At 34.1% G+C, this 127,809-nt stretch overlaps 1 protein-coding gene and 1 non-coding gene across 2 annotated transcripts; one reads left to right on the top strand and one right to left on the bottom strand.

Annotated features, from left to right (window-relative positions):
- The first annotated feature begins 6,247 nt into the window (after nt 1-6,247).
- Nucleotides 6,248-80,263, top strand: Pros1 (protein S). The gene is made up of 15 exons (XM_087214073.1): nt 6,248-6,658; nt 28,716-28,873; nt 31,215-31,239; nt 40,465-40,551; nt 48,725-48,847; nt 48,947-49,078; nt 51,911-52,036; nt 54,041-54,162; nt 55,879-55,994; nt 62,519-62,708; nt 67,486-67,653; nt 69,316-69,484; nt 74,491-74,639; nt 75,817-76,042; nt 78,981-80,263. Exons 1-15 carry the CDS (start codon nt 6,583-6,585, stop codon nt 79,139-79,141), a joined length of 2,028 nt encoding a protein of 675 aa, XP_087070199.1. The 5' UTR covers nt 6,248-6,582; the 3' UTR covers nt 79,142-80,263.
- Trnat-ugu (transfer RNA threonine (anticodon UGU)) lies at nt 27,850-27,924 on the bottom strand. The gene has a single exon. It is a non-coding gene; the product is annotated as a tRNA-Thr (tRNA).
- Nucleotides 80,264-127,809: the final 47,546 nt, after the last annotated feature.

Below are 127,809 nucleotides of genomic sequence, written 5' to 3'. Positions count from 1 at the left end.
ACTACAGGGAAAAAAATACACTCAGAGGATTATTAATAAGGAATCTCAACAGCTCAAAAGAGAGTAATGCTTTCATCTATAATTTTTATCGCTATTTGTTACATAAATTGAGAAATGTAATTATATGATATTTGCAGTAGGAGGTTAAAAGCTCTAAAAGGAACAAAATGAAAGACATATTTTACACTCACCATTGAAAAATAACTCTTTCCCAGACTTTGAGATATGTAGATTGCTGGATATTTGACTTCTGCAAATTGTAGATTTTGGCCTATTGGCTATTTTTGTAATGCCTTGTTCTTTGAAAAAGTATGTGATATCTGGATTTCTAGTATGTTCTTTGAGAAAAAAAAAAGACAAATGTATTCCCCCCCAAAAAATGTAGGGACGTGTGTGTCCATTCAGTTTCTACTTACATATATACTTTTAAATTCTGAAAAAGAACGAGATCACTGAGGATCCCAGACAATTCAAGGGAAAATGGTGATTTAGGACAAATATTAATCTAAGTTTTAAATTATTCTGTCCTTTACTAACTCACTTGATGAGCTTATTGTCTTCTGTACCTCTGAACCTCATCAGTGAAACTAGGATTGAAAATAACTACTTTTCAGAGTTACTAAAATGACAAAACGAAAATACAACTTGAGTGCAATTTCTCATAAATAATAGCAGATTTAGAAATTGGTATCACCTGTCTCATAAACATTTATGGCATGTCATATCCTTGTACCCTTGTCTTCATGTTGGGTGGATGGAAGGGGAGGACAGGATAAGGCTGAATTTCTCCTATGGCTAAGAGCTACATTAGTAATGTTTCTACTAACTGTTTCATCATACTTTTTCTAAAACTAGTAGTTTACAAATTTATAACCTCTACTGTTGATGTTCACAATTGTAGTCATTTACTATGTATGATCTGGCTTCAGCCTTATCAAACAACTCAAAACATGCTTTTTTGGATATAACTTCTGCCTTACTAATTACCTACTCAGTTCTCCTTTTCTTTGCATCTTTTATACATTTAATGAAGTTAACTCTTCTAAAACTCTTTCTTGCCTTGACCTTTCACAATTTTATACTATTCAAGTTCCCTTTTTATCTCCCTGGCCATTCTTCCTTTGGGGCTCTATATGTGCTCTCTAAGATCTGGGCACATCTTTCTGCTTTCCTTATTAAAAAACGCATTCTCTTGCAGATTTCAATTACTACTTCTGTGCCTAAAGTATCTTATTATATGAGAACTGTACATCAGCTCTTAAATACTTTCACCAGAAAGGGACATGCTACCTACATTTCACTGGACAAGGCAAGTCACATGGCATACTTGATTTCAGAGAGTGGGAATAAATATTTCATGTACCTACAAGGAAAAGAGAGCTAGAAATTATGGACAACCTTTATGTGTATAAAACCACTTAAGATCCTGAAAAACAGCCAACTTTTATAGTTATCACAACTGGGAACCTATGAACTGAGTATGTTTTTGGGAAACATGGTGTTGAGTATGGTTCCAGAAATGCTGAGCAAATATTCATATAGTAAGATACTTTAGGCACAGAAGTAGTAATTGAAAGAATAGCCAGGGAGATAAAAAGCATTATTATTTATAGGTGACATGATTCTCTACTTACAAGACCCCCAAAATTCCACTAAAACTACTAGAACTAATAACTAGAATTAGAACTAATATCCAAATTCGGCAATATAGTAAGATATAAAATAAATGCACAAAAATCCATAGTGTTCTTATACACTAATAATGAACTCACCCTGAAAATTTAGGAAAACAATACCATTCACAGTACTATCAAGAAAAATTGAAAATTTAGGAATTAACTTAACCAAGGAAATGGAACAAAAATTAATTAACAAAAATTCTTCAACAAAAATTACATCACTCTGACAAAGGAGATTGAAGGGGACATCAGAAAAAGGATAGATATCCCATGTTCCTGGATAAGCAGAACCAATACAATCAAAATGACTATACTTTCAAGACTGATATATAGATTTAAGGCAATCTCATTCAAAATATCAATAGCATTCCTCACAGATCTAGATAAAATAATCAAAAAATTCATATGGTACTTGAAGAGATCCAGAATATCAAAAGCAATTCTGGGTAAAAATAGCAAAGCAGAAAGCATCATAATCCCAGATTTGAAGTTATATTACAAAGCTACAGTGACTAAAAACAGCATGGTACTGGCACAAAGATAGATATGTGGATCAATAGAACCGAACAGAGGAAGTAGAAAAAACCTGAGACATAGTCAGCTGTTTTATCTTTTATAAATGATGCTGAGAGAATAGGATACATGCAGAAGATTAAGACTAAAGCCATATATCTCACCGTGTATTGAACAAAACTCAAAATGGATCAAAGATCTAAATGTTAAAACAGAAACAATCTGCTGAAGAAAAAGTAGATACAACTCTTAAAGGCAGGGACTGTCTGAACAGAACTCCAGTGGCACAAGAAATAATACCAAGAATCAACACATGGGATCATATCAAATTAAAAAGCTTCTGCACAGCAACAAACAAACCCAAAACACCAATAGAATATAGAGACAACCTATAGAATGGGAAAATATTTTTGGCAGCTATTCCTCAGACAAAGGACTAACATTTAGAATATGTAAACAACTCAAAAAAAAAATAACTCCCTCAAAATAAAAGACAATAAAAAATGGGCTCTGAAATGAATAGATACATATCAGAAGAAATAAAAATAGCCAATAAATAAATGAAAAAAATGTTCAACATCCCTGCCTGTTGAAAAAAATGAAAATTAAAACAATGCTGAGATACCATCTTACTCCAGAAAGACTGGCCATAATCAAGAAATCAAATAAAAACAGATGCTGACAAGGCTGCAAGGGAAGAGGAATACTTCTACCTTGTTAGAATATAAATTAGTACGACCACTATAGAGCTCAGTATGGAGATTCCTTAAAAAACTAAAAATAGAAATTCCATTTGACCCAGCTATTCCTCTTTTAAAAATCTTTCCAAAAAAGTTAAAGAAATCAAATTACAGTGATATACACATACCTATGTTTATAGCAGCACACTTTATAATAGCTTAGAAGCAGGCTAATGCTCATCAACACATGAATGGGTAAAGAAAATGTAGTCTTTATGTAAAATGGATTACTACTCTGTCATAAAGAAGGATAAACCTCAGTCATTTGTAGGAAAATGGATGTGCCTTCAGAACATAATGTTAAGTGACATAAATCAGACCTACAATCTTAAATATCACATGGTTTCTCTTATATGAGACACTTAAAATATAAATAAAGAGCAAAATAAAAGATAATAGGAAGTAGGGAGATTTTTTCAAATAAGAAGGTTTACAAGAGTTGGAGGAAACAGGGAGGTATTAGTGGGGAATGGGATTAAAAAAAGAATTAAGATGTGTTATGTATATGTATAAACTGCCCCACAATAAATGTAATCATTATTTCTGGAAAAAAATATACTAATAAAAATACTAAAAAAGTTTATGCAGAATTAGCCATTCCACAATAAAATAAAAAATTTTGTCTAAACCAGTGTAATTGTCTAGTTATTTTTTATCATAATCTAATTTATTCTGAATCATAAATATAGCTTTGCTGTTATCCTTGTAAGATTCCTGTTTCATGATCTCTGTTGATATTTTGGCATAAATATTCCCAGGCTGAAATTGTTAAAGTGAATTGAAGGTGTATGGACCAGTGACTGTTCTAGACACTAAAAATATGTTTGTGAACAATGCATAAAAAACAAATTCCTGCCTTCATGACTCTTTCATCCTACAGGTGGGATGATGAGGTAGATAGAAAACACAATAAGTAAATTTGTGAATTTATTAGACAATGGTATAGAAAAGTGTAAAATGGGATAAGGAAATGAGTATAGGATTAAGAATGGGATTAGATTAAGAATTAAATTTTTGGATAGGTTTTTGTTGTATATTTAGAAATGTATTCAAAACAAATTTTGACTAAATGAGATTGACCAAATGTTGATCAATAATGAGATAAATTCAGAAATTATCATCACAGAGTGAAATCCTGTGATAAATTAAAAACTAGAAAATTGTATTAAGCATTTCAGATGGCTTTTCAAATTGTGACGTTACAGTATGGGACACAGTGTTTCAGCAATAATATACCTGTTGCTGGCACAGTGATTTACATTTGTGAGACTAAAAAGATAACCATATTTAACAGAAATCTTTTGAAAAGCAAGATTTCTCCCTTTTTAAAGTACCTTTTTTAACATTCCCTTCTTTTCTTGATAATGTATATTTTCAATGTCTGTATTAGAGATGATTTTTTATGAATGTTACTAGTTTATAATTTTGGAAGTTTTCCTTTCTTAAGAATTGTTGAGATTTAAAAACTGATACTTTCCTCTCAAATTATCCTCAGAAATTAAGGACGTTCCTAAATAGAGCTTTTGTTTGAAGACTTATGACCTATACACTTTTTAAATATTTAGCAATTAAATATAGTACTTAAAGTAATCCAAACAATTCTACAGAGATTAGAGTTACATTTATATTTAAATCACTTGGGACTGAGATTAAAATCAGTAAATCAACTGACCTGGTAGAATCATAGAAAATAAGAAAGAAAATAATTTAGAAGAGGAAAAGGGGTCACAGATATATTCAGGATTTTTTTTTGCCCAATGAGTTGACAAGGCTCAGAATGTGTCACTCCAAAATATGTAACTTTGGTATACAGTTGTTTTAAAATAAAAGCAATCAAGAACCAGCAGAATCAAAGCTCTACTTTCCACTCAACTGCCTAAAGGAGAAAATTAATTTCCTCTTTTGAAAAGAAAATTCTGTCAGCTGTCCATTCCTGTGCAAAATACCTGAGAAAATCAACTTGCAGGAAGAAGTTTATTTTGCTTTCCGAGGTTCCATAGTCACTTGTCTCAGTTGTTTTGGGTCGGAGGTGGCACAGCACATGATGGTAATAATGATAGTTCAGGGCTAAAGAAAGCTACTTACTTCTGGGCAGCTGGGAAGCATAGAGGGACTGGAAGGGTCAGGGGTCCTAATATCTCCTTTCAGGGCATCCCCCCAATGACCTTCCACTTGGTCTTGCCACTCAAGTTTCCACCACCAACAGCACGACAGGCAGGTGACCAAGCTTTTAATACACAAGTCTTTGGGGGGACATTCTAGATCCAAACTATAACAGGAATTTACATGTATAAAGGGAATTTCCATTAATAATCAGGAAGAGGGCTACTCCCAGAGATAATTTTGATTTACTGACTCTTAGTTGCATAACAAGGCAATTCTTCTTGACCATGCATTTCTTCCCCCTCCCTTCCCTTACCCACCGGAAGAAATCTCAAACTCCTCTGATTTTCCACACCTCAGGATACTGTATATCTCAAGCATCTGGTCACTTCCTTCAGTCTCAGATTTTTGCGAAACTCTCCTTCGTACATATGTGATTATACATTGCTTTCTTCTGTTACTCTTCTGTCAATTTAATTCTTACTTTTGTCACAGAACATAAAAAGATATAGTAGGAAGAATTTTCCGTCCCTGAGTGAATGAGAATTCTCCAGTCCATACTCTTTATCAAAAGTGACTAATATTAATAAACTCCCATCCAGCTGGATCACAAAGCCATAAAACCTAGATAGAGCTGGAAGACACATTTTCTCTGTTGGATTTCACTCAGATGCTTAGGAAATCCACTTTATTTGGGCAGAAAATGAATAATAGTAAGTGTGCATTGATTAGTTGCTTTTATGTTATCTATTGAAAGCCTTATACCAACACTACGACAATCCCTATTTTAAAGATAAGACAGCTTACACAATTTAAAATTATACAGTAAGTCACCGAGTGTGTAAGTGATTTGAACTCAGCCAGTTTAGCTTCAAAAGCAGCCATAAACATATTTCACATGTGTATCCCGAAGGACAAAAACTACTGCAAAGAATAAAAAGAGCTGTTGGAATGTGTTGGAATTTGATGTTTTCTTTAAAAAAAATTGGTTTTTTTTACTGTTTTATACCGTAAATACAACACCCAAACAAAAATGTGTTTGATCAAAATGACCCCATTTTCTTCCATTATTTCCGTTCTCTACAGTCTCGCAAAAAGTCCTCACTGGCTTCTAGATTTTGGGTAACATCTTCATCGCCAAAGTAATGGCTCAGGAACTTTCTTCCTAATCCTGGAGATCCTGACCTTTGAGTCCTCAAAGTTCTCCTGCTCACTCAACCCCAACTCCAGCTCACCGCAAGTTTTTCCCTCCGCTTTGGAAACTTCACATTCTAGAGAAACGCAGACTTTGGAAAGGGTGCGGAAGGACGACGGGCAGTATTTACTAGGCCTGGACACTCTCCCTGACCCCTCCCCCAGCTTCCTGGAAAAGTCCCCATTATCACCTCCCCTCGGGGTGGGGGGCTGGGAGCGGGCGGGCCCCTCCGCCCGGGCGCCCCTCCCGCCCTCGCCGTCCCACAGAGTTCGTAGAGCTGTGCCCGGGCTCTCAGCTCTGCCTGCTACCAGCAACAGCGCTCAGGTCCCCGCCTCCCCGCGCCGCCTTCGCGATGAGGGTCCTGGGTGGGCGCTGCGGGGCCCTGCTGGCGTGCCTAGCCCTAGTGCTTCCCGTCTCCGAGGCGAACTGTGAGTACTCTCTGGCGTCTTGTCTTCTCCCTTCCCCAGCGCTGCCAACAGAGCTACGTGCTGTGGTTGGCACGATTTTGTTTTCTAGGGCTGCAGCCTCCTAGAAAGTTTCCCGTAAGTCCCGACTGCCACCAGCCAATGAAAGCAGCGGTGGATCTACCAAGCAGTGTAATGGTGGGCAGGATCAATATCTGCCCTGCTGTGCAGTTCCTGTGTTGCTTACAGGACTGATGCAAGAACCTGACATTAAGTATCAATGAAGGAATTCGAACACCTACCCCACCTACCCACTTCCCCTCTAAAGTTGAAGTTCCCCATCGGAGGACAAGGATGAGCATGTTCTAGTGGGAAGCAAAGTCAACCCACTATCTCCTCCCTTTGTAAAAGAGCCTGCGCCCCCTCCCACAGCTAACCTCCCTTTTGCAATATCTGGACTTTGAACTTGCTTTGCCTGTCTCACTTTAACAAATGAACTGTTTTAGGATGATCGAGGTTTTGCATAGCAGTGAAATAAAACAGATTTAAATATATTTCTCAGGTCATTTTGTACTGAGGATTTTTGACACTGTGTGCCACTGAACTGAGTTGGTAGCATGAATTCTTCACACTTTATCTTTGTATTTCCAGTTCTTTGTGTTTCCGTATCCAGATTCAAGAAAGCACAGTGAGTTTTTTCTAAAAAATATATAAAGAATGTCAAGGCTTTCAGGACACTTTAGTTGTTAATTTGTTTTCTAAAGTATAAGACTGTTCATGGTTAAAAATGCTTTCTCATGCTCTGTTTTATTCTCAGGAATTGACTTGGAAGCAATAACCCTGAATTACAAATAATGTTTAGGCTGCCAAGAGTTCCAAAGTAAAATTTTCAAAGCTGATAATTAAGTGAGACTTTATGAAAATTCCACTAGTCTTATTAATTAGTGATCATCGGGATGAATGAGATATTTTAAACTTCTAATTTAAGGGCTAAATGTTATTTGTTGGTCTGGTACGAAAGACTTTGAGTTGGAAAACAATCAAACCCCTATAATTGATCCTATACCTATATGATTACATGTACTAACTTGTCTATGTGGCCCATCTGGACAATCAAATAATTCTGGTAACTAGTGTTTTGGAAAAGAGAAAGAGGCAAAATCAGCTTACACATTTACTGCTTGTCATCAAAAGAATTTGCTAGGTCCTTTTAGTAGGGATCATTACATTTTGAGTGAAATCAAGGAAGAGATAAAAATGTATGTTTTGTGTTATGTGTGTTATATACATATATAGTATGCAGAGGATTACATTTATTGTGTATAGGCACAGATAGGAGTAAATAAAATAATTCTACAAGTCTGGCATAGTTGGCCCTATAATAGGCATTTAAAATTTTTTGGTTGCTTAATTGGATTAAAAATGCTTGATATACTGATGAAGAAACATGGATACAGCGGATACAGATGGGACTTTTTACTCTGAGTCCCCCCCTTCTTTCCTTCTTACTTTCTTTCCTTCCTTCGTCCCCTCTTCTTTGCCTTCTTTTTTTCTTTCTCTTTTTCTTTCTTTTTTGTGCTGGGGATTGAACCCAAGGCCTCACCTATGCTAGGCAAGTACTCTACTTCTGAGCTCTATCCTTGGCCACCTAGCTCTGTAACATTTTAGATTTAAGATAAAATAAAATTCTAAATACTTTATTTATAATCCATTGTAGAGTTCATAGAATGTAATTGCTACTTAAAAAAATGTTTGCATCTCACAGGTTTCTTTTTGATTTGTTAGAAACTATGTAGTTCAATTTTTTCACTTTAACCAAAAAGCAATTATTCCAAGATGTTAAATAAATTTTTAGATATTGTATATATGTGTGTGTATAATGAGATATATTTATATGTGAGAGAAAAAATCTGTATATTTAAAATATACACTTTATACATATTTTAATCATTTCCCACTAAGAATTTGTAGTGAAGGAAAATGGGAAAAAAGATGTCCCTTTAGCTAGGCCAGTTTGGCCTCAGCCAGACTGCCACTTTTGGATGAGCACAGCCTATCCTGAACATTACTAATCCATATTTTCTTTCTCTGTTTGTACTTTCTTCTTTCTTTCTTCTTCTTCTTTTTTTTTTTTTTTTGGTACCAGGGATCGAACTCAGGTCTTTGTGCTTGCGAGGCAGGTGGTGGAACCACTGAGCTAAATCCCCAGCCCACTTCTTTCTTTCTCTAGCTATTTGTTTCAATATGTAGTCTCATCTTTTCTTGAAATTTCTTTGACTTCAAAGCACAAAATTTTGCACTGATGGAGAGATTTTATCAAGGTTAAGTTACAATTGGGGATTGTGCTGGAAAAGTTAGAGACATTTTCTTTTTTTTTTTTTTTCGGTACCGTGGATCGAACTCCGGTTCTCGCGCTTGCGCAGCAGGCGGCGAAACCACTGAGCTAAATCCCCGGCCCTAGAGACATTTTCTAGTACAGCAATAAAAAACCCTACACCAACTATGGTGAACCTTTTAGAGCTTTCAGTGATACCACTAGCATGCCGTAGGTTCACCACCACTGCTCTATACCGAATTCTCTAACCATTAACTCAGTGCTAAGGGAACACAGCAATGCTCTTCATAATAGACAGTTTCTATCCCCAAATGTAATGTTCTTTGTGTAGTTTAAGTGATCTATTTAAGTAATGTGAACCTTCAAAATATTATGTGAAGCCTAATATTACACATATCAGTGTAATACATAACAACAATAACCAACTAAAAGAGGGAAGGAAAGGATGGAGGGAGAGAAGACTGAAGGAAGAAAAGAAAGAAAAATTAAGTGGATTTATTGGAAAGCTACTGAGTGACATGATGAACAACCAGGCCTAGGGAAGCATTTAGGTGATCTCTATAATATTAACTCATGTGATAGTACTTTAGGAGATATTGTCACATATCTTAATTCTTCTTGCTTCCTAGTCCTGTGTGTCTCTGCTCATGATTCAAACTCCTAGGAGAGCCTGTTATTTTGGCTTAGTTTGGCTCTGGAGTCCTGTGATTGGCAACTCACTATAATCACAGGAAACACCAGAAGGGCAGCTCCTACAAAAGAGTGATACTAGAATGAAAACAGATACAAGAGAAGTCTACATGTTCTAATTTGACTATATAACACACTCACACATATGCCCTTATTTCCATAGGCACCATATTATGGCTTGTGTCTGGATGTATCTGGATCTCATGTGATCATAGGTGGCTGGATCTAGGGTGTGTGATGCTGGGATCGAAGATGTCAGGCTGGGATTGATTCGTGGTGTAATGCTAAAATGAAGGCTTCCCTACCCTGGATGTGAGTGCTACCCCCTCTAAGGGGGATAGCCTGGATAAGATATAAGGGACAAAAAGAGGGTCGCTGCTGGTCACTTGTTGCTTGCTGCCTTCTGCCCCAGAATGAACTGTTTCTCCTCTGTGATGCCCCTTTGCCATGCCACCCTGCCTTGGAACCAGCCAGCTATGAACTGAAACCTCTACAAACTGTGAACCAAATAAACTTTTCCTCTTTTAGCTTTGGATATTGGGTATTTTGTCTCAGGAATGAAAAAGTAACCAAGACACACCATTTGAAATTATTTGTCTAATATAATGTAATAACTAGTGTATAGTAGAAAGAACTCCCTTCTTAATAGGTTCCAGTCACCAAATTCAGTGGCGAAGACATGAGGCTACGATTTCCTAATGTAGTATCATCTGCTGATGTCCCTGCTTCCACTAGTTCTGTGCTACACTTTTTGAATGAAATTATACATTGTAATGTACTAACATCCTGTATGCTCCTCATTCCAACAAAATGAAAAACAAGGGAATATAGATAATGACTTTAGGGCTTGCTTATTTTGCTCTTGGGTACAAGGTAGACCTTGGTAGTAACTCCATTACTACCCACTTTCTATCTCTTGTCCTGAGAAAGCTCCTAATATTTATTTCTCCTAATGAAATGAAACACACTATTATTCAAGAAGAATCTGAGTCCTTATTCGTACTTATAACATGATGCATCCATTTCTTCTTTTACAATCTCTGTTGTGTACACTAGTCATCCTAGAGAGGTTCTACTACTTCTAACCCTGTTTTAAATGTAGTAACAACACTCTTTTGGCTTGATTATTGTCATCTTTTTTTAGAGTGGTAAAGAAGTTCAAATGGCTACATAACAGTCTTAGTTTCTAATTCAGTGGAAAATATAATTAGTTTTTATAATGCAAAATTTTCTTTTAGGTTTCCAAATTTCTAGATGAATAGAATCCAGCTATGAGGAAGGAGTGCAAAAATTTAAGAACAGGTTGTTTATTAGTTGTCTAGGACTGCCATAATAAAGTACTATAAACTAGATGGCTTAAATAGTGGAAAATTTTGGTCTTGTAATTCTAAAGACTAGAAGTTCTAGGTCAGCTGTAAGCAGGGTTGATTGCTTCTGAGAGGTTATGAAGGAGAATCTTTTATGTCTTTTTCCTAGAGTCTAGTAAACTCAAATGTTTTTGACATAACCCTTATGTTTTTGTATTGTCCTTCCCCTGTACATATTGGTTTGTGTGTCCAAATTACCCTTTTGTTAAGTACACTACTTATATTAGATTAGGGCCTCTCTTAATGGCCTCATCATAACTTGATCATTTGCCAAAGCTCTACTTTGGAATAAGTTTACATTCATAGTGGATACTGAAGGAGTTAGGACTTCAACACAATTCTATCCATAAGTCTCCAAGCATCAAATCATGACAAATACTCCCTTTCTATCTTCATTCTCAACATGTGTATTTTGGCTTTTGAAAAACAGCACTATACGTTAATGATTGTTAGTACAGAGAATATACCACATTTTTTCCTTTTATTTTGAGTCAGGGTCTTGCTGTGTAGGTCAGGCTGGCCTCAAACTCATGATGATCCTCCTGCCTCAGCCTCCTGAGTGCTGGAATTATAAGCATTCACCACCACACCCAGCCTAGCCCACATTTTTTTAAACCACATTTTGGAAGATAACGTTGTATCCCATAGGTCAGTGACTGTGCCCTCCATAATTGATCAGTCCATCATTCCAGAAAAGTAATTCCTTTTAGATATTGAAGTATACAGTGAAACCAATGAAACTATGATAGTTATTACACTGACTTATTTCCTTAAATGTTGTATTAATTCTTTAGTTAGAGGTATGACCTTTCTATAAAGCATTGAATAAGTCTTCTAATACTGGAACTACTGAAAACTTAAATCCAAATAAATACAGAATAAGTCTTTAACTATGAGTAAAAATTGCTGCTGCTCCATGATAAAAGAACCCTGATTAATCACTCTGTTATCCACCAGCTATCTAATTGGACTTTTCAACAATTCCAATAGCTCAAGGAATAACACTTGCTCACAACTTTGATGTTTTTATTTTAGTAATGACAGCCTAGTGGGCTTTCATGAGGAAAAGTCCACATGGCTGAGTCCATGTGTAGTCTGCATCCTTACCACTATGGCTACCTTTTTATTGAATTTCATGAACAAACATTAGACTAAATGACACAAAGTTGCCGCCTAATGACCAAATGTAACCCACAGACTTGTGTGTCTGTCATTTGTGACATTTCAAAAGTGAGAAAATTTAATGTGAATATTCAGTTTTATGACGTCTCATAAAAATGAATATCCGTAACACTGGCCCATGTTCCAACATAAGATTCCACTAAAGCTGGTACAGTGCGGTCTTTTCAGATAAGCCAGCTCCCCTCCTGTTGCCACAATGGTGAGCATTCCCCACTGTCTTTTACCAAATTCTCTTTCTGTGTTTATATTACCTGACACTTTGAAACTTTTCAGCTGGTGACCCTTGCACTGGATTGTCTTGAGAGGAAGCACAACTTACAGTCACTAAATAGGTTATTCCTTTCGCTGCCTGCCTCACAAGCGCAAAGTCCCAAGTTTGATCCCCACTACCAAAAAAAAACTCCAAAAAACAAAACAAAAAAATCCCAAAACTAAATAGGTTATTCTTTCTCCTCTGTCATTAGGATTTCTCTGGTGTGGGGCTATCTTACAAGCATTCACCTAGAACACAAATATTTCTCTGTATTTTGAAGTAGAGTTTCTATTTGGTAACCCAGAGAGTTTTTTTGTGAAACACTCAATGAAGAATTTCGTGAGTTGTCTGTCCATGTCATTCTAGTGTTAGTACTTTCTCCAAGATTTGCATGTTCCCCAGATTTCATTCAAGTGAGCAAGGACTGCTAACTAGGCTCAGCCATTCATTTTTCTTGAGACTACTTGAGGTATGGGGACTCATTACCATGGCTTCCCTTGCCACAATTTTTAATCTAGGAACAAGAGCCAGTAAGTTGCATTTTAAAAAGTCTTAAGTCAAGTGTGGTGGAGCACACCTGTTAACTCCAGCACTCCGGGAGGCTGAGGTAGGAGGACTGCAAGCTCCACCCTAACCTGGGTAACATAGTGACTTAGCAAGACTCTATGTCAAAATAAAAAATGAATGAAGGACTGGGGATGTTGCTCAGTGTGATGATCCTGAGTTCAAGCCCCAATACTGAAATAAATAAATAAATCCAATGGCTTCCCCAATTATCTTTTTTTGATGTTATTGGAGAAAATCTAAATTCTGGGGTGGCACGGATAAGTAAGGAAATTGACTAGGTAGGAACCACATGAAAGATTTAAGCCAGTATTTGGCTCGTAATATTTGTAAATTCTCCCCATTCCCTCAAAATAGACCATGTCTGGCTTTTCCACCTATGTGACCCTTTTTACAGTATGGTAATTTGGTTCTACAAGTCCAACAGGAAAGCTTTTTCTATTGCTTCTTGTTTGTTTCTAATTTCTAGTTCTGAAAACTGACGTTAATATACAAAGTTTATCTGGAAATCTTTTTTTGGGGGGGTACCAGGGATGGAACTCAGGACCCTGTGCTTGTGAGGCAGGGGGTGGCACCACTGAGCTAAATCCCCTGCCCGGCCTTATCTCTTTTTACAACTGACTTTTCCCTGTACCTCTTCTCAAAAAAGGCCATTATCTGTCCCCAGTCTCCTAAAATGTTTTCAACGTTTTAGTCCTTCTGCTTAGAAGACTTTTTTTGTTTGTCATCCTCCTTCCGCCATCTCCAGTAAAGACTTCTCAAACTTTGGGGATTATAAGATTTTGTTCCTCAGCTTTGAAATCATTAATTGGAGGGAAATGAAACTTTCTGGAATTCTTTTCCGTCATTTTTGTAAAAGAAGAATTTAGAAAATTATTTGCTCAATTATTATTCTCTAATATTTAAAAAACTGATGACTTTTTCTCCTTTTTTGCTTTATTGTTTATTTTCTTCAAAGAATAAATATGAAATACTTTTTTATCTATGTATTTTTAATACACTTATCTGATTTTGAGAATTAACAGGAGCAAATTAGCATATTATTGAATACCTCTGTTTCAGACATTAAAGTTTTTTCATAATTTTATATTGGGATAAAATAGGCTGCTATAGAATAATGACACATTAATCTCCAACTTATCTCTAGATTTCCAAATCTTAAGGCAAGGTTAGAGTTTCTTTCTTAACCATGTGAAGTCTTATGTGTTTTGTACAAATTTCTTCCATCTTAGTTATTCCATCTGGTACATGTGGTTGTCAATATCCCTACAGTGAAGTGAGAGGTGCAGGAGGTATACTTAACTGTCTTAGTATGGAAGTAACAAAAGTCACTTCTTCTTGGAGTTCAAACAGCTCTAAACCAAGGAAGTACATGGTGTATTTTGTCCCATTTTCTGTGTTATAGACATTTTCCATCTAATGATAAAATTAATGCTTCATTCTCTAAAAATAGTATAAATACTTATGACCTATTTAATCTTTGGTAATATATCTTACAAAGTGTGAATTTATTTAATTTTCTGAATAAAATTTGTGATAGAGAATTTAATTCCTTATGCCCACAACATATCAGTTAGAGTCTTACTATTATAACACTAAGATGGCTATTAATGTAGTAGAATGGAGATTTTTTTTTTAAAAAAGTGGTAACAGCTGATGTTAAAATTATTCCTGTGATGATAACTATTATTATTTTAGAAATTGCCTTGAAAAGCAGCTTTAGATTTGAAAAGTTAAGACCAGAAAACATGGTCTATAACTGTGTTATGCAAGGGTGCTCCATGGACTACTATCATCACCTTTACCTGAAAAGTGAAGTATCTTTGGCCACAACTCCAGATACAGAATATTTATTTTAACAAGATTCCCAGGTAATTCCTTCTACATTTAAATTTTGAGACATTCTGTTGTATAAGGAGAGAGTAGAGAAGATAGATAAATAATCTATAAAAGAAGTGAACAGATCTTTTCAAGATTGGTAATAGGTGGTTGTTATTCAGCTTTCCATTGCTATGAAGAAATACCTGTGACAAATATCTTATAAAGAGAAAAGGGTTTGGTGGTTCCAGTTTAAGATTGATTACTTTATTGTATTGGACCTCTAGCAAGGGCAGTACATCATGGCAGGTGCATATGATGGAGCAAACTACCCTTCCCATGAGCAAGAAAACTGAACAGAGAGGAGAGGCCAGTGCCCTACAATTTCTGTTAGGTGAATTCTGCCGTTGACCTAAGAACGTCTTATAAGGGCCTAACTCCTAATGATCCACAGCATCTCCCAGTAGAACCACCCTGGATAGTAGATCTTTAACATAGAAACTTTTGAGTGACACTATATCCAACCATTGCAGAAGGCAACCCAGGAGAGAGAAAGGGAGACATCAGGGAAAAAAGGAAGGAAACTGAACAACAAAGCAAGAGAATGCGGCTTGTGGAGAAGGTCTGCAATGAGAAATCATTAGATGTAAGGTGGAGAAAGACTTTTAGGAACTGGCATTTCTAAGACTCAATTTGAAATTTAGGTGCCTCAGTGTAAATAACTTCAGCCCTTCCCACCACCACACTCCCTCTGCCTCCTACTGCTTTTTCAAAAAGGGTCATTGGTGACAAAGACAAGAAAATATTGCTATAAGATACAAGTGAGATGAAGAGTTTAGAAAAAGTTAACACTCAACAGCTGAGAATCAAAGCACCAAATGCAGAAATATTAGGAGACATAATCATTCTCATCAGATGTGGGATTGGGTGTACTGGCATCATTTAGTGAATCAGAAAGGGCAGGAGACACTTGGCATATTACCAAAACAAAAATTTTTAAATTGTTAAGATTTGTTTAAGGTTTTGTTAATGCTAAAAGAAAACAACCCTGGTTGTTTAAAAAACTGGTATGTTTTGGCTTTTTCTCAGTGATGCATATCCTTTTTGCTTAAATATCTCTCTTTTATTAGATTTTACATTATATGTATCTGAGAAATACTTATAAGTAAAAAAAATTAATAATTTTTGGGGGAATTGGGCAAGAATTCAACAATTTATTTATTTATTTTTATTTTTTTATTTTTTGGTACCAGGGATCTAACTTGGGTCCTTGCACCTGTGCAGCAGGTGGCGAAACCACTGAGCTAAATCCCTGGCCCAAGAATTCAATAATTTAAAAAAACCAACAAAAATATTTTTGGGTAACAAAACAGATTGAAAGGAAATTTTAATACCAAGTTTTTTTTATGGAGACTTTTTTCTTTTAATGGAGACAATATTCTATCACTATCGGGTATGAGTGGAGAGAAAAAAATGACATAGTGGTGAGCGGCATAATTTGGAATCCAGACACTGGAAAATAACAACTTGGGGAAGAAAAAGAAAAAAGAGAAATAGGTCCCCAGGAACTAGGAAGAAACTAACTGAAAAAATAGAAGCTACAGAGAAATTGAAGAGACAGAACACAAGGCAGATAAAGAAAGGAAACAGCCTGGACTTTCTTCCTGGCTCCCGGTTCACAATTTGCAGCTTCTGAAGCTACAGAAACAAAGTGAATGCTGGGAACTCAAGGGTGCCCCAGGAATAAATGAGATAGTGGAGCACATCTGTGGTTGCTGTGATCTGTGGGGACAATATGGGGTTTTGCTCACGTGGGAGCCCTTCCAAAGCTGGGAAGTGATCCCAGTCCAAGTAAAGTATATTCCTGAAGAGAGCACAGGCTTGAATGCCGTTGCACCAAAAGGTTTGAGTGTTTGACCTCAGGACTCAGAGTAGCCAGGAGATGGCTTCACTTCAGGGTTCGCAATGTTCCCCTCCCACAGTGACTGTGAGAGACAGGCATGGGAGAAAGCGTGAGTTTCTCTGAATTTGAATGTTTTGACTTTGGAGCCCTTGGCTAGTCAACAACATGATGCTGCTTGTTGACTACTGTCCATAACTCAAGTTTCACAGTCTTGTAGCCTGTTTCTATACATAACATTTTTACTTTATTGTCTTAAATTACTACCTTCCTGGAAATTTAGATCAGTGATGAATGAGGATGATATTTTGCTTTTATGTCTTATTCCTGTGTTTAATGAGTGTTTCCTTAGTTCATGTCCTTGGCCTATGTCTTTTTACTGTTGGCTGCTAGTTAGTCTTTCTCATGCTAAGGTGAGGCTCTGTTTTTATTCCTAACAACTTTATTTTTATTATTCATTTTTCTTAAATCAGAAATGTTTTCTGTTTTTGTCTGGTGGCTTTTAGGCAGCTACTTTGATGTTGTAATTATTACCTAGTCCCTATTGATACTTCAGATATCTACTTTTTGTTTTGAGACAGGGTCTCCTTGTATTTCCCAGGCTGGCTTTACACTTTAGATCCTCCTGTCTCAGCCTCCATAACATATGAGATTTCAGATAAACATGACTGCATTGGCTAGTTTATATATTTTGAAGGAAGCCCTAAATTAGTTAGACAAACTGTGTGATTCTTCTGTGGTTTGTTTAGGTCAGCCTAATAGTTTCCCTTAATTTCAAAAGTTGTTATTGGTCCTATTGCATCGGCCAGCTTTCATTTTGCTGGTACAAAATACTGAATATCCTAGTAGAAGTTTAATGTGGCTCACGGTTTCAGGGGTATCAGTCCACGGTTGGCTGACACCAAGGCAGAAACATCATGGCACAAAGGTGTGGCAGAGCAAAGCTGCTTAGTTCATAGCAGTCGGGAAGCTCAGCAGGGGGATAACCCCAAAGAGGAGGGGGTCAAGTACCGGATATAGAACCCAAGGTCACATTTCCCTGACCCACACAGACACACCAAGACGTATGCATTACTAATCCCCTAGGTGGCTGCCAAGCCAATTAAGTTGAAAATTAAGCTTAATTGTCACACCTGTGTGAGTAAACAGACTTCTCTGTAGTGGCTATGTGAAAATTAGGCAGGAACAATTGCTAAGGTAAGGAGATCATTACTCTTTCAAAATAATTCTTTTCAGTTGCTTTACCAACTATTTACTACAGTATCATGCTTGTCTTTAGGAGTAGTTTTTAGGTTTTAATTTAAAAGCTAACAATATGCCTTCTTCTGTAAATGAGAGGAGAGAAGGTAACTACCTGATTTGTAATTCTTAGAGGAAATATATGATTAATCTGATTCTCTTTTTTTGGGGGGGGAATGGGTCTTGCTTCATTCACTAGGCTATCACTGAACTCACAATTTATCTCTATCAGCTTGCAGGTAGCTAGGATTACAATGTGTGCATTATTGGACCTGGCTTTGATTTGTGTTTTTAATATCAATTGATTCTGGGGCTTCTCTTGTGCAAGGTATTTTAAATTTTTATCATATTATGTTTAATTTGCTTTCTTTTTGTTATTTGCTTTTGCATTTAATAAGCCTCTTTATATGAAAGGTAGTATTTTTTGTAGTTCTGGAAAATGTTCTGCTGTTATTTATATGATAATTTTTCCTCCATATCCTTTGTTCAGTGTTTCTAGAACTCCTCTGAGATAGAACCTTTATGATTTTTACTTTCATGTTTTTTATCTCCTTGAAATTCTGATATAGGTGTCAGGAGATTTCTTCAATTTTTCTTTTAACACTTCTATTTGAGAATCATATTGTAAACTTACTGAGTTTTTTTTTTGGTTTTACTTTTGTTCTCTTCATTCATGAATCCATTATCTTTTTATGTCATTATGAGGTCATTCATTAGTTTTTGTTTGTTTCTATAAGTTCTCTTCTCTGAAGTTATCTTCTTTTCTCAAGTCAATTTAGTCAACCTTTTTCGTGTTACTGGAAATTAATTTTTCTATATTTCTGATGATTGTTGGTTGTTTCTTCATACTTAAGTAGCAATACTGATTTGGTTTAAAGTGGAACATATGGATTTCTCTGTGGTTGTGTATAGTGCTGAAGTTTCTTGCTTATCTTTCATCTAAAGAGAAAGTTAGCAGGTAGTGCCCCACACATTTATTGTTTCGTTTATATAATTAATGTTCATTGGACTGACTGATTATAGTGTTTCATGTACACTGGAATGGGGAAACCAATGCTACTCTGTCATTGATGGAATTTCAAATCAATCCTTCTGCTTCTATTTGCATTTCTCTCACTCTCCTACTAATGTTGCATTAGAGTCTTTTTGAGGTTTTTATTACCTAGGAAGATTCTGACTTCTGTGGTAACTCTGTCCATATTGGCTCAGGTATACCTCTTTTTTGTTTATTAACAAAACAGTTTACATTGCTTTTCAGCTTGAAGAAATCATTGAAATCATTTAACCAACAATGACCTTTTCTGTGCTCCCAACTGTTGTAAGGTATTCCTTTTAGAAAAAAAAAATTATTTTGCTATCATTGTCATACAGACTCAGAGGAATAACATGCAAAAACTTTCTACCATCTTAAACTGTAAACATTGCTTTCTATGTCTTTAAAGCACAGCTAGATGTAGCTGCTAACTTCTTTGCCTTGTGTATTAATATGTTCATACTGCTATAACAAAATGCCACTGCATATGTGGCTTAAATCATAGAATATTATTTTCTCATTTTTCTGGAGACTAGAAAGTTCAAGATCAGGATTCTAACCAATTTTGATTCTGATGTGGATTCATTTCCTTGACTGAAGACAGGTGCCTTCTCACTGTGTATTCACATAGCTTTTCGCTGGTGTCTACGCAAGGAGAGACAACATGTAAGAATGCTGAGAACTCTGTATCTCCAAGAAGGATACTAATCCTGTGAGATCAAGTGCCCGCCCATGTGACCACATTTAATCTAATTACTTCCTTAAAGGACTTGTTTCCAGATGCAGCCACAGTAGGGATCAGGGGTCCATTGTATGGATTTCTGAGTGACACAAACATTTAGATTATAACATTCTGCTCCTTGGCCACCTAAATTAATGTTCTTGCAAGCAAAATACATCATTCCATCCTAAACAGCCTCAAAAGTCTTGACTCAGTCCATCATTATCTACAAAGCTTAAAGTCCAACATATCATCTAATTCAAATATGAGTGTCACTCCTGAGGCAAAATTCCTCATTGATTGGGAACCTATAACAGCAGAGAAATTTTGTGCTTCTGAAGTATATTGGTGGAACAAGCATAGAACAGACATTCCCAATTCCAAAAGGCAGAAATTCAAAAGAAGAAAGGAGCTCCGGGTCCCAAGCAAATCCCAAGTTAGCAAAGCAAATTCCATTAGATCTTGAGGGCTGAGAATAATTTTCTTTAATTCTGTGCTCTTCCTTCAGGCCCAGCGGGTGACAGTCTTTCCTATAAAGCTGTTCAGGTGATTGTTCTACCTTCTGAATTAAGTATTAGCCCTCCTCCCACTGCCTTGCTGAGTTCAAGTATTTTCCCAAGACGTGGGTTCTGGCCAACTGTCTCCAGGGCCAGTGGCATCCCATTGAGACCACAGCTGTCCTCAGAAACCAAGGAGGAAGTGGCTTTGTTCCTGGGTTTATGATGAGAATGACAGCCCTGATGATCTTGAATTACTGTCAGGATCTTTTTTCCCTTGTCTTAAAAAATAAGCATGTGTAAAGCCATTCATCATCCCATCCCATTTTGACTGTTTTCTTTAGTCCCGTCCGGCAGTGTTTCTGGTAGTACAATCCCATCTCTAGTCTTAGTTTCTGCTGAAATGTCTGATTGGATCTTTGGTTCACAACCATATTAATCTACTTAGCAAATCACTTTTCTACCACACCCTTAGTTTCCCTTCAGAACAGGCTTCATTTTTTATGAAATGGATAAGCCAAAAATATTCCAAATCTTTGAATACTAGTTCTTTTTTTTTTTTTTTTGCTTAAGGATTCTTTCTTCAATTCAACTCTTACACTTTTCTCAAGCCACATATTGCATATTTTTCTTAGAAAACTCCTTTCAATATCCAATTTCATCACTCACAATTCTACCTTCTACAGAACACTAGACCACAATTCAGCCATTTCCTTGCTTTGTTCTAGTTTCTAATCTTCATTTTAGTCTGAGACTTTACCAGAATAGGCTTTCAAGTCCATATCTCCACCAGTGTACTTAACTATTCACGATTATTTATATCTGAGTAGATGAATAGTCTTCTAAAGAATATACTCTTCCTTTCTCTTTACATTTCTTCTTTTCTCTCTGATCACTCTTTGAATTTTGGTGTACAAATCTCCACTGATATGTTCTTCATTGTAATCTGGTTTTTTTAGCATGAACCTCAAAACTTTTCTAATCTCCACTCAGTACCCAGTCCCAGACCCAGTTCCACATTGGTAGGTATTTGTTACGATAATGCCCCACTTCTCAGTACCAAAATCTATATTAGTCTTTTTCAGCTTCCATAACAAAATACCACAAACTACTTACTAAACCATAGAAATGTATGTTCTCACAGTTCTGGAGGCTGGAAAGCCAAGGGTAAAGTTATCACTAGTTCAACTTCAGGAGCGATCTCGTTCTGGGTTGGAGACCTTCCTGCCTTTGCACTGTGTTCTCACGTGGCTTTCCTTAGTGCATGGGTGTGAAAAGAGTGCCTTCACCAGAACCCCCTGATGTCTCTTCTTATAAGGACACTAATCCTTTTGAATCAGGGCCTCCTCCACCTTGTGATCCATTAACCTTAATCCTTTAAAAGAGTCATCTCCAAATACTACCAATGGGTGTTAGGACTACAACATATGAAATTGGAGGAGGGGGATACAAACATTCAATGCATAATGGATTACCAAGTATAACACAAATGATAATTTTATTATTTTGCTTATTATAGAAAGAGATAAGCAGCCTTTTCACTGTGTTCATGATCATTTCTGTTTGAAGGTAGACCTCAATTATCCCAACCATTTTCTCTCCTTCCCTATTAAGTTATTCTATTCCAATTTTACTTACTGACTGTGTCATATAGAGTGCTGTCTGTCCAACGGTGAATTCTGAGCAGCTAATATTAAATTATAAACACCTACTTGCCAATATACCAGTATTCCAAATAATCTCACTTGCATGTAAGCACTTTAAAAATGAAAAATATCTTAAGAATCAAAAGGGAAGCCGTGAGACTTGTAGCTTAAAAACAAATTTTTTCCAGCATTGGTGGTGGAACCCAAGTCTTTACATATGGTAAGTGCATACAATATCTCTGAAATATACCCTTAGGACTTCCTTTATAAGCTTCTCAGCGCACTTCACACTTGCTTATTTCAGAGATCTGCAAAAGACTGCAAGAAATGGGTTATGGCAAAGTGAGGCCAGTTCTTCACTGTTGCCTTTTTAAATGTCCTAGAACAGTTTGTAGCTTTTCCACACATAAATACAGATATGGGCCAGTAAATTAATAATATTAATGTCATCCTAACAAAATAGGACAAATAGAACAAAAACAAAGCATATCCTCTATGGTAACCTCATGGTTCATGACATTAAAATCAAATTTTGCTGTCCTAATAGATATGAGAGAGAGAGAGAGAGAGAGAGAGAGAGAGAGAGAGAGAGAGAGAGAGAGGCTGAATTTTGCTTCAGGTATAAAAGAGATCTGTTGTAGACTCATGTAGCCTAACCAGTTTGCACCCTAGCAATCGAGAAAAGACTAGAGAGGATTATAGAAAATACCTTTATTCTTAACTTGCCAAATTCTCTACTCTGAATCCCTTCAGATGAAATACTTTCATTTATCACTCACCAAGAGAAAATAAATCAGAAAAAAGAAATGACCAATATAATTGAGAGGTGGTAACAAGATGGTTTTTTCTTTTGAATAGAAGTATTTGTCATTTTGGAGAGAATACTTAGTATGTACTGCTTTCTCTGTCTATGGCTAAATCAAAGACTTTGAAGACAATGGCAGAATGATTTCTTCCTTCTTCTCTTCTCTGTCCTCCTCTTCTCTCCCCTTCTCCCCTCCTCCTCCTCCTTCTCCTCATCTTCCTCCTCCTCCTTCTTCTTCTTGTTCTTCCTTTTCTTCTTTTTTTCTAGAATGAGGACCACAAGCAAAAGTTATAATCAAATCCTGGAGTAAGGAGATGCCCATTTCACTCCTGTTGTGGCTACATGGGTCAGGCATTGTTTCTCTACTTATGCACTGAGTAGACTAGGAGGGTCAGTGGTCACATTTTTAAATGCCACCTGTAGCCTTTCTGCTTCTGAATAAAAGCCAATGCTCACTCCTCTAATCTAAATATTTTAAAACTCACCTTTTTATATGTACCATGTAATTCACAGACTACTTTCTCTTTTTCCTCCCCCCCCCAGATTAAATTCTTTACATAGCTTTATTTTAGCCTCTTTGACCCTCTTCAAGTATTTTTCCATCAGCTTCTTTATCACTCAGTCCTTTGGAGGATTTATCCATAGTTTTTTGTTATAGAATAGGTTTTTTTTTTTTTTTGGTACTGGGGATCGAACTCGGGTCCTTGTGCTTGTGAGGCAGGCGGTGGAAACACTGAGCTAAATCCCCGGCCCAAAAATAGGTTTTTTTAAACCTTTTCCTAATTTTTAACAATAATATGAGAAGAAACAGTTGCTCAACAGCACAACCCTCAATATGAAACAAAATATGAAATTTAGAGAAAACCAAGTGTAATAGCCTTCATTTAAAATAAAAAAGGAAACAAAAAGATGGAAGCATAACATAGATACACAGCATTTCATTTTGAAAGCCAACAAAGGCTTTTTTGAAAATTGATAATAATTATGTTGTGTGATGAATAACTACCTAAGATTTTATCATTGGATTTCTCTTAATTGTTGCAACCTTCTCATTTTAAGAGAGATTTCTACTTGCCAAATAGAAACCTTCTGTGATAGAAATATTTATGCAAGAAGTTGAAATATTTTACAATTAACTTGTGATTATTTTTCAATAAAATTTTGATGTTTGTTTTCCCAGTATTAGCTAAATATTTTTTATTCTAATGCAATTTATTTTACATAGGATTTGTTTAAGAAAAACATGACATTTCAAAAGTTGAAACACACGAGGTGTAATTATATCTCAAATTTATGTGGCTCTTCTGTTTGTACAGTGAAAGCCATTTCCCTCATGCTGTCCAACCCTGAAGCACAAACAAAGATAAAAATACTGCCAAATGCTAGCCAAGATTCTCATCTCAAACACATTCTTTTAGGGACAATTTTTCATTCTTTCTATGCCAAATAAAAAAGGCTTGGGGAAAAAAGAGGCAGAAGGCAAAACTAAAAAGAGATGAGCTTTTGGAGGAAGGAGAACCATCTTTGTCAAAGACAAAGGAGCCAGTAGAAAAAAAGTCTCAGAGGATCTTTGATCTTGGGCCCTCCTCCGTCTGCCACTCCTCAACCCTATGTGATTTATTACTTTTAGGCAACTTGGAGATCTGTGGTCCTGCCCTCCCTGAACAGTTAGTACCAAGTTGACCAGAGAAAAAAACTTTCTTAACCTTGGCCAAGGTGGAACAAAAGTTGACCAATGAGTAATTTGCCTATAAGGCAGTGCTAATCTCACTAGTGTTCTGTTCTCATCTGTCCTTTTATGATACTAACTACTATAGCTTTTTTTCTTGAAACATGACAATCAAAAGTATATTTTTTAAAAAAGCAAAAATTCATCCTTGGATTGAAGAAAACATGTAAAAACAATAAAGACAATTTCAAGAGAGGCCTGTAGGCCATTTAACTGTAGTTAAATATTTGAATGGTTATGTTACTAACATATTGGTTCCATCTGCTGTGGTCACTATTTTGAAGAAGGGATGATTGAAATAAGTTAAAAAATATCAAACCAACTCAGTTATACTTCTTATCTTCAAAGATTTGTATCTTGATAGTATTAATTCAACATTATCACCTACCATTTTGAATCTGAATGTAACACTTTGCAAACAACATAGTTGATTTGAAAGGTGTTAACAAAACATAGATTTTCATGAGACACTTCTTATTCCAAAAAAAGTGAAACAAATGATCAGGGAGAGTGTGATAATACAGAAACAGGATAGGTTTTTGAGGCAGGCTTGCCCCTGTTCTCATCTATGTGAACTTGGTAAAATTAACATATCATTCCTAAGGTGTAGCCTATTCATGCATAAAATAGAAAATTATGGTCTACTTAGAATAGTTGTAATTAGAAGTAAAAGGCGATAATGGAAAAACAATTTTATGTACTTATTCTTATGTTTTTTTATTATAATAAACAATGAAAGACTTTATGCATTTCTGTAGGCCAGCAGCAAATATTTTTGGGTAAAAAGACTTTGATCCCATTGGTGAAGCATTTTTAACCACTTTGCTTATCTCATTCTTATAGTTTTTAATTGGTATTGGTAATGTCTTGTGTGTATCTTTCTGGCAGAGTAGTACTTTGAAAGCACATTCTGCTTGATGGGTTTATTTTATAAAGTACAGAAGCTGTCTTATTTAACAACCATATAATTTCTTTTTTAAAAAATTTAAATCATATATCTTGTGGATATTTGAGTGGCAGAATTCAGTCATCCCTAGGTATCTGTAGAGAAATTGGTTCTGGAAGCCTTGTAGGTACCCAAATCCACAGATGTTCAAGTTCCTTACATAAATGACAAAATCGTTTTTGTTTGTTTGTTTTTTGAGACTAGGTCTCGCTATGTAACCCAGGCTGGCCTCAAACTCATGGTGATCCTCGGGCCTCAGCCTCCTGAGTGCTGGGATTACAGGTCTGTGCCACCACACCCAGCTAATGACAAAATATTTGCATATAACTTTTGCACATACTTTACTCCATACTTTAATCATATCTAGATTAGTTATAATAATATTATAATAATAATTATATAATTATATTTATAATAATTATTATAATAATAATAATCAGCCTTACAATTACCAAACAGTCAATGTTCTGTAGTATACTGTGCTGTCAGACTGTGATTGTTGGTAGGTTATGCTTATTACATGCATTTTTGGCTTATGATACTTCCAAATTCAGGGTTTATCAGTGCATAATCCCACAGAAATTCAAGGAGCATCTGTATGAATTCCATTATCACAACTTGCTAGCTCTGTGACCTCTTTCAGCTTCAATTTTTGCAGTAGGAAAATGAGATGACAATTCTGTCCTATAGTCCACTTCATTATTTACACGAAGGCCAAATGAAATAGTATAGAGTTTGAAAATTATTAACTATCATGCCAAATTATTAATTGTAGTGAGTCTAGGTAAAATAAAACATAATTAGAAGTATAGCATTTTTTTTTAATATTCTGCTCATCAGTGGAGAAAACAAAACTTCTTCCTCTTTTCTGAGAAGCAGTAAATAGTGAAGGGCAGCCTGCAGGTCTGAGCACTAGGATGTTTATAATCTAGTTCTAGTTTTGTCATTAAATTCATAATTTAGTACAAATATATTACATATTATTGAATTGACTCATCTTTTTTTAAAATGGTGGAGGTTATTTTATTCCTTTTCAAAAATAAACTTAGGTGGGCATTGTTTTAAACCACCACCTTGATTCTGCATGAATGGTTGGCAACTGACTGTTACACAGACACTAATATCGAGTTACTGTACTTGGCCTATGTCCTGTCATGGGGACCCAAGTAGAAAAGGATATATTCTTAAAATATTATCAAGATCTTAACCACCAAACTTCATAATCTTAATGGGAGAAATGCCAAAGAATTAATGGTTATCTTTATCTAAATTTTTTTGACCTGTTTGTTTTTCATTTTATTATTGGATTAATGTCTTCATTTTCCATTGAAAGTGTTATTGTTTCTCCAGGAAAAATCACATATTTGCTTTGAAGTTCAGAAGGTCCACATTTCTTCCATATTGATTACAAAGCAGCATGTATAAAACTACTTCAAATATATGAGATATTTATACATATTAGGCTCCTTTACTGTTGACAGAATTGCCATTTATCAGTCAGTAATACACGTGACAGGTAACATGTTCACATCTGTTTTTTATACACACACAGCCTTGATTTAGTCTTTTTTAAATGACAATGATGGTAAGAGACAGAGCTATAAGTACAACCCAAACTGTTTATTTAGCCATCACATTTAAATTTCTCTTTTGGCAAATAAGAGAAATAAAGTAGCATTACCGATTTCGCTATTGAAAAATTTTCAGTTATTTAATCAATTAGTATGGTGACCTCGAACTACTCCTTTTTCTTTTTCCTCCTTTAGTAAATTTTTGAGTGCACATTGTTTATTATTTACAGGTAATACAATAATAGAAAAGGAAAATACATTTATCTATTACTTGTCTGCTTAGGGAAAGAACTATTTGTGATAAAACCTGTATGAAAATTATTTGCAAAATTTATTTGTGCCTTTTAAATTTTTCATTAAAAACTGTGTTCTCCTGGGTGTTGTGACACACACCTGTAATCCAACTTAGGCTGAGACGGTATTGGCTCAAGATTGGCCTACCAACTGAATTCAAGGCCAGTCCGAACTACATAGCATGACCCTGTTCCAAAAGAAACAGTTACCAGAAAATAAAACTATGTTCTGTTCAACATTCTAAAATTATAAAGATAAAACTTTCACATTATCCATTATTTTCTTAAGCAGCTCTGGCTGATCAATATAGGATTACATTATGGACATAGAATTCTACAACTTGCACTTATATCTTGGAGATCTTCAGTATAAGAGTGTCATCTTGGCTTTTAAAAGTTTTTATTATCCCACACCAAAGAAAAGATACACAATAATAATATTATAATTTTCTATTGTTTCTAATTTTCTCCTTGTTTCTAATTTTTGATTTTTAATCTTCTTTTCTTTTTTTTTTTGGTACTGGGGATTGAACTTGGGACCTTGTGCTTGGAAGGCAGGTGCCTGAACCACTGAGCTAAATCCCTGCCCTTTTTTTCTTTTTTTGGCGGGGGAGGGTTGTTTTGTTTGTTGGTGCTGGGGATTGAACCTAGGGCCTCAGGCATACAAGGCCAGTACTCTACCACTGAGCTACATCCCCAGCACCTGTTTATGTTGTTTAAGTGATTTTATGTACAACATTGCACATATTCCAGTATTGGTTGGTTTATGGGGTTTTTTTATTTCCAAAATTTTCCTTTAAGTTCTGGATGTAATTTTTCTATTCTAGCTGATGTAAATAATTTCTTCCAGGCTTTGGTTAGTATTGAAATTTGCTATGTTATTTTTATTATTGTTCAACTGTTAAAAAAATTTTTATGTAGTCAAAGTTGCAAAGTTGCCATTTTATTTGCCTTGTATATTTTATGCTTGGAATAAGATCTTTTTTCATGAATTTTTATCTTCCTGTTTGTATGAATAATTGAATATTTTAGTCTATCAGCTACTTCTCAAATACTGTACCTGTGTACTGTATTCCCTATCTCCACAGAGATCCCAAAAGTTTATTACTATTATTACTCTTGCTTTAGAAAAGCTTATTAATCTCACTTTGAAGATGGTGTGCCTATGACTTTTGACATAGCATTTTAGCATGATGTTTTTCCATTGTACCCATAATACAGTAAACAATGAATATCAACTGGTATATTTGGACTCAGGTGTGAACTTGAACAATTTGTGTTGAGCATTATAATTCTGCTGTAGCTGCACACTAAACCTGCTGTGTTGTTAACCAAAATGCTTATGTGTCTGTATTTTTAACTTAGTTCCACTATACCATTTTTAAATGTCATGTAATTCATCAGCAGAAAAATTATTTAAATTCTTATCATTTAATATATTGTGGAAGACAAGTAAAAAAAATTATTCATAAAAACATTTTTTTTCCTTCAGTTTTGTCAAAGCAACGTGCTTCACAAGTCCTGGTTAGGAAACGTCGTGCAAATTCTTTGCTTGAAGAAACCAAAAAAGGTAATCTTGAAAGAGAATGCATTGAAGAATTGTGTAATAAAGAAGAAGCCAGGGAGGTATTTGAGAACAATCCTGAAACGGTAAGAATTCATGTAAACTAACAAGTTCGTACACCTATACATACAATTCCAGGCTGAATATTTCCAGCTTGAGGTCCAATTTAATGATTTTGTGTAACACATTTCACATGTAACTATTTTCATTTGGGGAGGAAGTACTTTTAAGAGAAAGGAGGCTTATTAGCAAGCTACTACTACCAATAGCAGTGTGCTATTGACTGAACTGTAATTCACTTATACCTCATTATCAGCAAATAATATTGACTCATGGTTTGTAGACATTTTTTCCTAGCCAGAATTTGATAGTATTGTATTGGTGGAGAAGAGATGTCACAAGTATAATATCTTATGTGTTTGTATTGTTATCACTGAGGTTCTTTAAGTCTATTTATTTTTCTGCACTTATTTTTTTTGCCAGGCTATGGAAAGAAGACCATCTAATCCATTTATTTTAGGACTATGGCCAAACAGCAGCATCATATCACATCATATCAGAAGGGCATGGCAGAGGAATGCTGTTCACCTCAGGCCCGCCTGTAGGCACGGGGGTGGGGGGATTAAAATACAAAATATACTCCAGGGCACACCCGCAGTGACCTACTTCAACCAACTAGACCCCACCTCCTCAGTTTTTATCATCGTCCAAAAATGCCATCAAATTATGAATCTCATCAGTGGATTAGGGCCCTTACGATCTAGTCACCTTCCAAAAGTCTCCTCTGAATACACAAGCCTTTGGGGGGCCATTTTAGATCCCAGCTATAACAACTATAGAATCTAGCATAAGAGAGGAAGAGCACATAAACAAGATACCCCCTGTACCTCTACCATGGCTCTCAGTACCATTAGAAAAGATGAGTGAGAATGAGTAAAACCATGTGTCTATAGTTAGAGAATTTGTCCAAAACTGTAGCAAGCTGTATTCTCTGGGGCTATTTTTGAATCTTTTTTACCTCTACTTATTTTAATAAGTTCAAAGGGAATTTTTCTGGAGTACTCAAACATCAATTTTTAATGTTTCCAGGATTGAGTCACAATGTTTCTCTCTCTGTTAGGTTTCCTTAAAGGATAAGTAATTAACAAGATAATAATATTTTATTCCACAAAATAGAGTATTCTTATTGTGAAGGATTTTATTTTTATATTACACATTTTACTTTCTTGAAATAAAAAGAAATGTTGGTACATTCTAAATTATATACTATAAATTTCCATAATAGAAAGAAATACAGTATATAAACAGACATTGCTTTTTATTGTGAAATATTAAATATATAAAATTTATACCTATAATATATATAATATAATATATATAAAATATAATATATATATAAATATATATATAGCAAAATAGAATAAACAATATAATAAACCCCACTATACCCACCTCCTCTTCAATAATCTGATTGTTTTATTTTACTTATTCTCTACCTTATGGACTCTAAATTTTGCTTTTTTTGCTGGACTATTTTAAGACATGTCTGCATGCCTGAGGTTAGCATAGCATAACATCACTAATAACTACTTAAAATACGTATATATGAATATATCTACAAAGACATATAAATAGTATTACATAACAGAGTGTATATATAAATATATAGTGTATATGTATATAGTATATATAATGTATATATACTATACATGTGTTTTCTCTCTATATATGTATATAGTTTCAGTTTTTGTAGTGCTGAGGATTGAACCCTAGGCCTTCTCACTGGCCTACATCCCAGAACCCTTTTTTTTTCCTTTGTGAGACAAGGCTAAGTCACTGAGTTACCCAAGGTGGGCTCGAACTGAGATCCTCTTGCCTCTGTCTGTCAGAGTGCTTGGTTTACAGGCGTGCACCACCTTACCCAACTTCTAGGGTTTAGCCTTGAAGTAGCAAAAAGGAAGTAGGTAGAAGATCATGGGAGAGGAGGAAATATCCTGGAGAAGGAAAAATCTTTAATGCGTTCCTTCACCTCCACTAGTTCTAAAATTGCTTTCTTTGACAGAAAACAATGAAATGGCAGAAGTTGTAAAGCAGAAATGGGAAAAATGAGGGGAAAGAAAAAATATTTGTTGTTGTTTATCATTTTCTACCCTATGCCAGCCACTCCCAGTCCCCTTAAATAGAACCTGCTTTCAGGTTAGAAGCTTTTGAAGCATTATTTAGTTGATTAATAATGCTTTATGTCTAGACATATTATAGGTTTAGTATTACTTATTTACTCTTGGTATATGTTACTATAGAAACAACTATAATGTGAAAATGCAGTATGTACTTTATTTCCATCTTCATTAGAAAAACACTATAAAATTAAGTTTTATCTCTATAGTTAAATTTAAGTTTAGTAATATGTATTTTTTTTCTTTCTAGGATTATTTTTATCCAAAATACCTAGGTAAGTTCAAAATATGTCAATCATGAAATCTTAAAAATGGAAGGGAACTTCCTCACTTTCCAGGTTGACTCTGACTCTCTACCCATATATTCAATCCAATATAATTTAACTACCCTTAGGAGGTAGTTTTTTTCTGTCTTTTTTATTTAAAGACATATAAACACATTTGAAATGGTTCTCTAATTACCATGTGGATATTTTGACTTTCAGTCTTTTTCGTTCTTTGGTCCTTCTCATAAAGAGTCTTTGGGCTAAAGCTCAGTTATGGTTAGGTACCCAGGCATTCTCTGAAACTACTTTTCAATGAAAAGAAAGATCTTTAAGCTCTTCAGAGATTATGGCATAAACAGTTATTATTTAGACATTTAAAGTAACTATTAATGGCTTCTCTCTTTGTGACACCATTTTATCACACCTTGCAGTATCCCATTGTTTTCTGGTTTGGGGTATGATTTGGGACTCCCAAGGAATGAGATCATTTTTTCTCACACACATGAATTAGATGATTTCAGTTAAATACCAACTAAAGGTAGCAAGGCTCCAGTTTCCTTACAGCAAATACATAAATATTTTACATTAATAGTAGTTGGGACAGGTATCAGTATTTGCAGACAATCAAAATGGAATATAATTTGTGTACTTCTTTCTAATAGGATTCTCCATGGATCTAGAACCCAGTGGGGTGGTCTCCCTTCTCCTTTAGTTTCAGAATGTTCCTCATCTATGCATCTTTTCATCTCATTCTCACCTTCCTAGCATGAATAAAAAGTAAATCTTAAAAATATATAGAAATAAACTCATATATACATTAATAACATGCAGTTTAAAATTATTACTAGAATTTTATAAATAATAATATCTATTAAACTCACTTCTCTTGAAATTTGAGAATTTAATTATAATTTAAGGCTTTAAAAAGTTTTGTTTATGTTTTGTCCTCTCCTGAGTACCAGTGCAGCAGTTTCAGGGACCATACTGAGATGGGAAACTATTTATACCTTTCCCTTTTCCTAGGAAACCTTAACACTAAAATGATGTTAAGAACTTGTATCTATCCTCTAGGACAATTAACAGGCTAACAGCCAAAGATCATTGGGTAGAAGACTCATTTTTAGAACCAGTCACTGATTTCACAGCTCCTGAGATGATTTCCACTTTTTAAGTGTACATGACAGTAATCATCTTGTGTTCAAGGCACATCCTGAGCTCTTGAGCTAGGGAAACTCAACAATAATGTTCACCCTGTTACCAACTGTGGGACATCATTTCAGTGGTATCTCTTTAGGACATTGCAAGATCTTAAACTACCTTCTCTGAGCTATAGTTTCCTCATTTTTCAAATGAATAGAAATAATTTGCTTAATAAATTTTCAGCAAGAAGTAAAATGAGATAATACTGTCAGAGCGCTTCAATGAATATTTTCTTTTTTATTGTTGTTGTTTTTCTGTTCCTTTTTTCTTTACTTTGTTGCTTTTTCCCTTCTCCTCCCTTCTCTACCTACTAATATCAAATTTTGATAGTATCCTACAAAATTGGAAAGGGGCCACTATAATATTAATTGTGAGATGATGTCATTTGTATCTATTGATATGAAAATGCAACAAGATATTCTAAAACCTGCTGTTGCTATATCTTTAAAGGGTGATGGGATAATAGTTACATATCTATGAAAAAAAATTTTAAATTACATGTGACTCCTCACTTTCTAAAACAAAAACTAAGAATTTCTATTGTTGAAGTGGAGGAAAGACTATTTCAGCATCTCAATTTTAGATTGAAATTTAATTTTTTATAGAACAGTATTTGACTATTAAAATTGTATGTTTTGACTGAAAATATTGATTAATCCTTACTTGTTAGGGCCATGTAACGGGGTGTGTCTCTCCAGGAGGAATACCCTAGAAGATACTGTCTTTTGATCTTTGATCTCAGAGTACAGTGGGATAAACACAAATAACATTTTACTACAGTATTGTGTTTGGGAGAGGTTCCTTAGATATTTTTCTTTTCTTCCTTTGTCCCTCTCAACTTTCTCTTTTCAGACCCCACTTATATTTTTCTTCTCTTTTATTTTATTTTTTTATTTTTTTGGTACTGGGGATCGAACTTGGGACCTTGTGCTTGCAAGGCAGGCTGCAGAACCTCTGAGATAAATCCCCACCCCTCTTCTCTTTCTTTATCTTATTTGGCAACATAAAACAGAAAATCAAAGTACAGAAACAAACAAACAGAAAACCCCAGATGAAACAAAACCAAAACAAAAAGTCAGATGTGGATTCTAGTCCCTGACCTAAAAATCTCTAGCTATGTCACATTAAGTAAAGCTGTTTAAGTTTTCAGGTGCTCTATTTTGAAATGTACATTGTAACTATGTTGTCTAACTTCAGAGCTCTTGGACTATCAAATAATTATATATACTATATATAGATTGTTTCCACTGTGTCAACTTTTCTTTCTAAACATAAAGTATTAATCAACCCATCATATGAAACAAAAATATACTTTTGAATATGATTTTTTTGACTCATATTTTGTATTTTGGGCTTTATATGTAATTGTAAATGATACATTTCACTGTTGAACACAGGGGAAAAAAAACCCTATCAAAGTTAAACTTTTGTCACTTGATGTTATATTCTATGGACAATGACCCTAATTAGAAAAATAAATTGCCTTTATTTTTTTTCCCATTAAGTTTATTGGTACATTTAAGGTATACAATACAGTTAGATTCATCATTGGGATCTTGTACCTTTATATGATGCATCTTGGTTCTTATTTTTTCCCCATTCCCCTGCCCTCCCTTCACCCCCTCCACCCTTCCCTATTTACAAAGACTTTTTTTCCATTTTTTTCCTTTTCTCATTAAATTGCCTTTATAATTCTGACTCTGGTTAGTGTTGCTAAGTGCCACACTCTCACAGCCACCTCTTTACAGAGGGTTAAAGTCACTCAAGAAAATTGATCACTGTAGCCCATGATTTTTGCTCAATGTTTACACTTAAAGGTTCAAGGGCTTATGAAATTCTTCATTGAATACACATATCCCCTGTACTCCTTTGACAACATGAAATTTTAAGTAGAAATATTTTGCTTTTTATTATACAAATCAAAATTTTTTAATTTTGGTTTTTTTTTTTCTGTAGAAAATAAGATAAATGATTCTACCATTCATATAGTGGATGATTCTATTAATAAGGAAGAAATCTCCTGGGGAGAATACTAAACTCTAAGAGTATATGTGAATATTCAAAATCATTTTTAGTTTCTAGATGCTGCCAAGTTAGTAATCAATCTAGACTGCTCATTTTGTCCCTTCATATCATCCCTAGAAAAACAACAGGATCACAGATCCTATTATAACTAAATAACATTTATAAATAACAGGAAAAATGAGAAATCTACAGATAAATTGCAGGTTGGCTTGATCTGGTGTGTGTGTGTGTGTGTGTGTGTGTGTGTGTGTGTGTCTGTGTGTGTGTGTGTTTGGATGGTGAAAGATAGGATAAGGATTTTAAAAAATGACCTAAGTTTTTGAATCAAAATAAACAAACAAACAAAAAATATAATGGAGCAAACCCTGAGTAACAATATAAAGAAGAAAAATCAAAGATTGATATAAGTAAACTGGAAGAACAAAAGAAAATATTACTAAAAGCAAAACCTCATTCTTTGCAAAGGTTCATAAGTTAGGCTCACTTCTGGCAAGCATAATGAAGGAAAAACAAAAAACAATAGGGAAGAAATGCTAATATACAAAGTTAATAAGAAGAGAGGAAATATTTTAAACCCATGTAGATTAAAAAATGATGATCATAAAATATTCCAAAAAGCTATAACCAAAATTTATTTGGAAATTGAGATAAGCTAGATGTGTTCCTAAGAAAATGTCAAACATTTGTAACTTCACAGGAAGCAATAGAGAATTTCACTGTACAATGAAGTACTAAACAAGTTAAAGTCTCAAAGTCCTCCTCTTCCTATCTGTTCCCAAATCCAGAACCCAGATGTTATTTTTATAGATGATTTCTTCCAAACAGGAAGCAATAGAGAATTTCACTGTACAATGAAGTACTAAACAAGTTAAAGTCTCAAAGTCCTCCTCTTCCTATCTGTTCCCAAATCCAGAACCCAGATGTTATTTTTATAGATGATTTCTTCCAAATTAAAAAAAAATACTCTTTTGTCTCTTACAAAATTTTTCTACAAACTGGAAAAAGATTCTGTACGATGAGCTTATTCCACAACAAAGGAAAAAAGAAAAATAACATGAGCCATCACTTTATTACTTAATAGCCTGGCAAACATTAGAAAGCAAAGATGTAAGAGTCCTTGTGCTCTGTTGGTGGGAAGAACCTCAGGAGAGCCATTAAGTGCACGTCTGTCTAATGACACCACAATTATACCTCTGGGTATGCATTCCCAAGAAATCCTCATGACACTAAGAAGACATGTATGAGGATATTCATTACAGAGGTGGGAATTTGGAATGAATTCAGTGTATTTATTATAGGTAGGATTATAAATATGGAGGTCACATGCTATGGAGTAATGATTAGCATTTAGTAGCAACAAATTAAGTGCAGGCAGAGGGGAGGGTCATAAAATTACAGTGCTGAGTAAAGAGTGTCAGAGAACATGACATACAATACAAAACCACTTACAGAAATGAAAAAGAATGAACACAAAGTTGTAAATATATATTCTGTAAGGACCCACAAGGTATACTAATCCATTAGGATTCTTGGCCTAGGGGTTGTGAATGTGAGTGGAAATAGGGACAGAAAATAATGTATACATTTTTTAAAAGCAAGTGGTATACTATTCAAAGTGTAATAATAATAATGTATGATGAAAGGAAAATTATGAATCACTTAAGCCTTTGCTGAAGTTGAAACAAGCAAACATTCAGCCTATTATGTGATTGCTTGTTTTATGACTTAAATATAGAAGGGTATAAAGTAGTTTCTTGGAGAAAAGAAGGTTCTACCTGACTCTGGCTCCACTATAATCCCAGGACCGCTTTTGATTATATGGCAATGACGTTTGAACTATTTTTTAGAATTGACAAGTCAAGATAGCTAAGGGCAGTGATGCCAAGAGCAGGTGGTAAAAGGGATAACATAGTTCCAATCTTAATAAAATCAATGGGTAAAAAGGTAAATAAGGCTGCATATATAGGAATCCATAAAAATCTAGAATCAACATCCTATTCCTAGTATGTTCTGTTTTTATCCCTTTATTCTCCTTATTTAAAGTGCCCATTTCTTACTTTATTCTCTTTAAAGTGCCCATTTATTAACCTTTCCTCCCTGATGGCTTTAATTTCTATTTGTAAGAGACAGGGTCGAGCTTGAACTCACTATGGAGCCCAGGCTGGCCTCAAACTCAGGGCAATCCATCTTCTCAGCCTCCTGAGTGCTGGGATTACAGGCGTGTGCAACACCATGTCTGGCTACTAATCTCATTTCTTATGGAAGATTCTGTTTCAGGACAAAAACTGGAATAATCTCCTTCCAACTCTTACTTTTCTACTCTCTCTCCCCTATTTCACCCATTCTTGTCGGAGTAAGAAACAGATATAGGTAAATGCGTGTTCTGTATTGTGCTGCTTTGGAGTAACCATATAACTGGCTTTTCACACCATAATTGTAAATGTGCTTTTCCATAAAGATGTTATCATACTTACTGAATTAGTAGACTTACATATAAGGCACGTTATGGTTTAAATCTGCCTTGTAATGTGACCTGGGATCCTATTCATGATATGTAGCATTTCACTTGGACCTCTTGCCACAGGACTTTCAAATTTTGGGTGTCATTCCTGTCACATTAGTTCAGAAATGCAAAATGACACTTTCTCAAAAATAATAATCCTAATTAAATCTCCACACTAGAATAGACTGTCTTGGAATGGTGATTCAAGAGGAGGAACAAATGATTCAGAGATAGCAATACTCAAGACTTAAACCTGCTAAGGTTTCTTGGGGCTCCTGAGAGACCACCATGATAGGAAGCACTATTTCTATAACAAAATACTGTATTCTAATACACCACAGTACATAAATGTCTTCAGCGGTTATTAGGAAATATGTTTTTGAACTATCTGATCCCTATTTACTATAAGCCCTTAAATATTTTATCTCTATTTTGTCAGCTACTACTTTTTAGTTTGTTAACAACATATACCAGGTTGCTATATTTAATTTCACAGGGTTGTAATCAGGAACAAAAGGAATGAAGTAAACCCACTTTATGATGTTAAGGAGCTCTACAAATATTATTGTATCAGTTTCTATGCAACATTAGAAGAATTGTACATTGCTCGCTGAGAGGAGAAACACTAACTCATATAGATTTAGTTGTAAACACTAAGTCGGCCTCTGTTCTGCAGCACATGTTTCTCTGTTACAGAATTAAAAACATAGATTTATGTGACAATAAATTTTTCTGCTAACCCAAGGTACTTTTAACTTCTGATTTAATTTTTTAAAAAAGCTACCAAATACTTATCCATAATTCTGGTATTGTAATTTTTCATGTAGATTTTAAATTTTTCAGAAAGTTAGATGGACTACCACAACAAGAATGCCAATCACAGGGGCTACTAATGATGATGATCTGGAAAGAAAACACCCAATAAAAGAAGAGCTGCCAAAAAAATGAAAACAAAATCTGCCAAAGTCATTTCTTTTAACATTGATAATGAAGAAAATACATTTACAAAACTAATGCAAAAAAAAAAAAAGAAATGGAATGAATTGAGTCTTGTAAAAAATGGAAAACTCACCTAAGATATCTCCAGCAAAAACCAAATGAATTCCCTCATGCATAAAAATTGTTTGTTTCAGCCACTGGATAGTCTGAAGATCTATCAACTAATACACATGTATGATTAATAAAATTGACTGTGTCAACTTGAGTGGCTTGGGAGCTATCCACGAGATTGGTGGATGACACTTTTTGATGTGTCTGGGTGGGTCATGGAAGTGTGACCTGGGTACTTTGTCTAGACTCTCTTCTGTTCTGACATTATTCCCCTGCTGTGCTTCTTGGCTGTCCTGATCTAAGACTCTTTGCCCTTTCATGTCCTTCTGTCTTGATCTTTCTCCCTTGGAGTCAGCCTACCTTGGACTAAATCCCCTGAAACTGTGAGCCAAATTATACTTTTCCTCCTTTCTTCTGTGAGTATTGGGAATTGAGACCAGCAATGGTCAGCTGACTAATACATCATGACTCTCAAAACTGCCAGTGCTTTTTTGAAACACAGTTACACTCAACCTCCTTTAAAATAGAAGTTGAGAAAAAAAATTTATTTTTAATAAAAAATGTAAAACTTTTTACCAAGAGAATAGAGTAAGATTCAAATGAACTATAATGATCTTTGATTCCCTTAACAGTTTGGAATGAAAAACATGTTTTAGGTCAAAATGAAACTACTACTAAAAATTTAAAAGGCCTTTCAATAAAAAAAAAATCCTATCACTTGAAATAAATGGAGGTCAGATATCTCAGCCACAACATGTTCCATGTGTCAGAAATATCTTCCAGACAGGAACTGAGATGTTAACTTCATTTTGTCTTGAATGAGACAGAAAGCTAGAATCGGACACTGGAGATAATGAAAAAAATTTTATTTATACAGCAGTTGGTCAAATAAGTTTCCTTACGAAGGAAAGGCTCAAACAGTTTGGAGGCCTGGTGAATGACTGTGAATAAAAGCAAGATGAAAAGTAGACTACCTACCTGTACAGATCTTGATGGATCTGGGGAAATGTGTAGTTTGCTGATAGAAGATACAAATCAAAAATTCAACAACTGAGCAAACTTTAGGAAACTAAATGACACACAAAAATACTACTAACAAAAAAAGTCTTTTGGAAAAAAAAGTTGTCTCAGGCATAGAGAGTAGACCAAACAGGACAGTAATAGAAGGATTGCAGGTGTATGCAGTCTAGCTGCCATAGGAAATGCAGTAAGAGAGACTTAAGCAGAAAGAATAGCCTCTGTGATAACAAAGGACCTTTGTTTGTAAGGTACTAGTGTTTGTTGCTGGATTTATTAGAGCTAAAAATCCCATTAAGTCATTCTCCAGACTTTCTGTTCTGAATGTCTTTCTTAGAGATATAGAATACCTGTCAACAATGCTGTGTCTGAGCTGGACTGAACTGGGCCTTCCAAGTCAGATGTCATTCTGATTCTCAGAGTAACCAAAAGGGAACATATTGGTGAAAGCAAGGAAGCCTTTAATTTCAAATATTCCCCAAAGCAGGTACAGCATGGCTTAAGATGCTCACTTTCCTGGATTACAAGATTTAACTGAAGCAAACCATGATACAAATAAGTTAAATTTTGAAATATACCATTTATCTCATGAGAGAATGAATTTGGTCCTTCTTGCTAGTGGAGTAGCACATGATGTTAATATGAATGAAAAAGAAATTTTAGATGGTGTGGAAGAAACAGGACTAACAATGCTTCATTTACATCACAGGATGTTTTGATGAGTAGCCCTGAAAAAAACATAGCAGCACAAAATAATACCCCACAACAAGAAGAAACTAACATTTTTCAGTTGATACCATTTGATAATAATAGTATTATTATGGATTTCTACCTGCTTGATTAAACAGCAGTAATCCATTCCTTCAGATGGGAAGGGGACCTTAAGAACATGCCAGATACCTTTCCTTTGGTAGTAACCTGATCTGTTTTCATCTATAACTTCCCTAACAACCAAAACAATTTTCCATTTAAGACCCCCCCCTTTCCACTTTTCAATGCTATGATATATTCTCAGACTACTGCAAAATACCAGAATATGTATTTGCGTTCACTTATTTTCAATCTACTTATATAGTGTCACATGTTTTAATATCCAGTGTTCATCAAAGTGTATTTTAAATATGATAATTTCTCAAGGGAAGTGGGAATATTCTGTATAAGGATCATGCAGCATAAAACTATGAACTTTGCCTCTTCTGTTTAAAATGTATAGGCTTAAAGGTAATACAATTGTCTAGAGTTTATAAATATTCATCAGTTTAATTGAAATATTCTGTTAAACTTTGACAGAATAAAAGGTAGTTGGACACATTTTGAGTACTACATCTTGTGAATCCACAGGAACATGAATATCTGACCTCTTCAGGATAATTTCTACCATGATTTCAGATCAACTAGGTGTGGCTACTCTAAGAAGACTTTTTTTTTTTTTTCCACAGCTTGTCTTGGTTCTTTCCGAGCTGGATTATTCACTGCTGCACGTCTGTCCACTAATGGATACCCTGATTTAAGGAGCTGTATCAATGGTAAGGACCTCTGTCATACATTTAAATAGTGAAAGAAAGTAGAAATCCTGCAAGTACAGCTATGTTAATATAAATTGATGTTTAAAAATCAACAAGTGAGTTCTTAAAGGATTGTATCCTCCTCAGGGAAGTGTTTTCAGACTCCATAAGAAAGAACGTCATTCATTTGTAAATGCTGCTCTTTTACCAAAAATGACATTTTCTCTAATGTTCAAACTGAATAGTATTCCTTGTAAGCTCTAGGTCATTGACTTCAGAAACTGTATTTCTAATGGCTTTGTTCTGGCTGTTGTTGCATAATTGTATTATATGACCAAAATGTTGCAGTTGATTAATAGATCAGACTAGAGCCATGTTTATTCTTCAAACTTTTTAAAATTAACAATGTAAATGTGAAATACATTATGTGAATCAAATTAGCTTGCATCCTCTGAAGTTTACTAGTACCTAGTGATAATTCTAATTGATTATTTTTCTCTAATTTACCAACTGATAAAAGAGAAAAAGGTGAAACTGCAAGATATAAATTGAGAAGTTTTTTCAGTTAATATTTTATTCTCAGCCCTGGCATTATCAAGATATTCATTTATCTTCATTTTCTCTAATTTAAAATGGTTGTAATCACACGGGTAGAACAGGTAAACACATATATTTACTTCATACTTCATCTTTTTTTTTTTTTTTCATTTACCACGGACAGAAAAATAATAATTGTTTGGTAACAATTTCCTATTAGCCCATTTCCCATCATTTAACTAATGTTTCTTTTATTACTACTTTTCAAATAACTCGATCTTATGAAGAAACTTTCTGAAAATTTCTCAAACTAATTAGGTTTTAGCTAAGTTAGTTATATACTGATTTATTGGCAGAAATTTCTCCTGACTAGTTTAAAGAGGATGTATTGGAAGAATGGAAAGATCTTGTACAGTTCAATAGAAAGGCTTGAGAAGCACATGTAGAAATGTACAGGAATGGAGGGAACACAACAGTGTTGATGTGAGGGCAGATAGACTCTAAATAGATTAAGAAACAAATGAGCATATCATTTAAGATTGTGTGCTGTGACATTTTATGAAGAAAATAAACAAGACACTGTAATTGAGCTTTACCTTATGCTTTTTGATATATATTTTCCTGGTAATATTCCTTATTTAGAAATCAACTTTATCTTATGTTAATATGGTAACTAATGTTATCATCTTTTTTTTTTTAAACTGGAGATTGAATCCAGGATTTATACACTGAGTTAAGCCCTTTTTAAAATTTTTTAAAAATTTGCAGCCCTTTAAAAATTTTTTTTGATACATACAGTCTTACTAAATTGCTCAAACTGTGCTCATCCTTTCAATCTATCTGCCCCAGCTTCCTAGAGTGCTCAGATTACGGACAAGTACCACCTCACAGGCTTGTGCTATTTGTTGATTAGTGTTTAAAGGATTTATTTTCTACCCATTAATTTTTAACATATCTGTGGGTTTCTATTTTAAGTAGATTTTTTAGTGAGTTTTGTTGTTTTATTCAATTTTTTTGCCAATTATCTTTTTTTTTGTATTAAATTCTTTTATTGGTACATTGTAGGTATACAACACAATTACATTTCTCATTGGGAATTGTACCTTTACATAATGCATCTTGGTTCTTAGTTGTTTCCCATTCCTAGCCCTCCCTTCATGCCCTCCACCCTTCCCTATTTACAAAGACTTTATTTCCATTTTTTCCATTTCTCAGCATTTTTCCTTTCCCGTCTTTCCTTTCCCCTGCCCCTCCCACTACCCCTACCCCTTTGGACCTTTTCTTCCTATTTTACATTATTGATTATTCATTCTAATCATTGGTACATTTTAGGTATACAATATAATGACATTCATCATTGGAAATTTGCACCTTTACATAGTCTCTCTTGGTTCTTATTTTTTCACCCTTGCCCAGAACCCCTCCAGTCCTCCCTATTTACAAAGATTTTGTTCCTATTTTTTCATTTTCTCATATTAAACCCATTCCCTTCTATCCTTTCCCCTAGCCCTCCCACTTCCTTCCCCTTTGCCCCTTTTCTTCCTATTTCACATGACCTATTATACATTTAGTCCTTATTTACACTTTCAGTTTCTCACACCAGAGAAACTCTTCGGTATTTACATGTGTGTGTCCTATTTATTTCACTTAAGAGTATTGCCTCAATGTGCATCCACTTAGCTATAAATGTCTCTAATTTCTCATTTTTTATGGCTGAGTAGTACTCCATTTTATCAAAAAACCACATTTTCTTTATCCAGTCTCCAGTTGATGGGCATTTGGGCTGTTTCCAAGTTTTAGCTATCACAAACTGTGCTCCTATGAACATGGGTGCACATATATCACTGTGGTATGATTCTTTTAATTCTTTGGGGAAGATCCCCAGCAGTGGAATAGCGAGGTCAAATGGGACTTCCAGTCCTAGTTCTTTGAGGTATCTCCATACTGATTTCCACAGTGGTTGCACCAGTCTACACTCCCACCAGCACTGGAGCAGGGTTCCTCTTTCTTCCCTTTTTCTGACAAGGTTGGCTAAAGGTTTGTGAATTTTGTTGATTCTTTCAAAGAACCAACTCTTGGCTTCATTGATTTTTTTGTATCGTTCTCTTAGTCTCCATTGCATTGATTTCTCCTCTGATCTTTATAATTTCCTCCCTTGTATGAGCTTTGGGGTTGTCCTGCTCTTCTTTTTCTAGAAGCTTGAGGTTCAGCATCAGGTTGTTTAATTGGGATCGTTCTGTTTTCCTAATATGTGTATTCACTGCTATGAATTTCCCTTGTAAGACAGCTTTCATTGTGTCCCATAGATTCTGATATGTTGTACTGTCATTGTCATTTAATTGAAGGAACTGTCTGATTTCTTCTTTAATTTCCTCTGTGACCCATTGGTTATTCAGAAGTGTGTTGTTCAATTTCCACATGTTTATGAAATTTTTTGAGTTTCTTTTGCTATGGATCTCCAATTTCATCGCACTATGGTCTGATAGTGTACAGGGGATAACTTCAATTCCTTTGCACTTACTTAAACATGTTCTATGTGTGAGTATGTGGTCTATTTTGGAGAATGACCCATGTGCAGCTGAGAAGAATGTGTATTCTGATTTTGTGGGGTGAAAGACTCTGTAAACATCTGTTAAGTTCATTTGTTCAAGAGTTCAATTGAGTTCTAGTATTTCCTTACTTATTTTTAGTCTAGTTGATCAATCTATTTGTGTCAGTGGCGTCTTGAGGTCCCTCACTACAATTGTATTAATACATATATGACTTTTCATGTCCATTAGTATTTGTTTTATATAGTTGGGCACACTAGTGTTTGGTGCATAGATATTTATGATTGTCATCTCTTCCTCTTGGATTCTTCCTTTTACAAGGATGTAGTGTCCTTTTTTGTCTCTCTTAATCAGTGTTGGTTTGAAATCCACTTGATCTGCCAAGAGGATAGCTACTCCTGCTTTTTTTAAGATTCCTGCCACATGGAGTATTGTTTTCCACCCTTTAATTTTCATTCTATGAGTTTCCTTTTGAATTAAGTGTGTTTCTTGTATGCAGCATATTGTTGGATTTTGCTTCTCGACCCATTCTGCCAGTCTGTTTCTTTTGATTGGTGAATTGAGACTATTGACATTGATGGTTATAACTGAAAGGTATTGACTTGTCATTGCCATGACATTTTCTTTTTGTTGGGTTCTCCCCATTTACATTTAATTTCTTGTCATGCCAGATGGGTACATTCTGCTTTTCTTCCTGGGATTGTGATCCTCAATGTCTGTTCCTAGGGTATTGTGTAAAATTCTTTGGAGTGCTGGTTTGGTATTCACAAAATTCCTAAGGTGCTCTTTGTCATGAAAGTATCTTATTTCTCCCTCCATTTTGAAAGATAATTTTGCAGGGTACATCAATCTGGGTTGGAGACTGTTTTCTTTTAGGGCTTGGAATATGTCACTCCAAGCTCTTCTTGCCTTGATGGTTTGTGTTGAGAAGTCTGCTGTGATTCTGATGGGCTTTCCTTTGTATGTGATTTGTTTCTTTTCTCTGACTGCTTTGAGAACTTTGTTCTTCTGTTGAGTTTCTGGAATCTTAACAATTATATGCCTATGTGTAGATTTTTTTAATCAAGGCTATTTGGAGTCCTATATGCCTCACTTATCTGTATGTCAAGCTCTTTTCCCCTGCTTGGGAAGTTTTCTGCCATTATTTCTGTGAAGAGATTTTTTATGTCATCTCCACTCTCTCCTGTTTCTGCATTGAGCCCAATCAGTCTTATGTTATTCTTCTTTGCATCATCTAGCAACTGCTGGATTGATTTCTCATGTTCCCTTATAATTTTGAAGCAATTTTTCTTTTCCTGGTCACTAATTGCAATCTTATCTTCTATATCTGAAATTCTGTCCTCACATTGGCTCATTCTGCCATGTAGACTTTCAATGGAGTTTTTCATGTCCTGGAAATCTATTTGCATCTGTTTTATGGATTCCATTTGTTTCTTATGTTGGGATTCCATCATGTTCCTGAGCTCCTCTCTAGATTTATTAATCATGTCTTGCACCAGGGGCACAATTTCTCCTGTTATCTGAGAAATTATTTTTGATTTCATTTTTTCCAGATCCCCTTTTGTTGCCAGTTCAGTGGGTCCAGGTGGTTGAGTATCAGAGGCTTCCATCTCATTTCCCTTTGGGGTTGCTGTAGGTTATCTGGAAGTCTGGTTTTGAGACTTATTTACATGTTTTCTCATTTCGAGTGGGGCAGGGGGCTGTTAGCGCCTGCACTGATTACCTCCTCTGAGCTGGGTGAGGTGGGACAGGGGCCGGGAGCAGCAGTAGGGATGGTGACCCAAAAGCCCTTTCCTGTGGGCTGGGAGCAGCAGGAGGGATGGTGGCCGGGAAACCCCTTCCTCTGGACCAGGAGCAGTGGGATGGTGGCTCAGAAGCCCCTTCCTCTGGGCCAGGAGCAGCGGGACAGAAGGTGGCCCAAAAGCCCTTTCTTCTGGGCTGGGAGCAGTGGGAGGGATGGTGACCGGGAAGCCCCTTCCTCTGGACCAGGAGCAGTGGGACAACGGCTCAGAAGCCCCTACCTCTAGGCCCGGAACAGTGGGACTCAGTACCTTGGTCTGGTGGTCTGGTGTCCTCTGCATCTTTATATTGTGGAATCAGGTGGCTGCCTGTCTGCAGAGGGGTGACCTGGTGTCTTCTGCGTGACTCAGTACCTCAGTAGGGCATGCACAGACCTGCCCGTCTGCAGTGGGCCGATTCGGCATGTTCTGTGTGACTCAGGACCTTGCTAGGGCATGGTCAGACCTGCCTGTCTGCAGCGGTGTGATTCCAATTATCTGTTTTTAATGGCAGTGTTAGGCCATAGGCCATTTACATTTAATGGAGCCAGTTATAAGGTTGGGTATAAATTTACCGATCCCATCTGCTTTTGGTTGTTTCCTATCCCTCCTGCAGTTCTGTGGATTGTTTCTTTAAGATGGTTGATCCATTTTATTTCCACCATTTGCTTATTAACTATACTTTCTTAATTTTTTGCTAGTTCACTTGGAATTTATAATATAAATCTGTAATTTAAAAAATTCTACACTAAATTAAAATACTACATGTACAGCATAAGAAGCTTACAATAAAATTTTATTTCCTCTAGCTTTTATGCTCTTTCTTCCTCAATGTTGCACATACAAAATGCATAATACATCAATTTATAAATATATTAACAAATGAGAAAATATTCGTTTATATTTTTTCACATATGTATGATTTCTGGCACCCAATTTTTTGTATAGATCCAGATATCTATATGATAACATTTTCATACTGTCTGAAGAACTTCTATTCATATTTTCTTTTAGCACATATCTGATGGAGATAGATTTTTTCAGGGTTTTTTTTGTTTCTCCCCAAATCCTGTATTGCCCTTATTTTTGGGATGTAGTTTCATTAGGTAAAGCCTTCCATGATGACAGTAATATTCTTTTAATACATTGAAGATATTTCTCTATTGTTCTCTTGCTTAAATAGATTCTGATGAGAAATCTGCTGTCATTGCTGAATGTATCTCCTATATATACATCATATATTTTCATCTACTTCTTTTATTTATTTTTTTATTTGGTGCAGGGGATCAAACTCAGGACCTTGCGCTTGCAAGGCAGGGATGGTGCCACTGAACTGAATCCCCAGCCCTATTATTTATTTTTTCAATGGTTTTCATTCAAATTGAAATTGTAATTTTAGCCTTATTCTACTTGGATTTCATTGAGTTACTTTGATCTATAGCTTTATAGTTTTTATCTAATTTAGAACAAAATTTTTCAAAATTACGGATTTTTTTTTTCTTTTCCCCAGCTATTTCTCCTTACTGTGGGACTTTAGTAACACATATTTTAGACCATTTTATATTGTCCATCAAGTTACTGATACTCTAGTTCATTTATTTTTTTAGTTGTTTTTATTTATATTTTCCTCATTTTATATACTTTGGGTCGTTTAAAGTTTATTTTCCTTTTGCCATGTGGTTTACTTGTAATCCTATTTCATGTACTTTTCATTTCACATTTTGTACTTTTCATGTCTAAGTCACATTTGAGTCTTTTACACATCATAGATATATTCTTTACATGCTTGTGTTTTCTAGAATAGAGTACACTTATAATAGCTACATTAATTTATTTTTCTGCTTATTGTATCATTTCTTTCATTTCTAGATATCTTCCTGTCAGTGGATTTTTTCTGTTTCTGGGTCATATTTTTGTTTTAAATTTCAAATAAATTAATGCATTTCAAAAAATTCTCCATTATGATTATAAAGTATTGCATATACTTAAAATGTAAAAGTAGTGTCCGTTTATTAAATAATTATAAACATTAATAGATTCACATTTAATGAAAAAAGTATTTGAAGGAAGAAGTCATAATTTTTTTCATGGGTTACAGGCTTTATGTAAAAATACATGAAATAATGGTTTTGTGCTGGTTATTTTTAATTGTGTAATGGACAGAACAAACAATACTAATCAAAGTACCAGTAGGAAAAAGTACCACTTCTAATGTGAATTAAGGTGTAATAACTGGGACTACATTTACTTTTCTGCCTTAAATAAATGAACTGGTCAACTATATAGAGCAACAGATTTTAGACAGTGGATGGAAGATACTGTATTTCCTGAGATAAGCAGACTTCATTTGTTGTGGATTTTGTTGTCTTCTTCCAAACAGAGACTTTGGACTGGTGCTTAGCTAAATAAGTTGGAGAAAGTAAAAACAACTTTTTGTGGTTTGATTCTAAAGTGGATTAGGGTAGTCTGGTGCACCATTAATTTATTTAAAACTAATTTATCTCTAATAAGAGGACTATAATCTTGTGAGGTTTCTATCTGATGTTTTCTGTATCATAAAATATTGTCAGCCTGGCCAGTTTACAATGAACCATTCATAGTCCAGTGTGAAGTTTGGAAGCTGTCCTGTGCAAATCATTATTCAACCATAAACCTTAGATCTCTGCAGCCAGTATCTTTCTCTCTATCCTCCCTCCACACAATCCTTCCCTGCTTTCAGTATCTTCTGACTAGCAAAATTCTAGTTTGAGCTTCTCAAACTTCAATGTTTGTCTTTGTAACCTGAGGAGAGCTTTGGCCTCTACCTGAGTTGTGCACTGTTGCACCAATATGGTCTCCAGGCAGTGACATGGTACAACTGTAAGGCCCATAATGTTTATTCCTTTCCCTTAGGCATCACAGTTTTTCTCCAGTGTTTGAAAACCATTATTTTGTGTATTTTTGCCAGAGTTCCACTTACTTAAGGCAAGAGGGTAATGATTCCATTTACTCCATCATAACCCAGGTTGGAAGTCCCGAGTGATTTTTTAAGTTTGATTCATGTGTTTTACTCATGAAATTGTTTTAAATTTCAAATAAATTAATGTTTCAAAAAATTCTCCATTATGATTATAAAGTATTGCATATACTTAAAATGTAAAAGTAGTGGCCTTTTATAAAATAATTATAAACATTAATAGATTCACATTTAATGAAAAAAGTTATTTGAAGGAAGGAGTCAATTTTTTTCATGGGTTACAGGCTTTATGTAAAAAAATTTCATTAAAGGACAAATAATATTATTTTACCAAAGCATGAAGTAAAAATTAAATAGGTGTCTATTTCCTTCAGCTATTCCAGACCAGTGTAATCCTCTACCATGCAACAAAGATGGGTATATGAGCTGCAAAGATGGCCAAGCTACATTCACTTGCATTTGTAAACCAGGCTGGGAAGGAAGGATGTGTGAATTTGGTATGTATAATCAAACCACCTGACTCATCTGGATTGGCCATATGAAAAGTTCTCTGAGGCTTACATTACTTTAAAAATAATTGATTTTCTTTTTTTTAGATATAAATGAATGCAAAGATCCCTTAAATGTAAATGGAGGTTGCAGCCAGATTTGTGGTAATACACCTGGAAGTTACCATTGTTCCTGTAGAAGTGGTTTTGATTTGGTTTCAAATAAAAAAGACTGCAGAGGTAAGAATAAGAAATAGAATAGAATAAAATAAATTAAAATAAAACTGTAATTACTGGGTGAGAACCAAATTCACTTAGAGGAATTTCCCCAGAAATTCCTGGAACACCCTATTAAAAGTGTTTATAATAACATACATTTTTATTCACTCTGAAGCCTTCTGATAGATACAAGGAGACTGTCTTTTGTTTTACAATACTAACAAAAGTGTTTTATGGTTTGCCCATTATATGTGTGGGAGGCAGTACATGTGAATGTTTCAATAAAGCACTTTGTTGTAGATAAATATAAATACAGAATTTTATTATAAAGTGAAGTTTCAGTGTATGTCTTTGCATGCTACAGATTTTGCAAAAACATTGTTTATGCTTTGTTTTCAGATATTACCTTATATTATTTTCTTCTAATAAGATGAACAGCTGTATAAAGAAATTCACCACAAGTCTCAACCTTTTTTCATTTTCAGAAATATCTTTTTGATTTCCAGTGTAAGCCCTTCATTTGTACTTCATTTTCTATTGTGGTTTTTGGAAAGATGAAGATTTGGTTTTCTTCCTCTTTGTACACTTACAATGACATTATCATGTCATATTCTTTTTTGTTTTCTTCAGATTTACATGATCCCTGTCAGTTTAGCATTTTACCAAGTGATTTTATTAGCATATTTCTTTGTTTTTCTGTTTCCCTGACCCCAGATTTTGACTTTTTCCTCTTTGTCTACTATCTTTTCTGTTTGGCTACTTTAATTGCTGTAACACTTCTTCACATATCCATGCTATGTCTGTAGATAACTAGACACAAAATTTTCCAGCCTGGGATTAAATTTTTCATTTAGAAACTGGAAACACTTCGTGTACTTTTCCTTCTATCTTCTTCCTGTTCTTCTTATCTTCTTCACCCCAGCCCACTCCCATTTATTGTGCTAAGAGGTTAAAAAGTTCAGTAAATTGAAATGTAAAGTCCTTGATCAATCCTTTATATCTATTTTAGTACATCACTAAATTGGACATATATTCAAGGAGTGGGTCTGTCCTTTACTGCATCATTTTGTTCACTATTCAATTGTTTACTATAATTCTAAAGTACAGTTAAATGACTCTGAAATGAACTTTATTTACTAACATTTTTTTCTAAACCATTATCCTTTTAGTGACCATGAATCTTTCTTATCTGGCTATCTGAAGATATAAGTTTGAGTATTTAGAATAATTGGATCATTTGAGTACCGGTTGTAGAAAACCATTATCATTATTGATACCATATGCATTACATACATAGATAATACCCATTCTGATTTCTACATTTAAATGCTTGAATAGTCTGTCCTTCTAAAAAAATTATGAGGTTTTAAAATTTAAAAATGTTTAATCTTTCTTCCTTATAATACACACATATATAATTACAAAAAATCCCTGTAAAATAAGAATGTCCCTGGTGACCAGAACATATGTTCTTATATTCTTCATTTACATAGTCTTTTAACCATGATACATAAATAATAAAGAACAGATCTTTTAGAAAAATACGTTTAAAATTATTACAATGGGACATTTGCCAAGATGTGGATATGCAAGGGATCAAGTTGCCAGTAATTGTCAAAAGAATAAAATTTTTCATCAGACATTAGATGTCAGTGTAGAGCCATAAAAATCAATTTATTATTAGCTAAATTCATATGATCTATGTATTTCTCTGCAATATTCCTTAAGCCAGAAAAATACAGATTTTATAATTATTTTTTAAAAATTGAAATTTTACTTTGCGTGCATTAGTCACTTTAAGTTGTAAGAAGCAATGTAGAGAAATCACAGGTAACCTTTACCTGGTTTTCTTCATTGGTAGCATTTAATGAATTTATTGTACAATACCACATTCACAATATTGACAGTGGTACAGTCAAGATACAGAAAAACTCCCTCATCACAAAGGATTGGTTCCATTAGTTTTGTACAAATTATATTAAACAAAATAATGTCTGAAAATTTGGCTATTCATCTGTGGGGAAAAAGCCCTGCCAGTTTTTTTAGAGTAGAAGATATATTTTCTATTCTGAATTAGTCTTTCTCATCTGAGTACAGATGAGAAATGTTCATTACTAATTACATTTTCCTTCAATTATTTCTATCATTTGTTTTTTCCCTTATAAGTGCTTATCTAGCAGCTGGTTGTAATGAATACTTTGTCTCCTTCTCCATTATGTAATATAATAAATGCATCTCACTGTTTTGGAGTATTAATCTATCACTAAAATTTATATTGGAATAGCTGTGGCTATATAAATACTTTGTGACCTTAATTTCATTTTAAATATGAATTACTCTTCAATACTTTAGGCAGCACTAATAATGAACAGATTAGAGATGTGAACTGAAGTCTTGATGGAGAGGCAGGTATAATGGCGTTTCCAAAGAAACAGGGTAAAGCAGATGAGTCTTCTCATTTTGTGGTGTGATAATAAGAAGAGAGTATACTTTTAAGACCATATTTCAGAAACACGTGTTTGGAACTACACTTAAATAATATTAAGAATGTAGTTGAATTTCTTCTTCCATTTGTTTTCATACTCTAACCTGGTAATTGAAAAAATCACTGGAGCCCTCTTTTGTTATGGTGATAAAAGGAAATGGTGAGCATCAATTGAGCTTTCTATGTATTTATGTAGAGAAATAATATTTAGTGAACTTAAATAAGATACTACATTTAGTATTTTGTTGTTCCAAGGCTAGTATAATATCTCATATATAATGAGTACAGTCCATGAAATAGGAATAGTGTTCTTTGCTAGAATCTACTGATATTGGAAAAATTTTAAATTACATTGATTTTATTTATAGATGTGGATGAATGTTCTAGGAAGCCAAATGTTTGTGGCAAAGCTGTGTGCAAGAACACCCCAGGAGAGTATGAATGTGAATGCCCTGAAGGCTACAGATACAATCCCAAAGCAGAGGCTTGTACAGGTATAGTGATACTAGTGTAACTGCTGATGCTGGAGAGGCCGGTGTTTGAACCCTTAGTTATTTAGCAACATTGGTTTTGTTTGACACCAACAGTCATATTTTCTAATCTTTGATATACCTTGATCAATTTGATAATCACTAGCTGCCTTTCACAGTAAAAGTATTGAAAACAAATGGCATTTGAATTTAGTGTGAGTGCACTCATTAGGCTTTTATTTTTCATGTAATTTGGATAGCTCCAAGTGTAATTAAAGGAAGATAAACACATGTTCACATCACTGAAGTAACATTCAGAGACAATGAAAATTACATTCTGAAAGCAAAAACACATACATAAAAAAGAAAGACAGGAGCTTGAATAAGTTTGAGCAAATCATAACCAAGCTCCAGAAAGTTGAAAGATATTGATCAGTAATCAGTCTTGGAGGTGCTGTTCTCACCATGAGCTGCATTGGTGTGCCATGGAGTCCTCAGGTAGCTCCAATGTGTTAGAGGCATTTATTTTTTTATATACAAAGTATTTCATGCTTCCCTTTAAGTGTTTTAAAATTTCAAAATGAATTTAATCAAACCAAAAACCAATAATTTTTCTATTGTGTAAAAATATATATAACACATAATTACCCTTATAACTAATTTTAATGGTATAGTTCAGTGGCACTAATTACATTCACACTGTTGTGCAGCCATCACCTGTTTCCAAAACTTTTTTTTTATCACCCCAGCCATAAACTCTGCGACTTTTATGCCATATATTCCATTTTGTTAGTTACTTCATTCTAAGTGATCTTCTGGTAGCCTCTAATCTACTTTTGTGTCTCTGTGCATTTGCCTAAATCAGTAATAATTTTAGAATAGACTTTCTCCAACTATATGCACTCCTTTTGAAATGTTCATGTCTTACCTGCTCCTTTACTCCTCCTACCCCCCATATATACCATTTCTACTCTCATACTACTCCAGGTAGCAAATACTGTGGTACACTCTAGAAAGGTACAGATTTATCATAAGCCAACTTCAGCACCTACACTGCAATTTTATTCAATGAGTGACAGATTTTGAAAAATTATTTTGAAAAATTTACATATGACTATATACATCTAAAATTAATCATGCACCATACAATTTCAATGCATTTGAGGGATCACTAACTTCAGGGATTAATTTTGAAGACTTTAATGAGAACTTACATGAGATAATGAATTTGCAGATTTTCAGAGATCACAAGAGTGGATCCAATGAAAATGTTAAGGATTTTATGCAGTTCTGAAATGGATTTAAACTTAAGCAAAATTTTTAAGTTTGATTTTCTCAAAATGTAGGATACGGATAAGGACCCAATAGATTTCACAATATGGGAGGTAATATCACAGTGAGATTTAAATCAAGAAAAGATAAGAAGAGATTAACTATGTCCTTAAGTTTATTGCCACCATTAATTATTACAATGAGAAATCAGATGTTTTTGATACTGTGATTTAAACCCCCAATGCATTTTCAGTTAGTTAAAAGGCTTTTTTTCTTCCCTTTTCCTATTTTTCCTTTCCTTTCCCTTTATTCTCTACGTTTTCTCCTCCTCTTCCTCTTCCCTTTCCCATTTCTCCTCTCTCTCTCTCTCTCTTTCTCTCTCTCCTTCTCTCCCTCCCTCTCCTCTTTTTTTTTTTAAAGCAAAGAATTGGGAAGTAGTCTCAAGTAAATTCATACAACCAGAAATAGCATTTAAGTTGAAATATTCAATCATTTTTTCTTCAAATTCAAAATAAAAATTTAACAGAATTGTTGCACTGCCATTAATTACTAAGTTATAAATTTGATTCAAATGTATAAATAAAAGGTACATTTGTAACTCATTTCAAATTTCATGAGCTTAAATATGACTTGATGTTGTATAATTATCTTCCCTATGGATTTATTTTCATTATCTTATTAATAAAATAGAATACTCTTTTGCCAGTTGGATTGAATATTGTGATATAGTAAGCTTTATGTTCTTTATTATCCCAGATATAGATGAATGTTCTGAGAATATGTGTGCTCAACTTTGTATCAATTATCCCGGAGGATATTCTTGTTACTGTGATGGGAAGAAAGGATTCAAACTTGGCCAAGATCAGAAGAGCTGTGAGGTAAACATTTTACGATGCTGAACTTCTTACCTCTTTTCTGAAATGGTAGATCCATGCACTTATTTGTACATAGCTGAAATGAATTAAAAAATACAGATATTTTATATTAATTGCTATAGCACCAAACAGACTGTATGTCAAAATGTAGATCCAGTAAATCATACAAATCGGGAATCATTAGTGGCTAGGTTAAGAAAAGGGTTATAGGATAACAGTTTAGAAAGTATTCATATATAGCTTGTACATTTACAAAATGCAGTGTGTATGCTTGTTTAAGAAACCAAGAAAAATTGAGGTTAATTTTCTTTGTTAAAAAAAAAATCTTACATAGAAAGTTTATTGAAAGCATTTTCTGGTGACTTCTTTCCCGTATTCCACTCTGACAAGATTGATTACACCTAAGGCGTGCTAATACTTGTAAGAGTACTTATAAATTTTTAGGTGTGAACAACTTTGATAAAATAGGATTTAGTGGGTGGTACATACATCAAAATCCAGAGACCAATTTTGTTAATCTGTGTCTCCCAAACATGTTTTTAGTATTCAGATATAAGGCAGAATTTCCCCAGGAATTCAGTTGAATTTTGGAGGTAGGTTTTAGCTTTTACCTCATTGAAATAAACAATTCAACATCCAAAACTTTTTAAAAAAATAAGGATCTGTAGTGATCCTTTTTGTTACTATGTGAAGGTGAAATCATATATGATAATGTGACAGGTTATTTTTTTAAATTCCTAAATAATGTTTTAACACAGTGTATACATATACCTCTTTATATATTACCAAGACAAAGTTGTCTATCCCCAGAAAAATAGAACATTCGATATCATGCTACGTACTTGCTGAAGAAAGATAAATTTAAGGCAATTAGTATGTGTAGTAACTTTGGTGCTACTTATTTAAAATGTCGTGCTGTGTGAATATTATTTTTCACAGTGTGATCCTTTATTATTTCAGTATTTGCAGTAGTTACATATTAGCATCTGCCTTGAAAAAGCTTTAGTAAAATTCCATTCCAAAAGAAAATGAAATTTTATTTGGGCCTATATTTTAATATATAGCTATGTACACAAGTACTCTCAAAATATCCTTATATGTACTAGAGAACTTATTCTTAAAAACTATTCACTTTAATATTTATTTTCACTTTTAGGAAACAAGTACTTTATAAGAGGTATGGTGACTTTAAATCACTTTTTTTTAGACTCTTTTGAGACTAAGATGATATCTGAACTCCTGTTTATTCCTTCCAAATTTTTTAGTATTCCTTTTCTGGTCTAGATGGGACATTTATGCTCATAATATGTTTTTGTTAAATGAGGGGGTATCATGAGGTGCTGTTTATTGGTACATTAATACTTACATCTATTTCCAACTCCAGATAAAAATAATTTTCAGATTCAATTTAGGGGAGGCATCATGTCTGACATTATAAGACATACATATTGATTCATGAAGAAAAAATTGTTTAATATTGAGATTTGCAAAGGAAATATTAAAGCCAAAATTCAAAAGTCGTACACATTGAATAAAACACAGGAGGAGGTCATATTCCTGGACTTTACAAGGAAATGAAAGATATTGCTTTCTTCTTACGAGAAGTATTCTTAATTTATTTTAGTGTATTAAAGAGGATCCATTTAGAACCAGAGAGAGATACATGTCCTGACACAAACAACTAGCAATAACATACACTTTTGTCTTCTTTTTTTCCAGGCTATTCCAGTGTGTCTTCCCTTGAACCTTGACAAAAATTATGAATTACTTTACTTGGCAGAGCAGTTTGCAGGGGTTGTTTTATATTTAAAATTTAATTTGCCAGAAACTAACAGGTGAGAAATGAATAACAATGATAATCTCTAGAAGTTAACCAGGTAAGGATGAAGCTAAAATGAATGAAAAGGTTGGAATGTAGGGAATTATATTATCAATCAGATAATTTAGATATATTATCAATCATGACTTAGGGAACCTCAAAAAAAAATTTGCTCCTTCACATATTTAATTTTCACACTAGAACATTTCTGGGTCACTCTAGGTCATTCTCCAATGATCATTTTACTTTACCCCTTAATTCTGCATTTTCTAGTGACAATATATTTAGTAAGGACCTAGGCAAATATATTTATTGTACTTCTGAAATTTTCATTGTTCTTTACACATGTTATGCAAAATAAGTAATGAGAAAATACTCAAAGCATTGCTTTAAGAATATCAGTGTATTCAAAATTATTAAGAGATTGCTTAACTGGTATTTTAAAGAAATGATTCCATAATTTTAATTTACTGTCTGAATATTTTATCTGCTATCCCTGCAGTCAGATTGACTTTAAGAAATGAATAGTATTTTGAGTTATGATTGAGTTAACATTGTTGAATCTTGAAGAAAAGAATTGGAATTTTATTGGAATAATAGGAAGGAAATATATGTGAAGCTTGTTATAGAGTCTAAATCTTGAAATCCTAATTAATTAAATATGAATGTTTGGTATTTGATTTGTTAGATATATGAACTCTTATTCATTAAATAATCCAACTATCAATACAAATCTTTTTTAAAAATACTAGAAATTACTCTAAGATTCACTTATGTAATTTTTCTCCTCCAACTCTCCATATCCTTTAATATCATTTTTCTCCATAAATTCTCATAGCAAATAATATTTTGTAAGAGATTGACTAGATACAATACTTCCTTCCTATGAGAATAATGAAAATGAGAGAAAAATGTTAATTATAGTGTACCTTCAGATAATTTTAGGAGTATTTCTCATAGGCAATTCACAATACATAGTTTGATACTTAAGATTGGATCAGAATTAGCCCAAGTAATTATTTCTGTAGTAGTTGTTGATTTATTTATTATTTATACAGCTTGACTTTTAGGAACTATAATATATATGTATAGAGGAATGTACACATGTATTAAACTTATACTTTGATGATTTTTTTTTTTTTTTGGTACAGGGGATCGAACTCGGGTCCTTGCGCTTGTGCAACAGAATTTTTTTATTTATATATTAATTGGTACATTTTAGGTATACAATACATTTACATTTATCACTGGGTGTTTGTACCTGAACATGATGTATCTTAGTTCTTATTTTTTTCCCCATTACCTATGCACCCTTCACCCCCACCACCCTTCCCTATTTACATAGACTTTGTTTCCATTTTTTTTTCTTTCTCATAATTTTTCCTTTCCTTTCTTCCCTTTCCCCTTCCCCTCCTGCCACCCCTCCACCTTTGGACCTTTTCCTATTTCAAATTATCAATTATTTGTTTTAATAATTTTCAGAAGTACCTTGGAAGACAAATTAATGAAACTAACTCTGGAGGAAATATAAAATTTGAATAGCCCCTATTAAAGAAAGTATATTCCTAGCTTGAAAACCTACCTATATGACAACAGCAGGCTCATATACATTTTAACTGATAAATTATATCAAACAATTAAAGCAGAAAAAAGAAGGAACACTTCTCCCCTCATTTTAGGAACTCAACATTGTGCTAATCCTAAAACTGGATAAAGATAATAGAAGAAAAAAGTATGAACATAGATAGAAATTTGTTTAACAAAACAAAGTATTAGAAGTCAGATCTGGCAGTATGTAGAAAGTGGTTCTGTTATAGGGATGGCAGTGTTGGTTCAGCACTGGAAGATACACCCCCAAAAGTCATCATTTTAACAGAGGAAAGGAAAAAGCCATATGATCCTGTCACTAGTTGGAGAAAAAGTATTGGACTAAATTCCACAGCTGTTCATGGTAAAAGCTATCAGGAGATTAGAAGTAGAACAGAACCTTCTCAACAGATTAAAGACATGTACTCCATACTTCCAGTGAGAACGCTTTATATGAATGGAGAAGATACAATGCTTTCTCCTTGAGGTGGGGAACAAGGGCAGATATGCTTACTCTTTATCTGTCCATTAAACTTTGAAACCTAGGACCAACCAAAATAGTCTGGCAATAAAATGACACAATTAGGATAGGATTGGCAAGGTAGAAGTAAAATCTTTATATGTAGATGTAATGATCATCTACAGAGAAAATACTAAGAAATCTCTAGGAGCCCCTAGAACTTGTATTTGAATTTAGTAGGATTAGAAAACACAAGGTATATATAAAAATTCAGGTCTGTGTATACTTGCTGTAAATGAGGAATTGGATATTGAAATTTAAAAGTTATGTAGGAGTACAAAGGACCTGGAAAAGTTAAAAAAAAAAACCTCCAAAAAACAAAAACAGTGTTGGAAGATTTTTATTACCTAATTTTAAGACTTCTTCTAAAGCTACAGTAATCAAGGCAGTGTTGGTGTAAGGAAAGACATATAGATCATTTGAATAAAACAGAGAATCTAGAAATAGAGCCACACATATATGGTCCACTGAGTTTTGAAAGATTATTTAACATTAGCATTTTATAGAATATAAACTCAATTCAAGAGCTGAGGAAGAGATAGTGTTTTCAGCAAACAGCACTAGAACACCTGGTATCTGTATATAAAAAATTAACCTCAACCCTTTTTTTCCATACATGAAAATAACTTGAAGGGATCTATGAACCTAAATAAGAAAGCCTAAAAGTATAAAACTTCAAGAAGAAATTATAAGGGAAAATATTTATGAATTCAGGGTAGGGAAGAACTACCTAGGATACAAAAGACATGATGTATAAAAGAAAAAAAATTGATAAATGAGATTCCATCAAAGTTTAGAACTTTAAATGACATCATTAAAATGAAAAGTAGTCCTTAAACAGACCATATTTACAATGCATATAACCTATGACCAGAATATATAAAGAACTCTTAGAGCTCATTAATAAACAACCCAAATAAAAAGTAGACATAAGAAGATGATAAATAGACAGTATAGCACAAGGAAAGGTGTGCAACTCTAGAATCAGAAAAATTCTAATCAGTACAATAACAAGATTGAATTATACACTCAGGGAGATGAAGTTAAAAGTTCTAAAAGCCTTGTCATGATTTTTTCTTTTTGTTGGATTCTCCCCCTTTGCATTTAATTTGTCATGCCCAGTGGATTCATTCTGCTGGGTTTTGTGGGGTTGTAATCCTCACTATCTTTTCCTAGGGTATTGTCTAAAATTTTTTGGAGTGCCAGTTTGATATTCATGAAGTTCCTGAGGTGCTCTTTATCATGACAATATCTTATTTCTCCATCAATTTTGAAAGATAGTTTTGCAGGGTACATCAATCTGGGTTGGAGGCTGTTTTCCTTTAGGGCTTCAAATATATCACTCCAAGCTTTTCTTGCCTTGAGGGTTTACATTGAGAAGTCTGCTGTGATTCTGATGGGCTTTCTTTTGTACGTGATTTGTTTCTTTTCTCTCACTGCTTGTAGAATTTTGTTCTTCTGTTGGATTTCTGGAATCCTAACTATTATATGCCTATGTGTAGATTTTTTTTGATCAAGTCTAGCTGGAGTCCTATATGCCTCATTTATCTGTATGTCAAGTTCTTTTCCCCTCCTTGGGAAGTTTTTTGCCATCACTTCTGTGAACAGTTTTTTTATGTCATCTGCACTCTCTCTTCTTTCTTCATTGACTCCAATCAGTCTTATGTTATTCTTCTTTGCATTGTCTAGCAGCTGCTGGATTGATTTCTCTTGTTCCCTTACAATTTTGAAGCGATTTTTCTTTTCCTCCTCACTGATTGCAATATTATCTTCTGTATCTGAAATTCTATCCTCACATTGGTTCATTCTGCTGTGCAGACTTTTGATGGAGTTTTTAATCTCTTGGAAATCTGTTTGTATCCATTTTATGGATTCTATTTGTTTCCTATGTTGGGATTCCATCATGTTCCTCAGATCCTCTATTTTTTTTTAATCTCTGTCCTCTAGATTTATTAATCATGTCTTGCACCATGAGCACAATTTTTGCTGTTATCTGAGTAATTATTTCTGATTTCATTTTTCCCAGATCCTCTTTTGTTGCCAGTTCAGAGAGTCCAGGTATTTGAGTAGCAGATTGTTCCATCTTGTTTCCCTTTGGGGTTGCTGTAGGTGATCCATAAGTCTGTTTTTGAGGCTTGTTTACATGTCTTCTCATTTCCACGGGTGGGTGGGGGGTTGTTTCTGGCACCCGTATGTCTCACCTTCTCTGCCCTAGAAGCTTGGGATGGCGGCAGGGGAGCTTCCTTCTGGGTGCTGGGACCAGCTCCGCTTCTCTGCCCCAGGAACGTGGTATGGCGGCGGGAGAGCTTCCTTCTGGGTGCTGGGACCGGCTTTGCTTCTCTGCCCTAGGAGTGTGGGATGGTGGCAGGGGAGCTTACTTTGATGAATTTTGTAAATTGCCATCCGTATAGCCAACACAAAAATAGCTAGTGTTTTACTGAAGCAAATTCTTTCACCTCTGTTTCCCATAGTCAAATACTTTACTTAAGCAAATGTTAACAAGTTCACTCTTTTTTCCATTCTGTAATACTTCTGAAATAGAGTGGAAGAATCATTATGCTGATGATATATTCCAGGAACAAAATATGTGGAAAACAACTCTTTGAAATACAATTTTAGCATGATTTTACAAAGAAAAGGAAATTTTCTCCATAATAGGATCAACTTCTGGAAGATCTTGACATGCACAGATATGGATCTTGGCAAGATAATCCATGTTTCACATTAGCAGAATGCTCAGATAATGATGAAAGGGGATGGAAGTCCCCATTCTAAGCAAGATGATTCTTTTAAAATATGAATTGAAGTCTGGAATTTCTTACTACATTGATATCCATCCAACATACTTTACTCCACATTGTACTGCTTTCACATATTTACTTGGAATTCTAAAGATGGAAAGCTTATTCTACATTTTCTTTATTCCCTTTGAGCAAGATCTGTACCCCTATTGCAAATGAGGCGCCTATTATCATTACTGTTATATGTAGGGATAATGATGTGGAATTGCTTCTTAGAATTATCAAAAATCCTTACTTTTTACTTTAAATTACCTTTATTTTAACTTAGATAACTGAAAGTTATGCAACTGTTTTTTCCCCTGTTTGTCTTTTTAAAATCATTTTGATTAGCTGGTCTGCTGGAGATTTTAATGCTGATTCCCACCTAGGTGTTCTAAGAGCACTCAGTCAACACATTTTCAATCCAGTATCACTTAAGATTTTTTTCTATACTATCTATATATTTATCTGTAAATTTGTCTGCATCTATTAATTGTCTGTAACTATAAATTTGTCCAATTTGTCTACATATTTATCTGTATTTGTCTACACTGTATATATTTCTAGAGTCTTAATAACAACAGGCATTGTCAGAACTCAGATACCCCTGCCCCCAACACATGGCTACACAATATTTGTTCAGCTTTTCTTCCATGTATTCTACTGCAGGATTTATGCAATTAGAGTTTTTGAAGAACCTCTGAAATAAATCTAATGGATGCATTTTAAAGTGGTTTTGTTTTGCTTTGTTTTCTTTTTCTGTAAAGGCTTTATTACTCACTGAGGGGAGAAGGGTTCAAGCTGTCTAGGCAGCCACCTTCTTCATGTTGGCCAAGACAGCAGGCAGGCAGCGTTGCTCGGCTGCTCTGACTTCATTTTGGTAGGAAAGTGTGTTCCCATCCTTTTCTTGATGAAGTTACACCTCTGGGATGGTCCCCACAGGAACTGTGTGTGCTTGATGAGGCATCTGTGGCTATGCCTTGGCTGGCTCATGTCCTTGGTTAGTGCACGACCCTTGTTGAGGCCATGGCCACAGGGTAGTAGAGAGGCATAGCTGCTGTTCTTCAGTAGCTACTGCCTGAAGTTTTTGATTTTATCATCCTTAGCACACATGAAGGCTTAATTATGTGTGCAGTTGTCCAGATGCTATCCTATAGAGCTTTTGAGTGATCCCTTCCTATGTGAAGTCATGGGGAAAATATGACTTTTGCTAGATAAATCAACCATGTAAAATCTTTTACTAATCTCTTATGAATACAGCACCCCAATACACATTTTAATTTCAAGTTTTATGGTATATAAAAGGTCCCAGGAGAGATGCAGTATGTCTAATATTTATACATGTATATTAATTCTAGCATTTGAGAGATTCCTTCAAAATACATACCAAAAAGATGAAAAATTACCGAAGCATCTGTTTATTGAAATAAAAATTCCAAGAATAAATTTTAAAGAACTGGATTTTAAATGTGTGGAGACCAAAATATAATATATAAACAATTTACTTCAACTCTTTCATTTTTATTAATTCCAAGCAACAAAATAAAGTTGACTCTTTTCAGTATATTACTGTTTTCTAGTGAAATATAAAAGGATAATACATTGAGACGTCCATATTTCTACTATTAAGGATATGTCTTTGTTCATGCTTAGATTTTCAGCTAAGTTTGATTTCCGGACATATGATTCAGAAGGTGTTATATTGTGTGCAGAATCTCTTGACCACTCAGCTTGGCTTCTGATTGCTCTTCGTGAAGGAAAGCTTGAAATTCAGCTTAAGAATGAATTTACAACTCAGATCACAACTGGAGGTGCTGTTATTAATAATGGTGCATGGAATATGGTATGTTTTAAAGATTTCATAAGGCTCTTCCCACTTTGATGCAGTTTGTATAAAATTAAATTTTATTTCTTTAACGATAGAAAACAAAAATGGTTGAATTATCTAATGTTGTATAGTCTATTTTCCACACTGTAAATCCCTGAAACAGCCTGAGAAATTGTTCTCTTCACTTCATATATTTATGAGTTTCTGTAACTTAGACTGCTTTCATTTATTTGTTTGTGGCTGTCATTGAGTAAACAGTGAGTAGTGTCTCTCCTGTAGGTTGGAGATCACTAGCAGGCATAACAGTTTATTCAAAAGATACTTGTGATCAAGGAAAGCTACCTTCACTTGCCATGGATATTTAAAAAATTAATGAGGAATACACATAGTAACAAAAGCAAAAGTTAATTTGATTTTAAATATAAACATATAAATAAGCAATCAATGTTGTATGAATAGGATACATCAGTGGGTACCACAGTGCTTAAAACTAACATTTTAATATGCCTTTAGGGCCAGGGATTTAGCTCAGTGGTGCCACTGCCTGCCTCCCAAGTACAAGGTCCTGAGTTCAATACCTGGTACTAAAAAACCCCCCTAAAAATAGCTTTATTTAAAAAATTGAAATCATCTTTTTAAATCATCTTTTTAAAATGGGACATTTTTTGTAGAAAAGATTACTGCTCATTGATAGTAGAAAGTTTTTTCTATGGTAGTTATTGCTACTTGCAGCAAAGTGTAGCTGAGAAAAGAACCACTTCTCTTTGGAATGCAGTGCCCCAAAAAGATACTTTCTACATCTACAGGAGCAGGCAAGATGTTGTGTTGAGAAGCATGTGAGTCCATTACTCAATTATTTCATTCCTTCATTTACCCACTCAAGCGCTCATTTATTCAGTAAGTTGCTACTGAATGCTTTTAAATTGCTGAGTTTCAGACTTGAAGGCACTAGAACTATAGCAAGAGAGTTTCCTTGCTCTTGAGTTTTATACCTCATAGTTTAGTAGCTGACACTGTTTATGAACTAAAACAATGTGACACAAAAGGTGTTGCAGTAGAAGTATGGGTAAAGCTGAGCTGCTCACAGGTAAAATTCATCTTTGGGAGCTATTTGTCCTTGAGCAGTGGTTTATTTTAGACTCTTCACTCTAGAAGAACATTGTCTTTGTACAGGACCAGATGTAACTTTCTGAGAAATTCTTAAAATTATCTGCTTCTCTACTATATGTTTTTTGTTATATCTCTATCTAGAGTATGATATATGCACCTATTTCTGAAATGTATGAAAAACATATTTTACCACTTAATGTCTCCAAATCATTACTAATAAAATCACTTTTTCAGCAAGAGAGAGCAAAAATAAAATTTTTATCCAAGAATAAATTGAAAATATAATGCTATTTTAAGGAGAATTTAATTACATTTCTAGGTATATAATATTTGTGACTTTCACCCTAAGTCTATGGTCAGATCTAATCTCCCCAGAGATGCCTGTCCTGATTCCATAAGCACACTGACTCACTCATCACACTGACTCCCTAAGCACGCTCACTGATTCCATACGAGCACTCACTGACTCCATCTCTGATTCTGTGCACACTCAGTGTCATGCTATTTTTTCCCTTGTGTTGCTTTTCTTTCTCCTCTTTGCATTATTATCTGACATATTCATTTGTTTCTTGCTTATCATTAGAATGTAAGTTTCATATGAACAGTGATTTCGTTACCATTCTATATTTACCTCCTCAAACAATTTTACAATATAAATTACTCAAAAAATTTTGTTGAATAAATTATAAAACAGTTACAAATATGATAAATTGTAAGTTTATTATTGTAAATACTACCCAAACATGAGTTATGATCACTTATTAAAGTGCTAATATTTATTTTTCTGAGTTATAGCCATGTTAATTACTTAATTACATAGCTTATGCTATTTTTTTGAATTATAAAACAATTGTACTTATACATTTTAATTCATTATTTTTAGGGTATTTTTTGAAATTTTAAAACATTTGAAATGAAGCAATAAATAAATATTCAAATAAATATTCTGGTTTATAGATTAATTTAAATGACTTGTCAATTAAGATGCTTAGAATATTTATTTGAAATAATTTTTGTGCTAAGTAAATTATTTTGAAACAGGACAAATTAGTAATGAACATCAAAGTTATAAGCTAGTAAAATATAATACAGCAATAGTATTTTTACAGTAAAAAATATAAAATGAAAAAAGAAATCCTCTTTATATTAGTGGGTGAAAAGTCATAAATTGTTAAAATATTGAATTAAGAGGTTAAGAAAAATAGCCAGCACCACAGCTAGAAAAATTTAATGATTTTCCAATTTTGAACATAGTTTGGGTTTTTTGAAATGGTTGTGATGGTAAGCAACAATAAAAATCCTCCCAGAAAGGCAATTTGAAGAACTATTGGAGCAATTGTCTCATGTAAAACTGTAGCATTCAGGATGTAAACTCTCCATTTACCAATCAATAACAAAAGCCAAACAATAGGCATATTAAAATACCACTACAGGAAAGGAAAAACTATCTTAAAAGTAAAACAAATTCAGTAACACAGATTTAAAGTTGGTCAACATTTTGTCCTTAACATGGCCAAATAGCATTTTACTGGAGTGCCTTTCAGTCATTCTTCAGTCTTCTTTAAAGACATTCTTAATTTAGTCTCCAAGACCAGATTCCCACTTGTGCATTCTTACAATTCCTTTTTAGTCACTTTAGCTGTATCCTCCTCTTCTCAACTTCTAGTCCCAAGCCCTGGGTTCAATCTATTTAACCATGGAAGTATTTTTAATGTGAGGCTACAGGACCCATTCTAGAGCATTTGGAAAATTTGGAGATGGGAAGCAGTTTTAACTGTCATAATTACTAGGGGACATGCAGCACTGCAAGAAGCTAGACTGTGCAATATGCGAAGTAGTTATCCAAAATAAGTAATAACATATCCAATATCCTGAAAACTTACTGAACATCCCTAATAGACATTTATGTGGGGAATACTCATGTTTCTTACTACCTGAACTTGTGTATTTATAAACACAAAATATTTGTAGCACCAACTTAATATTCATTAAATTTTTCTAGAACATAACGATCTTGCAAACCTTAGATCTTTATTATGAATTTCTCTCCATTTTGGAAAATTAATGATAGCAATACCATTTATGCATTTAGGATATTTGTTGCTAACATGATATCCCAGTATAAATCTTTCTTGGTAGCTTTCACATTATTCTTTTTTTTGTGTGTGTGTGTGGTTTTTTTTTGGTACTGGGGATTGAACTCGGGTCCTTGCACTTGTGAGGCAAGCAGCGAAACCACTGAGCTAAATCCCTGGGCCACTTTCACATTATTCTATGTATATAAGCAAGCTTCAACAAGTATTTTAGTTGTATGTGAGTATTTACATATTGAAATATATGTCATCTTCTTATAAATTACCTTCCTTTTATTTGCTTATATAATAGAGCATTGCATCTCTTAGGTATATGTAAATATACCTAATACGTTATTGATGCATTTCATCACATATAAAAGGAGCAATCTGACACTAGATGAGAAAAAGTTTAAAAATATTGATCAACACAAATTCATGGACTTGAAAACCTTCTTTACATGGAGTATTCAAAAATTTGAATTGAAAATTTAACCTTAAAAATATATCCAGAATCTGGGGACTTTTTATCACTCCTACTATCAGCACTTTGGCTGCAATCTCTCCACTGGGTTGCTGCTGTGGTCTCCTAACCTCATATCCTGTTCTATTTTTATTCTCTACTGACTAGTTTTCCCAAAGCCATCAGGTTCTGATCAGAATTACCTTTTAAAATGTTAATTAGATTGTCACTTATTAAAAGTATAAAATCCAAATCTTCACCGTGGTTCCCAAAGCCCAAGGTGATCTTATCCCAGACCACATTTCTGACTTCATTTTCTAAGTACTCTCCCATCTCCCTACACTGCATCTGTACTAATCTGTGTGTTGTTCCTCAAACACAAAAAACACATCTCTCCCATGAGACTATGCACTTGCTGTTCACATGGTGCAGAATCATTTTATAATCTCCCATGTATCTCTCATGACTTTCACCATCACTTACAACCATTTTAAAAAACCCAAACTATGTTCAAAATTGGAAAATCTTTATTTAATTTTATGTATGTGGTTTCTTTTCTTTTCTTTTTTTTGCGGGGGGGTTACCAGAGATTGAATTCGAGACCTTGAGCTTGTGAGGCAGGCGGCAGAACCACTGAGCTAAATCCTTGGCCCTGTGTGTGCTTTCTTAAGATTTGAATCATTTCTGGATTTTGAACAGAATACTGAGTAGAATATTGGGATAATCTGATTTATCTCAGTTTATAATAAGAACTTATTTACATAATTGATTCCATATGTGTACTATCAAACAATTACAAAATAAGAACACTTAAAATTTTTTGTAGGGTGGTTCACTTCTTTTTAAAACTAAATTTTATGACATACTGGGATTGATTATATTATTATTGAATATTTAAAATTAATATTTTTTATCTTAAAATTAGATGTGCATTTAATTTTTGATCAAATACTATTACCTTAAAACATTTTTATCACATTTCAATTTGAATTTCCAAATGGGTGGGAACAAGTCAATAATTATAAATATATCTAAATGATTATTTTAGAAAATAATTTATTGGAATAATAGGATTTTTCAGTGCAGTCTTTCAAATGTCATGTAATGATGCTTGGTTATTGAATAATTTTTATCTTTTAAATTGTAGGTGTCTGTAGAAGAATTAGAAGATAGTATTAGTATTAAAATAGCTAAAGAGGCTGTGATGAATATAAATAAACCTGCAAGCCTTTTTAAACCAACAAATGGATTTGTGGAAACAAAAATATACTTTGCAGGATTACCTCGGAAAGTGGAAAATGCACTCATTAGACCGGTAACGATCCAAGTTTATATCGTTCATCATGGATGAATTCCTTTTGTCTGTAATAGGTTTGAAGATGTGTTTTCCTGAGAGTTAATAGAAGTTATTTTGTTAAGTACATCAAGTGTGACAACTTGAATTGAACATGGAAAAATAACATTAGTGACCCTTGAAATTATATTACGGAAATAAGAAAATTGTTGCTGTACCATTTTTGTGCCCACTTAAATTCCCAGCACTATTCATGAAGAGGTGGACTTTTTAAATTCTCAAGTGTCAGTTCACTGGTAGCATCCTAATGGCTCATACTCAGCCATTAAATATGAATACATACATTTGAATCTATTTTTTTTTTTTGGTAGAAACCAGTCAAGGGTCTTTCTCAGATCTATTTTAAGACTGGATTTTGGAAGTTAAGGGTTGCATGGAAGGTGGATTTTTTTTTACGTGATGCTGTAATTAGCCTACCATAAATTGAAATTAGATGTAATAGATGATTTCCTGAATAAGATGTTTGTCAAATAAATGTGGAGAAGGTTTCATGAAGGAAATGATCATTGTTTAACAGTTTTAAATTTTTATTTACCAAATTTACTTGTTTTAAGTTAAATATTTACTACTTTATGTCCATCACATTTTATTCATGGTGATTCACAGTTACTTTAACTTTGAAGGATTTCTATGATGTGTGTCTTAGTTCCTTACTCATTGCTGGGACAAAATACCCATCATCCACAACAGAAAGGAAGAGCAGTTTATTTTAACTGACAGTTTGTGGAGCTTTCAGTTCATAGCCAACTGGCTCCAAGGCAGGTGGCATGGCAAAGGAGAAAGTGCTCATGGCAAAGCAGGCAGGAAGCAGTGAGCCTTCCTTCTTCTTTCCCTTTTTGTTCCATCCAGGCTACAATTTCTTGGTTGGTGCCACCTTCACCCATAGTGGGTCTTCCCTCTTTAGTAAATTCACCACACACACCCAGAACTATGCTAAACCAATCAGTGTACTGATTCAGTATCACACACCCATGATTCAGACATTCTCCAAAGCCCCACTTACGTTTGGAGGAACATCTAGATATGAGCCATAATAATGTGATATTAAATCTGAGTTTAATTAATTAGATCATGTCAAAATGAATATGCCTATTCTTTGAAACTGATAAATCAAGACATTTTAAAGGCAAAATAAGTTATTCAAATGAGTTAATCATTTATGAAATGGCTACTACATGTCTTGAATGAGGTTGGATGTTTTGATGAAAGCTAAAAAATGCAGGCATTTTTTGTTCCTGAAGAGGATCAGAATCTGATTATCAAAATGAACCTATGTTGTAAATATAAATAAAGAAGAGCAGAAAGCAGCTTAGAACTCAGGGCCTTTCTGGAAGCATGAACTTAGTTCTGGGTGACACAGAAGAGGTAAGTGAGACTTGAGATGTTAAAAATCATGAGGATCCCATTGGAGTACTGCAGTGGCATAAACTCATTTTTATTGAAAAAGACTATCCATCTGAAGGACACATCACAAGGAAAAATTTAGCTTAAGCTCACCTATTTGAAATATTTTAAAATGTCATCAAAAAACCTTCCATCAAAATGAAACCTATACCTAGAATCAATTAAGCTATTTATCAGTCTGACATATGTAAGTTTAAAATGCACTTCTTGACCTGTTAGATTAACCCTCGTCTGGATGGCTGCATACGAAGCTGGAATTTGATGAATCAAGGAGCTTTAGGTGCAAAGGAAGTTATTCAAGAAAAACAAAATAAACATTGCCTTGTCATTGTGGAGAAGGGTTCCTATTATCCTGGATCTGGAATTGCTCGGTTTAGTATAGATTATAGTAAGTGATTTTCTGTTTTCTCTTTACTCATTAATGATTAAATTATTCAATGACAAACAGCAATAATTTATTCAGCAAAATTTACTGAGTATCTACTATGTGCCAGGCATAATCTTATTTATATTGTTATATACATTTTTTAATGATTGGTATATTAACAAACTATAAAGGCAGTTAGGTATGCTTATGTTATTATTTAAAGTTTGGTGCTACATCTGATTCAATTAACCTATTGTAATGTTCACTGATTTCTTAGTTGTGAGCCTACCACCTACTGCCTTAAAGCAATTCATCTTCATTTCTATCTTTTCCATTAGATCCTTTCTTAAAATTTCTGCTTCATCTGTTCTTATGTGTTGTTGAGCTTGTCTCTCTGAGCTTTCAACATATTCACCATAGTTATTTTAAATCTCTTATCTAAAAGTTCCAAAATCTGTGTCAAATCTGAATATGATCATGTTGATTGCTTTGTCTCTTGACTATGTGTTATTTTTTCTTCTGTCTTTGTTTATAATTTGTTTGACTAAGAGATTGGCATTTGACATAGAACAGTAGAGATTGAGATAAATACATATTTGTATCTGGAAGTGACCACACCTCTGTTGCTCATCCCTGAATAGGGACTGAGGGGAATTGAATCCATCTAGTGAGGAATTGAGGCTTTGTCTGATTTAGTTATCAAGAAATAGGTTCCCTGCCAGGGATTTAGCTCAGTGGTTTCGCTGCCTGCTGCGCAGGCACAAGGACCCAAGTCCGACTCTCAGTACCAAAAAAAAAAAAAAAAAAAAAAAAATATATATAGGTTCCCTGATTTCCTTTCTCCCCATGAGATCTTCCTGTGTCATATGTGTTCCTGTGGTAGTAGCATCTGATATGTGGTCCTCATCAGAGCTACTAACCTCATGCTGTTTAGACATTTAGCCTCTGAAACTTTGGGCCAAATAACCTTTTTTTTTTTCTTTTGACTCTCCATTAAGCATTTTTAATAACTATGGAAAATGTGCTAATACAAATAAGTTTGTGCTTAGGATAGGGACTGGTTTGCTAGAAGATTTTTAAAATCACTGCCCAGTTATTAAATTTTTCTTAATAGCAACTCAGTTTTAGGTATTTCCTGTATGATATGCCTTAAGAAACTGTCTCTGCAAGCATGGTCTTCCTCATCCCCAGCAGAATATTCTTGTTACTTAACATTTGCTAACATGGTAGAGAGAGCCTGGGGGTGGAGGAAACATTCTCTATTGTTCTGATACATATTCAGTCTTAGGCAATTGCTGTAATCCTTGGTCTCAGAGGTAAAGACTTTTAATTGCTTTCATTGCTATGAAAATCCAGTTATAGAGAGGTAAGGGAGATGTTGAATGGTTAGGATTCAAAATGTTTTCCTCCTCCTCCATGATAGACAGCTTTCTTTGGTTTATTTTTCCTGCTGATTTCCCTTAATCTGTAAGTATTATGGATCTTTACATATAATGACAGAGTTTTCTGCCTTTCCCCCAGTGCATCAAGGCTCTTTTATAGAGGAGACAGAAAAGGATCTGGGTGGAGGTTTGTACCTTTTCTGGAGCTGGTGTTGCTCCCAAGACTGTGCTGGGAGGTTTTCTTTAGGCTTCTTCTCTGCTCTCAGAAGTTCTCTGGGTATCCAGTAAGGTCCGTGGAAAAGAGCTTGTGGATAGATAAATGTTTCTCTCATGTCTGCAGTTCTTAGGGCTCCTATAGTCTCCACCTGCCTCTATATGAACTTCTGCAACTTCTAATTTTTAATTATTCTTATCAAATTTTATGGCACCTGGTGACTGCTTCATCCTGTCTTTTATCCTGTCTGTCCTTAGCAGCCTTTGCCTTTCTTTAGGTCTCTGTTTGCTGGTTGCTCAGAAACTTCAGCTTTGATAGTTCAAGAAAAACTATTATCATGCATATAATTTGGCTCTTGTTGAATAAAGATGGAAATCGTGATGTTTACAGTTTTCTACAGGAATACTATAGAAAGTGGAGCAGGAAGTCTTGTCAGACTATCTCAGTTTTTACGTTTATAAATACTTTTGTAAACATCGTTGAGAATACATCTTGGTACTTTTTATGTGATTAATTCTGAAGGAAAGAATCTTAGCTTATCTCAATCAAAGGTCATGGAAATATATAGAGTCCTCCAAAGAAAAAAAAAGGTATAGACACTTCAGGAAAAGAAAAACTTATGTAAGGTGCATGTTCTCCTGATTTAACACCTGCAGACTTTTATCTGTGGGGGACTCTAAAGGATGTCATATATCACAGAAAACCCACTACAATGCTGGCCCTTAGAGAAGAAATTGAAAATGCATGTGCAGCAATCTCCATGGTTACTCAAGCAGCAGTTACCATACTAACAGATGTCTAGAAGCTAATGGCCACCATTCTGAGCACCTTTTATAATTGTAGAACCCAAAGGTAACTTGTATTAATTTCATGATATCTCAGTAAACTTAGTATTAAAATATTTATACAAGCTTTATTTTTTACTGAAGCATATATACTTTATTTGGTGGACTCTATTATTTCTTTTTTTTTGGTACTGGGGATTGAACTCAGGACATTGTACTTGCGAGGCAGGCAGCGGAACCACTGAGCTAAATTCCTAGAACTGTATTATTTCAAGATAGATTATATTCTCTTCCAAAGATCTTTTATTAATTAATACTTCTACCAGCAGAAGGAGAAAGTTTATGGTCTAGATTTGTTTCTAATCTGACAGTTCAAAAATTAAATTTTGTAGTTTTAAATATTATTTTCCTATTTCTGCTGAAGTTGAATATCTATCCTTATATTTTAAGCTGTTTATACATTTTAATTACTTTTTGAATTCTTTATCTTTTTCTTTGTTGTGCGTTTCTTATTTGAGCTACTAATGCTTTGCATTTTAAATTAAATTAGTGCATATCTGATATCTCTGCTTTAGGAAAAATGATATTTTGAATGTATTTATTTGTAGCTTTAAAAAGTATTTACTGCAGTTTTTATTTGTTGCTTTAAAAAGTAATTGAGATTAAACTTGAATCATTCATAGGTAAATGTGTACACTTCAAGACCATAATTTTAAGTGAAATAAATAAGAAACAAGTTTAAATATTGCATTGTTTCTCCTGTGTGAGAAACTCTCAGGGTAAAGAAGGAGAAAAATGGAAAATAGATAATGAGAAATAGGAAGAACATGTTCAAATGGAAGGGGAACAAGGTGCGGGGAGGGGAAAGGGAATGAAGGGAAAGGGATTAAAAAACAAAAGATGGAAACAAAGCTTCTGTAAATAGGGAAAGAAGAAGGGTTGAAAGGAGAGGAGAGGAATGGGAAAATAAAGAATTAAGACATATTATGTACATGTACAAATTTCCTATGATGAATATGAACACTATGTGTAGTATGTTCCAATAAAAAATAAAAAGTAAAAAAAGTAATTACTACCATCTTAAGGAGGAATCTTATACCAGTGATTAGTGTTTTTCTAACAAACTGATAAGTGTCTTTAATATAAGCTCTGTTGTGTACACAGAATTTTTTTAAATGTTTTAAATGGGCTGATGATTAAATACAGGAAAAAACTAAGTCAATGAAGATTTTTTTCAAAGGCGAAAAATTCTTGAAAAAGAAATGAAAATAAAGTTATATTACACTTACAAATTGTTTCTATAAGTAACAAGTTTATTCAACAGTAACTTGAAAGTGACCTACTTTATATTTAATGTTATAACTCATATATTTGCATATTTGTTTAATTTGAATTTGTTAATATCTTGTGTTAAATTATTTATTTCATGGTGAAATATATCTATTCTCACCTGGGTGGGACTTATAGGATTATAATGAAACATGCAGTTGTGTTATAGGTGGCTAAATTATAGAACACCTTGTCAAAGGAAAATTATTTTCTCTTTTCCCAATCACCCTTTCAAAGAGGTTCCAAGTGGTATTTGGGCTTTGTTACATTACTTCACATTAAGTAAGAAGGACTTACTTAATATCTATTCAGATTGTGAACAGATATTTTTGGGAGTCTAACGACAATACTTGATATTAATTGAGGTAGCTATTTCTAGAGCTTAATAGTGGGGATACATTTTGAAAAATGTGTTGTTATGTGATTTTTTTTTCATTGTATAAACATCACAGGGTACTTAATCTAAGCCTGTTATTAATGTCACTAGGTTATATAGTCTTACAGGACCTTCATTTATATGTGACTGAATTTTTTATTGTCTGAACTGTCATCATGTGGCATATAGTTACACTTGCTAAACATATTAGTTCAACAAATATTTATTGAGTGTCTCTTGTGGAAACATATTGATGATAGAAACATGTATCTCTTTTAACTTACACTCCATTCTGGTAGACAACTAATCTAGTAATTGAGAAAAAATGTGAAGTTTTATAATAATAGATTCACAGGATAAAAGTTTTCATTCTACCTTTAAAAGTAATTGTTCGGTAGTATTTGTGTACTATCAACCCCCGCCCCTCAATGTGTGTAGATCATTTTTTCTGTTTTGGTACCAGGGATCGAACTCGGGACCTTGTGCTTGCAAGGTCGGCACTGGAACCACTGAGCTAAATCCCCGGCCCTGTAAATCATATTTTATTTCCCAGCTACTCTAGAATAAGGAATGATGGGGTGGTAATGCAATGGTACTCAACATTTATCTCCAATATGACAATAAACTTGATGACCTTTCTTCTAAATGTGCACTTTAAAATATGTTCACTCTGAGATTTGAACATTGATAAATATGCAAGGGAAAATAAAGCTATTAAAGAGCAAACAGGGCAAATTCATAATACTTAACACTATAATCCAGAATTCTCTTCTAGGAAGAACAGAAGCATGTGGTTCCATTTGTGTGTTTCTTGTTTATATTTGAAAAAAAAACTATGGTATTATATAGAGTGTCTCTGAATGTTAATCAGATTGTAACTGATTTTTCTGGTTCACTTTAGAAGTCCACTGATTGTGCTTCTGTTTAATTATTTTAAACAGATAACAAAACTAATGCTGAGGGTTGGCAACTCAATGTGACCTTGATTATTCGCCCATCTGCAGGCACAGGTATTATGTTTGCCTTGGTTTCAGGTAACACAGTGCCTTTTGCTTTGTCATTGGTAGACTCCACCTCTACAAATTCTCAGGTAAATTTATTCTATCTAAATCTGTAACCTATATGTGCCGTGTGTGTATGTGTTTTAAAATAGGTATTATATTTATCCTGCAGGAATATTTTGAAGATTTAACGAACAACTATACAAAGTGTTAGGCATAATCTCTAGCATTAATATAGATCCCTCAGTACTACATACAATATTACTTATACCCAAGTCTGAAAGAAGAGGAATAGAAACTCAAAAACCTTGTGCATTTAAAGATAAGATTAGGCAAATTTACAGAGAATGTAGAGATCCACTTTTATTCAGAATCCTTATAGCATTGTGGGAATTATTCTGTTCTAACAAAATAGAAGTGAGTCGGATAGCAATCCACTCTCAGGTATTTGGTGTTTAATTATAATCGTTTGTGTTTTCTCTCACTCTTAATCTTTTCTCACATGAGTAAATTAGGAGAGAGAAAACTAAAATTGGTCTACTTGAATTCTTGCTGGCAACTCATTAGAAATTAGGAGGAAGAACAAGAAAGTCTTGCATACAAGGAAACATGAAAGTTATCAGAATCTGTGTTATTCAACCTTCTATTAGAGGCTAATCATTCTGTCTATGTCATCCACAGTGGATTCTAATAAGTATCAGTAGGCTGCTTATGTTTATGCCCAGGTTTTTTTTTTTTTTTTTTTGTACCTGGGATTGAACTCAGGTCCTTGTGCTTGTGGGACAGGCGGTGGAACCACTGAGCTAAATCCCCAGCCCAATGCCCAGGTTTTTTTTGGAAGCTCTCAGTTGCTTTTAGAAAGAGACATGTAATTGAATAATGTCTACAGTAATGGTTTGGATAATCTGGTTCTTAAACTTGAGCAATTTGAAAAGTTTCTGCTGTTTTGTTGTTGCTCTTCTTATTAACCTCCAATGTACTCAGATCTTACTTCACTTACATTTCAGGGTTTTTTTTTTTTGCTTGCCTATTTTGTTTTTTTAAACAGACGGAATTCCTGTTTTCAACATTACATTCACACAGTTGAAGGAATTAAATCTTGATTATGATTAATATAGTATTATAATTTTTTTCATTTAAACTTAGAGGCTCATACATTGTGTTTTACTCATTTAAATTCAGTTTTTAAATTTCAAAGCTCAAAAGTCACCCAAGTAGCATGACTATTATTACTTGCTTATATTGGGTCTCTGCTCTGCTTTTCAGGATATTCTAGTATCTGTTGAAAACACAGTAGTAAGTCGAATCGAGGCTGTAAGTCTGTGTTCCAGTCAACAATCCCAACTGGTAGTTGGAGTCAACAGAAACAAACTGGACCTGTGGACTCCACTTAAAAAAGATACCACCTACTCTGAAGACCTTCAAAGGCAGCTTGCCATCTTGGATGAAGCAATGAAAGGAACAGTTGCCACTTACCTGGGTGGCATTCCAGGTACACTCTCTTCATTTAAAAAAACTATATTTTTAATCAAATTTATGATATTATAAATATAGAATTTTAATAAAAAGGTATGAGAAGTGAGGACCGAATTCCAGTGTTCTTTTTCTAGATGCTTGGACAGACATTGCATTGGTACATTTTGGTTTTCTTATTCCTTTTTTAATGGTGAACTAAAACTAATTGACTTTTGTTGTATTTGGCTATCGTAGCCAGAAGGGATTTCATTTCATGTCATCTTCACAATAGTCTTATAAGTTCAATATTTATTCTTGAACTTATTCATTAATTTATCAAATATTTATTCACTCATTCTTTGGCTCATCTATCATTTCTTTAGTATTCATTAAGAATTTATATCCTAGGTACTATGGATAAAGTAATAAACAAATAGATATGATTCCTGCTGTTAAGGCTTTTACAATCTAGTGGCAATAGCAGAAATAAAACAACTGATTAGGAAATACCAAAATAACTAAAAATGTGATCTCTTCTATGAAGGAAAAGTGTGGATTGCTTTTAGAGCTTGAAATGTGGACTTGATTCAATTGTCGAGGCCAGGAACAATTGCCTTAATAAAACACTAAGATATAAATCTGATATTTGATGGAATAAATGAATTTAACCAGGTGGTAGGAGCAGGGATGAGTTTATGTGGTAAAATGTCCATGTAGGTAAACTGGGAAGGGGTGACATGTTTGAGAAATACATAATATGTGTAAAGCATGTTGAGCAAGTGATATGGTACTGCAGGGTGAGGATGGGAATTGGATAATGGGTGGAGGGCTTGTAGAGCTAGTTCAGGGTCATATTACGAAAGATATGCAAATCGAAATGTTTTAGACAAGAAAGTTAAATTTCAGTATTACAATTTAAAAAATTGGATAGAGAGCTCTGAGGCAAAAAAGTGGATACAAATTGAGAAGTGAGACTGCTGAATAATCACATTCAGCAATAATCATACTATCATCAATTGGTGCATAGTGAAAAGTCTGAATACTATACTGAGTTCTTCAAATGTATCAACTAATTTAATTTTCAAAGTAGTGGGGAAAATATTATTATCCCCATTTTATAGATGAGGAAACTGGAAGCTGGTGGATTAGGGTGAGGGCACTGGAAACAGCACACACTGAGTAGCTTAGAAATATAAGTGAGAAAATAAAAAGACTGAGTGATTTAAATACAAGTATAATGATAACTCTTAGGTATCTGACATAAGCAGTTGTACGGTGGGGATCCCCTTTACCAAAATGGGTGAAACTAGAGGAAAAGCAGGTTAATCTTTAATTTAATGTTGGAAACTGTTAAATTCTGCCACCATTTTACTTTCAATGGCAAAAAAGAGCCAGAAAGTTTTTAGAAGCATTTTCTGGTACGATTTGCAGATTATTCTCAAGGAGAGAATTCTGATTGATTAGTAACCTTCTGGACTTCTGGTAACCTTCATTATATTGCTTTCAGTGCTCAGGTTATTAATTTTCCACATATGTGATTCAATCAGGGTTTGGTGGGAGTAGAAGTAAATAAACTCCAAAAGTTATGGATAGGTAGATACATAGATAAGAGTTCAAGTAATTTAGGTTAGCATGGTTATTAGAATTGCAATTAAAGTGAATGAATTCTGTACTGAAACCTACTACCTTATTCACAAATTAGTAGAATGCAATTTCAGTAATCAAAAAAGCAATGAAGGAGTTTAAATGATGTAAAAATACTAAACTTTCAGAGATTCCAAGACCTTTCAATAATACTAAAGACTGAATTCAAGGTAGAAGTGTTGAAAGAGTGAAGAAAAATTGAGATAAGCTTATAAATTATGAGATGGGCAAATTATTGATATACAAAATAGACATGTTAAATCACAAGTTAAGAAGTGAAATATGGAATAAATTCTGAGGAGTTTTAAAAATACTTTTGTAGTTTTAAGTGATATTGGTAGTTATATAATTATATGTTCTAAGGATAAAGAGATTTTTTAAAAATAGTAGCATAATGGATAATGTTTACCTGAACTTGAAAGGGATTTTTAAAATATGCTGTAAGCTTATAGAAAAGTATGGACCTCATTGGCAAGTTAGAAGAAGGAAAGATGAAGTATTTATTTTTGGCATAAGGTACTAAGAAAGAAGACTAAGAACTAATGAATAACCATGATGAATGTTTGTGAGGAGGAGATGCGTAAAAACAGAGGAAGCAAGTAGAGAGATAGGCATTTTAAAAAAATGAACCATAGTTCTAAGGAATCCAAGGTTTATGACTCGAGTATTAAGTTTTATAAAGAGATGCTCCACACACTAAAATTACTCCGTTCACTGAGTAGTTATTAAAATTGTTATTGTTAGAACAGTATTATTTCATAAAAGTGAATCCTCTGTTATAATTTGCTGTTGTTTGCTCAACAATAAACTATTTTTTGGAAAATATGAAAATCTGCTTGTATTTTAGCAGTAATAAAAGATATATTTATCATTGCATTTAAAAAACATTTCCAAGTAACTATGTTTAGGAGTTGAAAAAAATGATTTAACAATGCATAAAGTGTTGTTCAGACTTAAAAAGAAAATAATATATACTTAAAAAAATAAGTACAGAATATGATGAGTTGGGATATGTTCTTTTATACTCTTCTGTAAGGGTGTTTATTTATCTTTAGTTTCAATAGAACTGATTGTGTTTATTAAATCAGAAGAACTCATAAGATACTGAGTGCCATGCCAAGCGTAGTACTATATATGGTAAACTATATAAGGATTGATACATACTTGTGTGTGTGTATGTTATTTTATATTTATTGAGTAGAATTGCATTGTTAACTTCTCTTTTAATGTTACAGTTTGGTTGCAAATGGAAAGTCTGAACAATTCCTCTAACTTTAAGCAAATAAGATACTGAAAGTCTTGGACTAATAGTTGAATATTCTGTTTTACAGATATTCCATTCAGTGTTACGCCAGTGAATGCCTTTTATAAGGGCTGCATGGAAGTGAATGTCAATGGTGTACAGTTGGATCTGGATGAAGCCATTTCTAAACATAATGATATTAGAGCTCACTCATGTCCATCTGTTTGGAATAACACAGAAAGTTCTTAAGGCATCTTTTTATCTGCTGATAACATTTTTTTTCACCTTTGTTTGCCTATGTTTCTGTAACATCTGGGAGGTTTTATCTATGATGTGAAGTCTTTGATTATTTTGTGGTACTTTCAGCTTTTTGGAATTTTTAAAAGCTCTAATAGAAAAAGAATTCTGCTCTAATATTTAAAAATTTCTTTTGTTGCTCTTTAGAAATTAAATAAGGGAACAAAAATTTTAAATTTAAATTTTTTGCTACAAAATTACATTGTTTTAGTTTTTGTTTGAAAATGTAAATTTTAATTTCACTAACATTGGACTAGTATTTTAAATATCTATTTTTCTCAGAAGGCAAATCAGTAAAGCCGAACAAAAGCTCATGTGATTAAATACTATTGATGATAGGCAGATACTTTTATTTTGTTGATGCTACTCTTTTGTGATGAAGGCAGAAGAGATGGTGGATTATTGAATGTGAATTGAATGGAAAGTCTTAAAGCTTTATTCCAAAATAATTTGTCAAGAGGAATAACTTTGTCGTTCTCTTACATGGCATCACATTTCAATCAGTACCTTCAGTGAATGAGAAAATAAAGGGACACGTTTCCTTGAGAGCAGCACATGAATCTTTCTTCTTGGGAATTAGGTTCAGTGAGGATGAGACATTTGATTATTTTGGAATGAGTGTGGAAACCTGGATTGGATACTTTCTTTAAATTTGGCTGTAGAGATCTCAAAGCTCCAGATGAGAAAAAGTGGTAGTATGTAGTTGTGGAAAGGAGAATAAACAAATGTGGTTTACAGTTTTTCTTTAATCCAGATTTTAATTACTATAATAAATCACTTGAATATAATTTGTTGAGGAACAAAAGAATCTATGAAAGTTACAACAAATTTTTAACAGAAAGATAACCACAGAGAGGTGTAGTGAATACTATGCGTTGTAGTCAAAGAAGAAGGTAAGATTGCAACATATTTGTTGACAGTGCACTTAAAATGGCAGGTTTTTTTCACTCTTGAACCTACCATTCATGTCAGGTGTGTATCAGATGTTTCACTGACTTTTTAGAAAATAAACTTTTTTTTCACTAGATACTTTGAATCACATAAAATATAATAAATTGATGTATATTTTAACAATGTCTGCAGATACTGTCTTTATTCTATAGGAATAACATCTTTATTCTAACAAAATTTAAGATTACATACTATAATCTAACTTCAGGCAACATAGTTCTTCAGTTGAAAAACAGGTAAAGCTCAAACATTTGATGAATACTTATGATTGGTTGTAGAGTGGAGGTTAGAAATGGAAGAAAGGCAGAAATTATGCTAGTTCATCTTACTGTATTGAACTTTTCTCTCAACTGCTAACATGTACTGTGAGTGATGAATACCAGCAAGTGACCATTGATAATTATATTGGTGCAAAAAAGTAAGAAAGGATAAAAACTAAGGGACATATGAGAAAAAAGGGGGAAAAAAGAGCGAAGAAAAAAAAATTTCCCCTGAGGAAGAGTTCTCTGCTTTGGACTTCTGGAATAGCAGCTGGCCTACCTCCTTGTAGATAAGAATAGCATTCCAGAAACTTACAAATTTTTAACTTCTGATCTGCTTGCTAGAACAAGCCCTCTGCAAAGATAATCCTACTTCCAAAGAAAAGAAATTGTGATATAAAATCTGTTATTTACTAGAGTTGATCCTAGTAAATTCTGTTTTCTGCTGAAGTTTCAGACTTTGAAATCTGAAATCTGATTCTCTAGCTTGGGGTAGATGGGAAATTGAACCAATGTTTACCTGACATAGTAAGAGTCCAGCATTATTATCTGGAGTTCTAAATATTAAATATAAAACATTTAATTTAAATAAGGTCGTATAGAGAACTGGGGCTTAGGTGGGAGCCTTCTAGGAGTATCTGTACCTCCCTGAGCCAACTCAGCATGCAGTGGCTACCCTGGGCTAACAGGCATGGTCTTGGCCTGCTTTGTAGCTGTAAAGAGTAAGTTGCATAGCTAGGATTGAAAACTAGGTCAACTAGCTCAAGAACTTGTGTCTAAATTTGAAACATACACTGTTTCTGTATTCTTACTAGTTATTCCAGTATTTAGTAAATGACATTGTTGGAGTAAACAATCCAATACAACCAAGAATTTATTGGATAGTACTAATTTCTTCTCCAACTCTTCATGTAATTGTCATTGACTCTCAGTTGATAATATTATCACACCAATGGTTATGAAGATAAATGTGATATTATAGAGTTGAATTATGCAAATGTCAGCCCTGACTCTGACTCATCTAATTAGTACTCTGAATTAGATGTTATCCTGGGAAAAAAATGGAAAAAAGTCCTAGCTCTGCTGTGTGTATTCATAATTTAGGAGACAACAGACACATAGACAACTAATTCAAATAGAAGCCTGAGTTTGTAAGGGTATAAGAGAGAATTAAATATTTGCAAGGAATTCTGGAAAGGGAGAAATGAACTCCAAATGGAAAATTCTCCTGGAAAATCAGTTACAAACTACAGATACAAGCTCTCTTATTCCATGCCTTCCCCCTACACATTTACATACAGGCCAGACATAAAGGCAAAAAAGAGTGAAAAATAGAGATAGATGAGAGAAGGATAAAGTGGAATTGTGTGTGTGTGTGTGTGTGTGCTTGTGTGTATACAAAATCAGGAGAGAAAAACACAGAAAAGAAAACATGAAAAAGAGAAGAAACATGGAAAAACAAATTCCATGAAACAATAAGATACAAAAGAAATTATAAGGGAGAGGAAAGAAAAAGCAGGAAGAAAAAGTACTTGGAAGGATCTTGCTGATCCTTTACCTTCAGTAAAATCAACCATTAAAATGATGTCATAGCTACTTTCCTAAATATGTGCTCATTATCTCCTTAAACAGTATTATCTCAATTTCAAACCTCTTGTTGACTTTAATATAGCTGAAAAATATGTAGAAAAATTATTATAGAAGATTTATTCTTTCCGTTTCTTCTTGAAAGCACCACTTTATTTTTCATAATCTGCCCAGATCTCACAATTTGGTGATCTTGAAAGCCTTTGGCAAATGTATACCCAAGTCATAATACCAGATTTCATGGAAGTTTTTCTCTCATGCCAGGGCAATTCAAGCTACTCTCACATTACCTGGTATCCAAACTCTGATGTTTAAATACTCTAGAAATGTTGGAAGAGACTAAGGATCTGCATCTTTGGAACACTCACGTTTTTTCATTCATCATCCCATTCACAAAAGCTCTGTGCACAGAGCATGGTACTCTGTTCTGTCTTCCTCCTTCCTTTCCCTTCTTACTTTCTAGGAATGAACACTGACCTTTAATGGACAATAATTACATGGACTCTTCTTGGAGTGGTGTTAGGGACTATGCAACTAAACGCCATTGTGTGAAGACTTGTGAGAATACTTATCATTACTTTCTGTCCCTGAGGCTGAACTTTCTAAGATATGCAGTGAAGAAAAATCATTTAAAGTATTAGACTTAAATCTCTTTATTTGCTTCGTAATCATCACAATTCTCCACCTCAGCTCTAATACAAAGAATGCAATCACCTTAAAGAGCAATAACTGTGGAGGTATTGGGAAGGCAATGATAATTTATTCAATAATAATTTGAGGATCATATACAAAAGTACCACATACTGGGGCCAGGGATTTAGCTCAGTGGTTTCGCCGCCTGCTGCTCAAGCTCAAGGACCCGAGTTCGATCCCCAGTACCAAAAAAAAAAAAAAAAAAGTACCGCATACTGCACAGTTACACTGTGCAGTTACATGGTTGAACAAAGCATACATATGTATGTGACTATAAACATTTTTTTCATGGAGACAAATGGAATCATAGAAGGCAAAAAGTATCTTCAATGATTCCTCTTAAATTATGTATTGATAGATGTGTCAATCAACTATTGGTCATTGTAACCCAATATCTGATAATACACACAGCTTATAAGGAGGAAAGATTCATTTTGAATCACAGTTTTAGATATTTCAGTCCATGATCATTTGACTCTATTGCTTTTGGGCCTGCAACAAGGTAGAACATCATGGTGGGGAGTGTGTCACATGGCCTTGGGGAGAGATTTAAAGTCCAAGTCATAATAATAGACATTAATTGAATCAGAATTAACCTTAGTGTCCATTAGCTATTTACATGACAGGTTCCAGAGTAGTTTTTACTGTTAGTGTTCAATTTTAAAAAATATTCTATTGGTGTGAATTTAAATAAAAACCGAATCAGTGGGACCAGTTGATATCACTTAAAAGTAATCTTATAAACTCTGTGTGACCATCATTACTGATGCAGAGTTCACTATATGCCAAAGGCAGTCATTTTCTCTTTGTTCAGTGGATTAGTTTGGAATTTTCAAGAAGCAGATGCTAAGAGGATATACTAAGTGGTACATATTAAGCTGATTGAGTCACCCTCAGATTCATTTGTCAAAACTCTAAAATTTAAAGCAAGTGTTTGGAAGTAGAGTTTTTAATGAGCTAATTAAGGTTAAATGAGATTATAAGGGTGGATCCCTAATCCAACATGACTAATGTCTTCAGAGGAAGAGATACCAGGAATGCTTGCCCAAAAAGGGTAACAGGGTAGGGAGGGACAAACCAAGCAGAGTGGCCTCAAGAGAAACCAAACAAACCAAAAGCGTGGTCTTGAATTTCTTCTCTTCACAGCTGTGAAGAAATCAATTTCTGGAAAGCCCTTAGTCTGTGGTATTTTGTTATCAAAGCCCTACTAAATTAACAGAAAAGGCAATAGATTGATTTATTGGCAGAAACTCCTGTGAAAGTAAAAGGAGGAGGGCATAGGAATGGGAAGAGAAAATTTTCAGGAAGCCACATTAAGTCTGGCACCTGTGAAGGGAGAGAAGGAAACAGGCTAGTAGGAAGTTTTAGGCCTCAGTGGAGTTCTGAGAAGGTTTCAGCTTGGTTTATGAGGAATTTTTGAAACAGGTTGCCCATATGAAGAGTCCTATATTAATCAGAAAGGGCCTGGCACAAGCTTCACTGTGTCCAGTCATTGGCTGAGAAGCAGCTCAAGTGGATCTAGCTAGAGTAACAATTGTGGCTGTCAGTTCCAGCAGCTGGTTCTCTTAAAGGAGGTCTGAGCAGAGCACTTTCTACATCATCTATAGTCAGCACTAGTAAAAGTTCTCTTCTATATTAAAGCCATAATTAGACACTGCATACTCAACATGAAATACTCCTTTGATATCAACAGCAAGTGTAAATTAATTAGGATTCCATTTGTTAAAAGTAGTAGCAATTCATTTTGAGCTAGATTTAACAAAAGAAGAATTTTTGAAAAGTATTTGGTTAATTGTGGAACTCAAGGGATGGAAGATTAGTCCTGGAGTATAGATTGCCCTAGTAAGCTCAGAAAGTTCCCTCACTTTATCTCTTATGTTTCTTTCTGTGCAACCATATTTCATTCTTCTAATATATACTGGTTTCCTCAACTCTTCAGTTTACATTATGGAATAGGACTGCCATCCACTTCTAAATTTACATGTCCATACAGCAAAGGAATGGCAGAATAATAATAATTTTCATTCTTCAGTCTCAGTTCTTGAATTGCAAAGGAAAGATCTGTTTGACCTAGACTAGGCCAAGTTTTCTGTATTGAAACAACCCACAGTGGTATAAAGGCAACTACACTCCTACATTCATTAGGCATTTTTCCTAATTTGACTGTACAGTGAAATCAGTTGCAGAACTTTAAAATACATAGCTGGTCAGCCCCCACTCCAGCTTGAGCCCAGTATTCTAACTGAATTGATGTGATATGCAGTCTGGGAAAACAATTCTAATGTGAAGCATAAAAATATGCATCTTCAGTGAAGCAAGTTGGATGGGATGGGGCTGAGGAGTAGGAGAAATTCCAAAGAATGGGCCCTGACAACCACCTGTAGATGCCCACTATGAATGAGACTTTCTGTTGTTCTTAAAAATTCTTATTTAAATCACTCAGTTCAATACATATTATATTTTAAAGTATATTTTATTTTGTCATGTTTTTGGTAAGAACATTATAAAGCACACCAAAAAATCGCTATTATACCATAGAAACACAAAAGTAAGGCATTTCATTACTTTATTACCAGAGCTTATCCATTTTTTTTTAGTGTTTAGTATGTTCTGGAGATCTATTATAGAGCATAGTGCCTGTAGATTACAATATTGAATTTTATATTTAAAATTTGCTAAGAGGGTAGATCTTACGTTAAGTGTTCTTACCCCCCATGCCCACACATAAAACAATAATGATAACAATAAAGAGAGAGGAAACTTTGATATGTATTGGACATATTTGTAGGTTAGATAGTGGTTGTGGTTTCATGAATATATATTTACTCCCAATCAAATTTATACATTAAATGTGCATATTTTATATGTCATGCACCAGTAAAGTTGTTTAAAATACTAATTTAAAAGTCATTATGTAAAAAACAACTTTATACATATTTTTCATAAAGAAAATAAAAATTTTAAAATGGGTGTGCTTCTGAAGCCAAATTTTATGCAAAAAATTTCTATTGAAGGTAATTTTGTGATTCATCTTCCATGGTTTAAGAAACATTGCTTTGACCATGGAACCTGCTGAATTTCTTTTATAGGTATTATATTTATCTATTGTGCTTCTTTTAAAAATGTTGCAATGAAATATTAGATTTTCTCCTGAATTTATCTTTATATTAATTTAGAGTGTATTGGAAAAACTTGTTTAAATAGTTGATCATTTGCCAGTTATTATGCTTTATCCACACATTGTTTGATTTGGTCATATTAAAGTCTGTAATAAAAACAAATATTGTAATATTGTGTGGACATGCCTACATGGATTTCTAGATGGGTAGGTCAATGTTAGCATTACTATAATCCTTGTTAATTTATCAGAAACTCAACAATCAGACTTTCCAGATTTAATAGGTTCACATGAACAATTATCTTGAATCTGCTAGTGAAAGAGCTGTAGATGGAGAAAAATTACTTTAATTTCCACTAAACACAAATGTTCTAACACTAGGGGAAAATAAACCACTCTACTTCTATCATGTTTTTCATTGCAAATACATTGTATGTTCTGTCTTATACTTGATCACAATAGAATTCCATTCAAACCTTATTATCTTGAATTTGTGTATATCTTACGATTTTTTAAAATTTAAAAATAACTTTATGAGGGCAGTTGTCCTATATAGTGGACAACTCGAATTTCATCAACTCCACTAAGCAAATTTTTATTTCAGATAACACTTTTTAAAAACAGATGTTTATTTTGTTTAAAATTAAAATATTATGCATGGTTTTTGTAAAATAATTAAAAATGCATAAATCTACAAATGTGGAAACACTGTTGAGTGTTAGGTGCTTTTTAGCTGAACTGCAAGGCGAAAATGAATGTTAATTTCAAATTTGACACGAATTGCAAATTTCTTCCAAATATTTTTGTTAATTTATATTTCCTTCTCAATTATATGGATAACCTCTACATTTCTTTACTAACATTTGATGTTATTAATTTTTGTCGACAGTTCTGGGGATATTTACCTTGTACATTCTAGGCAATGGCTGTGTGGCTGTATAATTAAGCTACAGCCTCTGTTTTTAATATTTTGAATGTTTTTAAACCTGATTGCAAAGAAGCTATCTTAATGTTTTTATTTGCATTTTTTCATTGTTTATTGGTACATTCTAGGTATACAATATGATGGCATTCATCATTGGGAATTTGTACCTTTCCATGATATATCTTGGTTCTTATTTTTCCCCGTTCCCCTACCCCTTTATTTGCATTTTAATAATAACCAATGAGTTAGAGCAGCTTTGTTTGCAGTTTTTCTTTGGAATTTGGAATTGTTTCATTTCAAGAGAAGGATTTGCTTGTTTATTGCACATTTTGTTAATGGATGGTTTATCTCATTGAAATGTAATTGTTTATTGTATATCATAAACATTAAGTATCATTTATTATTTGTCTTACCACATCACTGAATGTTAGTAAATTTCTTCAGTTGCCTTCTATTTTAAAATCTTAAAATGTCTGTTGGCTTGAGAAACTGATCTCTGGAATGAATCTATAAAACCATGAGATTAATCTTAAATACATATATATTTATACATGATAGGTACAGAGGAAAGCAGTAAAAGTGTCTACACATAACTAGCTTTTTAAAAGATCATTTAACAAAAGAAATAGATTTTGACTTGCTTGTAAATTATGTGAGTAGGAAGGTAGGTAACCTAGGAAATAATTAGCTAGCGTAATTCATTTAGATGTATTTCCTTTGAAAGCATTAAAATGTCTTTATTGCTTCCTGAAAGAATTACTTTAAAGCATTGATGTATTGGAGTTCTTTCATATAATTTTCAGATAGCTGGTTGTGTGATTTGGAAAGTTAAAAGAAAAAAGGGTAGATTTTGTATTCAACAGTGATTCATTTGTAGGACACAGAATTATTCAAATAAAAATTCTACAACATGATCTAGTCAATTATAGGCAGTTATATAACATTTTTTTCTGGCTTTAAAAATGTTCGAATTCCTTTTATTAAGAATAAATATAAGGCCTTTTTGAAGTAGGCAGAAAGGAAGATATTAATAAGTCAAAAATTAAGTACAAAAATCAGCTTTAATTAAGAAAATGGTATTTCTGAAAACTCCTTTTATCTATTTTATTATTACTTATATTTAATTTGACTGACTAGCAACTGGAAGGTGTCAGATCATTAGACATAGAAACATATTTTCCTCATACTGAGGAGTTAGGAAAAGAATATGTGTTTCACAGTGATCCTAGAGAGCTCCTCTTAGTGTGCGTTCAGGGAACTACTCAATAATACTTCAAGTTGAAGAAATATTTATCTCTAATAATTGATTAATATAATATACAATATGTACCTTATATATTAGGCTGAGCATAGGAGCTCAAAATACTGGTTATGCAAGTTGTATCAGTGTATTAAATAGAGTAGACGCTTTTTATTTTCATTCTTGATGACTGCAATGCTTTAGGTGTCAAGTTGACAGGATTAAGGGATATTGAGATGGCTGATAAGATACTCCTTCTGAGTATACCTGTGGGAGTGTTTTCAGAAAAGAGTGATATTTAAATGTGGACCAAGTAAAGAAAGTCAGCCCTCCTCATCATGTATGGGTACCCTCCAGTCATGTTAAAGCACAGATAACACAAAAAAGCAGAAGAAAGGCCAATTTTCTTGCTCCCTCCTGGAGTTAGGACACCATTCTCTTGCCCTTGGATAATAAGCCTCAGATTCTCTGGCTTTCAGCCTCTGAAACTTGACTAGTGACCCTTTAGGTTCTCAGGCCTTTGGTCTACGACTGAACCCTGGTTCTCCAGCCTGCATATGACCATCAGTGAGACATTTCAGCATGAATAATTAAGTCATTTCTCCCAATAAATTCCTCACACCGCCCACCCGCCTCCATTAGTATGTCTCTGAAGAATAGCACTGAGAAAATGACTCAATTTTAAAGCACTTCTCAAAAACTTTCTCTCCACTCAAGCTTCCAATTTAATACATAAAGGAAACGCATCACAATTAGGAACAAATGTGAGATATTATTTTCCCTAACTCCTGTTTTCTTCCTTGAAACATTCTTCAGTCATTGTGTTAAAAGTAAATTCTCATTAGAGAGAAAACAGGTTACTCCTGCGGTTAAGTCCATTGCAAAAGCAGACTACTTTGCTGGCCACTAATTGCTTTGGTTTATATTCAACTTTTCTGGACTGTTTCCAAAATCCTTCTCAATCTTTTCTCCACCAGCTACAGTATCTCTATTTATCATCTCTAATTTATCAGGTTAGTTACTTTGTGGCTCTTCTCAGGTGCCATTTAATTCACTTGTCTTCATTGTTTAGCTTTTGCTTGTTTTTTTTGCACTAAGATGGCCTTCTTCCCTTTTATTCAGATTTTCTGAGTTAATCCATACATTCTTATCTGTAGCACTTGACTACATTTGAATATAACCCCATAAGTGCTGTTTATTTACAATATGACTCATAATTTTTAATGAAAGACTGGATATTGACTATATCTCTATTCTTGGCATTTAGTAAACAACACATATTTGTTGAATAAATAAATTCTGTAGTTTATATGTACTTGGCTTTACTTCTTCATTATCTAGGTTGCAAAAATTTAAGTATAGGAAAATATCTACTACTCTTTTGGAATCTTTACCTGCTCTAGACACTCTCTGCTTACTAAAATACCAGTAGTTTCATGGATACTCAAAAAATCTTGGTTCATTAGAATTCACGAGGGACCAATGAAGATCAAAAGAAAAACAAGAGTAAGGGAAAAAAATGAGGCTTGTGAGTTTTAATGAAAACTTTTTTAGAATCAACTACAATATGCTTCATTATCATCTTTTCTAAAAGAAAGAATATCTCAACAATGAAATATTTTGGGGCTGTGTAGTTGTAGTAGAGCATTACCAGGTTATAAAGAGAAACATCAAAGGTTTCTTTGTGTTCTGTCTATAAAGTAATATGGCTGAGCCGTCCCTACTCAAGACCCTAACAGGGTGATTTAGAGTAAAAGACATTGCACTCTAAAGAGATATTATCCTGTAAGAAAGATATTGCCATGTGAAGATGCATCCTATTTTTCTGCTTATACTTATAATTTCATGTCCAGGGGAAAGCAGATGACTCATATTATCATAGAACATCCCACATCCACAAATTATGCCAGAACTGTCTCAAAGGAAATCCTCGACTTTTATATCAACCTGGACATGTCATTATTTTTCAAATACTTACAAAAGGAGTATTTCATAATTACTTTGACATTCTTGGGAATAACAAAATGAATTCTATTCAGCCATAAAGAAAAAAATGTTTACATTTAATAGGCCTGTTTTCTTCCCCTTGACTTAAAAGCTTAGTATCCAACTACGTTTTTGCTTTTGCACATTTTATATTTTTGCCTGCAATATTGCTTTTTCTTCTGGTCTTTGAAGATAAGCTCACATTTCAGTTCTAATTTTGTTTTATGTCAGTAAAGTCAAAATAGAACCGTAACACGCTCATTTTCCTTGAGCACTCCTATTTTCTACATTCCTATTGTCTCATACTAGCCTTGATTACACGCCTTTTGCTCTGTCACTTTTGCTCATGACTTATTTTTTAATTGAGGTAAAATTTACATAACAAAATTATAGCCCTTTGGGCTAGGGATTTAGCTTAGTGGTTATGCTGCCTGCCTTGCAAGTGCAAGGTCCTGAGTTCGATTCCCCATACCAAAAAAAAAAAACCCAAAACGAAACAACAAAATTATAGCCATTTAAAAGTCATTCGTTGACAGTACATTCATAATGTGCTCACTAATCCATTATTTTTCTCTAATTAACCTCTTGTGTTAGTGTTCTACAGAGAAACAGAATCAATAAGGTATATATATATATAAACATTATATATACATATATACAAACATTATATATACATATATACATTATATATAATGATTCATGGATTATATATCATATATATGTGTGTATATATATATATATAAACACATATATATGGATTTCTTATGGGAATTGGCTCACTAAATTAAGGAGGTCAAAACTTTCTGTGATAAGTTGCCTCCAAACTGGAGAATCATGGAGTCAGGGTGTAATTCAGCCTGAGAATGAATAGAGCAGGTATTGTAATTCCCAGTTTGAGTCAGAAGGCTAAGAACCCAGGGTGTCATGGTACAAGTCCTGGAGGCCAAAGCCTTCTCATCAAAGGGCTCTGATGAGAACAGAAGATGAGTGTCACAGGTCCAGCTCAGACAGCAAACTCATCCTTCCTTCGACTTTTTGTCTACTTGGATCCCCAGTGGACTGGATTGTGCTGCCTACATCAGAGAGAGAGAGAGGACCTTCTTTGTTTAGTTTACCAATTCAGATTCTAATGCTAAGCTCTGCCAGAAATTGTTTCATAGACACATTCGAAATAATGCTTTGACTGTTCTCTGGATGTCTCTTAATTCAGTCTAGTGGATGTACAAAATTAACCATCCACTTCTTTTCTTATAAATTTAACAAATGCATTATGTTTTAATGTCTGAATTCAAAGAAGATGGCTGGAGTCACCTCATAACAGAGAATAAATTTGTTTTCTTAAGTCACCATTTTTCTTAAAATTCTCTATCTCCTTCCTTTCTCTGCCTTCCCCTTCCTTACATCCCTTGATTCCTTCGCTTTTGCAAATGATCTATCTCCCTGTTTCTTATTATCTATTTTTTTTATTTTGTCCTTTAATTTATTTGTACTTTGGGTTTCTTTTTTTTTGTATTAAATTCTTTTATTGGTACATTGTAGGTATACAACACAATTACATTTCTCATTGGGAATTGTACCTTTACATAACGCATCTTGGTTCTTATTTTTTCCCCATTCCTAACCCTCCCTTCATGCTCTCCACCCTTCCCTATTTACAAAGACATTATTTCCATTTTTTCCATTTCTCATCATGATAATTACACTTGTGTGTCTGATTTGTTTCACTTAACATTTTGGTCTCAAAGTGCATCCACTTGTGGTACTTTGTTATAGTAGCCACAGGATATGAGTACAAAATCCATATCTTTTCAGTAAAGAAGTAGCAGGAAAAAAAATTCTCTTTCAAATTGCTCATAATTTTCTAAATGCTTTGTTTCAATTTCTATAAATAATGGCATCATGGTCTTTTGATCACTAGGTAGTACAGCACTCATGTCCATATTAAAGTGCTCTATCTTTGCTTAACCTATCTCAAATAAGTTTCCCTACTTGAATCCAAAAGAAAAATTGCTTCCATTCTTTTTCCCCCTTAAGATAACACTTGTATCTCTGAAGATGTCCAGTGTTTCTTCCTTGGTGTTACCCCAGAGGCAGACTTTCTGCACCTACCTCATCGTTTCCAAGACTGTTGAAAATTCAGGAGAGTTTCAATTCGTAGTTTGACCACCAGCAACTGTCTATGACACTCCTGATAAAACAAAACTGTGGTGACTAGATTAAAATTTTATGGGACTGGTTGATAATCAAATAATTTGTGGACTGATCTCAATTGTGGCCCCATCTCCTTTAATAATTAAGTTTTTTAGGGATACCAAATTTCACCTAGGTTTTCTACTTAGGTCTATTTACTGAGTTCATTTTGTTTTCTGTAATAGACACTCATGACCAAAATAAAAATGTTTATCTAATGTTCAGATTAGATCATTTCCGTCTCTACTTATTGTTTTCTTCATTAAAATGGATGTACTTACTAGGTCATGTTTTCTTTTTCTTTTTAATTCTTTTATTGGTACATTTTAGGTATACAACACATTTACATTTCTCATTGGGAACTTGTACCTTTACATGTTGCATCTTAGTTCTTATTTTTTCCCCATTCCTAGCCCTCTATTCCCCCCTCCACCCTTCTCTATTTACAAAGACTTTGTTTCCATTTTTCCATCTTCTCATATTAATTCCATTTCCTTCTTTCTTTCCCTTAGGCCCCCACTTCCCCGTCCCCTTTGCCGCTTTTCTTCCTATTTCACATTATCTATTATACCTTTTAGTCCTTATTTCCACTTTCAGTTTCTCACAACAGAGAAACTATTCAGTATTTATACATATGTGTCCTACTTATTTCACTTAAGAGTACCACCTCAATGTGTATCCATTTAGCTATAAGTGTCTCTAATTTCTCATTTTTTATGGCTGAGTAGTACTCCATTTTATTTAAAAAAACCCCACATTTTCTTTATCCAGTCTCCAGTTGATGGGCATTTGGGCTGTTTCCAAGTTTTAGCTATTACAAACTGTGCTGCTATGAACATGGGTGCACATATATCACTGTGGTATGATTCTTTTAATTATTTGGGGGAAGATACCCCACAGGGGAATAGCTGGGTCAAATGAGACTTCCAGTCCTAGTTCTTTGAGGTATCACCATACTGATTTCCACAGTGGTTGCACCAGTCTACACTCCCACCAGCTGTGGAGCATGGTTCCTCTTTCCCCACAGCCCTGCCAGCATTTGTTATTGGTTGATTTCATGATAGCAGCCATTCTTTCTGGAGTGAAGTGAAATCTCAGCATTGTTTTCATTTGCATCTCTTGATTGACAGTGAAGTTGAACATTTTTTCATGTTTATTTGCTATTTCTACTTTGTCTGAGAAATGTCTGTTCATTTCAGATGCCCATTTTCGGATTGGGTCTTTAAATTTGGGAGGTCTGATCTTTTTAAATTCTTTATAGATTTGAGATAGTAGTAGATCATGTTTTCTTTCATCCCCTTTTTTCTCATATACATACTGTATATTAATGTCTACTAAATCAGAACAAAGTAATCAGAGCAAAGTTCCTCTGTGTAAAACTACTATAAACTCATAAGCATGTTGTATAAATTCACTATGGTAAATGAAAGTTACAGAATTGGTGACAATGTAAGACCAAGGATTATTTTTTTTGGGGGTAATGGGGATTGAACTGGGGACCTTGCACTTGTGAGGCAGGTGGTGGAACCACTGAGCTAAATCCCTGGCCCTCAAGGATTCGTATTTTTACATTCATGCTGAAATTATATCTGCTGATAATTTTATACCTTTTATGTAATAAGTAATTTGTGGTTTGTGTTCAATAGAGAAGGGAGCAAAAGAATATAAGGTAAGATTTTGTCCTATAAAGTTGGCCAATAAATCTGGATTTCACATTCTGAGATAATGAGTTGGAAAATATTTGCCATTTCTTGAAATGAAATGTTGAAATGATCACACTTCTCTCTTCACACTATCAATTAAGAACAAAAATTTCATGAGCTCATTTAGTGCTTTTCAAGCTAAGAGAAGTCGTTAATAGAATTGCACTTGTGTCTAGTTCTTGGTACATTTAAATTTTGGAAATGTTTTATTTCTAGAAAAATATTTAATGATTTTACAAGATATTAATTTCTATATTTAAATCTAGAATCTATTTATCAAAGAGAGTTTTTTTCCCATTAAGTTTATTGATACATTTTAGATATAAAATACAGTTACATTCATCACTGGGATCTTGTACCTTTACATGATGTATCTTGGTTCTTATTTTTTTCCCCCTCCCCTGCCCTCCCTTCATCCCCTCCACCCTTCTCTATTTGAAAAGACTTTGTTTCCATTTTTTTCCTTTTCTCATATTTTCTCTTTGCCCTTCATTCCTTTTGTCTACACCTCCCACTTCCCCTACTCCTTTAGACCTTTCTTTCTGTTACACAATATCAATTATACATTTTTAAATTACAATATCAAAATTTAGAGGACATTACCACAGATTTTACAGAATATAAAAGGATATAGAAAGCATATTACAAAAATCCTTTTTGAAATAAATTTGACAACTTCTAAGAAGTATCTTGGAAGCCAAATTAATGAAACTGACTCTGGAGGAAATATAAAATTTGAATAGCACTTACTAAAGAAAGTATATTCCTAGCTTGAAAACCTACCCATAAGACAATAACAGGCTCATATGCATTTTAACTGATGAATTATATCAAACATCTAAAGCAGAAGAAAGAAGGAACACTTCTCCCCTCATTTTAGGAAATCACCATTATGCTAATCCTAAAACTGAATAAAGATAATAGAAGAAAAAAGTATGAATATAGATAATTTTTTTTTAACAAAACCAACTATTAGAAGTCACATCTGGCAGTATGTAGAAAGTGGTTTTAATTTAGGGATGGCAGTTTTGGTTCAGCATTGGAAGATCCATCCCCATAAGTCATCATTTTAACAGAGGAAGGGAAAAAGCCATATGATCCTGTCAGTGTTTGGAGAAAAAGTATTGGACTAAATTCTATAGCTGTTCATGGTAAAAACTATCAGGAGACTAGAAGCAGAAGAGAACCTTCTCAATGGATAAGACATGTACTCCATACTTCAGCAAAAATGTCTCATATGAATGGAGAAGATACAATGCTTTCTTCCTAAGGTGGGGAACAAGGGCAGATATGCATACTCTTTGTCTGTCCATTAAACTTTGAAACATAGGCCCAAACCAAAATAGTCTGGCAATAATGAGAAACAATTAGCATAGGATTGGCAAGGTATAAGTAAAATCTTTGTATATAGATGAAATGATCATCTACAGAGAAAATACTAAGAACTCTCTAGGAGCCCCTAGAGCTTGTATTTGAATTTAGCAGAATTAGAAAACACAAGGTCTATAAAAAAATTCAGGTCTGTGTACACTTGCTATAAATGAAGAATTGGATACTGAAATTTAAAAGTTATGTAGAAGTACGAAGAACTTAGAAAAGAAAAAGAAAAAAAAGAAAAAAAGTGTTGGAGGACGTTTATTACCTAATTTTTTTTTTTTTTTTTTGTACTGGGGATCAAACTCAGGACTTTGCGTTTATGAGGCAGACAGCAGAACCACTGAGCTAAATCCCCAGCCCTTATTACCTAATTTTAAGACTTCCTTTAAAGCTACTGTAATCAAGGCAATGTTGGCATAAAGAAAAACATATATATATCATTGGAATAAAACAGAAAATCTGGAAATAGAACCACACATATATGGTTCACTGAGTTTTAAAAGATTATTTAACATTAACATTTTATTGAGCATAAACTCAACTCAAAAGCAGAGGAAAAGATAGTGTTTTCAGCAAATGGTACTAGAACACCTGTTACCTGTATGTAAAAAAATTAACCTCAACCCTTTATTTCCACACATAAAGATAACTTGAAAAGATCTATGAACCTAAATATGAAAGACTAAAACTATAAAACTTTAAGAAGAAAGTATAAGGGAAAATGTTCATGAATTTAGGGTAGGCAAGAATTTCCTAGAATACAAAAAACATGATGTATAAAAGAAAAAAATTGATAAATGATATTCCATCAAAATTTAGAACTTTAAATGACATCCTTAAGAAAATGAAAACTAGTTCTTAATCAGACCATATTTATAATATATATAACCTAAAACTAGAACATATAAAGAACTCTTACAGTTCATTAATAGACAACCCAATTAAAAAGTAGACACAAGAAGATGATAAATAGCCAGTACAGCACAAGGAAAGGTGTGCAACACTAGAATCAAAAAAATACTAATCAGTATAATAACAAGATCATATTATACACTCATTAGGGAGATGAAGTTGAAAGTTTTAAAAGAACAAATGTCAGTTTAGGTGTGAGCCAGTTAGAACTTTCAAATGCTGCTGCTGTGAATGTAAAATGATAAAACCATTTTGGAAAACAATATAGAAATTACTTGTATTACTGTTAAGAACCAACAGTCCTGTTCTTAAGTTTTTACTTAAGAGGAATGAAAACACAAGTTCACAATAGATTTGTACATAAAAGTTAACTATCCTTTATCTGAAATTCTTGAGAACAGAAGTGTTTCAGATTTTGGTTTGAAATCCACTTGATTTGCAAAGAGGATAGCTACTCCTGCTTTTTTTCGGGTTCCCGTCACATGAAGTATTGTTTTCCAACCTTTAACTTTCAGTCTGTGAGTTTCTTTTGAATTAAGTGTGTTTCTTGTATGCAGCATATTATTGGATCTTGCTTCTTTACCCATTCTTCCAGTCTATTTCTTTTGAATGGTGAATTGAGACCATTAACATTGATGGTTATAACTGAAATGTATTGACTTATCATTGCCATGACTTTTTCTTTTTGTTGGATTCTTCCCCTTTGCATTTAATTTCTTGCTGCACCCAACGGATTCATTCTGCTGGTGTTCCTGGGCTTGTGATCATCATTGCCTTTTCCTAGGATATTGTCTAAAATTTTTTGTAGTGATGGTTTGGTATTCATGAAGTTCCTAAGGTGCTCTTTGGCATGAAAGTATCTTATTTCTCCATCAATTTTGAAAGATAGTTTTGCAGTGTACAACAGTCTGGGTTGGAGGCTGTTTTCCTTTAGGGCTTGAAATACATCACTCCAAGTTCTTCTTGCCTTGAGGGTTTGCACTGAGAAGTCTGCTGTGATTCTGATGGGCTTCCCTTTGTATGTGATTTGTTTCTTTTCTCTGACTACCTGTAGAATTTTGTTCTTCTGTTGGGATTCTGGAATCTTAACTAGTATATGTCTATGTGTAGATCTGTTTTGATCAAGGCTAGTTGGAGTCCTATATGTCTCTCTTATCTGTATGTCAAATTCTTTTCTCCTGTTTGGGAAGCTTTCTACCATCACTTCTGTGAACAGTTTTTTTATGTCATCTGCACTCTCCTGTTTCTTCATTGATTCTGATCAGCCTTATGTTATTCTTCTTTGCATCATCTGGTAGTTGCTGGATTGATTTCTCATGGTCCCTTACTATTTTAAAGCAATTTTTCTTTTCCTGGTCACTAATTGCCATCTTATCTTCTATATCTGAAATTCTGTCCTCACATTGGCTCATTCTGCTGGGTAAGCTTTCAATGAAGTTTTTAATCTCCTGGAAATCTGTTTGTATCTGTTTTATGGATTCCATTTGTTTCCTATGCTGGGATTCCATCATGTTCCTCAGCTTCTCTATTTTTTAATTTGTATTCTCTCTAGATTTATTAATCATGTCTTGCACTATGGGCACAATCTCTGCTGATATCTGAGAAATTATTTCTGATTTCATTTTTTCCAGATCGTCTTTTTTTGCCAGTTCGGGAAGTCCAGGTGGTTGAGTATCAGAGTGTTCCATCTCGTTTCCCTTTGGGGTTGCTTTAGGTGATCTGGAAGTCTGGTTTTGAGACTTCTTTACATGTTCTCTCATTTCAAAGTGGAGGGGATGTGTGCCTCTGGTGCCCAGGAGGCTCACCTCCTATGTACTGGGGGAAGGGTGGTACAGTGGCCCAGAAGCCTCCTCCTGGGCACTGGGAACAGCTCGCCTCCATCTCGTCTTTTAGTTGTAAGTGTCAGGTATTTGGTGCCAGGTAAACATGAACTTCTCCCATTCTCCTCTACAAGGGTCTACGCCAACCTCTACACAGACCCATTAGCCTCATCTCTTCTGGACTCTCTCATCACTCATTCTCTCCAGTTAAACTGGTCTTCCCTCCCCTTCTTGAACACACTAAGCACACTCTTTTCTCCAGTGAGTCACCCCATTTGCTCCTTTACTTTATTCAGAGCTGTGACCAAACTGAAACCAAACCTGTTATTTTATGCTTTTCTCATGATTTACTTTTCTTCTAGCATTTATCATGTCAAGATATAAAAAAAGTTTTTGTCCACTGTTGTAATCCCAGTGGCTGGAATCATACATGAAACTTTGCAGATGCTCCATAAATAAACAAATGAATGAATAAATGGTATGAACAAATGTGACTATGAAAAAGTAACCTGTAACTTTTTAACCATTTGGGATATTTTGTATCCCAATTTCTGATGTGATTTCCTAAGGATGCTCAGCATTACTCAATATTAGTTTATTAAAATGGATATATGACTTATAGAAACTAGTTTATATATTAATGTTTAAAGTATAACAAGTAGTTTTGTTATTACATATTTATTTTCATTCTTCTGCAATCAAAATATGCCCCAAAAGTGCTTTGCAATATTACCAGCACTTTGGCAAAACTGTCCTGCACCACAAGCATTTGATGGTCTCATTTCTGCCCGAGGACAACAACTGTGAAGTAGTCATAAACTATATACTGATTAAAAACAGACACACACCCATGAGAATCTATGTGGTATCCAAAGCTAAACTTTGGATGGGGGAGGCTCACCTCCTCTGTGCTGGGAGCCTCCTCCTGGGTGCTAGGATTGGCTCACCTTCTCTGTGCTGGGAGTGGTGGAATGGTGGCCTGGAGCCTTCTCCTGGGCGTTGGGATTGGCTCACCTCCTCTGTGCTGGGAGCCTCCCCCTGGGTGCTGGAATTGGCTCACCTCTTCTGTGCTAGGAGTGGTGGAATGGTGGCCTATCAAAGTGAGTTTTTAATTTCCATGTTCTGATCTTGGAAGAAAAAATTTAATACAAAGCATAAATCTATTAAAATAATCTTACTGCGATCATGACTTGACAAATTACACTCCTGCCTCAATATTAAAGATGCTATTGAAAATTGAGTGTAATGAAGTTAGACCTAGGTTTGATTGTATACTATCAAAAATAGATAAAAATTGTCCAAGTGAAAAAGTATGATGCCTGGTTTTTAACACTTCCAATTTAAACTCTTCTGATTTGCCCTACATATGTATTTATATTTATACATTCATGTACACAGATTTTTGTTTAGATAATAAAGGTGCTTCAGTTATAGTATGTCATTTTAACTGTGACATTTAATTTGTGATTTTGAAAATAATTTTATAAATAAAACAAATTTAAACATCAGTAGACCTTTTATATGAGATACTGAAAATATTAAACTGTTCTGAAATTGGAAATCTCTTTGATCCCCATAATTTTATCAACTCCTTGTGATCTTAGCAGCTAGGTTGACTTGGTTCTGACTTCACACATGTACTATCTGAGCCCATGATAAATAAGTGCTAAGTCTTATATCTGTGATATGAGATTACTGACACTAACTCTTGCTAGGCTTTGGCAGTTAGCAACAAGGACCAAAAGTAATAGCATATTTCTTTCATGGTTCTTTACATAATACTTAAAATAAATTGGTATGTGGTTGGCTTACCACATGGTGGCAGTACACGAATGCCTTATAACTGACAGCAGACTAAAAAGTTATCTTCAGACGGTGCCACAAACCAAATTATTCACTTAAACACGAATGTGATCACATTCAGTGCTTTTACTTCATGAAACATTCCCCATATTACAAGTATTGCCAACTTATGTTCATTATATTGTGATTTCTCCTTCCACCATAGCATGATAAAATTTCAGGGAAAGCAGGTATATGCTAAAGACATTGCTTTGATTCTAATTTAAGTGGAAAGAGTGATTAGGCATTTATATTTGGGGAAAATAGTAACACTGAAAGTTTATTGGTATATAGTGCTTGTGATACTCATTTCACTTCTAGAAAATGCTGTTAATCTCAGGACACTTCTCAGTAATAGCATACTAAATAACTATAATTTTAATGATACAAATATCACTTAAATATTAAAATTTTAGGAGAAGTGGAAAACAGCCAAAGTTATCTTTTAGTAAAAGGTGAAAGATTTCTAGTATCTGATGAGAAACTAGAGTATGACAGCTATCTTTTAGAAGAGTACAACTTTGAGCCTAATCTTTGTACTCCTCTCAATTAAACAGAAACAAAGCCAGTAGGTAGGAGCATGTTTTATAAGACAAATGAAAAAACAATTGATTATTCATATTAAAGTTTAGTCTCATTCTATTTACTCATAAAATGTAGGAATAAAAAGAAAAATCTCATTCTTATTATTAATGGATTTTCATGACAACTTACCTCTTTCTGTTTTTATCACAAACCTTATTAGTTTACTTTTTGAAAAGTTTCAGTTTATTAACCCTGTGGGAAGTAATCCCTCTGGCTGTGAGTTCATTTAACTGGGCAAATATTTCTGCCAGTTCATTTAGGTTACCCTTTGAATAATAGAAATTTCTACGTATTTGGTGCACACTGTTTTTCTCTTCCTTATTGCTTTTGTGTATCTCAAAGATACTGGAAGGTAGCTTCTTATCCAAATTCCCATTCATTGTTCGACCCCTATTTGACATGTGTTTCCTGAGCCTCTTTGGGGAGTCCATCACTGATATGAATTCCTTCAATTCTTTTTTAAAAAAACCTCTTCTAGTGGTAGAAAACTAAGCATAGGACTTAGTGGAAAGAATGATTTGTGAATACTTCTGAGAATGACCATCTATTCATCTGTTTCCCTTTACTAATTTACATGGATGCATAAACTCTACCATATGCACAATCACAGAAGTTGTCTATTAAAAGAAAAAGAAATCTTGTCTATTCTTATTTCTTGGGTAAGTCTGTTCTCTGTTGTTTAGTTTGCTCTCTGACATCGTTTTTATGTGCAGGACATCAAAGCTACAGAGAAAGGACTCAGAAACATTTTCTTTTCTATTTCCTTTCCCATCACCTTTTTCCTCCCATCTTTCTTTCTCTTTCCTTCCTTTTTCCTAAACTTGGAATTCCATGTTCTCAAAAACAGATGAAAATGACAAAAAGTAAGTAGGGAAATTCATGATTGTCAAATGACGTCCTCCAGGGACATAGTAACAAACATTAATCAAATTTTTTGGACTAGATTGCGTGGTTATTATAGGCACCTGAAAACTATATGAAAATAAGCTTGTGACCCGCTTACATATTGCTTTTAGAGGTTATAAGTAACTTCTTGAACACTGCTCAGCCTGACTATTCTGCAATTTTTCTATCCTCAGCATGAAAGATTATCCCTATTAAAAATAACATCAATATTTTTATTTCAATTGCTTTAAACATGGAGCCAAAATAAGCATATGTGAACTGTTGCTTCATTCTGTCATCTTCATCTATTTGGGCATGATAATTATGCTACTATAACCAGCTTGAATTTTCTTCCAGTTATAATTCTAAAGTCATCCATGTTACTATGATGAATATGTGTTTTTATGGAGCTGGCTGCATTTCCACATCCTCAGGATTGGGTGACTGTGTTTCCTCTCTGGATGAATTAGTGAAGTATATTTGAGATTATATTTCATTAGTTTTATTGCTGCTTGTTAAAGTTTTATTATCCTCTCTGTTTTATATTTCACACTGGCAACACTTGCCAGCAGTGCTAAGTGATTTGATGTATATGAATCATAACTTTGTGACTTAAGAATATGCTGTCTGCAAATCTAATGGTGCATTTGAAGTGATATTTTATAATGCTATTAAACACATGCATTCACAAAATAGCTATCCAGAACTAAGAAACTTATTTCAAATTTTCTTTCATCCCAGCTGAAATGTTCAGCATTTCTCTTATGTCGTACATAATATGCTTTAAGTAAGCATTCATTCCGAGTTTCACTTATTCATGTAGTTGTTATCTATTATGTATAATTCAATAATGTCTTTAAAGCAATTTAGCATCAGGTAAACCTGAAGTCACTTCATGTTACTTAGGCTGATACATCTTTACGCAGCTGAATAAACAGTTGAGTAGGTATAATGCATAGTTGCACATCACATAATTGAAGTAGTGCTAGGCCAGTTGAGCAGGAAGTACATATTTTACCATAGTTATAAACCCCATTCCTCTGAACGCATTTCATTGTGGTTTTTTGTTCTGTGAATGGAGGTAAAAATATAGCCCTTCCCAAGGCAGTTATAGTAATTATTAAAATAAATTCAACTATTATCAGAGAAATCATCAAATAAGCTACTTGAAGTTAGACTTGTTCTTAAGAGATTTTTAAAATTAAAATATCTTTTTTTTTTTTTTTTTTTAGAAAAAGGAAATTAGTGTTCCATTTTTCTGGTACAGAAAATACCTGCAACTACCTCCAGTAATTTAGTTTCTTGAAGAATGATGCACTTATTAATACTGAGGTGTCACTAAGTACCATAAATAGGGCACATATGTGTAAATACTGAATAGTTTCTCTGGTGTGAGAAACTAAAAGTGTAAATAAGTATCTTGGAATTGTTTTTAATGCATTGCTTTTTTGTGTTATTTTATTTTATGTAAGTGAGAGTAGTAAATCATATAAAATTTTTGGTTAATTAGATGTTCAATTACCAACAACCTAAAATTTCTTGGGTGTTTCAGAAAAGAAGGGGATGCATTCTGGATTTTTATTTTACAGACCCTAGAACATCTATCACTGCACTATGTCTCATTGTTTCTTCTCAGGGACCCAAAAGCACTGAAGAGTTTGAGGACTCTTGAGGTCTCTGTGGTTTGAAATAACTGGAGATTTCTATTAAATTTCCCACTGACCCAGAAGGGCAAGGGATCATAAAAGAGAAGGATCTGGAGACTCCCTGAGAATTCTAATTGTCTTCTGAAAGGCCTGGAGTTTGAGAACAAAATAAGACATAGTAACTGTAAGTTGTTTTGAAATTAACATTTACATGTGATGGGAACAAAAAATTTTAATATGTGCAAGCTTACTCCTCTCCATATTTCTCCCTTTCATCGCCTGACCCCTGACCTCTGGAGAGGATTCTTTCAGTTACTATGGCACTTTGTTACTTCTTTGAGCCAATAAATTAAAACAAACAAACAAACAATAAAAAACTAAAAAAGGGAAGATGGAGTATTTATTTATTGAAAAAAAAGAAAACAAGGAGGTGAAGGAAAGACATGTCTTTGAGGGATAGTTAGGCCAAGAAGATCACTTGGGTCTGGGAGTTGATAGGAGCAGAGAGGGAGGTTTTTAAGAGCTGCTGCCATGCATGAGAAGAATTTAAGAGTAACAGGGATTGAAAGAATGAATATTTAAAATGCCTTGTGGTTTTTAAAGTGTACTTCCATACTGCTGTTATTTGTAGAAGGACATCTTTAAATGATTTGAATGTTTGCAATTACTTCTGGTTATTGTGTTTGTTTGACCACAAGTCTGAGCTGAGACTGGATCACACAGGCATGGGTATGGCTTGGGTTGCTCTCTATTTATGGGAGACATCAAGTTGCTCCACGTAGGAAACTCATGAGGTCATTTTATTTATTCCTTGAAAGGCACCATGCCATCTTTCCCAACAGTTGCAAGGATGGGAATGTGATAATATCTTCCTTTATGTTAATGTTCTAGGCCCTACTTCCTTAAAGTTCCCTTTCAGAAATGAGGAGATTCATGGAAGAATTAGGAAGAATTTGGGTGCATATGAGAGAAGAGCTTGTAAGAAAAACCTTGGAAGGAGGCTTGACTTATGCCCCTGAGATAAACTTCATTTCCTGGAGAGGCTACAGATTGCTGCTTTGAGATTCCATTGAAACTTTCATTGAGACTTTCTGTTCTGTACTTCATATGGAAAAAGAGAGATTATGGTCAAAAGTCATTAAAAATTTTAGCTCTTGTGTTTTTCCCTGTAGCAAAAATGGTGGCAGAAAACTTTTTCTGTCCTTGTTTTCATGTTGGTCTAGCTTTAACATTAATCTTCATTTTCTTTTGGATGCCAAAAACCAATGAAAATTCAATATATCTGAAACCAAACTCAGATTTTTTCCCCTCCACAGATTTTCCCTCTGGATTTTTCTCAGCATTGTTCTCCTTCTCTCTCAGGTTAGGAATTGAAAAGTAATCCTTTATTTCCATCTTCACTCTTGCCCAATCTTGCATGAGAAATAGCTTCTTCCTTTATGATGTCTCTTATTGCCAGTGATGTAATTCTACAGGTTTTCTTTCAAGTGGAGAATCCTGCTCCCTTCTTCTCAATCCAATTCTTTTAAGAGCAAATCTAAGCTCCCTATTCTAGTGTCTGATCTTTATTCTCATGCCCAGGCCTCTATCCTTGTCTCATACAATCTTAGCAGTTATTGTATTGTATGTGGAGTTTATTGAAATTCATTATTTCATATCCATCTGTCCTATGTGTTTTAGTCTATAAACTACAAAAATTTCTTCCTCAATTACTGTCTTATCCTTGAGTATCCCTTTGAATGCATACTAAAGTCCTGTGTATAAGTAAATGCAGGTTACTTGTTGAATGTAATCAAATGAACAAATTTGTGGGTATGTAATGTAGGGTGAGAGACATAATTGACATTTCAATGAACAAAGGGAAAGGAATACAGTCACACCTCTCAAATTTTTCCCTTGAAGTTATGAAATATGATAAACAATTAGACCTAAAATTTTTTAATTATATTAAATACACTATCATTAATCTCCATCAAAATAGTCCCCCTCAATTCAAACACACTTCTCTCATAATTTTTACCACTTTTTGAGGCAGTTGGGGAATCTTTAGTTGCACTGTCATAGTTACCTGGATGTCCTGAGTTGATTCAAAATCTTCACTTTTTGTGGTCATTTTGACTTTCGGGAAGAGTCAGAAGTCTCATAGTGCCAGATGTGGGAAATAAGATGGATGGGGACACACCGTAATGTTTTTATGAGGCTGCCTTTCTGTTGGATGGCATTCAGCTGTGTATTTACTACATTTTTAAATCATACCTTGTGAAGATACTCACAAAAGAGAACTTCCAGAAAGTGTCAAGAATGATGGAATAAGTTCATGTGACACAAAAGGGAGTATCTTGAGGGAACTAGTAGTTTGAGTCTTTTATCATAATAAATTTTTAAATTTAAACACACAACATATTTTTTAATCATTCCTTGTATATGGTGTAGGTGGCTGAAGTGTAACCTGACAATAATGTCTTAAAATGTCTCCTGTTTAACCCTAAAAATTCTGAGGAGTTATTCTTATCTCCATGGTATTAGTACGTGTTTTAAAATAAAATAGTATAAATTGCATACTACTTTAATAACTTCCTACTCTATCCCTCTCAAAAGTTGCAATGAAATTGAAGTTTCAGAAAGATCTGACTGATTAATGGTGTTTTTTCAACCTTCAAAAAATAGCTAATAGCAGCCAGCAGAACCTGTGCCACTGCCTGAATGTTGAACTGCCTTGAAATTTCCTCCAAAAGATTACTTAGTTCACCAACTTTAAATTCAGGCTCACACAGTCTCAAGACATGGACAAAATGTAGACAAATTCTTTTCCATAATGAAACAATCCTGGCCTTTACTCTAGTTTTCAGTACACCCCTAATTTGCGTATGAAAAACCTCATGAACCTAGCCTTTACTGTCTGCATTTCTGGTCTTTGGGGCTCCAAACAGAATCACCTATCAAGTTGTGCTTACAGCAATTCAGAGTTTCTCTATCCAGCTTCTCCAAACTTTTGCGGACTCCTCCTGTAAACCAGTTTCAAAGGCTTCTGATCAGCATGGTCAGGTATATTCACAGCAAGGACCCCATCTCAGTACAATTTTTTCTGTATTAGCCAGTTTTTCCATCACTGGGACAAAATACTAAATCCACAGTTAAAAAGAGGAGGTGTTTATTTTCGCTTGTTTTCAGAGGGTTTAGTCCGTGGTTGGCTGGCTCCAAGGGAGAAACATCATTGTAGAAAGACATGGTAGAAGAAGACTGCTCATCCCATAACAGCCAGGAAACAGAGAGAGCAGAGCAGAGAACAAGAACACATCCTTCCAGATCATGCCTTCAGTGACCCACTTCTCCCCTCTAGGCACCTCCTTCACTACAGCAGATTTGGAGTTGCACTTCTGTCATCCAATCACTATCTCTGAAACACACGAGACATTTGGGGAACATTTTAGATCTAAACTAAAACAACTAGTGACACTTTAGTTGTAATCGATGGAATTTGAGGCAGATGCTTCTATAATCCATTCTACACATAACTCTCTATTCACAATTTTGAGCCTGCGTTATTCTGTTGATTTGTATATTGCTTACTTTGAATTTGTGGGAGGATTTGTGGTAGCTACAATTATTTTCACAGGTACCTAAAATTTCTTAAATCTAAAATCTGAAATGATTTGGGAAATGACAGTTCCATAATATTTCTTATTCTTTGTATGCGTTTGTTATTTGATCTTTTTAAAATTTACATCTTTGAGACTTGTAAGCAATAGAAACTTAAAGTGGCTTATTTTTAGGAGAAAGTCTTTAACTCAGAATGAAAAATTACTCAGCCTGCGGAAGTGACTTAAGTCATGTGATTGAATGGGTATCTAAACAAAGCAGGTAGGTTAGATTGTAAACTATGACATTCACTATGCTAACTCTGATTGGAAGAGTGGCAGTTAAGAAGTTACTGCCTGTAGTTTTATCATTTACTTTTAAAACCCATAAAATGTTTACAGAGGAAGCAGGTCAAGGGTACAAATGCACACCAGGGAGATTGTACTCCCCAGAGTACCACCCAATGAGGAAAAGGAGAAGGAAACTACACACTAGGTGGGGAGGGAGCAGAGTGCTAGGGGTTAAATTGCTCACTGTAACCACTCTGGTGTTAGGCTAGCACCCTTTCTTGCAACATCGAAGAATAAAAAGTCTTGCTTTTGCTGTGCTCCTGATCCACATTCTGATCTGCCCATTGTACATGATCAAAGGTGGGGGGGCTTGTTCCTCACAAGACTAACCAAAAACTTTAGCACTATAAATATTTTCTGAAGACTTAGACTGCATATATAAAATTAAAGTACATAAATGTATATCTTATTTAAACATATGTATTCAAAGATATGTATTGAAAATATCTTATGAGTGAAAGTAGACACTTTGATAAAAATAATTCATTCTTCATCAATCAATAAATACTTAGTTGAGCTCCTGTCTAGGCTGGAATGATAGAGATTCCTTAATTGATTCGGGACATAGCCCCTGCATTAGTTGATCAATGTTCCACAAAACTTCAGAATAGTTGTAAGCATTTACCTTTCAAGCTCTTCAAAATAGCAAATGAAAAGCCAAAATAAAGAAAAAGAACTTGATTCTCATTATTTTATTTTAAAAAGTTATTATTTGCCTAAGAACCTGGTATATTGCATACTCAGTGAAATAAACCTTTTTTCCAGTGAGTACAAATTGTGAAGGTGAGAGGACACAAGTTAAAAAGTGCTTGAAGCAACTACCTATTTTTTCCCAGTCTCCTTCTATATTAGGCTGTTTCCCACTTCAGTTGGCTATAAGTGTAAATTATTTTGACTGTATGTCATAACACTGATAATGTAAACATTTTATTTCTTTTATGGTAAATTCTGTAGTCCTTTTGTCTCACAAACTTAGTGATCTCATGGTTTGTACTTTTTTCTAAGTATGAGGCAGTGGTTTTCAACCTTGGCTGAGAAACTTAGAGTCACCTAAGGAACTTTTAAAACACATAGATTTCTCAGCCATCATAGAGGTTCTTCGCTGGATTAGGGAGGAGCCTGGTATATGTACATAATGTAAGCTCAGAGGTGATTTTAACACAATTAAGATTGAGAACCACTCATAGGGGGAGGAATTTTTAAAAAATTATCTGTAACAATTCCATTACTGGGAATATGAATACATCCTGTGTGCAAAGAGATATAGCATATGTTTCGAAAAACCTCTCCCACTAATTCTAATGCTTGCAGTAGATGCCAGTGTTAGAAAATAAATTTTTCCTTTGCTAGGTTGTGTTACCCATTTGTAGCTTTTTGGAAAAATCATGTTGGCAAGAGTTTGCTTTATTAAGCCACATAAAAATCAAGACCATGTCAGGAAATGATCTCTTTATTTACTGACATATCAACACTTTGATATTTTATAAAATGTATAGCTGACATTAGAATGCTTTTCAGAAAACAGGACAGATATGCTTTGATGAAGAGGGCAGGAAAACTTAGAGCACTTGAACAGAACTGGAATACTGTCATCTACATGGAGGAGCTGTTGGGAAGGAGACAGAGTGAGTCTCAAAATTGTCTAAGTATATGTCGTGTGTGTTTGTGTGTGTGTGTATGTGTGTGTGTGTGTGTATCTGGAGAGACCTAACTAATAAAGGGAATAGTAAAGATATCCACATCTGGTGGTTACTATGTGTTTATCTGCCCCCAACTCCTGGTAACTAGATTGGCAACATGAGCATGCCCTGGGACTTTGTTAGAAATGCAAATCTTTGGGCCTTTTCCTAGACTTACACATTCAGACTCTGAATGTGGCTAGGAATATTTGTTTTAATGAATCTTCCTAGAAATTCCTAAGTACACTGAAGATTGAGAACAATAGTTATGGTTTGAATTCACATGTCCCTCCAAAATTCCTATGTTGGAACTTAAACCCTTAAATATGGTGTGAAAAAGAGGAGCCTTTTGAAGACGATTCTCATATATGGAATTAGTGCCCTTATAAAATGGCTAGAGGAAACTGACAAGGCCAATTTTTGCTCTTTCAACTTCTATCATATAAGAATGCAGCAATATGCTACCACTTGGAAGCAGATAATGAGACTTCAATAGACAGTGAAGTTGCTGGCACCATGATATTAGACTTCCCAGGTCCAAGAACAGTAAGAAATAAATTTCCGTTGCTACCTGCAAACTTACTCTGACTACATTTTCTAGAGATGATCTGTCTAGGTAAGAATGGATATAGATCAGAGGTTCTTAACTTGCCTGCCCACTAGGTTAACTTGGGAAGCTTTGAAAAATTCAAATGCCTCTGCTGTAGGCTATACCAGTTATGAATAGTTGTCAGATTTTCCCAGGTGATTCTAATCTGCAATCAAGTTTATGGACTAATGCTAAAGATAAACTAGATGTGTTTTTTGGCATGTTAAGTGAAAATAGTTACAGTGGTATATGATCAAAGTGTATTCTGAGTAATTCTAAGTTATAAAATATATCAATGATAACTACTAAATATTTTCAGGACTTTACATATATACGTGTTAACTCATTTAATCCTCACAATGACCTTTTAATGTCTTTCTTCTGCAATTAAGGCAATCCAAATGCAGAAAGTTTAAGTTATTTGACAAAAGTCACAGTGGCAAAATAGGGCCTGACTTGACCTCAGGTACTTGGCTCAAGACCTTGTACTTTTTATCATCACTCAGTGTTACCTTGCAAATGTTAGTTGGTGTTGTCGATGCTGATACTTCTGCTGCTGCTGGCTTACCACTGGAGGAAATCTGGCATCTGTGACCTTTGCTAATTTGCTGTCAGTGGTCTATTCAGGCATTAAAAGTTAATGCTAACCAAAATATGAGCTCATAAGTTACCACTCCTCCAGCATTTGAACAAAAATAGTCTCCTGGAAAAGGTCTCAAAGTAGAAAAAAGTCTAAATGACGAAAAAGTTTTTTTGTGTGTATTAAGCCTAGAGAAGCAATGAACGGGGCTCTGGTGGGTGATAAGAAACTCTCTTCTGGATTCATGTTATTACCTTGGCACTAGCCAAACTATCTGATTAATGGAGTTGTAAACTATCAATGATGTAGTTGTGTGGAGGAAAGCACACCCACAGGCTTAGAAAAGTTTTTAATCAATTGTTGCACACTTTCATTCATGACTAGCATTGTGTATACTGCAAAGAAAAATACTGCATTTAGATTATATGCCTGTTAAATTTAGAGACTTGTAAAATATGATATCCATTGAATCCTTTTAATGTTCCCCATGTTATTTAAGTTTGGAAGTTTTTCTGCTTTATTTGTGATTTTTATGCAAAATAAAATTTGGGGGTCTGGCCTTGGCCATGTTTACAGTATCATTTACAGATGTCTCTATGACAGATTTTTCATTCAGCTTGGTTGAATTAAAAATATCAGGGTATGATTTTTGGAAAACAGGCGAAAAATGAAATCAAAGGCAGAGTTGAATAGCTACAGTGACTTCTTTGTGGACATTATACATCAATCCGGTTGATATTGTGATTTAATGGCCTTTGTGTTTCTGAGCCTTTTTATACAGCAGTGATTCTTTGATTCCAAAATAAGGGGCCAGGGATTTAGCTCAGTGGTTCTGCCGCCTGCCTCGCAAGTGCAAGGTCCTGATTTCAATCCTCGGTACCAAAAACAAGAAAAAAAAAAATGCTTTGGGCCGGGGATTTAGCTCAGTGGCAACGTGCCTGCCTTGCAAGCACAAGGTTCTGAGTTCGATATCCGGCACCAAAAAAAAACCAAACCAAAATAAGGATTTGTCTTAAACACAGTTTCAGGCTATCAGCATTGCTTGGTAAAATAAAAATTTTCTGAATAATCCCCTTCTTATGAAGGGAAAATTCACAGATGAAACTTGGTACATATAATGTCCAGGGATTTAGTCTCAAGCTCAGAGAGAATAACTTTTTCAGTTTGGAGGTGGCACCTGGTGCTTATTTTAATTATGGGTATAATTTACACTTTTAAACATTCTTTAAATGCTTTGGAATATTTTGTTAAACGTTTTGTTTTATTAAGATAAGAGCACTTCTGAGGAAATTGATTGCTTTACTTTGAAAATGTATCATTTCTTCAATGTACATTAGGCAGATGTAGAAATCTATTCTTGGCAATCACATCACAAGAATTCCTATGAAAAAGTCTACACTAGAGAAACAGCTGGCCTAGTTCCTGTTAATAATTGTGAAATTATTGGTTGCAGAATAAAGCATTTCCTTAATCAAGGTCTTAACTTCATCTACTGTTAATTTGCTGACCAGTAAAAATCCATACATTAATGCTTTTGTTTTAAACTCATTGGAAGAGTGCTTTTAAAGTACAAAATATAAAAGCAAAAAAAATATAGAATATCACTTAAAGTAATAGAAATCCAATAGGGTACAAAATACACAAATAAATTCATTCTCATAATTTACCTGAATTTTGTTAACACTAATATATTTCCTCTGAAATAGAAGCAAATAATACCAGATAGAATACCACTTCCTTTCTATTAGTTTAAAAATAAACTCATATAATTAAAAAAATGAAGTTCAGTCCCCAGCACCAAAAAACAAAACAAAACAAAACAAAAAAATAATTCTTTTTGATATTTGTTATTTTGTATGTGTGTATGTCAGAGAAACACCAGGATAGAGGCAGAGAGATCATGAAGGAAAAAGATGGGAGGGAGAGAGAACTTTAGTTCTTGGTAATAATATCTTTCAATAAGGAGTTTGAGCATGGTTAACTAGAATTGTCCATGAGTTACCATTGTGTATGGGATTTGATACTAGTGCTGGCTCTCAAATCTCTGTCATTTCTTTCCTGGGGTTACTATTTTGTAAAAATGAACACAAAAATGATCTTTCTACAATGCTAGTATGAACCTTTGTGTAGATTAAGATAGAATTTTAATTCATAGGGAGAAAAGATGAATTTTTTTCTCACAAAGAATTACTTTCATTTGCTAAAAATAAAGTGTTTCCTAAGAAATTCCTTCTCATATTTATGTGACTTTTCTTACTCCATACTAAGTCAGAAAAGGAGTTCTTTGCTGTTATTGATCAATGAAGTAATACGTGTAAAAATATACTGTAAATAGCAAAACATTTTTAAATTTTGGGTTTCAATTTCATAAAAATAAATCCAAACCTGCAAATGCTTGTGACAAAGCAAGTAATCCATTTGAAAGGACTAGAGTATTAATCTTTCAGTAATAGTTTGAGGCAGAAGACTGCTTTGAAAGGAGATGATTAATTTCCTTAAAAAATCTAGCAAATATATTATTTATACAGCTCCATCATACTTCTCTCCTTTCTTCCTTGTCTTTGTCCTAATGCATTAACATTTTGTATACTGCTATCCAATTTAGTTGGACTCCTGAATCTATCAACTTCTAATTATTAATAAACATAAAAAATAAAATATAATTGAACTATACCTGGCATTTTAGTTATAGTAATAGAGTTTTTAGAACACCTGAACAGATGCAATGGCATGGGCTTTAAACATATGAGTAAAAGGATAACATTTTACAAAAAAGAGGAGATTAATGTACTGGTTAAGAGCATGAACTCTGACACTGCAATGTCTCTACTCAAAGCTCTACTCATAATGTGGGGCCTTTGGCAATTGACCTCTATGTGCTTCACTTTCCTTCCTGTAAAAAAGAACCAATAATTTACTTGCCTCATAGAGTGGTTGTGATGACTAAATAAATTGACATGTAAAATGTGCAAGTTTTAGCTGAATTTAAAAATAAATTAGAGAAGTATTTGAAATAGATGATATGCACAAAAGGCTAGATTTAGTACATTGGAGAAAAGAGCAGAAGAGGGTTGGGGATTTTATGTTGCAGGGAGATATATTTTATGTTGCAGTTAGCTTCGTTCTATTAACAATGGAAAAATTGAAAGAAAAGGAGCAAGACTGGGAAGGTCAATACTTTGGGCTGCTGAGAGAAATTATGAATAAAGAGGGAAAAAGACACTATGCATTTAAAAAAAGAAAAGGATCAGTATAAATTCACATGTTACATATGGATATATCAGTTTTACGTGTAGTCAGAAATGTTAGGGAAAGCTATTTAAAAGAGAGTAGAATGAGTCATGGTGCAAAGATGAGAGGATTGCCTCTGGTAATGAGAAGCTTTTTATATAGCAGGTACTTGTAAAGAGTTTGTATTTAGAAATCAATTATGGAATTCTGCAATAGAAAATACATATATACTATATAGGTAATATTACATATTTATCACATATGCATAGATTATACATGCTATATAAGAATATAAATAGGTATGGAGTATTATTCATCAGATTTTAAGGTCAGTTTATTTGAAAGTTTCTTTTTGTAATTCTTATGTCTTGGACTTGAGGAAGAAAAACACCATTGGATTAAGTTTAGGCAAGAGTTAACCCTAGGAAGACTCAAAATCCATGGTGCAGACAGGGCTTGATAAAAGATTTTGTGACCTCTACATTTTTGTTGTTAAGTGAAGGTACCAGAAAATAAATAACAATGTCTGGATAAATTATGAAAATATATCTTTTAAATTTTTTCTGGGGAAATATATTGAGATTTAATTTAGTAATGATATTACTGAGTAGTCAAATAATTGAGACATAATTTATTTTGTATCACATGTCAGCCGATATTAGCATGGCATGACATAAAACTGTCACAAGTTAACAAAACAAATTTGAGGTTACTTTTTAAGCCTGATAAATAAATCCTACTGTATTCCTGCATTCTACTTTTACTGTAATTGATAGTATGTGCAAGTTTCAGGAGTTTGGAGACAAGTTTGGAGGTATCTTCAAAAAATTGGATGGGACAGCCAAAGAACTTAAAAGTTTAATATTAGAGGTAGAAGAAGAAGAAAAAGAAGTGAAAAAGAAGTGCTCTGAAGAAAAAGAAGTGCTCTAAAGAAAAGAAGAGAAAAGCAAAAATATACTATGTACATAGAGCAGGCCACTGCACGAGCAAGAAGATGGGGTCATGTAGCCATGGCTGCTGTCTGCTGTATTCTTCTTTTGACATCAGATCTTGGCCATCCTATGCAAGGATCTGAAGCTGTTCAACATTAGTGTCCTGGCCGTGATGGACAGGTATCTGTAATTGACAGATCTCCTCCAATTGCCCTGCTGGTGTGCATGCCTTTATCTCAGTAGCATAATTCATCCACCAGGTGAAGATAAGATTGGCATCAATCAGAAACCATAAACTGCAGTTTGCTACGTGTAAGGATTCCATCCTGTTAATCGTCTCACTCTCTCCTTCCCATCTACTCTTGAACTATCATAAGAAACTGGGATCTTGAGACTTGAATAAAACATTGGTAACATGTTGCTTATAGCGGAGGGAGAGAGATGAGAAGACTACTCTGTAACAGTGGTGAGTTTCACTGTAAAGCTGCCTGTGTAGGTTAGACTATCTCTGAATTTCCTTCGCTACTGTTAGGCAGACTGATTCATTGGCATTGGGTTTGGCTTGCAGCAAATCTTACACTAATCTATGCCGAATATCTCAAGTAGATAATCCTAATAGGTACTGACCAGGATTCTTCATTTAACATTTGTGGTGATGGGTATCAAGGAATCTTTTGTGAACCCATAGCCCTGCTGTCTACATGAAATACAAGAGTTAGAATTATAAAAAACAAATTGTGTCTTATTTTTATTTTTGAAAGATTTATCTTCCTAGTCATAGGAAGAGAAAATTTCCAACTTATTCTTACATATTTTTCCCTTTTAGAGGTCAACATTAATATTATTTAAAAAATCAAAATAATTATATTTCAACTGTTATTAAATTTTTTAGACATAAATCATCAGGTATGGGAAAAAGCAGTCTTCATAATGCCTACAAAATATAGAATTGACTAAACATTTCAAAATAATTGACATAAAACTCCATACTTTCTCCAAAATGGTGAGTAAATACAGAATTGCTTAGATGAACAAGTTGTGTATCTTTAAATACTCTAGTTGAAGATTTCTATTTTATCTCAGAAAATTTATGCTTGAAGTTAGAAAAATGATATGGAAAGCCTTTGTTTTTATTTCAGTTAAAAAGTCAGCTTTTTAAAAAAATGGGGTTCTTGGATATTCCCTTTTAAATGGTAAGTCACGTCCTCTCTGTATGTCTACATAAGTCTCTTCACTTTGTCAGATGGGTGTCAGTTGAACTATGTCCTTCTTAGTTCTTCGGCCTGTACAATAGAGGTAAAGGACTTAAGCCTCTTCTTCGTTAAACATTCTCATGCTTTAGTTTGAGCAGTGTTTGGTTTTAAAGATGTAATAAAGGAATTAGATTATTTTACAGACTTGACTGTGTCCTTCTGACAATCATTATCTTCTGAAGTAAATTCAGAAAGTTTCTGAAGGAATCTTCTTTTTCTTTTCTTTTTGGTACTGAGGATTGAACTCTGGTCCTTGTGCTTGCAAGGCAGGTGGCAGAACCACTGAGCTAAGTCCCAGGCCTTGAAGGAATCTTCTTCACTGTGTGTTATTGATTTAGACTCCTGAACCATGGGGAATAAGCAATTCTTCAAGTGCGTGGGGCTTGAAATCAGGCCTTTTTTATGGATTCTTTTGACCTCTAGTACCATAACTTTAAACTAAAGGTAAAATTTAAAGGTATGATTTATCTTTAGAAGGTAAGAAAGAAGATTCAATGGCCTGATTTTTCCCAGTACAATATTTCTTTTGCCTTAGGTTAAATCAAGGAAAAAAAATATATATGCAAAATTTTTTTTTGGTATGACTAGTCAGATGGCTATTTTCTTTCAAATATCCTATTTAGAGTCTCCTAATCTGGGGTTCTTATTTTGTAGGACAATAAAACTTTTTATTATTTTATAGACAATATTTGTTTTTGACTCAAGGAATCAGAAAGGTAGGTAGGTTCTACAGGCTCTGGCTCCCACTTCCCTTTCATCTTCCTACTCCTCTTCCCTTTGCGCTGCCTATGCCAGCCTGCCAGCCATATGTCTCCTTTTTCTTCCTCAAATATTCAGGTATCCACTTGACTCAGGAACTTTGCAGTTGCTGTTCCTTCTTCCTGAATAGTTAGCTCTTTAGATGTCTATCAAGTTAGCTCCTTATTGGTTTCAGGCTTTTCATTAAATTCACCAGCACAGTAGGGCCACCCTAGCCAACATTTTAAATCTCAACTTTCCATCTCCATCCTTCGTGTTCTCTCTCATTAGTTTATTGCTTTCTCTTAAGCACTGATTACAATCTAACACATCTGAAATATTATTATTATTGATTTTCATTATTATTGATTTTCTATATTCCACACCATAATTTTAGCTCCATGATTGCAAGGCATTTTTGTTTACTATCATGTCCATAATGCCTAACAGTGTTCTGGAAATTCTAGATATTCTACACCTTGTTAATTTAATGATTGAAAAAAAAAAGAATGATTCCATGATATCCCAAAGTTTGTCCTTTGTTGAGTTAGTCACACTGAATATTAAATCCTTCTATATGTAAGCCTATACTAAGAAGTTTTGGAAATTACAGTTAGCTTAAAACCTCTATGATACATTATTTGAAATCATTACTGCAAGTAGAACAGTATATTAAAGATGCACATACATTTTCTTCTAAAACTTTTAAGTAGATTTTTTGTCTTATGAATTTCTTTATTGTTTTACTGAGGAATAAGTAAATAAATCAGCAGAAAAAATATTTAGATAGGTGGTATCCAATGACACCATTGGGAAATGTACTTGATGAGTTCTAATAAACTATGTTCCAGGCAAATTATAATTGCTGTCCAAGAAAGAAAAACAAAAACTAAAGAAATTATTTCCACCCTTATTTGGTGGGAATTACGTGCACATATGCACTTGACAAAAAATAATGACAAAGTAAATGTACAATGATCATAGCCAAATATTCATTGTTTTACAATTCAGTATCAGTCAAATATGAGTCTTCCTAAAATGGAGGGAAGTTATGAAATTTTTCAAAAGCAGTTCCTGGATATAATACCAAGAGTTGACCTTTTTCTAAGCATGTGCTCTGAGCAGTGCTTTATGCCTGGCGCTGTGCTGAGGACTTTACACACATTAAAATACTAAATTCTCCAATAACACTGTGAGTTAGTATTATTTTCTCCATTTTACCTATGAGAAAATTGATTCTTAGAGAGGTTATACAACTTGCCTACTTGCCCAGATGCTTAATGATAGAACACAGAATTTGCCCCACCCCTATAGGCTAAGTCTTCAAAATATGTTGCTGTACATGGAGTCCATAACTTTGATGTTAAATCACATAGCCACTTTTGACTATTTACTCTAGGGATATGCCAACTCTTTGGAGTATCCCTGCGGAACAAATTATCCAATGGGTTCTGATGTACTGAATTGATCTCACAACAGTGTTTTTAACATCCAGGTTTTATATTTATCAGATGTAGAGCATCTTGAATTTGTTCTAGTTCTTTAATTTCATCATCTTGATTCTGAAATCAAAGTTTCTACTAGATTCGATGTTTTCAGGAATCACTTACAAAGAGTTGACAATTGAAAAAGAGAGGGGAAGCTAAAATAGACAGCTAATTAATCCTGATGATTCATAGATGGAGAATCCCCTTGGCCCCAGGAGATTAGCCGATCTATCCCCTTGACAGTGAGATATTCCATCCTCCACATAGAAGCAAAGGGAGCCATAGAGAAGTAAAGCATGCCAAGCTAAAAATTAAAAAATATGTGAAGTATTTTAAATCTGGATCGGGGGTAGTAAACATTTGGAAATGAAACAGGTGATGGAGCTCTGTGAGGGAGAGGCAGGTGGAAGAGTTTTGGAAAAAGACACCATTTGGTTGCTGCTCTTTTTAATGTGCCTGGCTATTCCTTTTGTTGAAGGGAAAGCCTTTTATCTCTGTTTTCCCAGATTGTCTTTTATTTCCATCCTCATTAAAAGCTCTGTTGCCCAGTGCTGTCTAAAATATTCTTTCAAACAGATTTGATCACGCTCACCAATTCGGCTGACTTAAAATACTATTAAACAACAAGTGATTTCATTCTAATCCCTGGAAAATATAGTATTTGTATTTTATAAACTGATACCCCCCATTCTCTCTTCCCTTTGTTTAATTTTTCTCTGACTTCTCATAAAATTATGCCTGCTTTTCCCTGGCTCTAAAATTCTTCCTATATGTTAAATTTATGTTAAATTTGTTAAATTTATCTTAAAGTTATGTTAAATTTGTCTTAATCCATTCTGAATTTTATATTTTGTGATAATAATTTAATCTGTTATAGCATAATCAGGTTCAATTTGTTAATGGCAGTGGTGGAGCGGTTTTAAAAAGGAAAAAAAAAAAATTCAAGTTCTCTTATGAGGATTTTAAGCCAAATTCCCTCTGTCCAGATGGCTCTTACTACCAAGCCAGGAAAATGTAGAGCCTTCCTATTTCCTGCTGATTTGTTTATAGTGGCCCTTGATTGCTATAAATGATCCCCAGCTATAGTGGCTACGGAGTCCTGTCTCCCTTCCGTCTCTCACATCCTCATTAACCCCTTAGGGTGGGTTCCAGCTTTTCGGCTCTCTGTACCTTCTTTACTTCTTTGCAAAGGCAAAAAAACTGTAGTGTCCAGACTTTTCTGGAAAAATGGAAAAATGAAAACAGATGATTCTGGGGAAAGCTTCTTTAAATTTTATTTTTCCTAAATTCATACTCATGCCACCATATACATATTCATTTTCAGTCACTTTTTATAGAATGAATTCTGAAGCGCCCCACTACCCCAAGGAAAGCCTCATGTATGTACATATCTCTATCCACTGAGATTTTTTTTTTTTTTTTTTTTTTTTGGTACTGGGGATCGAACTCAGGTCCTTGCCCTTGCGCAGCAGGCGGCGAAACCACTGAGCTAAACTACCGGCCCAACTGAGATTGTTTTTTGGGTCATTTTAGGTATTTTTTTGGTCATATTTGCAAGGTTTTTCATTACTTGAAACCCATTTGTCACTACAACCTCTCATACCTTCTTTGTACTTACTATTTATTGTAAGTGGAGGTAAAAATATCATAGCCAATTTCCATTATGTTCAGAAACAGGGTACTTATGTAGCCTCTGCTTGAAATATATAGAATGTTTTGTATAGGGAAAAAGAGAAGGAATAGAGAATTAATTCTAGTTTCAGTCTTTTAACATTTAGGCAGATCATCAAGCAAGTATGCCATGAATTAAAGTGATATACAGTGAATTAAAGTGCTTTTTGCTTTTGGAGCCTTTCTTCTTTTATTCTTTCTTCTTATCTTGCCATTAGCTTTTAAGCTACAACTCCCTCTGAAGGTTTTGAATGTGCCTCTTTTTTGTTTAGTGGGGCACTTGATGATCAGTTGACCAATTGACATCCTTGGAACATGTTTTAACTGACAGGTGTTCTGCCGTGTAGTTTACCTAGTTTAGTTCTTATTTCCAGCAGAGACTGAGTTATATTTTCCATCATTTGCTTTTACAGAGAGAGATTCTGAGCTTACAGGAATAGAGAATAAACATCATATACCGAGTATGTCCTTAAGAATAATTAAATAATACATTAATGCATTATCCAGCAATTTTTCTCCAAGCAAAACTTCTGAAGCTAATCGAATGAGGAAAAAGACATTGTAACTACTGTCTTAGGAAAGAAATTGTACCTGGAGCCAGGAAGCACACTGTTAAATCATAGCAGCAAAAGCAGCAGCAAAATTTTGGAACCTATTGCTGGGAGTAGCTACAGAAGTTTTATTAAACAGATTCTATGATCTCATTACTTTTCTTTTCTAAGGGAGGATGAACAGATTGGTTTTGTTTTCCTTCCTAGTTTGTAAGATGAAATCTCTACCTAATAAGAATTTATAAATACAGTATATATTTTTAAAATAAGGTTTAAATGCCCTTTTAATAAACTTGAACATCATATATTAATATTTAATTGGTAACAAGCCTCATAATGTGGCTTACTAAATTATTTTAAAGTGTTTGATCAATTTTCCTGGTATTTTGTGACCCTATTCTTTGATAGATTTGCTTTTTTCTTGCACAAAAATTCAGGCAACATTATTATTTTGCTAATTTTAATAGCATCTCTGTTTAAAAATAACCGTTGTCAGCCTGCATTCAGAGCTTGACCAAAGAACCTGTCTCCCCAGGAGGGAGGTCTTATTTGTGGGAGCACAGTGTTGCTGATCTAAGTCCCCTGGTACAAATACGCTATCCAGCACAGCACACTGCAGTGTGCGTTAAGTGAACAGATACATTCCAAAATCCAATGAGGACTTGGGGAATTGCCCACATTTAACCAAATAACCAGCTGTGCAAATGCTAAACTCCATTGATCTAGGAAAGTATTTGAGAATCATGGAGGGTCATTTAGTTCAATACTCAGATGGTTACCCAGCAGGGCTGGAGGATTCGCAGGTCCAGCGTGACATATTAGTCATTACTGGGGATGATCAAAAAAGCTGACTGAGTCTCTTTGAATCCAGCTACCATTCCATTCACATATTCTTCCCCTCAGTTCCCAGATCCTAAATTTCCTCCCTCAAATTTAACTAAGGGGAAGACTTTTGGGGCATGTTTTTCTTCTTCATTTAATTTCTTACTCCTAGATAGAAATGAAAAAATTAAACAGACATACTGTGGAGAAGCAGGGTTTTAATTAAAGAGAAAATAAGAACTGTAGGAAGATGTATTTTTTTTCTGGTATCTCTTCCTTTCATGTTTTATTGTTTGTCTATCCCTTGTGCTTTAGCTAAATTTACTTTGCTTGATAATTTGGGGTGCCTGAAGTCTGTTTTCACTTTTCTCTTTTATACAAAAATGAAACTCATACAAAATTTATGCTTAGATTTAATTGCTCTACTGCCTTTGTATTTTCTGTGTTGACTCTAATGAGTAATTCCTGATGACAGATATACTGTCCTTGTTTATGTATTCATTTAATGCTGCTATACAAAATAATTAATTAATTTTAAGGAGATTTATGCCTTCCACCTCAAAAATGTAGCAGTATATTTTCAAAGTATTTAGGATAATATTGTTGTAAAAGTTGTATTCATGAGAGTTCTTACAGAAAAAAAGTATTTCCTTTTGACTAAATAATTTTTGAGTTTCTATCACATTTTGAAACAATCATTTGTAATACACTTAAGAAATGTAAGTGTAGTTCAAATAAAAATATTTGTTTTGAAATAGTAGGGCTGAAATTTTATACTTTTTTTATGAGATGCAATCCCCCAAAATAATCAATTCAAATTACTCTTGTGTTTAAATAGCAATTACAGCAGAAAACATTGAAAAATTGTACCTCCACAGAGCTTAAAGTTCTTTGGAAAGTAGTTTAGATGCAAAATGATCTAGGAACATAAAAATAAAAGGAAATGAAACTATCAAGCAGACAATTTTTTTAGTAACTTTTATTGTGTATATTTCAGACATACAACATGGTATTATGTGGTACTTATAAATACTAAAATGATAACTACAGTGAAGCTAATTAGCACATACATCATGCCACATTGTTCTCTCCCTTTTTAAAATTTTTTTGGCAAATGCTACTATAAAAACTTCTCAGCAGAGGTTCCAAATATGGTGTATTTTTTATTAATGATAGCCTTCGTGTTCTGCATTAGATCTCTATACTTCTTTATCTTACATATCTGCTAATTTACACCCTCTGAGCTGTATCTCTTCATTTCCTCCTCTTACCCCGATAGAAACTTTTTGTCTCTGTGTTTGTTGCTGCAGAACAGGAAACTTGTCTAAAGGGCAGAAAGAATTGGTTTTAGTGCCTTCTCTCCTTTAACTAGTCAATAGATTCAGTTTCTCGTCACCAAACCATCTGTAGGTGATTTCCATGGTTCCTCTCCCCTTTCACACTCTATGTATTCTAGGAATATTGACCTACAGAACGTTTTAGAAGTCATGAGAACAACCAACCAGTCAATCACAGACATTGGTATTTTCAGACTCAGAGCTGTTAGGATTTTTCATCATTATATCCTGTTTCTGAGAAAAATAATTCTTACTGATGATGCTGAAATGTCGCATTTAAAATGATGAAATTTCAATTTATCTTGAACTCTGAATTTTTGGGGAAAATTCTTAGTTTATCACATTTCATGGCCTTAGAATTTCAAAAGACTACCTCTTTCTTCTTACATGATTCATATAAGAACAAAGACGACTTGGTGCTTCCATTACACTCTAATACTTTGAAATTTGACTTTTTATTGTGTCACTTATCACTAGGTACAAGGGATTATCAGGATGTGTGGTGTGGTACAACTTTAATTAACTGCATTTAAAACCCAGTACCTGATTCTTCATGAAAAGATAGCATAATCCTTTATAAATCCTTTATAAATCTGCGAGGCCTCTAGAATGTTTAATATTTATTTACTTGGAAACTATTGTTCTAACAATATTTAGCATAGATGACCAGTACCTAGAGAAGTCACTTAATCTTTAATGAGTAAGCCTGAATTAAATTGCCATTTCATAGGTAGTTGGTAGGTGAAGAGTAGTTATGTTCACCAACCAAACTATATTTGTTTTGCCATTTGGGAAGAGATGGAGCAACTTTTCAATGAACTTGCTTATAAATTTGCAATCTAACACTAAGCCACATTCTAGGTTGGTGCCTACCAATAGTTTAATTCATTTCATTTACCTCAAGTAAAACCAATAGCTATCTAAATGTAATATTCTTTTCAGAAACAAGATTTCATCACTTTCCTTCTGCTATTTAGCTCTCTTGAAAAATTTATCTCCTCTCTACTATTACAGATAAATTAGCTCAGATAGCTATTTGAGTACACCATCACCAAAAAAACCAATCCAACCATCTCAATACAAACCCTAACAAATGTAGACAAGGTTTCTGAGTTCAGGTTAGGACAATCAAGTAAAAAGAAGGACAAGGCTGTCTGTGATTGGAGATGAGCAGGGAAGTAGGACAAATAAAAAAGGTGGGTATTTACTAAAAAGTCTTATAATTAAATGTGCATCATGAATAGGGTGGCACATATTTTGGAAAAGTATAAGACATTTGCACAAACTGCATCAGGGATTAAGTTATTTTTAAAATTAATTTTATTGGTACATTTTAGCTACACAATATAATGATATTCATCATTGGAAATTTGTACCTTTATATAACATATCTTGATTTTTATTTTTTCCCCATTCCCCTGCCCTCCCTTGAACCCCTCCACACCTCGATATTTACAAGGACTTTGTTCTCATTTTTTCATTTTCTCGTATTAATTCCATTCACTTCTTTCCTTTCCCCTACCACTCCCACTTTCCCTTTGCCCCTTTTCTTCCTATTTCACATTATCTATTATACATTTTGATCCTTATTTACACTTTTAGTTTCTCACACCAGAGAAACTATTTGGTACTTACACATGTGTGTACTGTTTATTTCACTTAAGAGTATCACCTCAATGTGCAAGGGATTAAATTATTAAGAAAGTGAAGTTATGGCAGCAATAATGATTAGCCATGGTAAACTAAAAATGTCTCTATGTCTAATTACTATCCATTTTAGATCTTGATATGATCATTACTAGTCTACACTTCCTTCTAAGAATTTAAGAAATTTGACGTTTTTCTTTGTTTTGTTGGGCTAGAATTTGTACTTTTTTGTTGTTGTTGTTACCGGGGATCAAACTCGGGTCTTTGCACTTGTGCAGCAGGGGGCAAAACCACTGAGCTAAACCTCTGGCCCTAGAATTTGTATTTTTAAAATTTTGGCTACCTGATTTTGTTAGTGTGATATCACTAATGATCACAATTGCTTTATGACATAAATTTTGGAGAAATTTCATATTCTACTTGCTATTTGCCAACTTATTTTAATATAAAAACTCCACTTTTAACCTCCACATAGCCTAAGGAAGATGGAAATTTAGTATAATTAACTAGACCATTTATTTATTTGTAATTAGTTTTCTTCACAGTCAACTGCTTTGTTAAATTAATTCCTTTGTTCTTTCAAATTGTATTCTTTCTAAACATGTTTCCAATGGTAAGGAAACTGGCAAGAAAGAAATATGATCTATAATGTCCATGATAAGGCTATAATTTATTATGTTAGTATGTTAAATACATAAAAATAAATGTATTATTCCAGCTCTGTTATTGTTGTATTAGTTAATATTGCAGCAAATGGGCACAAAAAAGTTGCCTTGGACAAAACGGACTTTTTAAGTTTATACAGAAATACTGGGTTGAAAGTTCTAAGATTGGTATATATAATCATCCTTTCTGGAGAATTAAAACCATAGCTAAGTATTACCTAAGATCTAATAGGAATGAGAAATACTGTTTAACATTTATATTTCTAAAAACAAGAGCTTTTAATTGGCTTACTATTTTTCAATATGGAGAGATTTGATTGGGCAGAATTTCAAGCTGAAGTGCTCTAGAGATGGTTGGCATCACTTTTTTCCTGCTCTAATATGTTTACATTAACTAGTGCACTGATTATTTCAGCCATCAGAGTTGTGGCTAAAGTACTGCGGTTGGTTTCACTCAGTATCCATTGGATGGCATTATATGCAGGACAAGACCAGCTCTCGTTGCTTCCTTACCAGAACAGTGTGGGCTTGGCAGTAATCTGAGGTTACTTGGATCTCTCTCCATCCAGTATGTCCAGTAAAAATAACACTTTCCATTAGGCAAAGATCATCTTCCTAATTGAAAGTAGCTAACTTAATTAAATCAGTCATTCTTTTACTTCAATTTGAAAATGCAGTGGAGATGGAAGGATTCAGGGAAAATTGTTCGACATTAAAGTAGTAAAATCTAAATATTTTCTTATCAAGAGGTACTTCCAATTTCACACCGTTCTTGAAATCACACACATTAAATTTGTTATGTATTGTGTAAATGAAAGAGTTGGTAGATACTGTTCAATAAAAGCTAAATTTTCCGGGATCATTACATCTGTGATGTGTAAACTTAGCTGTAAAGTGCCTGAAGTATGGAAGGGAAGACTTGTCAGGGACTTGTGAATATTAGATAATAGCTCATGGACATTCTCCCAGTTTAGAATTCAGTTTTATTACTATAAATAAAGACACTGCTTATTCTTTATTTTTTAACAAGATATTCATAGGGAACAGAACAAATATAAACTGCCGGCCCTTCTCCCACTAGTTTTTGCTTTTTAAATGGAGTATGTTATGAGGCAGTTAGCAGGAAAGAACTGACACTACATTCTTGGGTAAGGTAGACAGTAAAACAGTTAAGTGGAAGGGGAGAAGCACCTTAGATATTTCAGCAGGCTCATAAAACTGAATTCTATAAGGAGCCATCTGATTAAATTGTCACATCCTGAAAGAGTTGTGGCATACATGAAGATGAAGTTCCTAGCAGGCTTAAAGGAGAGTTTTGACACACAAGCCACCAAAACGTGTGGGGTTTAACACTTCCACTTACCCAATCACACCAAATTAAAAACAGGACTAGTGAGAAGCAGCTTGGCAACTCTAAATTATGCAGGAACAAGAGTTTAATTATTGAACCTCTCTGGCCATCTGTACACACGTTAAAAATTGAAAAAAGCAGTAGGGTGTATTATTTTGATGACTATAGGAAAAATGTACTCATTTTTATAGGATGTGGGAATAAAGTTAACATTTATGGCATGCTTATTTATGCAGCACATTGTATGATGGTGTTTTTTTTTAATGTCACTTATAACTGTCAACAACTTTTGGCTGAGTTTTCTTATCTTTACATAGCTAAGAAAATAGGTCTAGAGAGTTTACCTGATTTACTTAAGACCCCATAGGTAGTAAGAAGGCCATCTGGAATTGTGATTTAAATCTGATTGATTTAAGACTCAAGGTGTTTTCAGAGACCTGGAAAAATTTCATTTCTATTGTCTTAGGAACAATGAGAATTTTCCTTATGGAATTATTGTGGAGAATTTCTCACAGATTAAAAGTACTTTAAACAACTAGTAAATAAAAATTTAGTGCCTCTTTTATTTGTTCAACAAAACCTGTCTTGAACCAGTGCCATGGATATTTTATGTGAGGCAGAAAAAAATCAGGAATTAAAGAAGGCGCAGTGTTTAGCTACCTACTGGTCAGGAGGGGAAACATACATATGAATGAAAATTACAATGTCATATAAAAGAACTAGACTACCAGAGCCTCAGGCAAAAATTCAACAAATTCTACCTGGTGTTATATATGTAAATGTGTTTTAGCATTTTTATTGAGGTAATTTTATATGCTGTAAATGCACATATCTCAAATGCACCATTCAGTGAATTTTGATAAATATAAGTAACTGTGTAACAAATATCAAAGCAAGACAGGACATTTTCATTATTCTAGAAATTATCCTTGTGTCTCCTTTCAGTTGTTTCTCACTTAGTTTTCTGTCTTTTTTTTGCTATAATGATATTTACATCATTAGTATATCTTTAGTCCTTGTTTTAATTGAAGATGTTACTGAAAGTCACTTGCCCATTTTATGAAGGTTTAATTTAATTGAAATCGGACAATATAATTTGTGAATTTAAATGTTGGCTAAAATTGAGTAATGTAATATATAAACCCACTTTGTGGTGGAAATGTTCCATGTATCATTAAGATGAAAGCAAATGTAAAAATGAAGTTACTTCTATAACATTTTTCTTAATTATAGCTGCCCTACCTATTTTCAGGACATCTTGAATACAGCAGGTGAATCTGACATATCCACACTCTGATGAGGGTACTAATGTCAACATGTATATAAACTCCTGTAGAACTTCATTACTTATATCCTTTTCTCTCTTAAATGTAAAAAGTGCAAATAATTAGAAATGTTAACATTTTTCTATGTTTGGTAAAGGGCTTGATTCACTTACATCCTAGGGTGTATGAACTCCACTTTGAAGACCCTTGGTCTATAGCATGAATTGGTGAAAAAATTGTGAACCAACTAGCAATGAGAACACTATTTTTTAGTTTTATCACACTAACTCCCATAGAATAATATACCAGTGATTCTATATTTTTAGAAGTTCGTCTACAAGATAAGGCCTTCAGACTAAATAGCCTCAAAGGTTCTCCTGGATCTCATATTGCAGAATGGTGAATTCCTTGTCATTGTCCTTTCTGCCTTCTTAGGAAACACATCTCTTCTTATTATCTTCTCCCTCTTCTTACAGTAATGCTGTCCAACAGATTTAAAAATATTGTGGTCTGATCTAGTGTCCTCTATGTCTTTTTTTCTCTTACATTCTAGCAAAATTTATTTTTCTTCCCCAAAAGACTTACGTTCTGCCAAAAATAGTATGTGGGAGTTTAAGACGGCCAAGAGCAGGGACACATAATTGGCAAGATCCTGAGACATACCTAAAAGTCAAGGAGGAAAGAAAGAAGAAAAATTCCTATAGAATATACTCACTGACCTAGAAAGAGTTGGCAATAACTGCAGAGCACTTAGAAACAGGTGTCCTCATAATAGGCAGAGGTTTTGGCTCAGTGTTTCCTTGACTAGCACTTAGTTTTCTTTAGACACTATCTAGTGACCAGTTGTTTATTTGGTTTCTATAGAAAGTTCTGGCATAGAATCTGATTTAATGAGAAAACTTAGCAAAGGTTGGAAGATCATTATAAAAGCTGGCAACTTAGAGTATATTGAACCTGGACATCATCTTATCATTTGATGTATCAATTACTAAATTTAGGAAAATAAGGTTTTCACTTAATTCAAAGATTTAAATGCAGAAATAGAAAAACGAAGTAAGATTTGAGAAGTGAGTAGGATCTTAAATTTTTATCAGATTGCATGTCAGGATGAATTGTTTGGGCTTCATCTTACAGGCAAGGGAAGCCACCAATGCTTTGGGGGAATTGGACTTA

The sequence above is a fragment of the Heterocephalus glaber genome, unplaced genomic scaffold, assembly GCF_053883595.1.
Source record: "Heterocephalus glaber isolate CG9 unplaced genomic scaffold, H.glaber_assembly_v1.0 deba00000122, whole genome shotgun sequence".
NCBI lineage: Eukaryota > Metazoa > Chordata > Mammalia > Rodentia > Bathyergidae > Heterocephalus > Heterocephalus glaber.
This window is presented reverse-complemented; position numbering and strand designations above follow the sequence as displayed.

Coding starts and splice junctions, on each gene's coding strand:
- Pros1 (XM_087214073.1), top strand. CDS start 6,583: ATGAGGGTCCTGGGTGGGCGCTGCGGGGCCCTGCTGGCGTGCCTAGCC. Junction 40,552..48,724: donor TTTAAGGAGCTGTATCAATG/GTAAGGACCTCT, acceptor TATTTCCTTCAG/CTATTCCAGACCAGTGTAAT. Junction 74,640..75,816: donor CCACCTCTACAAATTCTCAG/GTAAATTTATTC, acceptor TCTGCTTTTCAG/GATATTCTAGTATCTGTTGA.